Source organism: Chiloscyllium plagiosum, unplaced genomic scaffold (assembly GCF_037043375.1).
Source record: "Chiloscyllium plagiosum isolate Xiang-an unplaced genomic scaffold, Cpla_swu_hap1 HiC_scaffold_34, whole genome shotgun sequence".
Classification (NCBI taxonomy): Eukaryota; Metazoa; Chordata; class Chondrichthyes; order Orectolobiformes; family Hemiscylliidae; genus Chiloscyllium; species Chiloscyllium plagiosum.
The window spans coordinates 48732230-48876408 of NW_028270172.1; the positions used below are offsets into that span (position 1 = coordinate 48732230).

The following is a 144179-nucleotide window of genomic DNA, read 5'->3' on the forward strand; positions in this document are numbered from 1 at the left end:
ATGAGTCACATGATCCATTCTAAAGAATGAGTTTTTGATCACAAACAAGAATGAACATTTGATTGAGAATGCCAACAGTGTATGAAAAGAAATGAGAGCAATTATTCACCAGGTTCCAGTTTTGTTATTGGAAACAAATCCTTGCTGTCACACTGGTTAGGTAAAATCAATCTATCCAATAAAGTCATATAGTTGAAGAAGGGAAAAAATAGATTCACATTTGTCTGTATTAAGGAAGCCAAGGGTGAAGAGCTGGCAATTCCTTTCATAAATAAATTAAACCAAGTTTGATGCCTTACATTGCCTCAGTTAACCCTCTAATATGCCCTGTAATCACATGCATTAAAAACTAACCTCCTCCATGCAATCTGAAAAAAAAATCATAAGAAAGTTTAAAACAAATTGTGTTTTGGCATTCTCTTTGATCATAAGTATTATTAATTGTGAATGCTTTTCAAGATTATTAAACAGGTTGCTTTAAGTTCAGAGCAGGAATCCATCGAACCAGAGTTGACCATTCTTGTTTCAGATGATGCAGTCTCATGGCCCAGCACATCCTCCACTCAGATATTACCATCAAGGCAGAGGATCAACCCTGGTTCACTGGAAAGTGCAGGAAGCATACCAGGTGCCAGGTACCTAAAAATGAGGTGTCAACTTAGTAAAACTACCAAACTGGACTACTTGAATGTCAAACAGCATAAGCAGCATGTGATAGACATAAGCAATCTCACAATCAACAGATCAGAACTAAGCACTGAGTCTTGCCACATCCAATTATGAATGATGATGGACAATTAAACACCCCTACTGAAGGGAAAGTTCCACAAATGCCCCCATCCCCAATGATGGAAGAGACTGACACATCAGTGCAAAAAGACAAGGCTGAAGCATTTGCAGCAATCTTCAGCCAGAAGTGCCAAGTGGACGATCCATCTCATGGACAGAAGAGCTGAATTCCAGAGGTGAGATGAGAGTGACAGCCCGAGACATCAAGGCTGCATTCGACCAAGTATGGCATCAAGGAGCCTTGGCAAAACTGGAATCAATGGGAATCGGGGGCATGCTCTCCGCTGGTTGGGACATACCTTGCACATAGGAAGATGGCTGCAATTGGTTGATGACAGTCGTGGCAACTTCAGAGTATCTGTACAGGAGTTACTCAGGGTAGTATCCAAGGCCCAACCATCTTCAATGACCTTCCCCCAGTCATAAGGTCAGAGGTGGGGCTGTTTACCAATGATTGCGCAATGTTCTGCATCATTTGCAACTCCTCAGATACTGAAGCAATCCATGTTCTAGTCCGACAGGATCTGGACTATTGTCTGGAACAGGGTGTCTCTAAGACCCTGCAGACTCCTCAACCAAGGTACACAATGTTAACTTACCCAGGCACGTTAGCATGTATCAAGAAAGAACTACACAGCACATGTCTGCAGTTAGTGAACATTTATTTGAAGACAACAAAAGCCAAGAGTTAAATTTTACACTTTTAAGAACTCTATTACTAACTAGCTGAATCTTTAGACAGTGTAAATATTTCCCAGACACTTGTAACTTGGCTGGTCTGCCGAATTAGGCGAAAGTGAGATCACAGTCAAGATTAGAGTGGGTCCTGGGCCTCCTCCACCACGACTCCCTCACTGCCTGACGCCTGGAAGAAGAACGCCTCATCTTCCACCTCAGAACACTTCAATCCCAGGGCATCAATGTGGATTTCACCAGTTTCCTCATTTCCCCTCCCTCCACCTTACCCCAGTTCCAACCTGCCAGCTCAGCACCATCCTCATGACCTCTCCTACCTGCCAATCCTCCTTCCCAACAAAATGGGGCAAGGAAAATTATAATGCGATTAGGCAAGAATTAGGATGCATGGAATGGGGTAGCAAAATGCAGGGGATGCAGACAATGGAAATGTGGAGCTGGTTTAAGGAACAGATATTGCTTAACCTTGATAGGTATGTCCCTGTCAGGCAGGGAGGAAGTGATAAGGTAAGGGAACCGTGGTTTACCACAGAAATTGCATTTCTTGTTAAGCAGAAGAAGGAGGCTTATGTGTTGATGAGGCAAGATGGTTCAGATGAGGCAATGGAGAGTTACAGATCAGCTAGGAAGGATTTAAAGAGAGAGTTAAGAAGAGCAAAGAGAGGACACGAGCAGTCTTTAGCAAATAGAATAAAGGAGAACCCTAAAGCTTTCTATAGGTATGTGAGGAATAAAAGGGTTAGGTAGGAATAGGTCCAGTCAAAGACAGTCAAAGAAGTTGAGTGTGGATACTGTGGAGATCAGAGAGTTGCTAAACGAACATTTCTCATCGGTTTTCACTTAGGAAAAGGAGACTATTGTAGAGGAGAAGAATGAGGTACGAGATATTAGACTAGAAAGGATAGAGGTTAGTTACGAACAGGTGTTATCAATTCTAGAAGGAGTGAAAGTAGATAAGCCACATTAGGGAGATTTAAACAATACTTGGACAAGCACATGGATAATGGGACAGTTTAGGAGGATGAGCTGAGAATAGTTCACAGGTCGGCGCAACATCGAGGGCTGAAGGGCCTGTTCTGCACTGTATTGTTCTATGTTCTATGTCCTCCTTTGTTTAGTGGATGAGTTGTTGGGGGGTATCTGTCCAGAATAACTGTTATCTTTTACATTAACATAATGTCATTAGCACCTGACTCTGTGTGGGTTTTTGTGATTCCAGAGCTTCACTTGGCCAATGTAGCCAGCATCCCTTGCTGTTTGGCCACATTAGCAATTTGTGTTTTAGCATCCAGGAGGCTGCTACAGGACAATATCCAGACTTGGGCTGACATGTGCCAAGTGGCACTCACACCAACAAATCTCCAATAACAGGCAATCTAACCAATGCCCATTGACACTCAATAGTGTTACCATCACTGAATCCCCCGCTATCAACATTCTGTGGGTTACCATTAACCAAAAACTCAACTTGACATCATAAAAATACAATGGCTAAAAGAGCAAGTCAGAAGCTAGGATTTCTGCAGTGAGTAACTCACCTCCATATTCCTCAAAGCCTGTCCACCACAAGGCACAAGTCATATGTGATGGAATTTTCTACTCCCCACTTGGCTGGATAGATATAGCTGCAACAACATGCAAGAGGCTTGATTCCATCCAGGAAAACGCGGCCTGCTTCATTGGCACCCCATCTTCTGCTCAGTAGTTGCAGTGTGTACTGTCTACAAGATGCACTGCTGAAATTCACCAAAGATCCTTAGGTAGCACTTTCTGATTTCCATCTCTGATTCAAACTGTCCTCCTTATATCAAAGCTGACCAAGCCTTTGCTCTATGCCTGAAATTATACCAATACATTCTTTTCTTCTTGTTATCTATTCTTAATTTATCTCACTCTGTTGTGTTGTTACCCTCATTTGATTTGAGGTTTTGCAGTAGTAATAGAATTTTGGCTTTCAAGCTTCCGTTCCTTCATAACTCTGCCTGTTAATATTCTGATCTGTTTGATCTGTTTGATCTGTGAAGGAGAAAGTGAGGACTGCAGATGCCGGAAATCAGAGTCAAGGAAAAGCACAGCAGGTCAGGCAGCAACCCAGGAGCAGGAGAATCAACGTTTCAGGCATAGGCCCTTCATCAGGAATGAGGCTTGTGGGCCAAGGGATCTGAGAGATAAATGGGAGTGGCAGTAAGGCAGCTGAGAATGCGATAGGTAGATGGAGGTGGGGGTCGGAGGTCGGAAAGAAACGTGGAGGGGATAGGTGGGAAGGAAAATGGACAGTATGGACAGGTCAAGAGGGCGGTGCCGAGTCGGGAGGTTGGATCTGGGATAAGGTAGGGGGAGGGGAAATGAGGAAACTGGTGAAATCCACATTGATCCCATGTGGTTGGAGGGTTCCAAGGCGGAAGATGAGGCATTCTTCCTCCAGGCGTAGGGTGGTAAGGGTTTGGCAATGGAGGAGGCCAGGACTTGCATGTCCATCGTGGAGTGGGAATGGGAGTTAAAATGTTCGGTCACGGGGCAGTGGGTTTGCTTCGTGCATGTGTCCTGGAGATGGTCTCTGAAGCGTTCCGCAAGTAGACATCCTGTCTCCCCAATGTAGAGGAGACCGCATCAGGAGCAATTGGCACCCAACAGGCCCCAGCTTTGTCTGTATCTTCGTTGGGTGTGTGGAACAGTCCATCTTCTTCAGCTACATCACACCATTTCCCACCTTTTCCTCCGCAACATTGATGACTGCTCCCACAAGGAGGTTGAACAGTTCATCAACTTCACTAACACGTTCCACCCTGACCTCAAGTTCACTTGGACTATCTTGGACACCTCCCTCCCCTTCCTGGACCTCTCCAGCTTCATCAACAGTGACCAACTCAACACAGACATCTTCTACAAACCCACTGACTCCCACAGCTACCTGGACCTCACCTCCTCCCACCCTGCCTCCTGTAAAAATGCTATCTCTTATTCCCAATTCCTCTGCCTCCGCTGCATCTGCTCCCAGGAGGACCAGTTCCACCACAGAACACAGCAGAAGGCCTCCTTCTTTAAAGAGTGCAATTTCCCCTCCCACATGGTTGATGATGCTCTCCAGAGCATCTCATCCAATTCCCACCCCTCCACCCTCGAACTCGGCTGTTCCAACTGCAACAAGGACAGAACCTCCTGGTCCTCACCTTCCACCCCATCAATCTCTGGATACAACGCAATATCCTCCTCCATTTCTGCTACCTACAAACGGAACCCACCACCCGGGATATATTTGCCCTCCCCACCCTTACCTGCATTCTGTAAAGACCATTCCCTCCGTGACTCTCTTGTCAGGTCCACACAACCCCCCCATTCCATTTACCTCTCAGCCCCCTTGGCCCACAAGCCTTATTCCTGATGAAGGGCTTATGCCTGAAATGTTGATTCTCCTGCTCCTCGGATGCTGCCTGACCGGCTGTGCTTTTCTAGCACCACAATCTCAACTCTGTATTTTAAAAAAGCTAAATTCCAATCAGTGTTTTTGATTATTATGAAATTCATGGTTTTGTAAGTCTTGTAACTTCTATCCATGTGGATAGTCACCTATTATTAACAAGAATGCATCCTCATAGAGGTTGAATAAGTCTGGTCCCAAACTTTGCCAAGGCTGTGTGGATGATGAAATCATTGGTGTTTGAGTATTGATTGCGTATGTATGGCAGGATGAAATGAAGCTCGTTGTTTCTTACAAAATGCCTGGCGAATGGACAGAATGCTCTGCACAAGCCCAAAACTTAGTATTCTAAAATGCCCTCGGTGAATTCCATTTTGAATTTCTTCCCTTGGGGGTTTTGTTGTTACCAGCTTGTGATTGATAACTAGAGATCGTCTACTATAGTCAAGTACTTCTCTTGTTCATGATACTTGCCCCTACTGTTGATCTGTTCGACTTAGCTTTCACTAATCATCTAGACAGAACTTCTTGTTTGAGGGTTTTCTATATCTGCCTCCTGAGTTTCGAGAATTTCCTGTAATTTCTTCTCTGAAACTGGTGAAGAACTGATGATTGCTGTTAAAAATGTATCTACCTCTCCAATATTGACTAAATAGTTTGTTTCGGCTTGATCCATTATACTCCTGGAGAGTAAGTCAGCTGTAATCTGCATCTACCCAGGACATAGGCACTGTATTCTTGATGTATTAACCTGAGGACCCTTCATGGTATTTCGACCATCTCCGTTGAATCTAATAAAATAACAAATGATTTGTAGTCCTTTTCATTCTGAAACTTCAAAACCATCAGGTAGGTAGTCTGAGAAATGTTTGCAGCTCCATGTTATTGCTAAAGCCTCTTTCTCGATAACTGTAGTATTGTCCTGTTTAAGATAGTAGATAGATTGACTTTTTGCCATAAGATTTTTTTAAAGGTTTATGTGATTATAGCCTAGCTTGGAATCACCATTTGTAGAAATGCTGCACATCCCTGACAGTCTTTGACTGCTTATTGCCTTTGTCCTGTTTGGATCTGCCATGATTCCTCTTTCAAATTATATGGCCCAGGAACGTAATTCCTGACTTTGCAATTGATGCTTCTCATTCAGCATGATGCCTGCATTTTGTAATGCTCTCAGAACCTCAGGATATCTTGTAAGCATGATTCAGTTTTATAGGTCATCTACAAGCATGTCATCTAAATGATAAATTATGCTTTTTAACCCCTCTTGAAAATTAGATATTCATGTTCAGATATTTCTGGAAATGATAATATTGTAAAGGATTGGCGATTAAAGCAAAACTGCCTGAATAACATTATAGAAGTGACTCATAACCGAAGTTTTTGAAACATGGCAAAGAACCAACCTGGGACTGGAGGAGCAATTGGGAAAGTAAGTGGTTACAGTGAGTAAGCTGCTGTGGTTCCGGTCAGTGGAGTCCCAGCCCTCCAGTATTGCAGCCAAGTGCTGGACCTGTGCCTTGTGAATTGCTACTGGGAACCAAGCCCAGGCCTCAGGGACTGCTGCCAGCTGTTAGGCTCAGGCCTGATTGGATTACTGCCAAGGGCTGGGTTCAGGCCTTGGGATTTCTGCCTGGAGTCAGGCCCAGACCTTGTCGATTGCCATCAAGAACCAGACGGTGCTGGCCAAAGAGGACAGCTAAGTCAACAGGAGACCAGCTCCTATTTGAATAAAGCCATTGGATCTATTGTGTGCACTTGAGAAGATAGATGGAATCTTAATTTACCATCTCATCTGGGAGATTGAAACACCTTTGGGAAGATTGCATGCTCTTGTCTTGGAGTATGGCTTGAACTCACACTGTCTGATACAAAAATGAGGGTGTTACCACTGACCCAGAGGGGCTGCTCAGAGGGCTACAATCCGTGCACTTTTGAAAAGCTAGAGGCGTTTCATACTCAGCCATATAAAACCAAAAAGCAACAGAAATGGTGCAAGATAGCTTCACTTCTACATTATTAAACAGATGAGCAATCTTCTCAATTGATTCCTGGTAAGAACCTATGCAAAATAGAAGATCGTAATAGAGCTAAATACCAAATATCCTATGGCACTCAAACACAGAGCAACATATGACCAGCTAACAAAGAAGGGAAATATCAGATAACAGTGTGCAGTATGTGACAGGTTGATCAGAATATAGATGGATTCAGGTATCTGGATTATCACCACTACCCACTCATGAATTGACCTCAAACTATTCCCATTCCTAAGAGAGATAAATACCCTGCTCCAGCAGGGTGGCCTCTCAGCTATGGCTGTTGTTTAAAAAAAAACCCACAAAGAACTACAGATGCTGGAAATCTGAAATAAAAACAGAAATTGCTGGAGAAACTCAGCAGGTCTGGCAGCATCTGTGGGGAGAAAGCAGAGTTAATGTTTTGAATCTGATAATTCTTCATTAGAACCCACCTCCGAACATGACAGTGCCTACCTCTGCCAGTGTTGCTGCCATCCTTCCGTGTGATCCAGCTCCAGTCTTGGTGACCTGCAAGTAATCCTTAATTAAAAGGTGGACCTGGGGATGTCCTCTTCCCTGACCCTGACTGGGAAGATTCCAGGTTTGGGACCCAAAAATGATCCTGATTCAGGCTTGTGATTCTCAGAGCAGAACTGGGATCTATAACAGAGCGAAACCATTTGGATGTATCCCACATCTTGTTTCACATTTAGGAAAGCTGGCATTTTTATACATCATTGAAGGCTGCGAAAACCAATTGCTGGTGTCAATGGGGGTCTGTCTCTTGAATTTGGCAACCAAGTGTGGGCACAGTGTGAGTGATCTGAGCATCTGAAGGTTGCATAAGAACAGATACACATTGGTTTGCTCTTTTACAAGAATAGTCTCCATACCAGCTGCTCTATTGTTGCGATTCTTTAATATTTAACTGGACTTTGAACTTTAAAGCATTAATCAGTTGGGGTTGCACAAACTCCAGATTTGGGTGTGACATTGTGAGATCAATTGCTGAATTCATGTGGGGCCATTCATTAAGGCTGGGTAGATAATGGGCTAGATTTAATGCAGTATGGGGTGGGGGAGGTGGATGGGTTTGTGAGTGTGTGGGGTTGGACCCTTGTTATCAGGCTCTCATCTCCACCCCTTGATCCCCATCCTCAAATATCTCACTCTGCTTTGGGATGAGGTTCCACTGCAGTTCCTGGGCCTCCAGCAAGTGTGTTGCCAGCAACTGCCATCATTCACGGTTCCATTGATGAACATGGGGGGAGCTTCTGGCCTCTGGCACCTCTGCTGATATCATTCTGAATCCCAGGGAGGGTCTCGCGGTGGCCACTTTATGCCTCTGTCAGGCTCTTAATACTGTCATGGCTTTCCTCATGGAACTGCTGGGGTTTCTGTGTCAGATCTCCAACAGTGCACATGACCCGCATCAGGCTTACTAATCCCTGCCAAACGTGTCTGCTCCCCAAATCACTAACACCTTTGCATCAGAAAGGAAGGGGGATAACTGACTGTGAGTGTGACATTGTAATCTCAAAATATTGAGAAAATGTAGAGCCTTTTTAATAAATGTTTACAGTAATTAGGCCATTGGTTAAACATTGGCATTACTCCCAGTGTCATAATATATAAACTGAACTGATTAGTTTGCGAGAATTTGATGACTTGTCTCATTTGATTTTTTTTTCTTTCTATTTTTGTCTTTCTGATTAATTTTTTCTTTATTTCAAGGTTTTGATTTCCCTCCCCCAGTAAAGAATCTAGGACGACTTGAATAATGAAACAGAACTGTGCTACAGTCTTGCTAAACGTTAGAGAGAGAGAGAGAGAGAGAGAGAGAGAGACAGCTAGTGGTGGTTCAACCTGAAGGTCACCACAGTGCAGGTGAGGAAAGAGGTTGACAAGGAGAATCCTTCACAGTAACATCAGCCAGTGTGGGTATTGAAGCCATGCTGTAAGGATGATGCCAGGGTTGGAGGATTTGAGCTATAGGGAGAGGCTGAACAGGCTGGGGCTGCTTTCCCTGGAGCTTCGGAGGCTGAGGGGTGACCTTATAGAGGTTTACAAAATTATGAGTGGCATGGATATGGTAAATAGGCAAAATCTTTTCCCTGGGGTAGGGGAGTCCAGAACTAGAGGGCATTGGTTTAGGGTGAGAGGGGAAAGATATAAAAGAGAACTATGGGGCAACCTTTTTACACAGAGGGTGGTATACGTATGGAATGAGCTGCCAGAGGAAGTGGTGGAGGCTGGTACAATTGCAACAAGAAGCATTTGGATGGGTATATGAATAGGAAGAGTTTGGAGGGATATGGGCCGGGTGCTGGCAAGTTGGACTAGATTGGGTTGGGATATCTGGTCGGCATGGACGGGTTGGACCGAAGGGTCTGTTTCCATGTTGTACATCTCTATGACTATGACTCTATGTTGGTATCACTCACCAGCCAACTGACCTCCAGACTAAATATGGGAAACACTCATCAATGAGTGTTGCACATACAGAAGATGCAGGGTAATTTTCAGATGAAAGAAAATGAGAGTGTTGGGGGATAATTCCAACAGGACCTACAGGCCAATATAATTTAACCCCTATTTTAAAATTGTCAATCCTGTCCTTATTTTTACATGATCTTCGAAAAAAATGTTTGGCAATTTGAAAGCAGAGAGTTGGTTGCTGCATTGGAATTTCTCTGCGACACAGCCTGAGGAACTGAGATAAAAATTTGAGGTGTTATGGCACCAGTACTAGTGGCTTAATTCCAGTTTATGATGATTAAATAGATAGTTTCCATTATACTGTGGATTTAGGGAATTATAATGGGAAATGTCAACACCATCATTGCACCAGATATGAGATTGTGAATACAATATAGATCATTCAGCAAGAAATATTAGGCATTCATGATCAACAAAACTCTTGTATGCACATGCCACTAAGCCTCTGTTCCTTCAATATGACAGGAAGGGAGAACATGAAGATGCGTTTATTGAGCCTGAGTGATAGCAGTAGCTCTGGAGGCATTGTGAGTAATTTATCATGAGACGATAGAGATGGAAATGAGTTTGTCCCAGGGGCCATTTTGAATTGCCAGCTCCTGGCTTTCCTCAAAAGCTATCTCCCTCAGGTGCTCAGGTGTGGACAGGGGAATTGGGTGGATGGGAACATGCCAAACTCATAGTAAACTTCTGAAAACATAACCACCCGTACACAAATATAAAATGAAAGGAAACACTGTAAATAGATATATTCTGTTCCTGTAAATTAAATAAATACATTCCACAAACCAACTGAAGATCTTTTTCAGCAAAGATCATCCTGTTTCCATCAAAAACATTTATTGTATTAGATCAGATTGCCTACAGTGTGGAAACAGGCCCTTCAACCCAACCAGTCCACACCGACCCTCCGAACAGTAACCCACCCAGACCCATTTCCCTCTGCCTAATGCACCTAAAACTATGGGCAATTTAGCATGGCCAATTCACCTGACCTGCACATCTTTGGACTGTGGGAGGAAACCAGAGCACCTTGAGGAAACCCACGCAGGCAATCGAACCTGGGATCCTAGTGCTGTGAGGCTGCGGTGCTAACTGCTGAGCCACCATGCTGCCAGGGTATTCACTCAGTAGAAATAGCACATTTACATTTGAGTTGCCTGCTGGTTATGGTGACTGAATGCTGACTGAAGTGTACAGCCCACATGCTGTCTGATCTGTTTATATGTATTGGAAATTTTTTATCTGATTAGTGAGCTGCCAGGACATTTAGTCAGAAGCTATATGTCAGGGTATTTTTGTCTAATCTGATAAGTTGATTATATCATATTTGATGTTTGCAGTCACAGGAATTCAGTGCCAACCTACATGGTAACTTTGATTTTTAAAGAATAACATGACAGAAGCTTATTTCTGATTGTTGCTGCTTTCCAGAGATGTTCTTATACTTGTGGATCCACATTTTAAGTGTGGATGACATCGTGAATTGTGTATGAGGCTATGTCTTAACCTTTTTCACCTCCAGCAGGATGTGGAGGGCACCCTGTCAGCCTGTCTAAGGTTATAACCTGGGTCAGCTTAGTCTCAACCATCTGGAGGGATGTGCAGCCCTGAACGACGAAGGTCAATGACTATCTCAGCTCCACAATAAACCATGTTCTATTCTGCATTGCGCATGTCAGTTTAATTAGGAGACCTTACCAAAAACTCTCAGGTTAGTGTGCCTCCTATTTGCTTCTTATACTAACCATTTGAAAGAATGTCTGTAGTTGACATGGTTTCTTCATTTTTAAAAAAGCTGGGATTTAAATCACTTCATATTATGACTCTTAAACAGACCTTATTAACCGTTGAAGTATATTTAAACCTCCTCCATAAATTCCAAACAGAGGTAAGGTAGATTGAACAGTGAAAATAAGGTTTATTTGAGCTTGGCACTCATTTCAAATGGGGTCCTGCACTCCTACCCCGCAATGTCGGATGCTTTTCAAAGACCAGGTGTTGAATATTCCCTTCCAAGCTGCTTGTGGATTGCCAAGGGTACCTCCTTACCAAGTGCCCAGTGCCCTTTTGACCTGCAGAGAGAACCAGAATGATGCCCTGGAACAGCCATGATTGACTTCCACTTCTCACCACCTGTCTCCAGCTGGCCAGTTTTCAGAAGGTATGGGTAACACGTGTGTACCATTAAAAATCTAAAGGTCACTTCTGACATGGAGTTGACAGGTTTGATTGTCTTCATTTAGAAGAAGAGACCCTCTTCCCCTGCCTCACCCCTGCCACACCAAAACCAGTGATTATTGCCGGAACTCATCCCACCCCCAAGCCCCCAATCCAGGAGTGTTGCCAAACAAAGGGACCTTGCGGTGCCGATTCATAGTTCCTCGAACGTGGAGTCGCAGGTGAACGGAGTAGTGAGGATATCGTTTGCTACACATGCTTTTGTTGGTCAGTGCATCAGGTATAGGGGTTGGGACGTCATGTTGCAGCTGTAAATCCGACCCATCCCCCAACTAGAAATCTCCACACTTCCTGTCTCCCCCACTCCCACCTCCACACTCACCATCTGCACCTTTGAAAATTCAGCCCTAAGTCACATCTCACGGAAGCAGCCCAGCAGGCAGCATCTCGTTGCCAATCTCAGTGGAAGAGAGAGACATAGTAGTTCCCATTCGTTGACCTTGCTTTGTTCAACTTGTGTGCTGTTGTAACCTGTATGCCTCACTCTGTCTACATGATCTGCATACCTTTGTTTGCTATAATCAGCCTGTACTGCTTGCAAACAAAGCTTTTTACTGTACTTCAGTACATGTGACTACAATAAATAAAATCAATCACACGACAGATGTATCAGTATCATTCTAGTTCATGCAGCGTCAACAGGGGAGACAATTTTGTCTATCAAACCTCAGGCATAAGGTTCCACTTATCCCATCAGTTGGGAATCTAAAAGCAGTGGCTTTTGTAAATGGAAAACACTATTACTGCTCCTTTGCCATTCAAGTTAATATGAATTTCTGAGGAATTCTTGCAATGAGGGTTTCAGAAGTCATGACGAAGACAATTTAAAACTGGCTCTTGGGAGAAGTGGGTTACCCACTCTAAAGTGTGAAAAATAACTCTGCAGATTCCCCAGATCCTATCTGGTAAGAGCACACTATTAACTTTTTCAAGAAGTTATTTAGTAGACCCCCAAATCTTTTAAAATAGGCTGTATTTGCTGACACCAAGAAGCATGTGCAGTACACTCTAGAGAGACGTTTGCGCGTGCACCAGTGACTGAGATTTATTTTCAAGTGTCCACATGTGTGTCTTTGTCACTAGGCTGACTGCCAAAATGAAACAGGCCGAGAAAACAGATTGGGGGAGAGGTCAAAGAGTCTTGGAGTTGTACAGTATGGAAACAGACCCTTCGGAGCCTGCCAATCAGATATTCCTAAATTAATCTAGTCCCGTTTGCCAGAATCCAACGTAGACAAGCAGGAGGTTGGAGCAACGCGGAAAGCCAGACAGCATCAGGAGGTGGAGTAGTCATTGTTTCAGGTATAACCCTTCTTCAGAAATGGAGGTGGGCATAAGGGGTGCTGCAGATTAAGGTTGGGGGTGGGGGGATGGGGATTGGTGGGAGTGCGGTTTATAGGTGGGGAGAGGGTCGGAATAGTGAGGTACTGATAGGTGAATACAGGTGGCGGTTACGACCTGGTTGGTTGGTGGTAGGAATGAATCCAATTGGTAGCTGGAAGGAAGGGTCGGTAGGTGGAATTGAAGGGAAGAGTGGGGCTGGAGAGGGAGTTGGGGGATGGTTGGGAAGGGAATTTGAAATTTACGATTTACAGCCGCAACATGACATCCCAATTCCTATACCCTATGCACTGACGAACAAAAGCAAGTGTACCAACGATATCCTCACTACTCTGTCCACCTGAGACTCCACTTTCAAGGAACTATGAACCTGTACCCCAAGCTCCCTTTGCTTGGCAACACTCCTGGAATGAAAAATGTGTTGCTGGAAAAGCGCAACAGGTCAGGCAGCGTCCAAGGAGCAGGAGAATCGACGTTTCGGGTATAAGCCCTTCTTCAGGAATGAGGAGGGTGTGCCAAGCAGGCTAAGATAAAAGGTAGGGATGAGGGACTTGGGGGAGGGGTGTAGGGAATGCGATAGGTGGAAGGACGTTAAGGTGAGGGTGATAGGCTGGAGAGGGGGTGGGGGCGGAGAGGTCAGGAAGAAGATTGCAGGTCCCTCGTCAGGTCCACATCCCCCACCAACCCAACCTCCACTCCCGGCACCTTCCCCTGCAACTGCAAGAAATGCAAAACTTGCGCCCCACACCTCCCCCCTCACTTCCCTCCAAGACCCCAAGGGATCCTTCCATATCCATCACAAATTCACCTGCACCTCCACACACATTATTTACTGCATCCGCTGCACCCGATGTGGCCTCCTCTACACTGGGGAACAAATGTGCAGTCTGTTTGTGGCGCAGGCAGCTGGCACTTTCTGGGGGTGTTAGGATGATGTCCTAGTGCACCTTTCACCAAGATATTCCCCCACCCAAGAACCTTTCAATACTGACCAGGATGACAAGCAGCATCTGTGCTAAACAGCCTTTTAAAATAGCAGCACTGAAGGCCTTTAGCTGTTGCATAAGGATCAACACACTAACAGGCACAGGTTGGAAAACAAGGCTTGGCATGGATGGTGTGAGCATGCTGGTATGCACAAAATGAGCAAGCACTGAGAGAGCATGTGACCATCCCTGAGAAGCAGCCTGTTCCAATCCATGAGCTGGGTGCCTGCCCATGTTCACAGTGTCTCCTTGCCCTGGCTTTCTGAATTCTAGTTGCACCCTACAATGCAAGTCTGTGCCTCATGACTGGCCTGCCAGTGTTTTGGACAGATGTCACGATGGTCATGATGAGTTGGCAGATGCCAGGTGCCAATATCTGTAGACTAAGGATACATGCAGTAAGCACCTGTAATTATACACTGAGTTGTTGTTGTTTTGGTCGCTCTGAGCAAACAGCGAGCTAAATCCATCAGGTCCACATTCTCCTTTACTTGTCAAGTTTTCCTGATGTTTAGTGAGTTTGGTAAGATGGGAGTCTGAATAATAATGAGGTGAGTTGACCCCAAGAAATTGGAGCGAGGGGAGGCTGTTCAGCCCCTTAGCCTGCGATGCTGTTGTAGTGATAACAAGGCGAGTGATGACAAGTGATGAAACCTGTCAGTCGGCTTTGTGCTGCCGAGTGGGAATCTCATCACACTGCTTGTAAAACACAAAAGATGGAGCAAAATGATCTCAATATTGAGATTGGCCCTGCTGCATCTATTGTTTGATTGCGACACAACTCTCCCCTTGATGCCTTTAATATCTAAAATATAGATTTATCTTTTTCTTGAATACATTCAATGGCCCAACTTCCACAATCTTCTGGGGTAGAGAATATCACAAGTCAACCACCCATTTCATTCTCAGTGCTAAATAATCTACTCTATGCTCTGAGACTGTGACTCTGGATTCAAGACTGCCAACCATGGGAAACATTGCCCCTGCATCTAGACTGTCCAGCCATGTTAGAATTTTATATGTTTCAATCAGATCCCCTCCCCATTTTTTCATAAACTCTGTTGAACACAGATCCAGTCAAACCAATGTCTCCCCGTATGACAATCCTGTCACTCCCCAGCCTAGTGAACCTCCGCTGTCCCCTATCTGTGGCAAGTATATACTTGCTTAGCAGGGTAGGGAGATCAAAGCTCCACAAAACTCCAGTTGTAGTCTCACCAAGACTTTGTATACCTGCAGTAAGACATCCCTGCTTCTGAACTCAAATCGTCTTAAAAGGGCAGTACACCATTTACCTTCCTAATTGCTTGCTGCAGCTGCTGGTCTACTTTAATTGACTGCTATACAAAGGCACCCAGATCCCTTTGTACATCCACTTTTCCCAATATAACACTACTTAAATATTACTTGCCTTTATGTTTTCATGCCGAAGTGTCTAACTTCCCATTTAGCCATATTATACTGTATTTGCCATGTGCTTGTCCACACACACACACACACACACACACACAGCGTGATTTTTGCCTTCCCCTCACTGGGGAAGATTGTTTTTCCCCATCTTCATGAGAGTCACATCATCTAACCATTCCATTATTCTCAGCCTGGCGACAGAGGAGTGCTCAGGACCCTACAGCTTCCAATGTCTACTACAAGATCTGTCCAAGGACCATCTGATACTGCCACTGGGAAAGGGCATCCTGTTGTTCTCAGGGAAACCCTGGAGAAAAACTTGCAGGGGAGATAGGGAGCACGTACCGGTTGAACACTTCCATGTTTTTGCTGATCTAGATCAGGATGCAGTGACAAGGCTGCAAATCTAGGTGATGGGATAGCGACCAAAGAGGAGATAGGTTCTGCTACATTGTTTCAGCTTGTTTGTAGTCACTGTAAGTAGGTTCAGGTGTTACTTAAATGTGGCAGCCAGACCTCTGACCTCAACAGCTGATCACAGACACAAAGACTCCTTTGCTTCCCCTGCTTCTAGGTTCCTATCCTTTATTGCATTTTTTTGGCAAGCTGCACTAATTGGCCAGCCATTAATGAAAATGCTGCATTGTCTGCCATCACTCTGACACCATTGTGTCTGAGAGCCCCTGTGACTGAAGTTGGGTATTTATGACCTTGGCGGATAGCCCACTTGTTTCTACAAATATTTTTTTGAAGGCCAAGAAAACATCCAGGAAATTGAGACCAAATAGCAATAGTTTAGATGCTTTATTTTAAAGCTCGTGAAAATGGAAAACACCAGTTATGACCAGACTCATTTCATCAGTACACGTTGTCCATGTAGTAACACAAAATAATGAAAACACTACACTTACCCACATCAGTGAACTCCCACCTCTTGCTTAAGTTCAGACAAAATAACTGAATCATTCTGGTCTTTTCCTTGAGTGGTATTCAAACCTGTCTTAGACTTTGTGTTTATCTTTTTCTCTTCTTAGATTATGAATAATACAGATAATATGTCATAAACAGTGTAGATTATTGTACAAACTGTGGTACGGAGAATTAATTGTTAGATTGTGGATCATGGTACAAATATTTAGTTTAAATGCTTCTAGAGTCATTGGGTTATGAAGCAGTATGATTGTGGCACAGTGTGGATTTTGGTAGAGATTATATTCAAAGAATTGGTATGGCTAATCAGCAGCTGCACAATTCCCAAAATCTAAACTATAATTCATGATTCATATTATGCTATAATCAATGTTTTATTATGGCCAGCATCAGAGACTTTGGTACAACCTATTGAATAGTATGCATCATTATATATTAATATGCACAAAACCATGTGCTACAGTCAGTATGAATTACAGTATAGACCAATATAAATTGAACTATAGTATGGATTAAAGGACATATTGTGATAAATGTATATCATGGTGATTATGGAAAAATAGAGATTATAGAATAGACTAAATTATTTTGGTGTTCCACAAGATTATTTTACATTTGGATTAATCAATATGGTTACTATTACAATGGTTGCATTGTGATATTTATGTCTTGGAAAGGTGCAAATTATAACAGCATGGATTTAGGCTATGAGAGATCTTAATATATTTACTGAGTATGGGATAAATGCAAAACTTAATGAAAGCTAATGAGCTAACTTAAACATTAATGGTATGTGTTACAGCATAGTGCAGGTTATGATTTAACAATACAAGTCACAGTACAGTCTGATTATGGATCAGTATAGGTTATGGTGTTACAATACCACAAATTAACAATGAATAAGCCTTATAGATAGATTCGTGTTCATGTGTTTACATCACTTCTTTTGTGACTCATGTTTGGACTGCACCCCAGCACCTCCCCAAGCCACTGTATCAGCAGTACGTGTGTGGTTTTATTTTTCAAATGGTTTTCCTAAAGTGAGGCACCTCATTAGAAGTAGCCTTGTACTCATTCACTATATAGGCACATTTTGAATGAAATAAACATATCCCTTTAGAACATAGAACTTTTTTTATTGGGTTAAGGGAGAGATTTGTTGTTTGAGATGACTCTTTCAAGTCACTAGAAGTACAAACAGAACTGTTAACCATATTTTCATGCTTATGTCACTGCTCTCAGCTTCAATTTTAGAAGTAAAACTGAATTATTGCTTATTTTCCCCATACTTACTCATGTATAGGAAGCAACAATGTTTACACATACATAAGCACGAGGCCATTGCAGGGATGAGGTGAAGGGGATGGAGGATAGTTTTTTTTTAAGTACATCCTAGCAATGAACAGCCTTACCACTGGCAGGTATCACTGGGTAAGGATCAACATGCTGCTGTACTTTCGTGCACATGTTAGGAGTAGGAAGGGCTCTGCAATGCAATAGAAATGGTTCTCAAGTGGATACTTGAAGTTGCAAAGCCTATTCAAATTTAATAAAAGAAGTTGAAATTTAATTATTCCAATTTATTTTTAAACAAATTGAATGGCTTTGGTAGATAAGAGCAGCTTTTTATTTGTAATTTCTACCATATACAACAGGTACAGTAAAAACGAGACAGCGTTCCTCCAGCACCAAGGTATTACCTCCCATTTTAATGGATGATTAAAGTATGAAAAATAAAACAATATTCCATTTTCTAAATCCATATCAAAACCATTTAATTTTTTCAGTAGAGATATATTTATATTTTTTAACAGAATAATAAGAAAATGTTGTATATGATATTCAGAAGGGTTTAAAAGTAAATTTCCAGTTCTGGCAATGTCAGGGAATGAACAGAGTCTCAGTGTTAATTTCTTCTGCACATTTGCTTTAAGGATTTCAGTTCAGTTCATGAAACCATATTTTTATTCATAAAGCAATGTAATCTGCTGTGAATAAATCATAAATCTGCAAACTTAATGACAGTGATAAAGAGCACAACATAGATTCTGACCTTTTTTTCCTCTACCTGTAAACAAGTTACACACATATTTCCTGCATTGTGGATTCTAATTTAACATGACTCAATTAGGAAAAATAGATTATATCTGCAATCACACGTAACACTGTCCAAACTCCAATCCCAAGAATGCTCTGGAGAAACCACATAGGCTGTAGTGAAGGAGGAAGCTTATGTATCACCTTTTCAACAGGAGCTAGAGATGAACTAAAAATGAGAATCTACATTGAGAGAATTAGTAACAAATGAAAGAAGGCATGAGATCAACTGAAATGAGTTGGCTGAAAGAACATTTATAATCAAATTAGTAATGTAGAACTAGCTGCTGGAATAAACTATGATTCCATCAAGGAAATCTATTCTCAGTGTATGAAAGTAAGGGGTTTCAATCTTTATCCTTGAAAGTCATATAGACGTCAATCAGTATATTTCATATTCCCCCAAATTTGCAAGCACCAAAAAGTTGCTGATCCTAAAAAATCTCTATGTTTTGATTTAAGATTTAATAATCAAAAAGGTAAAAACATAGCGGCACTATTGGCTACAAAATTCAAACAGGGCAAAACAACAAATAAAAAACTAAGCATAATTTAAAAGTGAGTTACCCAGACTTCAAAGGTGCAAGGGTAGCATTTATGGACATTTCTGTATAAAATTGTACTCAGTGATTCTTGTTCAATATCCTTGAACTGTCACTGACTTGGCAATCAGCGTGGATATTTACAGTAAATATTAAGTACTGAATACAGTTTCATTTGACAATGTTAGGATAAAATAAATAATGGAGTAAGGCAATGATGATTAAAACAGAAAAACAGTACAATAAATGTACAAGCTAGATTTTTTTAAAAAGTAGCAAGCGACTTTTGCGCTTCATAATCTTAAGGAGGATGATTGGGATGTGGAATCGATATGAAGTTCTCCAGTTTGTATTTTTGCAAACTCAGTGATGGGAAAAAACCTGGAGAATACCTAAATTTTCAGTATATCCCACTGGTAATAGCATGAATGTATAAATTAGAAAACTACTTAATTATTGTGGTCATGTTACAGACACCTGCAGGGAGCCGGTCACTGATATCCAGCCATGATTTTTTTCCCAACCAATTTTCACCATCAAGAAATCATTACTGTGCATCTTCAATGCGTTCTCTTGTGAATTTAGCTTCCTTTTGGAACAGAAGATTATGGAGTCAATCCTGTACCTTGACCAACATCACCATTTCTGAAATACAAATGAATCAAAACTTCCTTGATATTAACTAACTCCATTAAAAATCGCTGCCTCTCTTCTCTGATACAAGAGAAAATCTCTTTTAGTGATGATTTATTCTCTCCATTCATCCATTTCAATGGTCAAATAAATATGTACAGTTATAAACAAAGCTATAACTGGTTTGATTGCTGCTGAAATGCAAAGTTGCTACAATATATGATACTAAAAGATATTCCAAAGTGCAGTGTTAAATGTAAAGTAGTAAACTATATGACTTAATGTGTGATTATACTAGGTACACAGCATGATTCTGAGCAATATAGGCCACATAAAAATTTATGGTCAAATATCATATGCCTCTGAAGAATGAAAACATGATGAGAAATATAGCAAAAATACATAGTGATATAAAAAAATTCCACATGAACACAGAACACTCAATGAGTGTGTCATTTTAATACAATATCGATTCTTTAAAGAACAGCTTTTTGTTATTCAGAATTTAATTATAATGTCTTTTCATAAAGATGCCAAGTGCAGCAGCAGGACTTTAAATTGGTGAGAGTGATACGATAGTTCTGTGACCTTGTCCACCATCTCCTGAACCGCTGCTATGCTGGGATATTGTAAGGCAGCTGTCTTTGTTGCCATGACAATGCTTTTAAGAAGTTCACAAAGTAGATTACTATAGTTTAATACTTTATTCCGAACATCTTGAGCCATAGCTTGTCTTGATAACGTGTCCCCTATAAATACAAGTTTATGAGCACTGAGGATAATGAATTTGCTATGAGCCACGAAGATTCTGGGTGGCTGCCCACCACTGATTGAGCTGAAGAAGGCATCAATGGCATTCAGCAGTGTTACAAAATGAGTCTCACACTGTTCAGAGTAGAAGAAGAGAAGTTGCTTATCTTGAGAGCTGAGACTGCTGCTCTTCTGAGGAATGTGCTGTGGTGCTTTCCAGTTTGAAAGATCATTTTCCACTGGTTTTGTGATTTCTTTTTCCAGTTCCTGAAATTGATTTAGCTGAAACAGACAGTTAGTTAAATTAAAAAATAATAAAAATACAATTCAAAACAATGTGAACGCTACACTTTGTCCTATTCCCAAAGTTTGTCATTTTCAAATTTAATAACTGAAAAATCTTCTTACAAAACCAACTTTCCAAAAATGAAATTTGTTCTGAACCATAAACTGGGATTCACCTACTGATATGCTCTCACATCAAAACCCCAGCATCCCTTACACTGAAGGCCCAGTGACCACAATTATTTAAAATCATTTTGAACAAATCAATGCTTTTAATGTACAAACAAAAATGAGGATGAGAGAAAAATACATTAAAATAGAATATTTTCCATTCTGTTAAAATTATTATTGTACATAGCCCTGTGATTGTAAAACTTCATTACAGCTAGGCAACCCAAGCCTGAATCACTTTTGCACCTCACTTCTTATTGGAGGTAGGAAATGAATGGTGAGGATAGGAAGTCAAATTTCATCTGAGGAAGGGAATCTCTTTCAAAATGGCTTACATGTCTCATTTGATGTGTTAATAGAAAATAAAGTTTACACTTTTTGATGTCTTAACATGACCACACCAACATTTTATGTATTCATGCCAGTATTTTATCAAAATCAACAGTCTTTTAAAATAATGCTGATTCAATTGCAGAATCATTGCTAATCACTATGATTCAGCCTTTGGAGAGTGTTGGAAGGACGTTAAAAAAACATTTTGACCTAACAAAGTCTTTCAGGTTCTTGGCTGAGGAAAACATGTCCACACAACAAAACATACCTGATGTTGCTCCAGTTGCATCTTGTTCTGTTTGACAATATTTTCTTTTTCCAGAAGTTCTCTTTGTTGTCTCTCAAATTCATCTTTCCCCTTTAATGTTTAAAAACAAAAAAAATCTCCATTGTTTCATGTCTTTGTTATAAGATGATGACCAGAACCACACACAGTATTCTACATGGGTTGAATACACTTCCATCATAACCTCATTTATTTTTAGTTCTGTCATTCTAGAAATAAAATCTAGTGCTTGGTTTGCTTTTGTTTAAAAAAGGCCCTGCCAACAATATTTTATTGACACCTTTCTTTACTTATATCATCTAGACTTGCCCATTAATAAGTCACCTCCCTATTCTTCCTATCAAAATATACTGCCTCACATTGTGTTGGACTTCATTTGCTATTTTCCCATTCTGTACTTTTATTAATAGCCACCTGTAATTTGTTTCAGTTCTACTCAGTGTCATTATCAACATAGATTTCCCCAATATGATGAAGGAGCAGCGGTCCGAAAGCTAGTGCTTCCAAATAAACCTGCTGGACTATAACCTGGTGTTGTGTGATTTTTAACTTTGTACACCCCAGTCCAATACCGGCACCTCCACATCATGACCTTATTTCCATTCTGTTTTCTATACTGAAGCCATCTAGCAATCCATTCTACCACCACAGACCCTACATACCTTGACCATATTCATCAGTCTATCATTGGGCACCTTTTTGAGGGCCCTGTGGAAAATTCAGATAAACCATATTTACTGCATTATCATTGTCTACTCTATTACATATTTACTGCATTATCATTGTCTACTCTATTACATTCTATTACCGCATTATCATTGTCTACTCTATTACATTCTCAAAAAAATGCAATAAGATTGGTCAAGCAAGTATTTCCCTTTTGAAATCCATGTTGACTATTCCTTAGTACATCTTTATTTTCTAAACATTCCCCAATGTTCTCCTCTAGTAGGGATTTAATTATATATTCTGCACCTCCGCCCCACCCCATGTTAAACTGACTGGCCTACAATTCTTTGGGCACATTCTGTCCCTTCCGTAAATATAGGAATTATGTTAACTATCCACCAGTTCTCTGACACTACACCCTCTTTTAATAAATCATTAAATATATGCCATAATATCTCCGCATCTCTTCAACAGATTCTCTTAAACTGTAAGAACATAATCCATCCAGATCTGGAGCTCAGTTAAATTTTCAAGGTCACAACTTCTACAAACCTGCAAATGGACATAATCGTAGTCTTCCATCCAACTTTTATCTATGATTTCTGTGCTTTTAATGTGATCCTCACGGTCCAATTGTGGTGGACTATGCAAAGGCCTAATCTGAATCATTGTCTTATCTCCTTGTGAATGGGGCTGATTAAAGCTTGTAGTACTCTTGTCACCAACGGTCAATTGGTTTATTTCATGGACCGTCTCTAGGTTTGTAATTCCAACACCTTGTTTGAATAAGAGTTCTGCATTTGTGCTCATAGAAGATGCTAACTGCTTAATGTCATCTGGTATAGTCTTTGTCACCATAACAAAACGGTCTAAATTATCACATTTATTATGGGACCGGTTTACCACCAAGATGTTCAAGGACCAGTTGTTGTTATCCAGTGCCTGGCTGGTCTGGACTAAAATCTGGTAGGAGTCATCCAATCGCTGCATTTGCTTTTTTAGCTTGTTGTGAAGACTGATATCTGATAAACGTGATGCATTCACTAAGGCTCCCTGGGCAAACCCAAGGAATCCCAGCAATGAATGCTTTACCTTGTCAACGCAAGCATGTATTTCATTAAGGTTTTTTTCCATTATTTCATAAGATCGCCAGTTAGGATTGACAAAAGCCATGAGTCCCTTTACTGAGGTATCCACATTCTGCTGCAGTTGAGTCAGTCTCTCAAAGGCAGAATCTAAGTCTAGCAGTAACTTCTTCTCTGGCAGTGGTGAGGCTGAAACAGAAGATTCCTTTGATGTCGTTGAAGATGTAGACATATTACTTCGTGTACTACCTGTGCTAGAAAATGACAAACGGTTCATTCCATCAGTCACATCTTGTACCGCCCTAACATCTTGCGAAACCTGTGGCGGAACGTCATATACAGTATTTTCTACTCCTGATGCAGATTGTTCAAAGTCTTGCAAACCTCGTGGAATATCATAGATGTCTTTCTGTGGAGATTGTTGGTGGGTTGGTGGAATATCATAAACACATTGCTTTTTTGAAACCAACTCCGAATTGACCACTGTTGGTGGGACATCATAAATGGACTGTTTCAGGGAACTGATCCCACCTCCTGAATGGATTGAGTTCAGCTTTAAAGATGGCTTTACAGTAGTTGGTGGGATGTCATATAACCCCTCAGATTTATGGCTTATAAGGGGATCGGTGAAGTGTCTCATTGGGGGTGGAAAGTCATATGTAGCTTCTCTGTCATGATTGCCAAGTGCCTCTTTGCAAGAAATGGGTGGAATATCGTACACCTATAAATACATTGTCAAAACAAAACACATTTTTAATAGAGCTTTATAATACTGATCTCCTTTCCTTTCTATTTACTATGTTATTAATGAAATTAATTATTTAACAGAATTGAGAAACCAATTCTTGCTGAATAGCTATATGCAAACTACCAAGCTTTCTTCTAAATTTCAAACAGACTTCAATTCACTGATCAGAGAATGAGTAAAAGGATAAAATGTGACTACTTATGATCAGCAGATCAGTGTCTAAAAAATTATAAACATTACTATTTTTTCCACAATTGGAGATCTTCTCATTTATTAGTCATTGGAGTCTGGCAATCAACTTATTTTAAACCACTGATTTAAATAAAGAGTGTTCAAAATAAATTTCAATGTATTATACATGTGAACATACAGCAAATACTTACACTCTGCTTCTCCTTTCCCAAACAAGATGGTATATCATACAGTCCTTTGGCTTTAAATTCTTCCAGTTGTGTTTGATGCATGGCTCCCTTTAGCATTGCAGCAGGAATGTCGTAGAGCTGGTAATGGTAAAGGAGGCTTGGTCAAAACTTAAGCCAACAGTATTGAAATTTCATTGACAGGCTTGAAGTGGCTGCAAATTTTAAAACTCATTTTCTCAGATTTTAGCTTGGTTTAGCTTTCTGCCACCTGGACTGCTCTCTTTTGCATACTCCTCCTTCAGGTGTAGAGAGGGTGAGCTGGAAATCTCCATAGTAAATGCAAGTTCTTGGATCAAATGCATTTCAAGGATAGATAGGAATACTCAGAAACATGATGCATTGTGATAGAATAATAAAAAAGTACGATAGACAGTTTGCCACAATAATTCTGCTTATAATAATTACACAATCCAAGAGTGCAGGACGTTATTTAACCCACCATAAAAATGCTTGAATCTATCATTAAGGAAGAAGTAGCAAGACAGCTAGATAGAAATTGTTCCATTGGGCAGATGCAGCATATGTTCATGTAAAGCAGGCCATTAACTAATTTACTTGAGTTTCTGAAGCCATTACAAGTGCGGTGGACAATGGGAACCCAGTAGACATGGTATATCGAGATTTACAAAAGGCATTCGACAAGATGCTGCACAAAACGCTGTTGCTCAAAGTAAAGGAGCTTGGCATTATGAGGAACATATTAGCATGAATAGAGAATTGGTTAACTAATAGGAAGCAAAGAGTGGGGATAAAAGAGTCTTTGCTGATTGGTGTTTGGACCATAATTGTTTACAATTTACATAGATGATTTGGAGTTGGGGGTATCATGTGCATTGTATCAAAGTTTTAGATGACAGTAAGATTAATGGTAGAGCAAAGTGTGCAGAGGACTGTGAAACTTTACATAGGGACATAGATAGTTTCAGTGAGTGCGCAAAGGTCTGGCAGATGGAGTACAATGTTGATAAATGTGAAGTCATCCATTTTGTAGGAATAACAGTAAAAATGACTATTACTACGTGAATGGTAAAAAAACTGCAGCACGCTGCTGTACAGAGGGACCTGGGTGTCCTTGTGCATGCATCACAGAGGGTTGGTTTACAAGTGCAACAGGTAAGTAAGGTGGCAAATGGAATTTAGTCCTTCATTGCTAAAGGGATTGAGTTTAAAAACAGGGAGGTTATGCTGCAGCTGTATAGGGTGCTGGTGAGGCCACACCTGGAATACGGTGTGCAGTTTTGATTTCTTTACTTGCAAAAGGATGTACTGGCACTGGAGGGGTTGCAGAGGAGGTTCACTGGGTTGATTCGGAGTTGAGAGGGTTGGTTTATGAAGACAGACTGAGTAGAGTGGGAGCAGATTTAGGACTGAATTGAGGAGGAACTTCTTCACCCAAAAGTGGAATTCCCTGCCCAGTGAAGTAGTTGAGGCTTCCTCATTGGATGTTTTCAAAGCCAAGACAGATAATGTTTTGGACAGTAAAGGAATTAAGGGTTATGGTGAGAGGGTGGATGAGTGGAGCTGAGGCCACGAAGGGATCAGCCATGATCTTATTGAATGGCAGAGTGGGGTCAAAGGACCAGATGGCCTTCTCCTGCTCCTGCTCCTGACGTTGGCTCTTTGAAAGAGCTATCCAGTTACTCTTGTTCTCCTACTCTTTTCTCATTATTTCAAATGTTTCATCCCAAATATTTGTGCAATTTCTTTTTAAAAGTTGAATCTGTTTCTATCCCTATCAGTCACTGCATCTTAGAACATGATAATTAATGTGTCAATAAATGGCTCCTCATCTCTCCTCTCGCCCTTTCGCCAATTATCGTAAATCTTAAAGTGCCCAAAATGATAATTCTGTTTCTCTCTCCATATTTGCTGCTGTCATTTCCAGCATTTTCTGTTTTTACTTCATATTTCTAGCATCCACAGTAATTTACTTTTGCATCTTTAATCTGAGTTCTCTCCTTAAAATTCTATGCTTTGGAAGCAATCTCTCCCGATCTGTTTCATGTAATTAAAATGAATCATTACTAATGTTACTTGCAAAAAATAATTGATCCCTAACTATACTGCACGTATGGAGACATCCCAATTTCTTTGAAATATACTTCATTTCTTTTCTCCCCTCAATTAGCCTCCCCTGCCATTTGTATGATCATGATCTGATTATGGAATTCTACTTTCCTGCCAGTCACACAAGCCCATAATGCTTTTTCTATCAAAAATCTGAATGGTTTCAAAGTTGAATTAAGCAAAGATACAGCCTCAATTAAGTGTATGTTATTGGTATGTAGCAAAGCATTTTGATGTGAAAGTAGTCCGCGAATTACAGAGGGTCATTGAACTTTGGAATTCTGCCTATGTTTAATTGACGTGTCCTTGGAGCAGAATCATTCATGGTGTGAACTGAATAGAAAGAAATTGTCCCCGAAATATCTGTCACCAGATTAAAATGACATTGACAAAATAGTGCAACTTTTTATCAATCACTGGACTCGCAAGGTATTGTCAAGCTCATAATAATTATGGTGTGAGATGTACAATGCTTGCTCAATGTTACACAATGGAGTTACTGGCAACCAAGTGAAGGAAAGTTATAATTTTAATTGAGAAGACATAATGCAATTAGTGTATTTTCAAAGTGTCTTTCATTAGGTATGAAATAATAAACTTATGGCAAGGAAGAGAGCATTTGGAATTAGGGAACAAATAGCTGGATGGATAAAAACGAGAAAGCAATCAGTGGTGATAAAGAACAATCAATCATTCAGATTGAAAGCTGTGTTCCACAAGTTCAGCGCAGGGTCTGCTTTTGGACATAAATTCTATTAATTACTTCGGCTTTGGAACAAGTAACTCAGTGTTGAGCTTTGCAGATTATTCCAAACTGCGGAATAGAACAAACACTGGCAAAGCACGTAATTAATACAAAGTAGACATTAGAAGATTTGCAGACTCTAATACTTCAGCAGGAGAAACAAATATCATCTCCCCTCTAACAAATAGGAAACTGAATGAAGTAGAAGGACAAAATGTCAGATGGAAAATGTACAGTAAAAATGGCAACACAGGTTAGGACAGCATTTAAAAATACTAACATTTGGATTTATTTCTAGAAAAGTGGGATGTAAAAGTAGTGAAGTTATGTTACACTTGTATAGGATGCTGTCAGGCATAATTGTGTACACAGTGCACATACTGGCCTGCAGTCTAAATAAACAAATTTGCAAGGATGGTACCAGAACAGAGAGATTACAAGTGGGAAAGGTGGAGACATCAGTCAGTAGAAGAGAGAATTAAAAGTAGATTCAACCAAGATCTTTGGAAAGAATGCTTTACATGTAGGGGAGGGCCCTGAAAACTGACAGCCATAAAGTCAGCATGATTACTATAAAATCTAAAAGGAAAGCAAGGAGAATTTTCTTTGATTTCAGAGTGGTTAGAATGTGAAATTCACTACCATGGGAAGGTAGATGCTTTCAAAGTAAAAACAGATATGAGGTGAAAAGAAAATGGTAAGATATACTGAAAGGCTGAGAGAAGGTAAATGTAAATGGAGGATCTGAAGTGGAATATAAACACTGCTTATAGAATAGGTCCATTTCTCTGCTTTATGTTCTTTGTGACATTACATACCCCCTGCTGACGAACTGGTGGGATATCATAAACTCTTTGCTGCTGTCTTGCTGGAGAGTAGCCCTGTCCACATCTGACCTGCAGAAAAAAAACCAAAAGTTTACAAATCAATTTTCAAGCATTTTATTCTACAAGTATTTACACACAGCATGTGAAAAATGTAATCTCCATTAAAACCGCCTATAATCTGGGCTGATGCAGTATTTAAATCTGCAAGTGATACATCTTCAAAACAGTTCACCAAAGATTATCTCCATTAAATTTAGGTCACCTCACATTTTGGATGAACTAAACTCAAATTTCAGTCAAAATTAGAATTTGAACTTCAGGCCCAACAATGAAATTGAGCCCTCAACTGTCCAGCTGCTTCCAACCTTGGACACCTATCACAGGTGGTTAGGTCACAGATTCAGAGTTCAATTAAAAATGTTTACCACTAATTCTTCTGTTGCTAAATGTTTCCACCTGGAATTTCAATGGATGACAATGAAAGATGTTGCAAATGAAAGATGCAATTTCTACTAAATAAAGGGTACAGTTTGATTTGACATGAGATGATTTGACCTTTATGAAAAGGCTGGAAAATAATACAGGAAATGAAAATACAACTGACTTTTATCAATTAGAATACACAGCATCCTGACAGTCAGGAGCAGAGATACCACATCTTCAAAGCAAAGACAAGCTGCAACAAAAGTTGTAAATGGCCCTGGAGGGTATACTGATGCTAATCTGAAAAAGTTTACTATAATAGATGAGTGTTTTTGAGACAGTTATTATAAACAAAAAGATAGCTCCCAGGCAGATGATTATCCTCTCATTCATCTTTAAATTGTAGCACTGCCTTGAGAAGTTAGTTACAGAAAGGACACTGCAGAGGGAGCAGAAATGTTGTGCAGCTCACTGAACAGCTTTGATGATCATAAATAATATGTGCTTCCCTTTAAACAGTGAACAAACAAAATAGTTGTGCACATTTGCCATCATAGTGATCATTGTACATTGGATACAAAGGATTATGCTCTCCAAAAGCAGCTTGGCTAATTTTACATTTAGTTTCTTTGAATTGGCTCAATTTACTCCAACTCCAATAAGAGAGTAGCAATTATAAAGCAAATACTGAGGAGTTTGGGTGGTACAGTGGATTAGCACACCACCCTGTGAATCCAATCCAACATGATGAAACAACTTATTTTCTGTCATTGTCTGGGTTTAAGTAACTAATGCATAATAACCATTGCAGACACAACCTAGTTTCTGGCTGATGTGGTCATAGAAGACAGTACCACTAAATTGCTAAACATCCAAACAATTGAAATTTCTAACGAAGAGTCATCTAGACTTGAAACATTAGCTTGTTCTCTCTCCACGGATGCTGTCTGACCCAGCATTTGTTGTTTTCAAATGAAATCGCAATATCTTAGTCTGTGCCACATCACCCAGTGCCCTGCCACCCAGTCTATCATTGGGTTTGTACTCAGTCTCCCAGGCCACTACTCCAGTGCTAGGTCTGTCCCCAATACAACAGTATAGTAATTCCGTTGACCATATTGCTTTCAGCAGGCAAGACACACTTTTCTTTGACATTATGTGGTTGCGGTGGCATTCAGATTCCAGGCAAATAATGGAAGTTTTGCTGACCCAAACTAGTGATGACACAGTCTGAGCCATCTGGCTGGGGGAAACTTTTCACCCCACAGTAAATTGTTTTCTTATTCATTGGTGCCATCTGCATGAAACAGATGGGGGAGCCAGCCTGCTCAGAACAGCATACCCTCAGCTATTCCCACCCCAAAGCGGATGGAAAAAAATAGAAAGGATATATGAAATTAAATACAAAACATCTCCCTCATATATTGACTGGAAAATCATATTGTGCTTACAAAGCACAATATTTACATTGATGCATTTCAAAAAAGTAAAGCCTTTTCAAATTCCACAGCACAGGGCCAATAGAGTCAAGACATAAATAAACTATGAAAAAAAAGAGTCCTGACAGATCAATGAGAACAGTGAAGCATAGACAGAATGTGAAGCTGAGACCTATAAAAAGAGATTCAGCTAAAGCTACCAATCTACATGTAAAAACTGACATGATGGGGTGGAATTGCCAGTAGCCAACTCCTTCCCAGGAAAGTCAATATTGATTTAGCAGATGGGGCAGTTTCCTTTTAAGGTGGTGCCCTGATGGTTTCACATTGCTTTGCTTTGGCTAAATTTCTGTTATTTTTCACTTAAAACCAAGTGAAGGGATTATGGCCAGCTCATAGACAAGTCACATGCAAGAAAGCAAACTTCAAAGAGAAATGATTTGAAGACCATTATAATTAATCTGAACTGAATTAATGTTTTTAAATAACAGTACTTTTTTATATCAATCAACTGAATAAATATTTAGACAAACTTCTATCCTGTGTTTAGACAGCATTTTTGGTTCAGCAAATACTACAACAACAGTCAGAAGGTTAGAAGTGTCAGAATGCTGACTGTGGTCTTTACTTTAATTCACTTGTGACATATAATTAAGAAAGAATAATAAGCAGTGCTCATTAGACAAAAAAAAACAGGTGATGGTCAAGAAAACAACAAATACACAAACAGAAACTATTCTCACTGCATGGGAAGTGCTTTAACAACCTGGAATCTGTAAGCCCTATCACCAAATGTGGGAAAGAGAAAGAAAATATGAGAACAGAAGCAAGATGTATTGTCGAGACAAATCAGTTTACTCTGCTCTTCGATTCTCTGTGCACTTCTAAAGAACGTGGGGCAACGGCCATAAACAGGAGTCAGATATCCACAGATCTGTTGACCTTTCACCCCAGCTTCTTGTTACACCAATTACAGACAGAAGCAGGTGCTTCTCCAAGGAAAAAAGCTAAAACAGGATTCCCAGACCCTACTCCCAAACTGAAGTCCAGCGGCTCGTCAAACATTTGGCTATTGCAGTACCAGATTTACTTCAGACCAACTATTTCCTTAGCCAATCTTGTGGTTTTCAACAACTCAATTCTTGTCAAATGAAAGCTCAAACACTTCATTCATATCCATCCTATTCTGAGCTAAGTTAAAAATCACACAATCCCAGGTTAGAGTCCAACAGGTTTATTTGGAAGCACAACATGGTGTTGTGAGATTTTTAACTTTGCCCACCCCAGTCCAACACTGGCACCTCCAAATCATGACTATTCTGAGCTAATCCTACAGCTATTTACACACTATGCCTCCTTCCAGTCATCGATTGCCAACTTGATGATTAATTAAAAAGTCACTTGAAATATATGACATATAACCTGCATTTCTGATAAGGAAGTTTGACATGGTTAATAATGATCTCGCCTGAGTCAGAAGGTTGCAGGTGAAATAATTCCACACCGGCTGGTATCCCATCACCCTTTATTTACATGTGCATAGTTCTTGACAGTGGTTCGGTCTCCTCAGAGCCAGCTCTCAAAGTGAACAGAACATTTGACACTCCTGTTTAAATCTGTCAGCCAGGACTGATAGAATCTGGTTAATCTGGTCCAATGAGCTCTATGTGGTTGACGTTATTGGTTGCAGATTTGAGCTCCACACTCAGTGGGCAGCAATTTGTTGGATCATTAGGGTCTTGTCAGCCAGCTGGAGTGCTGTATATTTGTGTAAAAATGGTGGACTGTCACTTTAAGAGTCTGACTATATGCCATAATAAAAGCGGCATTGGCTGCTTTGGGTGGACAAACAGCTCTCTCTCTAATCTTGCTGCCTATAGAGCAAACCCCTCCATAATATAGCTCCTCCTGTTTAACGTTTTGGCCTCCTGATCCATCTTGGAACTTAACATGGAGAGCCACCAAGAAACCCACACTGTCTTTTCCAGGTAAGGCCTACTGAATTGAATGCCAATCAGGCACTGGTGATGCCAGAATCATGGCCAGGCTGCAGATATCCCACCCAAAGACAGCCACTAGCCAATTAGAAGCCAGCAGCTCTTGCAGTCAGCAGTGTCACAGAGCAGGCTGTAGCTTCTGCCTGAAGGACACCACAATGTAAGAAAGATCAAGATGGAAAGCAAGTGATTTCGAGGGAGGGGGGTTTCTGGGGCTGAGGGTCACAGGAAAGGTGGATCGGGGGTGTCAGGAAAAAGCATATGGAGTGGCCCTAGTAGATATCCCCTGCTTGATGTCCAGTTCCGTAAATCAGGTACTGATTTCCTTTGATTACATGGCCTTCCCACCTCCAACATCATCATCTGTGGCAGCAAAGAACTCCATGGTAGGAATTGAGATGTCAAAATTTAACAATATTGTGACCACCTTTAGGGTCTAAAACAGGGAGGACAATAACTAATTAGATTAGATTACATTACAGTGTGGAAACAGGCCCTTCGGCCCAACAAGTCCACACCGACCTGCTGAAGCGCAACCCACCCATACCCCTACATTTACCCCTTACCTAACACTACGAGCAATTTAGTATGGCCAATTCACCTGACCTGCACATCTTTGGACTGTGGGAGGAAACCGGAGCACCCGGAGGAAACCCACGCAGACACAGGGAGAACATGCAAACTCCACACAGTCAGTCGCCTGAGGCGGGAATTGAACCCGGGTCTCTGGCGCTGTGAGGCAGCAGTGCTAACCACTGTGCCACCGTGCCACCAATAGAATAATCTAATAGAACAGATGGATAAGTATTTTGGACACAGGTAAATTACTTAGACTCTTTGAAAAAGTTAATCCTGGTGAGCAGCTTGTGTTCTAATGATTTTAATCAGCCTATTCAGAATGTTAGGACACTCACTGGAGCAGGTGGGACTTAATTCCAGGCCTCCCGGCTCAGAGGTCGGCACACTACCCGCGTGCCACAAGATGGTCCTTATTTATAAACTTTTTTTAAAAAGTTAGCTGACACAGAACTCTGACCATGACACTTACATAGCATAATGGAACAGTAACAGACTATTTAACTGAATTGATCTATGTCAGTATTTACGCTCACTGAAACCTGCTCCCACCTTTTCTCATCCAAATCCATCACTGTAATCACCTATTCCTGTCTACCTCATCTGTTTATGGTTTGCCATAATACTTGGAAAAAGTTGGAAAGCTTTAAGCAGCAACTGAGAGGCTGATGTAATTACCACCTATGTAGATCAGCCTGAGCTCATCTATTTAGTCACCTGGCAGGAGAGTGTTGAAAGCCAGAGCGGATTTAATCTACCCACACTCAGCCACGCCAGAGGTGAGGTTTAAACAGCATCATCTACAGATGACGTGCACGGATTTTAAAAACAGAAACTTGTTGTGACATGGCTGCTAGGGACAGATTCTGCTGAAGCTCATGCCAGAAGTGTGGCTGTGGTGAAACAGGAATATCAATGTGTCGCCTACAGCAAATGAGCCACAAGACTCTGCTTGTTCATTAAAATTAACCAGGGGCAGTGCATTCCCAAGAAAGCTGACAAAGGATAGTAAATTAATTTTTACTGATGTATATTTGGTTACAGATTTTTTGAAAACTAGTTTTATTTCCTTTTAAAACAAATGCTAAAATAGAGAAGTGTACATTATCAACTTTTTTTTATAGAATCCCTAGTTTGCATGTTCTCCCCACATCTGTGTGGGTTTCCTCTGGATGCTCTAGTTTCCTCCCATAGTCCAAAGATGTGCGGGTTAGGTGGACTGACCATTTTAAATTGCCCATAATGTCCAGGGATGTGCAGGCTATGCGCATTAGCCGTGGGGAAATGCAGGGCTACAGGGTAGAATGGGATCCTCTTTGGAGAGTCAGTGCAGATGTGATGGGCTGAATGGCCTACTTCCACACTGTGGGGATTCGATGATTCTATAACAAGTATCCATTGCATCAAAGGATCCCCCAACTGTTTTGAGGACACACTGAATTTTTTGAAATGTGGCTCTTTATTAAGATATTGAAGTCTCAGTTTTCTGAAACCAAAAAAGTAAATGGTGAAAATACTCAATGCTGCAGTTGGCATGTGTGTAGAGAACAGATTAGAGCATGTTTCAGATGTGCTGACTGCATCAGAGTTTCTGGTTTTATTCTTGATTTTGAACATCCACAGTTTCATGCCCCTTTTGTCAATCAGTTCAGGTGAACCTAAATGGTGCCTTACAAAGAAGAAGAACATATAGACACACTGAAACAATGCTTTACATGGAAGCTACCAGAACTGAGAGGGTATAGCTAACAAGGAGAAGGCCAATCAGGGTTAGGTGAGATTGAGGAATTTGGAACCCAAACAGTAGAACCATGATTTGATTGAATGGTGAAGCAGGCTGTGGGTTCGTGCTCAAATAATGACCAAAATCGGTGAGTGGCAAAAATAGGCTCTTGTATTCAGCAACCGCAAGTAGCACAAGTTCAAGCCGGCAATAGAATCCCGAAATACAGATCTTACACTAGCCTCATTACGCACTGTTCTTACATACATTAAAATGCCATTATTATGGTGTTAATTGTTTTATCTATAACATACAAAGGTTTGAGGGGCTTCTGTTCTGGAAGACAGGAGATGGGTTAAAACACGTTCTACATGCTGGCTGCTACTCCTGATAGGATTAAGAGTGTCTATCCGGTGTGTTTTTGTCTTTTAAGTTGATAAATGTTAGTAAAATTAATAGGCCTATATGCGCTAAGTAAGTTAGAAATTCTACCTGTATTTAATAAAAAAAAGGATATTAAACTGATTACCGCAGCTGATTTGTGAGATTTGTTTACTATTTGCCAGTGTGAGTTTCATTTATTCACACAATTTCACATAAATGTTGTTTTGACATTAGTTTCTTAACAGCAACATGGTATGGATTTGTTCATTGTGCTCTCTCTCTCTACGACAAACACCTGCCTGCCACTGTGTTCATGTCAGAGACGATGAGGCATCAAGTGGACCCTCCCCCTAGGGACTTAATTGGCCTGGAGCTGGGGGGTGACAGGGAGGGCACAATCATTCTCCCACAGTTTTTTGTTAATCGCAACATTTTGTTGTTAGTAGTTTTTATTTTGTGCATTTTGTTCTCTGGCTGTGCCTCTCTCGTCTGAATGAAAGGACATATAAAGAAGATCTCAAGTGAGAGATACTAAGCAATTTAAAGGCTTTGAAGTAACAACAGAATAAATGAGGGGATTTGCTAATTCAACCATGTCTGGTAAACAATACATTTCTAACATCTTGGATCACGGTGTATATTTGACAGAATGATTTCTTAAACTTTGCGAACTTCAGTTGTGTTGTGCGGAAATGCAGCAAACTCTCATTTTTAAAGATTAACGTTTTATTTCTGTAATTCTTTTACTCAGGCACCACCCTTGACATCTGGCAACTCGGTATAAACAGGAAGTCAAAACCAAAGTCATACCACAGATGTTCCGGCATTTTGAGAAGTCTGTGATGGGAAACTTTTTAAAATTTTTGTACATTTCTCCCCAATATTTAACGATAAGACTGAATTATCTCAATTTTCATTGAAACTCATCCCAGGTAACAATTTATAAGTAATAAATAACAATTTATGCTGCCCCCTATCACATTAGTATATCACAGACTTCTTGATGAGATTAATTTATAATTGCTTTCAGAATGCAGTGACTATTAATATATGTTGGTTTACCGCTATTTAACCACATTTTTATTGCATTCCACTAAAAATCATCTTCTAACAATGTGTTAACAGTAATGTTCAGTTTAGGATTGGATTAGTGTACAATGCAACAGACCACAGCATTCACTTTTCCTGGAATGTCCCAACTTGTTGAGCAGCACATAGTTTAGCAACAACCCTTCAATTAATGACTGGGATAATTATACACCCTCTGTATTTTTTTCCCCAGAAGTTTGGCCATTCTTTGTAACTGCCAGACATTGAGAGAGTTTTAAGCCTTGTGATCACGAAGGCTGTAGTCATTAATTTGTCACGGTAAATGCACAGTTTGAAATCCTTCATATACATTTTAAATCTCCCATCAGTTTTTATTTGGAGGCTGATCTATTAGCTACTTGTAAATCAATGAAGTGGTTAGGAACCAAACATGAATATGGCTGGGCAGCAGTTTGTTTGAAACTGTACTTGTTTACTGATATAGATTCTGGCTATGTGCAATTTCCAGCTCATGTCTTTCTCAGATGAAACTTTAGTTACAATGTAAACTTCAAATTGGTATTATGAAGCTTTTCTTTGATAAAGGAGGTCTAGTTTTGTGAAGAAAGACAATACCAAAATACAGAGTACAGATGTCTGCTTTTTTATAGGAAGCGATCTCCACCAACTCTACCATTACTATCCACAACTCGAGGCTATGACATGCAAGTAAGAATGAATGTTGCCACAGCTCCTCGGAGGAGCTGGTTAGCTGAGTGGTCTGGATGGTTAGTGTGGATCAGATCGGGTGCCAACTGTATGGAGTCCAATTCCCATTCAGGATGGGATGGACTTAGGATGGATTTCTTGTCATACTTTTGGAAGTTGTGATGCTGTGGGTCAGACTTACCTTCAAGCAGAGAACTGAAGAGGGCGGCACGGTGGCACAGTGGTTAGCACTGCTGCCTCACAGCGCCAGAGACCCGGGTTCAATTCCCGCCTCAGGCGACGGACTGTGTGGAGTTTGCACGTTCTCCCCGTGTCTGCGTGGGTTTCCTCCGGGTGCTCCAGTTTCCTCCCACAGCCCAAAGATGTGCAGGTCAGGTGAATTGGCCATGCTAAATTGCCCGTAGTGTTAGGTTAGGGGTATGGGTGGGTTACGCTTCGGCGGGTCGGTGTGGACTTGTTGGGCCGAAGGGACTGTTTCCACACTGTAAAGTAATCTAAAGTAATCTAATCTAATCTGGGTCAACTGCTTTCCTGCAGGAGAATAATTATGGGTACAGCTCCCAGTAAGTTAGGCAGCTGCGTAACAACCTGGAAGTACACGTTCTGCACATAAATTGGCCCTTTTAAGTCAGTGTGCATATATGGATGCATAATCATTTTTTAAAGGGGCCATGCACTTAAATAAATTACCTGCCTAACCTCTAATTTGTTAGAAATGTTGATTACAGTTAACTTAAATATCATTGCGCTGCAGAGTATTGGTCAGGTAATTAGTACTGACACGCATGTTTCCTGTCATGATCAGAAGCACTGAATTTACTTTCACATTACTAATAAGTTAAAAGTACCATACATTCATCACATCTTTGAAATATCAGACATTTGTAAAACATGTAGATACCTATATGTAATGATTGTTGTCATGTAGTTGGGCTTTGACTAGTTGTTACTACTCTACCTAAGTTCTAATACATGATTGCTAATTTACTCAGAATGGGCTTGTTTGACCAAGATTAAATTGATACAGGCGGTAATAATTCCATGTACACTTCCAAATTTCCACACTGGAGGAACAATTCCCAGAAGCTAATGTTACTCCTGCTCAGTTCATTCAAATCTTTATTCAAAGATTCTGAAAAGTTCACGGAGAATTTTTAATTTTTTAAAATGCTTTAAAGTATGACATAAACCAAGTAGGTTCATAGCTCCTTGAAAAAGTGGAGTCGCAGGTAGATATGATAGTGAAGAAGGCGTTTGGTATGCTTTCCTTTTAATTGTCAGAGTATTGAGTACAGGAGTTGGGAGGTCATGTTGCGTTGCACAGGACATTGGTTAGACCACTGTTGGAATATTGCATGCAATTCTGGTCTCCTTCCTATCGGAAAGATGTTGTGAAACTTGAAAGGATTCAGAAAAGATTTACAAGGATGTTGCCAGGGTTGGAGGATTTGACCTATAGAGAGAGGCTGAAAAGGCTGGGGCTGTTTTCCCTGGAGCGTCGGAGGCTGAGGGGTGACCTTTATAGAGGTTTACAAAATTATGAGGGGCATGGATAGGGTAAATAGACAAAGACTTTTGCTAGCAATGATTTTCTAACATTGCAATTCCCACTCCATACCCCTTCTCCTGGTTCCCACACCTTGCCCTCACAACCCACCCCAAAACCCTTCACACAGGGATGTCTCAATATTTACCAAATCCAGCTTTGATTGTGAAGTGAGCAGCAAGAAGAAATTTGACTGCAGCAATCACATACATTTGCAAAGCACCCATTACACCTCCTTTCAAAAACTCTTGTTCTGATTCTACACAAAATGAGGGATACTTTTTAATGGAGGGTCTGAGGGTTTTACCTCCTGGTTGCAAGTCACATAGAGACCTACACTGCCTGCTCTGGGAAGGCCTGCCAGTATGATGCAGCTCTCGGGCACTTGTGGCCATGGTTGGCCTTCCTTGGGATCAAGGATGGAAATGTAAGTGCAGGATGAAAAGGGAGTTCTATCTTTGCAGAGAGCTCTGTGCATACTAAGGGAAAACCATCGAAGATAATATCCTCTTTTTCTTCTCCAAGCATGGAATGTTAAAACCCAGCCTTCCTATGGGGGACAATTCCTCCTGGTCAAAGCTCCATATTTGCAGGAGTTCCTGGACTGCGATCCATTGGAACCTTTCCATGGGCCTGTCTGCAATCCTGGCAATGTCCAGTACTGAGCTCTGGTTTTCTGGAGCTGCTGGCTCATCTGATCCAGGAGGTTGGAACATTTCCCACTTAGGGGTGGAAGTCACACTCTGCTAATTAAGCCCATCTACAACACATTATCGCTTTGGGACAGGCACGTCATGGGCTCATCATGGACTCTCCTTCCGAAGAGTGGGGCAGTTATCCACCACCCCTATCTCTGTTAAATTCTGCCCAACTTTTCAAACGTTCCTTAATAACAGCTAATAAAGGAAAGAAAAATTGTACTTGTATATTACCTTTCACAACCTCAGTATTTCAAGCACTCTATACTTTTAGGGTTTTCAAGCTTATTTCATGGGCTATCTCCAAATCTAAATTCACTGCTGGGGGAATCCGGGATTGTTGCATATAACTAAGAATCAAGGAAACAATCAGAAGATCTCCTTTCAGGATTTTGCATCTCTTGCCAGAAAAGATTGAATTTTATTTCCTTTCATCTGTGACTTTGGGTCAGTGAGGATGTGTGAATCTTTGACTCTTCCCATAGCTGGGGTTAGCTCACTACTGTCTATTTACAATGTAGCAACACATCAGCCAATTTGCACACCGTCATGATTCCACCAACAGTAATTCTGTTAAAAGATCAACCTGCACATTTTTCGATATTATTTGAGGAATAATTGTTGGCCAAGACACTGGATCTTTGTCAAAATATAGCCATGGAGTCTTCAAAGACCTGAGAGGACACGTGACATCTTGGTTTAGCATCTCAGCTGAAAGACAGACCTTATTTTCTTGCAGTATGACACCAGCGTATCAGTTTAATTTTGGGTTAAAGTTCTAGAACTTGAAAGACAAGAGTGGTTGTGATCAAGTCACAGCTGACACTGCTTTAGCAACTTTATATTTTTCTTAGACCTTTCTCTCACCAACTTATTACTGCGAGATTGAATATTTTCTGATTATATAAAACTTTATCCATTGGGAGAGCACAGCAAACTACACGTAGCCACAATGTCCCATCATGTGGCCCCAGTAGATGAGGCTAATATCAGGATGGTGTTTACAATGTATCAGAAGCTTTCTTTGGGAAAAAATTTTTCAATTTCAGGTAGTTTTTCTTCAAAAACAGAGAGAGATTGTGGGGTGAGGGGGTTTTATGGAACAAAAGCAATACATGATAGAATTTATGGCAATTAAAAATTACGACAGTCTCAAACTGAAAGCAAGCACTGAAGTCTGCCTGGATATGAGGTTCAGCCTTCTATACCTGCTTACTAACTGGAAGGTGTTGGACCCTCCAGCTCAGCTTTAGTAGGTGTTTATACTAGTTATCAACAAGGGGCTCTCGGGGATAAATTGAAAAGTAGAGGTGGGCCCTGAAAGGGAAATGTCTGACCTTTCTGCCAATATAAACTGTAATGAAAATGGAAACTGCTGCTTTCCAGCCAAGCATTTCCTGATCAGTCTTTTTGCTGTCTGCTGAGCTTCAATACAAAATCATGCCATGACTTTAATAGGCAGTTAAAATTATTTTTCTCTTCTGTACAGCAAATTGGTCAAATTTCTTTTGCCCAATGTAACTCAAAACATACATGCTATGGCATGATGTTTGTGTTGTCAGTCTCTATCCTCCACACCCAAACTCTGCTGCTTTTCGTTATAGAACATCCCAGCGTTTGCCTATAGCGAGCCAGACAAATAACAGCTGTGAAGCCATTTACAGTTCTGCACTCTAAATGCCAGAAGCATTTCACTGTAAATAAAGATTTGAATACGATTCAGCAGCACTACTGTAAAATGCTAAAAACAGAAAATTTACAGTAAATAGAATTACTAAATGTAAAACAGACTGGGTGGTCCAATTTACATATTGTTTGTTCACTGAATCTTGGCTTTGAAATAAATCCGATTTATATCTATCCTAAGTGTTAGTTTGGCTCAGTGATAGCACTATTGCATCTGAAGACTGTATCTTCAAACTTTCAGAATATAAGAGTGTTTAATTACGACTGCTATTTCAGTATATCACTGAGAATGGCTGAGACTGTCAGAGGTGATATTTTCCAGAAGTAATGTAAAATTATAAACTCTATTCCGATACATACCATAAAATACCATCACACAACTCAAAGTTCTCCTGATGTCTACCTCTATCTCTCTTCTGAGGTTAAGGCTGAGATTGGTTTGCATGCAGGTAGCTCAACAATGTACCAGAGCTGACTGTACAGTTTACTGCTAATGGGGGTTTGTACCAAACTACTTCCTTTGGAGATTTTGTTGCATTATATTCCAAGTTCAATACACAAAATTCATCGTAAACATCAGTACATGGGAGACTGGTTAGCAAGGTTAGATCACTCAGGATACAGGGAGAACTAGCCATTTGGATACAGAACTGACTCAAAGGCAGAACACAGAGGGTGGTGGTGGAGGATCACATTTATGACTGGAGGCCTGTGACCAGTGGTGTGCCACTAGGATTGGTTGTGGGTCCACAGCTTTTCATCATTTATATAAATGATTTGGATGTGAACATAGGAGGTATAGTTAGTAAGTTTGCAGATGATACCCAAATAGGAGGTGTAATGGATAGTGAAGAAAGTTACCCTCGGAATCCAACAGGATGTTGATCAGATGGGCCAATGGGCTGAGGAGTGGGAGATGGAGTTTAATTAAGATAAATGCGAGGTGCTGCATTCTGAAAAAGGCAAATCAGAGCAGGACATATACACTTAATGGTAAGGTCCTGGGGAGTGTTGCTGAACAAAGAGACCTTGGAGTGTCGGTTCATAGCTTCTTGAAACTGGAGTCACAGGTAGATAGGATAGTGAAGGCAGTGTTTGGTATGCTTGCCTTTAATTGATGTGGAGATGTCAGTATTGGACTGGGGCGGACAAAGTTAAAAATCACACAACACCAGGTTATAGTCCAGTAGGTTTATTTGGAAGTAAAAGCTTTTGGTGCACTGCACCTATGTTGCCTTTATTGGTCAGTGCATTGAGTATAGGAGTTGGGAGCTGAAAATGTGTTGCTGGAAAAGTGCAGCAGGTCAGGCAGCATCCAAGGAGCAGTAGAATCGACATTTCAGGCATGAGCCCTTCTTCAGGAATCCTGAAGAAGGGCTCATGCCCGAAACGTCGATTCTCCTGCTCCTTGGATGCTGCCTGACCTGCTGCGCTTTTCCAGCAACACATTTTCAGCTCTGATCTCCAGCATCTGCAGTCCTCACTTTCTCTCATAGGAGTTGGGAGGTCATGTTGCAGCTGTACAGGACATTGGTTAGGCCACTTATGGAAGACAGCGTTCAATTCTGATCTCCCTGCTATAAGAAAGATGTTGTTAAACTTGAAAGGGTTCAGAAGACATTTACAAGGATGTTGCCATGGTTTGAGGGAGATTCATAGAGAGATGCTGAACAGGCTGGGGCTATTTTCCCTGGAGCAGAGGCTGAGGGGTGACTTTAGAGGTTTATAAAATCATGAGGGGCATGGATAGGATAAATTGAGAAGGTCCTTTCCTCAGGGTGGGGAGTCCAAAGCAAGAGGGCATAGGTTTAAGCTGAGAGCTGAAAGAGACCTAAGGGGCAACTTTTTCATGCAGAGGGTGGTGCATACATCATGTGTGGAATGAGCTGCCAGAGGAAGTGGTGGAGACTGATACAATTACAACATTTAAAAGACACTTGGATGGGTATATGAATAGGAAGGCTTTAGAGGGATATAGGCCAAATGCTGGCAAATGGGACTAGATTAATTTCTGATATCTGGTTGGCATGGACGTACTGGACTGAAGGGTCTATTTCTGTGCTGTACTGGTCTATGACTCTGAATGTCTCCTTCTAGTAGTACTCTTCTAGAAGGTTATAACTAATAGGATTCCTCTTCAATGCAAGGCTATCTCACCTTTCATAGAATGTTCATCCATAATAGCAAGTTTGTTGTGGTTATTTCCAAACAATGTGCAGTTTTTAAAGGCAGATAAGAGCACCACTAAACAGCTTTAGAATCAGTAAAGGAACAGTAACAGTATAGAGACACACTAATCTCTTTTTTGATTTACTGTGATGTTATTTACAGTTATTGTTATAATAATGAGGTTTTAGGTCATGTTCACAAAGCAATATTAAGACCATTGATTTATCTAATTTCCTTCATCAATTGTGATTTACACATTCAGTACTAATGTGCTCTTTTTGAATAATTAAGGGCGATGGTTGAAATGTGGCACTTGAACTGTAGCAGGAAGGAACTAAGATGCTTACAGGAAGCTTGTTCTGCAGTTACAATCTTTTAAGTACATCAGAGATGTATCATAAACTTTGCTTCTGATCTAGTAAGTACTTAAATATAAAAGAAAAACAAATTCAGGTTTCCAACATCTGCAATATTTTGCTATTAATAATAAAATGTTTACAATATTCAGACATTTAAGATATTTTCAAATGAACATAAGAGTAGAATATTACAGCACAGAAACAAGCCAGTCAGCCATCCATCTAAACTGTGCTGATTAGCCTCCTTCCATATAAGATGCTGTAATTCCTCTATTGTCTTTGATACTGTATCCATCATTATCTGGGTCATAAGTAAACAAAGCCCCAAAACGTTGCGTGTTACTTGTACATTAACCTGGGTTGTACTGCTCTACACTGGGAAATTTGTAGCCTCTGCAGATGTAGGCAAGGAGCTGATCATCCAAATTTTATTTTAAGACCACGGTGTGCACTGCCTTTTAATAAAATCTCTGGTTTATCATTAATACAAATCACAAAATCACTGATCGTTAGCCCAGTAAACTGCTTTCTTGTTCATTACCTGTGGGTTTGTGTGTCATAAAGATGTACAGCACAGAAACAGATCCTTTGGTTCAGCTTGTCCATGCCGACCAGATATCCCAACCCAATACAGTTCTACCAGCCAGCACCCAGCCCATATCCCTCCAAACTCTTCCTATTCATATACCCATCCAGGTGCCTTTTAAATATTGCAATTGTACCAGCCTCCACCACTTCCTCTGGCAGCTCATTCCACAAACGCACCACCCTCGGTGTGAAAAAGTTGCCCCTTCGGTCTCTTTTATATCTTTCCCCTCTCACCCTAAACCTATGCCCTCTAGTTCTGGACTCCCCCACCCCAGGGAAAAGACTTTGTTTGTTTATCCTATCCATGCCCCTCATAATTTTTGTAAACCTATATAAGGTCACCCCTCAGCCTCCTGATGCTCCAGGGAAAACGGTCCCAGCCTGTTCAGCCTTTCCCTGTAGCTCAAATCCTCCAAGGAGAAAGTGAGGTCTGCAGATGCTGGAGATCAAAGTTGAAACTTTATTGCTGGAACAGCACAGCAGGTCAGGCAGCATCCAGGGAACAGGAGATTCGAAGAAGGGCCTGTGCCCGAAACGTCGAATCTCCTGTTCCCTGGATGCTGCCTGACCTGCTGTGCTGTTCCAGCAATAAAGTTTCAACTCAAATCCTCTAACCCTGGCAACATCCTTGTAAATTTTTTCTGAACCCTTTCAAGTTTCACAACATCCTTTCGATAGGAAGGAGACCAGAAATGCATGCAATATTCCAACAGTGGTCTAACCAATGTCCTGTACAGCCACAGCATGATCTGCGGAGTGACTTTCAGCATTCACCAACTAGAGATTATACCCTGCTGGTTCAGGAAGCTGCTCAGGGACCCCTTCCAAAACTTAAGTTTAATACTGTCAATGGACAAGGACAGGATTAACTTTAACTGTATAATTCTCTGCACTTCAATGGTTTTCTGACACCGATGCTGGTGCACTCTGGTAGTGATCCTATTGTCCAATGGGGTGGATTTTCAGCTTGAAATGGAAATGAAAATATGGCAGTTTTTGTAAAGAAAAGACAAATAATACTGCTCATTTTGCACCTGGTTGGCAAGATGAAAAATGTATCAATGTCTCCTGCAGAGAGGCAGGAAAAATCTGGTCCAAAATGACAATGAAGCCAACAATACAATGTGACATACTTGGCAGTGTTTGTCGGTGTAGAAACCAGAAATAAAATTTCATGTTTCCCTGAGCTTGCACAGAAATAGACAAAGCTGGGAATCTGATACATTAAAATAATACACAAAATGAATAGGAGAAACCTACCTTGCTTGTAGGAGGGGCACTGTCAGCCCCCCAAGGACTCCTGTGTACAGACGGTGGAACCTGATAGATCTCATGGCCTTGTGCACCTTGGCCTGATGCACTGGGAGGCACCTGATATACGTTCTGACTCAGTTGTGAAGGGGGTACTTGGTAGATAGGATCTCGAAAAGAACTTCCGCAGCTGGGATGGCCATGCAGGCTTGGCGGGACTTGATAGATGCCCTGCTGCAGTGACTGCTGTGTTGCTACAGAGGAAGATGGCTCACTTGTGGAGCTATCATAGATAGGCCCCACAAGAAGTTTGAGACGGTTGCCAGGGGCAATGCCTTGTCGTCCATGCAGTGAACAAAGCCACCATCCTTCTAACCCACCAGTGTTCTGTTCAATCACCATCAGGATATCTCCTTTACGAAAAGATAGCTCCTCTGGAGATTCTGGTGCGTTGTCATATAAAGCTTTGGCCATAAGATTCTAGAAAGAAAAAGGGAGAAATTAATTAGAGACAGAGTCAAGGAAAACATGAAAAATTGCCATATGTATAAAAGTCTGAGATGTGTGTATCCAAACAATGAGTCACATAATGCTTCCAGATCCTTAACACTCAGCTGGCTCACAGGGACACTATTTTTCCCCATTTGTCTATGATGTTGTTACATGTCAAAACCTTGTTGCTTTTCAGGTGCAGCCTCTTGCTGGACCCACTGAAATTGGAAGTGGGAATAATATTTTCAAAATTAACAAGACTTTTGATAGAGAATGTAGATACAGCAGGCAGATAGAGCAAGTACTTCCATTAAAGGGCCAGTCATAGGGTACAGATTTACTATGATTAAAAGAAACAGTGTAGGGTGGGTAGAAACAGGAAATGACTATTATACAGCAATTTGTTATGGCCTGAAACAGCAGTAAAGTAAGCAAACTCACCATAGTCCTGCTCTCTCCTTAGAGACAGGGGAGAGGTCGAGAAGGAAAATCCTTTGTTTAACAGCTGGTGCGCCAATTATACCCACGCAGTTGACATCACTCTGCATTACAAACCAGCTATTGAGCCAACTGAGCAAAATGTGGCCAATAGATCTGCAGATGAAGTTCGATTCCATACTCTTAGTTTCTTTTTACATTACATTACAGTGTAATGTAATGTAATGTAAAAAGTCCAACAAGTCCACACCGACCCGCCAAAGCGCAACCCACCCACACCCCTACATTTACCCATTACCTAACACGACGGGCAATTTAGCATGGCCAATTCACCTGACCTGCACATCTTTGGACTGTGGGAGGAAACCGGAGCACCCGGAGGAAATCCACGCAGACACGGGGAGAATGTGCAAACTCCACACAGTCAGTCGCCTGAGGCGGGAATTGAACCCGGGTCTCAGGCGCTGTGAGGCAGCAGTGCTAACCACTGTGCCACCGTGCCGCCCACAAAATTTCTACAAATGTAATGTTTAAGTAAATATGATTCGACCTTGTAATCCTTCAGAAGGTTTAACAAGTCCAAACAAACTGAAGGGGGCATTTATACAGCAAACACATCTTCAGCATGAAACGGTTTCACTGTAGTTATAGTGTAAATGCAGCCTAAAATTTGGAATTGGGGAGTGACCCAACAATATAATGGCATAGAGTTAGCATGCCAACAAGAGGAAGATTCATTATTCATCAGCTCAGATGTGTTGAATCCAACTCTGCACTTGTACTTCATAAGTTTAGTAGAGAACACTTGCAGTGTGAATATCTCAAATTTCTTTCCTAAATGAAATTATTTAAAATATATACAAAATGCCATTAGGCTGCTCAAAGTATTAAGCTGCCACTTCTCACGAGTTGATTCTTGCTTAAGAAAGCTTACCCAGCAACTGAAGCAAAATGGAATTAATGAGGAATATTTGGTCCGATTTTGGTTCAAATTAAACTGTGAATAAAGAGGCATTGATTGTATTACTGATGATAGTAGGCACTTGTCAGCAAATCAAGAACCAACAGAGAATACTGCTTCTTTTTAGAAGATTGTTCTATTACAAGGATTTACAGATCTAACAGATCCCTCTTCACTTCCCTTTCACGAAGACTTGCCTTTTATCACTTAAATTCTACAACTCAATTACATTGATAGTTGGAAAGCTGAAAACATTGTCATTATCCAGTGTGAAATGCGTACAAGTCACCAAATGCTCTGACAACTTGCTGCACTGCCTTTCTTCTCATTACATTCTGCTTTGGCATTTCACAGAGGGCTCACCACAAACAAATAAACCATAGGGTCTAAATAGAGAAACTGCCATCTCAAGGTGTACAAGGGACAACTGCTGACTTCACTGGACAGGATGCTCAATCACCAAATCCTTCTCACTGTTATGCAATTAACTCATCGTGTATCTATTAAACACTTTGGAGGGCTCTTTTGGTGCAATGGTATTACCCCTACCCCCAAACCAGAATACCTGAGTCTCAGGTCCTACATACTCCAGAGGTGTACCATTACATCTCTGAACTGATAGATTAAAAATACCTTCATTAAACATTTTTTTCAAAGAGAAGTGGAGTGCTCAGTGTGTTTCATGATCAATGCCAATCAACATTATTAAAACAGATTACATTGTCATTACTAGGGCTCTTGTGAACTTGTGCACTGGTTGATTGCTGCATTACAACAATGACTACACTTCTTGTTCCACCCTTGCTACATGTATAAATAATTGAGTCCAAGGCGGGAAGTTGGAATGAGGTCAGTGTATTTCAACCCTCCTTCAGCGAGAGTGTGAAATCCAAGCCCCTGTGTTTTGATCAGGTAACAGGGGGACAAGACACCTTTTTGATGAAACTGGAGCTGCTGTTACAAGGGTATACACAGGCACTATAAACCATCAGAATGTGCTGTGTGAAGCTTTAAGTGGAATAACTTAAAACCGACTTAACCAGAGAGCAGAGCAGATAAAAAATACGGCTGTTCTGCCTTTCAGAGTTTCCCTGGAATAACTATTGCAGGGTGTATCTGAAATGTTGGGACCCAAAGCTCTCACCTAAACATGTTCTCTGTCCTAATTATTGTTAAAAAGGTGCCATATAGACACACAGATGGGGACTGACCATCACAGTGAAGATAGAAAACAGTAGACACTACAGAGGCATTTTTTCAGATGTACTATTTCTGAGGTGGAAGAATCCATGAACTCAATCTATAGATACTTGGCAGGGGATAAGGAGTGGGTGGAAGAACAGGGAAAACAATGTGGTATGAAGAATGATGAGACGGCAATAGTCATGAGGGAAAATGCCTACTCTATGGTCAGGAAACAATCGTCAATGGCTCAGGGAAGGACAACATGAATAACCACATCATTTAGTTGTTTGCTCTTGTCTGGTTCCAAATGAGACATATTGCACAAGTGAAGGAGTGCCACAGCACTACACAACGCCTCCATAACCAAGTGCAAAGTACAAACCCAATTCTATGCAAGTGCTGGCAACAAAACAGCCTACATTCCAAGAGCCAATAGTATCTTGACAATACTATCCAGTCCCTTTACAACAGATAGGGCAGCACAAGAAAATTCCTATTTACTGCTGAACCACACCCAGTGCAATGTAAGAAAATCTGAATTGAAGAGGTTTACTGGTTGCACCCACTTCTGTTGTAGTCAGGACCAGAAACGAGTAGTTTGACAGATGTGTTACCAAGGAGTAAAGGATCAACATTACCTTTTCCTCTCCACTTGTCTGACCTCTTAGATGCCATCCAGGACCAGGCCAGGAAAATTAACCTTAATATTTTTCAGATTATGGGATATTATTTTTAAAATGCTTGCATATTAAATACACATTTTATTCAATTACACTGCTGAATGAGGCAACCTTGGGTTTGCCTGTGGTAAGTTTCTTCAGTTATGTGCAAACCGTGAGTTCAACATGTGAAGTAAAATTAATTCCCAGGAAAATTCGCAAGGGAATCTGACCACCGTGTCACCAGTAAGACAGAGCAGCTCTTGCATCCATGTGCAAAAGTGGAATGTAATTTGATAACATTTTGAGTTACATATATCTGTGAAGGACAACTACTGTATTAACATTCCATGCTTGACTATGAATTTGCTAGCCTCAAGTATTACAGCTGCGGGCAAAGAACAGACAGTACAAAATATTATTTTAAATCCAAACTTTTCACAATGATATGACAATTTCTGTCACAATAGAGCCAAATGTTATGACTGTGCATTACTGGACGTGTGTCACCATGGTAACATGCAGTTTTAAATTTAACCCCTAATACTTAAATCTACATCAAGGCCTTCATTTCAAAGGGAATGGCGTATGAAAATAGGAAGTTTTGTGTCCCTTATTAAGCAAAGATATACAGTACTGACAACAGAGACAGTCCACAGAAGGTGTACTAGGCTGGCATGAGTGTGGCCAGACTGTATTATGAGGTAAGTTGAGTAGGTTGGGCCTGTCTTCATTAGAATTTAGAAGAATGCAAAGAGACCTTGATTCTAAGGAGGCCTCAGAGGGTAGGTGTAGATAAATTGTTTCTTCTTATTGAAGAGTCTAGGACGAGACAGCAAAAATCTCAGAATAAGGAGGAGATGAGGAGAATTTTTTTTCTCTCAGAGGGTGGTGAATCTTTACCACATAGGGCTGACAAGGCTAGGTCATTGAGTATAATCAAAGCTGAGATCTGATTTTTTTCAGGTCAGTAAGACAGTCAAACTTTATGGAAAAGGGAGGAAAGTGGATTTGAGAATTATCAGACCAGCCATGATCTAATTCAATGACAATAGATTTAATGGGCTGAATGGCCTATTTCTGTTCTTGTATCTTATGGTCTCAAGTTACAAAGGTTGTGATGTGATTGGAACATAATGTGGCTATGGAAGAATTTCTGCAAAAAGAAAATATAGAATCAATGAGGAACTTTAATATAACTTTAACAAGCACAGGCACGTGCAATGCGTACTGTTTGCTCCTTGTCGTTGGCTGATCTGGTCCGATGTGTTCAATTTTTTTGACTAAGTCACAATTCATTTAAAAACGGGCCTACAAGTCAATGGTAAATGTGTTTAATGGCACCGCTAGCTTCTGACAAACCAAACTGAATGCGCACACATAATAAATAGCATTAATAAAAACTGTAATTATGGCTCTCCAATAATATGGACATTTTGGATCGACTCTGTCTGCAGTAGGACCGTACTGTTCATACAAATATTGGTAGAAATAATGTCATGGAAAATGTTTTCATTGTTGTTGATTAAAGAAGCTTGCAGTGCAGAACAGACTAATCAGATATTACTGTGAGAAATTAATTCAAAACACTCCCATCATTAAAATAGGGATTAACATCGAAAGATATTGGATGACAGTTCTGTCACTGGTGAATTATGCTACTGTTGGCATCCTGTCATGCACAAGTGCATTTTGGCTTAGAAAGGAACTAGAGATTCGCAGGTAAATATTATTTGAAATTCTTTGCCTAGATTGATTGGTGGGACAGATTATGCTTATGGCTATAGCCAAAGATTCTACACAGTGCTGTCAGTTGACTAAGATGTCATCCAGATTTTTCAAAGGCTTAGAAAAATTAATCTAATCCCTGAATTCTACAGGATATATTTACCAAATGTTACACTGGGAACTGTAATCTTAATGATTGGAGAAGGATGTTTGCAGTTGGCATTGGGTCAATGTAGCCCTTTGGAGGATAACCTGTGAGGTTTTATTATGCCTGTGGGGAGATTCTTCTACAGGAAGAAAATGGGGGTATCAAAAATGGGGGTATCATACAGTCACTGACAATATTGTCAGCTGGGGTTCAAGCTGAAGTTTACTTAAACTCTACTAGACTTACAAAGTCTCAACAAAATCATTTCAGTGAAGTTTAAAATTGTCTGGGCAGGATTTTACCATTTGTGTGGAAGTTCTGATGTTAGGAAAAATGAGAGTCGTCAGTATATATGGGCAGGGGGAGTTCTATGAATTTTACAGGCAAGTGGAATACATTTTCATGCAGTGAGCAGTGAGGATCTAGAATGTGTAGAAGAGAACAAATTCAACCAAGGTTTTCAAAAGGGAATTGGAAGACAAAAATATTTGCAGAGGAAAAGAAGGTCAATGGGACTCTGCTGCCAGGGAAGGTGGCAGGAGCAGAGGTGATAGCAATGTTTAATAGGCATTGAGATTGACACTTCAACAGGTAAGGATAAGAGAGATATGGACCTTTATGCAGGCAGATAGGATAAATTTAGAATGGTACCATGGTCAGCACAGATATGGTGTGCCAAAGCATCTGCTCCTGTGCTATACTGTTGGATGTTTGATGCTCTTCAAAGAGCTGGCATGGCCTGCAAATCAGATGGTGTGGGATGCAGTAAATTTGAACGTGATCCCCGTAGGATGGGGATGGATACTGTTTCAGTTGGCAATCTTGGTGATGGACTGGGTCACAGATCACAGCCAGCCATCAGATTGCAGCTTGAGCAGAGGAGTTGGAATTTGAATGTCAAGTTTCTGCTGAACTACAATATGTTCTGACACATTGATGGCCTGCCTTTGGATGGCTTAGTCTGCAGTGCGACAATCCCTCAGGAGTGTCAGCTTTCATTTTCATGCCTAATCCTGGAGTTGGTTTTAAACTGGGACGAAATGATTCAAAGGCAACACAGCTACCATCTGAGCTATCTAAACGTGACATATACAGGATTGCATTCAGTGTGGGCAAGACCATCAAACTACATGGCTGTTAAAATAGATGTTAAAATATTATGTGAAATGGTGGTTTCCTTTCCCATTTGGTTTTAGGCTGCAGACCTCTGATAAACTGCGGTGGTGTAGCATCTACAAACATTCAATTCTTTCAACCACACGTGCAATGTATGAGAGATCACTGACAGGTGCACTGAAATAGTCAGATAAGGGCAATGTCAATTATTGAGTATGGTGGTTGTTTTAGAATAATTAAGCTGGTAAGAAGGTTTTTTTTAACTGAAAAAGGTAAGAATCCAATAATAAGCTAATTCCAACAGAGTACTTTTTGAAAGATTTGCATTTACAATTTTTGAGACAAGCAAAATAGTCAGAGGAGGGTCAAAGCAAAAAGACTGGCTCATGTATGTCCTACATTTTGGGATACCATATGTAGAAAACTCACAATTAAGCAGGTCCTTTTGGCTATTTATAGTTTGATGGACTTGCCCACACTGAAAGCAATCCCATATATGTCACTTTTAGATAGCTCAGGTGGGAGCTCTGTCGCTTTTGAAGTCCCAGTTTAAGTCCCACTCCAGGATGAAGCATGAAAATCAAAGCTGACACTCCGGAGGGATCAGATGAAAGTGAGGACTGCAGATGCTGGGAGATTAGAGTTAAGATTAGAGTGGTGCTGGAAACACACAGTAGGTCAGGCAGCATCCAAGGAGCAGGAAAATCGACGTTTTGGGCAAAAGCCCTTCATCAGGAATGATGCTGGGAGCCTCGGGGGTGGAGAGATAAATGGGAGGGGGGTGGGGCTGGGGAGAAGGTACTTGAGAGTGCAACAGGTGGATGGAGGAAGGGGTAAAGGTGATAGGTCGGAGGAGAGGGTGGAGCGGATAGGTAGGAAGGAAGATGGATAAATGGGATGGGTCATGGGGACAGGGCTGAGCTGGAAGGTTGGAGCTGGAGTGAGGTGGGGGAGGTGAAATGAGGAAACAGGTGAAGTCCACATTGATGCCATGGGGTTGAAGGGTTCCGAGGCGGAAGTTAAGGTGCTCTTCCTCCCGGTGTCGGGTTGAGGGAGTGGCGGTGGAGGCGGCCCAGGACCTGCATGTCCTTGGCAGAGTGGGAGGGGGAGTTGAAATGTTCGGCCACAGGGCGGTGGGGTCGATTGGTGCGGGTGTCCCGGAGGTATTCCCTGAAGCACTCTCTGAGAAGGTGTCCAGTCTCCCCAGTGTAAGAGAGACCTCATCAGGAGCAATGGATGCAATAAATGACTTTTGTGGAAGTGCAAGTGAAACTTTGATGGATGTGGACGGTTCCTTTGGGTCTTGGATGGAGGTGAGGAGGGAGGTGTGGGCGCAGGTTTTGTAATTCCTGCGGTAGCGGGGGAAGATGCCAGGAGGGGAGGGTTTCCTGATGAAGGGCTTCTGCCTGAAATGCCAATTTTCCTGCTCCTCGGATGCTGCCTGGCCTGCTTTTCCAGCACCACTCTAATCTTGGCTCCTGAAGGATTGTTGGCCTGCCAGAGGTACCATTGCTGAGAGGAGAAACTTGAAGATGCTGTAGTCCGACAGGAACATAGCACTGCTCTCTTATGAGAGAAGAATAATTGGTGGCAGTTTAACCTGAAGGCCACCAAGCCTCAGGTGTGGGGGGAGGTCAAGGAAATGAGACTTTCATGGTGACCTTAGCCTGTACAGGAAATTGAGCCTGTGCTGTTGGCATCATACTGTATTACAAACCAGCTTCCAGCTAACTGAGCTAACTGACAACCAACATCCTAGCTGACCTTTCAAGTGGTACATAAAGTATTATTTCAATGATGAGGAGAGATACCCAACGTATCTGACTGTTGTTATTTATCCCTCAAATCAACATTTTTTTAAAAAAACTGTATTTGGCCGTTATTTACACTTTACAGTAGCTGCACTTCAGAAGTGCTTGATTGTCACTGGCACCTCAATGTGCTTTACAGCCAATGAAAGGCACTATAAAAATGCAAGTCTTTTTCTTTCATGATGATACAGAAAATATTAGTCGTTGAGATGCTGATATCATTTTCTAGAACAAGGGAGGGGAAGGGGTAAACTCCTGTTTTGTCTAAATTGTTCCTTGAATACCTGATGGAAGCTCAGGCTGCTTTCATGTTACTTAAGTATTTTCTTCCTAGCCTGGCAATGCATGAATAAACGTTCTCCTCATGAACTGCATGACGTATAATTGTTGTGCGCTTCCCTCACAGGGTGGAGGAGGAATTTCCTGTGGGTTTTTCCCAATTCAAAACTGTAAACTCAGTAGAAACTCTCTCTCTCTCTCTCTCTGTTTTATATATGTATACACACACACACATACACAAACATGGTATCTGTAGTTATGAAGCCAGTCGGAAGTAGTCATGGAAATAGTTATTGACCTTTGTGGAATTAACGAACCCATCCACTTTAAAAGGAGGGCCAATGGCTGATGTATAGCTCATTTCCTGGAGCAAAGTTGAGATAGCGGCTATGCGCTGCAGCTGAGATAAGACTGCAACATAATGTCCTGACCAATGTTTCTCACTAGAAGGGTTCGACATCTTGCATGTTTACCCCTTGAAGATGTTGCATCCCAATGCTTTCAATCTGTTTTTCTTGCCCTCCCTTCAGGTACTGAATAAACTTGCCCTCTTTTCAACCTTCCAGTCTTTTGTTGCTTCTTTCTCCCAGCATTGCTCATACTCTTCACCCTGCCTTGCTCTACTCACTGGAATGGAGCAGCCAGTTATCACAATTGCTGCAAATTTCAGAAAAGAAATAAAACTAAACTGATCACCTGACATAGACCCAGGCACCAGAAACAGCACAACACAGCAACACACATAAAAGTTCTCCTTACTAACATCTGAGGGCGAGTGCCAAAATTGGGAGAGCTGTCTCACAAACTAATCAAGCAATGACCCAACACAGTCACACTCTCAGAATCATTCCTGATGGACAAAGTCCCAGACACCACCATCACTATCCCTGGATATGTCCTGTCCCACTGGCAAGACAAGCCTCACAGATGTGGTGGCAAAGTCAGGAAGGAGTTGCCAAGGGAACCCTAAACATAGTCTCCGGACACCATGAAAATTCATTGCAACAGGTCAAACATGGGGAAGGAAACCACCTGCTGATTATTATGCACTACATCCCCTCCTTGGCAAGTGAACGAACAATCACAGCCTTCTGAGGTCCCCAGCATTACAGATGTTAGTCTTCAGCTCACCTGATTCACTCCATATGACATCAAGAATTAGCTGAAGGCACTGGATACTGGAAAGCTGTGTCCTAATATTCCACCAATAATACTGAAGACGTGTGCTTCAGAACTTGCTGCACTCCAGAGTAGCTGCTCCAATACAGCTACCACACTGACATTTAACTTACAATGTGGAAAATCGTTCAAGTCTCCTGTCCTCAAAAAGCAAGCCAAATCTAACCCAGCCAATTACTGTCCCATCAGTCTACTTTTGATCATCAGTAAAATGATGGAAGGCGTCATTAACCATGCTATCCAGCAGCACCCAGTTTGGCACGGAGGTGTCCTAGCAAAATTGAAGTCAATGGAGATCAGGGGAAATCACTCTATTGGTTGGAGTCCTACCTGGCACAAAGGAAGATTGTAATTATGGGAGGTCAGTCATCTCAGCTCCAGGATACCATGCAGGAATTCCTCAGGGTAGTTCTTTAGATCCAACTATCCTCAGCTGCTTCGTCAATCACCTTCACTCCATTTTAAGGTCAGAAGTGGGGATGTTTGCTGATGATTGCACAATGTTCAGACCCATTCACCACTCATCAGATACTGAAGCAGTCCAAATAAAAAAAGGTAGACCTGGACAATATACAAGGCTTGAGCTGAAAAATGGTAACTAGTATTCTTGTCACACAAGTACCACACAATAACAATCTCCAATGACGCAGAAACTAACCATCATCCCTTGACATTCAGTGGCCTTACTATCACTGAATTCCCAACTATGAACATGTTGGAGGTTACCATTGAGCAGACACTTAAGTGGACTAACCCCAGAAATAGTGACCATAAGAGCAGGTCCAAGGCTAGGAGGAACCTCCTGCCTCCCCAAAGCCTATCCATCATCTATAAAGGTACAAGTCAGGAATTTGATGCCGTACTCCAAACTAGCTTAAAAGGAATATCCACATTCTCCACATGTGCATGGGTTTTCTCCAGTTGTTCCAGTTTCCTCCAACATCTAAAGACGTGCAGGGTAGGTGGATTAGCCTTAGGAAATGCAGGCTTACAGAGACAGGGTAGAGGTTTGGTTCTAGGTGGGATGCTCCTCAGAGGGTCAGTGTGGATTTGATGGGCTGAATGGCCTATTGCCCCACAGTAGGGATTCTATGATTTTATGAGAGTTGCTCTACAAATATTGAAGAAGTTGGACAAATCAGACTGCTTGTGTGGCACCAATATCCACAAACATCCACTCCCTCCATCAATGTACAGTTGCAGCAGCCTGTACCATCTATAAGGTGCACTGCAGAAATTTGCCAAGGCTCCTCAGACAGCATGTTCCAAACCTACCACCACTTCCATTTAGAAGGTCAATAGCAGTAGACACATGGAAGCACCCTCATTGCAAGTATCCTCCAACCCACTTAAACATCCAGACTCATCACCTTTCTTTTAGTGTTGCTGGATCAAAATGCTGGAATTCTCTCCTGAACAGTATTATGGGTCTACTTACAGCACATGGATTTCAGCATTTTAATAAGGTACACCTCAAGTGCATCAATGCAAGAAAATTAAAGAAATTATCTTCTCCTCGCTTTCATAAGTATCATATCCTAACTAGCACCCTTGCTGAGATCCTCTGACTCAGCACTGACTGCACCTCGCTGTGGGGTATATTTTCACAACGCACTTACCACTTAATTATGCCTTCTCAGCAGATATTTTACAGTCTTCTCAACTACAAGAACAAATTACCACTTCAAATTCACATCATTTTGGATTTTTCCCTACAATTTTTTATAAAATTTATTTTACTCTTTTATACGGTTTGAGCTGTTTTCTTACAAATCATTGACAATTTCATCACTTATTCAACAGAAAAAAAGCTATAACCAGCATGTATTTTCTCGAAGAAAGTTGATTAACAGCACTGAAGTTTGCATGTATAACAATTCTTTCAGTTGTGGTCACACGTTGCAAAAGTGGTGCACAACTAGTTTCCAAATTCTTCTGCAACCCACCATTGAGACTGCACAGGAAGCTTTTAAACCAGTTTAAAACAAAACATTGTTCATTTGATTTGCTGTGTAGCTTCAAGTTCTTGATTGCAAGAATTTCCATGTTGGAATATTTAGATCTCCCAGTGAGATCCTGTCACAGGACATTTCTTACATTGGTATTATGTATATTCTAGCTGTATCTTAATTTAATACAAAGGTGGTACCATGTACATAAACTAGAACACTTGTTGACAATTTTTTAACTAATAAAAAGAATGTCAAAGAATTTTTAACTGGGAACTAGAAATTGTAAAGTATAAGTTTATGGATCAAATGCTGGCAAATGGGACTAGATTAATTTAGGATGTCAGGTTGGCATGGATCAGTTGGACCAAAGGGTCTCTTTCCATGCTGCACATCTTTCGGACTCTATTATAAAGTAAAATTCATGTAGAAAAGACCTTTCTCAACTGTTTAAGTTCATGAAATTAGCCAACCACATAATCAAGATAATTTTCATCTGATGAAAACTCCTGGTTGCTCCATACTTTGGGTGACCTAACTGAGAGAAGAAGGATGTTGCAATGTATTGAACTGGAGGCTGTGAGAATGAAGTAAGTCTTGTAGTGTGCTTGAAAGAAATTCACTGAGTTAATTCTACACAGCATGAGTTTTAAAAATAACATGCATTCTCTTTTGTTGGTAGCCATGTTTAACTCTTTTTATACCGGGCCCTTTAAGTTTTATTCTGAGCGTCCTCCATTGCTTATTGTCTTCTAGCCTTGATGCTGTTAAATCCAGAACTTTTACTTGGCCAAAAATGCTGGGTTTCAAACTACGTTTACACAAACCAAATGTAGAACTACTGAGACTCTAAGACTGGATGCTGGCCAGACCCTTGATAAATAGTTCTCTTAAACCACCCATGTCATCAGGTCCCAGCTTGTGCAAAACCTACTCCTTGGTAAGCTGGTGGCAGTAGTACTATTTAAATTTTCTGTAGTAAGTGATTTAGCAGCATGAAAACTAGGTCCTGGCCTATAAACGTTTGGCAACCTTAACAACTTAATACAATGTGTAAGATATGCTGGATGGAGCAGGTGCAGTGATTATAGATATCACATACAATGACGTCATAAAATTCCTGTGACCGACACGTACACAATGTTTACAACAGTATGATTTGCAGGCTAATTAAACTATATGTTTTATCAATTAGTTTTCACAGTGGGAGCTCCTCTGGCAAATACAAGCACAGAAATGACACCTCCATTGATACTTGCACTTTTCATCTGACACATATTATCCAATTGTCCCGTGTCAAGCGCCTGTGGGGATGCCCGCACAAAGTAAGACAGTTCAGGCAGTGTTTCACAAAACACATCTATGAAAGTTGCATTAAAAAAATTCCATATCTTAGTTCATTTCCAAAATTGCTCAAAATCACACATGTTTGGAGCCGGAGGACGTGGGTAGGGTTCTAAATTAATGCTTTGGGTCCCTGTTCACTATTGAGAGGGATACTGTGTGTGTATAACAAAAATCAGGGAGAAAAATCTGTGAATACAATTTAAGAAATTAGCATAGACAAAGAGGAGGTTCTAACTGGTCTGGCAAGTTTAAAAGTAGACAAATCTCTTGTGTTGGATGAAATGTATCACTCCTTGCTGTTGAGTGAGGCAAGGAAGGACATAGAACAGGGATGCTTAGAAAAATGTAATTCCTCCCTGGCCACAGGAGAGGAGCTGGAGGACTGGGGGACAGCCAATGTGGTACTACTAATCCAGAAGGTAGCAAGAGCCAAACCAGGAAACAACAGACCAGTCTGTAAGAAATTATGAGGGGTTGAATTAATCTGCACTCGTAGAGGCAGGATTAATTAAGGACAGTCAGCATAGTTTTGTTAAGGGGAGGTTATGTCTGACCAACTTGATTGAATTTTCAAAGAGGTGACCAGGTGTGCAGATGAGGCAACGCTTTTGACATAGTCTACTTGGACTTCTGCAAGGTTTTGATAAGGTGCTGAATGGGAGACTGACAGCAAAGGGATCCAAGGAAGTCTGGCAAATAGAATCCACAATTTGTTAAGTGGTAGGAAGCAGAGGGCCATTGTTGAGAGATATGTTTCCAATTGGAAGTCTGTGTCAAGTGAGGTCCCATTAGGTCAGTGTAAGGGGCTCTTGCTGTTTATGGCTTGTATAAATGATTTAGACTTGAATGTAGGAGGGTCGGTCAGTAAGTTTTCAGATGATACAAAAATTGGTGAGGACGATAGCTTAAAACCAACGGAGGATACATACAGACTGGTCAGATGGGCTGACCAGTGACAAATGGAATTCAGTTGGGTAAATGAGATAGTACAATTCGACAGGACAAACAAGGCAAGGGAATACACCAACAGTAGGACCCTGGGAACACCAAGGATCAGAGGGATCATGTTGTACATAGAACTGGTCCCTTGCAGTACCAGGAGATAATGAGGACTGCAGATGCTGGAGAGTCAGAGTAGATGCAGTGTGGCACAGTGTGGTGCTGGAAAAAGTACAGCAGGTCAGACAAGGTTTGAGAGAAGATTTGTAGCTCGGGTGCTCGTTGCTGTGGTTCTGTTCACTGAGCTGGACGTTTTTGTTGCAAACGTTTCGTCCCCTGTCTAGGTGACATCCTCAGTGCTTGGGAGCCTCCTGTGAAGCGCTTCTGTGGTGTTTCCTCCGGCATTTATAGTGGCCTGTCCCTGCCGCTTCCGGTTGTCAGTTTCAGCTGTCCGCTGTAGTGGCCGGTATATTGGGTCCAGGTCGATGTGTTTGTTGATGGAGTTTGTGGATGAGTGCCATGCTTCTAGGAATTCCCTGGCTGTTCTTTGTTTGGCTTGCCCTATAATGGTAGTGTTGGCCCAGTCAAATTCATGTTGCTTGTCGTCTGCGTGTGTGGCTACTAGGGATAGCTGGTCATGTCGTTTCGTGGCTAGTTGGTGTTCATGGATGCGGATCATTAGCTGTCTTCCTGTTTGTCCTATATAGTGTTTTGTGCAGTCCTTGCATGGGATTTGAGGAGCAGGAAAGTCGATGCTTTGGGATTAAGGATCCTGCCTGAAACGTCGACTCTTCTGCTCCTCAGATGCTGCCTGACCTGCTGTGCTTTGTCCAGCACCATACTCTATCAACCCTTGAGGCACCAGGTCAACTCATAGAATCCCTACTGCGCAGAAGCAGGTCATTTAGCCCATCAAGTAGACAATGACCTTCTGAACAGCATGCTGCCCAGACCCACGCTCCTACCCTATTCCTGTACTTCCTAGGCTAACCCACCTAGCTTGCTCATCCCTGGACGTGATTCCATCCTCAGGAGGCTGTCTGTTTGGAGTTTGCGTGTTCTCTCCATGTCCGTGTGGGTTTGCTCTGGCTGCTCTGGATTCTTCCCACAGCCCAAAGATGTGCAGGTTAGGTAGAGTGGCCATGCTAAGTTGCCCAGAGTGTCCAGGCATACGTAGGTTAGGTGGACTAGCCATGGGAAATGCAGGATTACAGGGATAGGGCAGGGGGTGGGTCAGGATGGGATTCTCTTCGGAGGGACAGTGTGGACTCAAAAGGCCAAATGGCCTGCTTCCACACTGTAGGGATTCTATGATTCTGTAACGAACACCAAAACACCAGTCATAGCAAGGGCTGAGGGAGTCACCTGAAAAGACCAAGGTTAATTGGAAAAAAAACCTATTTGCAAGTGCATTTCTTGTTCGACGACAAAGAGCGCTTCTTGTTCGATAATTTGGATTTGCCTTGCTCTGGACTTTCCTATTCATACTCATTTGTGATCTCTTCCCTACTATCACGGTTTATTTTTCTTCGTACTGATTCTGTCTGAACATTGTGATTTTCCATGTCATTCACATAGGCTTTGGAAAGAAAGCCCACAGTGTGAAACGCGAGTGTTAAAATGTCCCAGGCCTTTGACCCATTTTGGCCTTGCACATTCGATGCCAGCCAAAACAATAGACAATTAAATCAAAGAAAGACACAGGTAAAGAGATAAAAAGCACAATATTATTCCTACTTTTCCCCCAGAACCCAGATTATCTCCTTCAGTTTAACAAAGATTTACTTTAACATATCAATTTTTACTTTTACTTTGGAGAAATAAATGAGGAATCTTTGAAAAGTAGCTAACATCTGGTGACATATAACTATTTTTCCACTGATTCTACCAACACACTTTTCCAGGAATAACCCCGCCGTTGATCCAGGAATACCTCATTATCTATGACTATACTTTTCCAGGGAATTGAAGTTCATCCTTGCATTTTGAGCACCTTTACTGCTCACAGATTTATCAGTGTGGGCTGGTTGAAAAATTATCTATTTAAAAACCCTAAGCTGTAGGTTGTTTTCATCCTTACCTAGTAATTAAATTCAGACAAACTACTTTCCGTAAGAGTATAGCGAGAGTCCTGCACAGCAAGTAGAAATGATTTTGATGGCTTTAAACAGATACTTTTAAACTCTCTCACTTTTTCTGCATTGGGGTACTTGACAATTAAAATTCAAAATCCATTTATCTTTTCAAAGTCAAAAATCAAAACAGAGGGATACATTTTTGTTAATGCATGGCTGCACGTGGGTGACTTTATGATCCTGCTCTAGGTAAAAACAAGGACTGCAGATGCTGGAAAAGCACAGTAGGTCAGGCAGTATCCAAGGAACAGGAAAATCAACATTTCGGGCAAAAGCCCTTCACCAGGAAAGGGCTTTTGCCTGAAACGTCAATTTTCCTGCTCCTTGGATGCTGCCTGGCCTACTGTGCTTTTCCAGCACCACTCTAATCCAGACTCTAAGATGGTGAGGGTCTGTCATGGGACACTTAATTCTACCCCATAATTTATGAGGTACATTTTTCAGATTTGAATCTAGGTAGAGATTGGCAATCCATTCAAACATGAAAGCAATACAACCAAACAAGATTTTGTATTTCAACAACAAAACAACAACAAAATAAATACTATGGTTGCTGGCAATAAAAAAAAGCTTTTTCCCCGGGAAAAGTTAGAAATGTACAGATAATCGTTTTGGAGCAAGTGAAGTATTGGGGGAAGGATGTGTGGAAGGTTGGGACAGAGGTAAAATGGGGAGGGGGGGGGTCAGGGAAGAAAAGATCAAAGAACAAAAGATCTACAATAGAGTGGACAGCAGGAGAATATAAGTGACAAAATGTTTGTTCATGGTATAAGATCAAAGGGAGTAGTAATGGGTCAATTAAACAAACAAATAGATTATCTAGAGAGACGTTAGTGGGATGATATTGGATGGTGCCAACTGAAACAGCGATAGGAAAACCCTGAAGAAAGAATGTAATAACAAAATGGGGCAAAGATTAGATTCAAAAATTGTTGAACTCAATGTTCAATCTGGAACATATGAAGTGTCCAGCCAAAAGAGGAGGGTCAGATCCTCAAGCTTGCAGTAAGCTTCACTGGACCATTGTATTATGTCGCGGATATAAAGATCAGACTGGGAATGAGGTAGAGAATTAAAATGATAGATTACCCACTTATTAACCTTTTATTTTCAGACAAGAGGAAAATCATTACAGATCACTGTAAAAACCCTATAATACTAAACACAATTAAGGCTTGGAAGATAATGCGGCAAAATGAGGGAAACTCACATAAAACATCCCCCTATGCACCGATAGTGGGAGCACGGGGATTCCAACCGGGGTTTACAGATGCCACTTTTAAACTCTGGAGATCCAGGGGTATCTCATGTTTAGGGGATCTATTTAAGGATGGGGTCCTGATGTCTTTTGAACAGCTGCGTCAGAAATTCGGATTACCTAATGGAGACCTCTTTCGATACTTCCAAATTCGAGATTATATACAGAAGAAGACTACGTTATTAGATAGTCTTTATAAATCAGATAGAGAATGTAATGTCCTACGACCAGTGGGGGTATCTTCCGTCAGTACTATTTATCATTTACTACATGATGAAGTATTGGGAGATATGGATAATCTGCTTAAAACATGGGATCAGGATTTGGGACTAGAAATCTCTATAGAAACGTGGAATGATATTTGGGAAAACGCTAGAAGAATTACTATCTGTAACAGAACCCAGGCTATCTAGCTGAAGATACTTCATAGGGCCCATATAGCACCGGTTCGACTAGCAAATTTAAGGCAGGAGCATCTCCAATGTGTCCCAAATGTAAAATAGAGGTGGGCACTCTTGCACATTGCCTATGGACCTGTCATAAGATCCGTAGATACTGGACTGAAGTAGCAAGTACCCTGACAGAAATTTTAGGAACGGAAATTAAAGTGGACCCTGTATCTCTCCTTTTGGGCTTTTCGAACTTTCCCTCCCTGGACATGTACGGGAAGAGACTATTTTCTATTCTTTCTTTCTGTGCAAGGAAAAATATTTTGGTGAACTGGGTGGCTGAGGGCCCCCCTGGACTTTCAAATTGGCACAGATTAATTATGGAATGTATTCCCCTTGACTTCCTTACAAATATGGTGCACCGAAAGACCGAATTATTTTATAAAATATGGCAGCCCTTCTTGAATTACATAAATACAGATATTTCGGCTATCCTAACAAGGGCTTTTATTTAATTGAGATTACAAACCTGGCTGGTCCGGGGCCCCTTAGGAGAGGAATCCCGCACAAATACGGGTTTTATTACATCTGATGTTAACACATTCCGAGCATGTAAGAGACTTAAATATACACTCTGGTTAGTTGTAGGTTAGATTAGTAGATAGTTGAGTTTTGTTTTCTTTTCTTTTTCGTTTTGTTTTCTTTTGTTAAATTTTGGTTATTGTATATTTGATTTAATTGTACATCAATGTTTATATTTGAGAGTTTTGTTTATTTTTGTAAACTTGTAAAAATGTTAAATTTCTAATAAAATTATCTATATAAAAAAAAGATAGATGACTGGAAACTCAGGTTATGTTTGTGGATGGAACAGACTTGCTTTGCAAAGGTGTCATCCATTCTGCATTTGGCCTTCCCATTATAGCAAGAATCACATTGTTATAATCACTGATCACAAACTAAATTGGAAGAACAACAAGTTAATCACCGTTTCATTTGAAATAAGTATTTGGGGCCTTCTTGGACAAGAAGAAAGGAATAAAATTGCAGTGTTACATCTCCTGCAGAAAAAGAATGGGATTCTCCAAGTGACTGATGAGTGGACCAGGATATCGTGGAGTAATTGGTCCCTTCAAAATATTGTATGGGAAGGGGAGGAGAAGAAGAAGATGAAGTTCTGAAGAAGGGTCACTGGACCTCTCCACAATTGCTGCTAGATCTGCTTAATTTTTCCAGTTATTTCTGTTTTTGTTTGAGGAGATGTGTTTGATTTTGAAACCTCTCCTGCTCGGACATTCACACACATAGATCACTGATCTTTACAGAACAATTTATGGAGTGCTGAGTATGATACAGGTGCAATTGATCATTATGTGGAAACAGTTTAGGTGAAAATTAAGATAGAGAGGTCATAGGTGGAAGTCATGCATTGGCCCCCAGAGTTGTCTTACTGTAGAACAAAATATAAATCAGGAAATAATGGATGCATGTAAGGGAGAGTTTAATCTGTGGACAAATCAGACTGGCAAGGGTAACATGGAAAAGGTATGGGTTGAGTGCAAGGGATACGCAGATAAATTGATTGAATGGGCAAAAATTCGGCAGATAGAGTTTAAGGTAGGAAAATGTGAGGTCATGCACATTGGTAGGAAGAAGCAAAGGGCAGATAAGTATTTAAATGGAGAGATACAAAAAAAATGCAGTGCAGAGAGATCTGATGTTCTTGTGCATGAAACAGTAAAGGATAGCATGTAGATGAAGTAATTAGTTACGTTAAATTGAAATCTAGACTTTATTGGTAGGGATTTGGAAGTTAAAAATAGGGAAGTCTTCTTACAACTGTACAGAATGCAAGTGAGGCTACAGGAGTATTGTGTCCAGTTTTGGTCCCCTATTTAAGGAAAGATATTCTAGCAGTGGAGGCAGTTCAAAAGTGATTCACTGGATGATTCCTGGGATAATAGATTAACTTATCAAAAATGGCTAAACATCTTTAGAGTTCATAAGAATGAGGGGTGATCTTATTGAAACATATAAGATTCTGAGGGAGCTTGATAGAGTAGATGTTGAGAAGGAGTTTCCATTACTGGCGGTTCTCAGACTAGGAGATAATGTTAAACGTGGGACCGCTTTCGTGATTCTGAGGTGCAAAATAATTTCCTCTCCCAGAGAGCAGTAAATGACTGGAATTCTTTATCGCAGAGACTTATGGAGGCGAGATCACTGAAAGTATTTAAAGATTTTTCAAAGATGAGTTGAGGGCTATAAGGAGCTGACACAAAAGAGGAACGGAGGCCAGAGACAGATCAGCTACGATCCATGGAATGGTGGGGCAAGCTTGAAGGGCTGAATAGCAACCTGAGGAGTTTTCTTCTCACTGTCAAACACAGACACAGGGGTCAAAATATACTGACTCCTCACTCCAACCAAGGATTCCTCGAGTCTTCTCAATGACCACTCTTTGAAGTTTTTTTCATTCTCATTCATTTATTAGGCAATGCAGTCACATAGTAACAATAGCTTTTGTATTTGTGCTGACTTTTAGGCTTTTTTGACTGCGACAAAAGCAAAATTAGAAGAATTTATCAATGTAATCAATAACTGTCACTCTTCATTAAACTTAAAGCCACAGAACACAAGGAAAGCATTAAATTCCAAAATATTACAATGCTCAACCTAAAAGAAGACAACAGACACGAGTTATCAAAAGGTTAACAACAAGTTTTGTTTTTCAAAATAACTGGCGTACACTTCTATCTATCACTCCGAATACACCTTCCACTGACTAGTGAGGTCACAGCTGCTATGTTTCCATTGCATATGTTTAAAGCTGAAACATTTTGACCAGACAGTTACTATCATTTTGACTGTATCTCAGATCTCAATCAAAAGTTTAATTTTAACAACTCACATATGTTTATTACAATTTCACTCACTACATGTTTGCTGTTTAGTAGCTCTTGAACCGATACAGCTTTAAGCTCGCGGTTCTACATTAATTTGCAAGGAATTTATTCCTCAGTGATCTCAAGATTTCCCAGTTTCTAATTAGTTGAGTTTTCTTTTCTTGACAGTTTTCAAACTGCTTGTTTTATTTTGTAACTTCTCTTCACTTTGCAGTCTCTTTCTGAATCACCTAGTAGTCTCCCTCTCCCCATCCCCCAACAGTCTCCTTCTGGCCCCATTTTCCTTACAGCCTCCCTTTCCCTGAAGTGAGGAGGATATTTTCCTCAGAGAATGGTGAATCTGTAGAATTCTTTACCATTGAAGGCTATTAAAGTTGAGAGATTAAGGATCTTCAAGAGTGAGGCAGTCAGATTTTTAATTGGCAAAGAAGTCATAGTTATGGGGCAAAAGCAGGAATTGAGGATTATTACATCAGGTAAGATCTCGCAGTCTGCTCCACCATTCAATGGTCTGAATAGATATTTCTGCTTCTACATCTTATAGCCACCCTCTTATAGCCTCTTTTTCCACCCACCCTTGCAGCTTCATTTCCTGCACTGTCCCAATCCCTTTAAAGCTTCCTCTTTTCCCTCTGCTTATCATGGAGTCTCCATCTTCCCACACCCAACTTCAGATCTCATTCTTCACTCACATCCTTCATTGGATGGTGACCACACTGCTTCAATTGTTAGGAGTCCCCTCAAAGCTCCTCCAACACAAGATTATGTAACTCCATATAACTGAAGTTTCGTTGTCCAGTAACATTTTCACACAGGATTCTCTCCTCATTGAGCACAGAGAATTGGCATCAAACTAACCTGGGACCCATAGAACAATGCGACAGCAGAGAACCTTATCCCCCTCTTTGAGGTCTGTATATGACTGACATTCATCAGAATGATGTAAACCATAACTGTTAGAAATTGTTGCAACCTCCAGATGGAATTTCAGACTCCAAATTGAAAAATCTGCCCTCTAGGCCAATATATATGCACCCTTAGTTTGCAAAGCAAACTGTCCTAACTTTACACATCTCTTGAATCATAAAACCAAATGAAAATATTTTAAAGTAGCTTTTAGGGACCTGAAACATCTTCAGGAATATCGAAGGGAGGATCGGTAATTACTCAATGTAAAGACAGTCAATTAAATTGTGGCTCTAAAGCTCAGTATTTCTTAAGTGGAACCTTGTCACAATGTGAGTACTTTGCTGGCACCAGTTTCCAAAGATTAGATTGCTCTGACATTAGACAGCCACAAGCCTAGTCAGGATGATGCTCAACACTTGGATTGATTACTTTTACGTGGTTACAGAATGTCACCATTTACATTACTTATATTTTAATGTCAGGACAAATGGACATTCACTGAAGCATTCTGTTTGTTGGCATTTATTTCCATTGTTATAAGGGTAGGACTTATGATTTCAGAGCACAATTGACAGTGGAAGTTTGCTTCTGAAATTTTCAATAAGGGATTGTTTCTCCGTGAAAGGTAGCAATCATACTCAAATTTATAGCTACCTTAAAAGAAATCCATATTAAGGAGACATTGCAGATGTGATCCTCAAGGCAAATATTTGGTTCAGACAACAATATCTTGTCCAACTTATATCAGTCCCTCGACAGCTCTGACAAGGCGCAACTCCCAGTAGACCCAGAGCAGGGACTCCCAGCATTGAGGGACTCCAGGTTGCAGGGCGAGTGTGGGTTTACCACGAAACCCAGCATCAGCATTGTTGGTCGCATCAGCAAAGTGGCTCACTGGCAAAGAGATAGTACCTCCTACATTAGTGGGTGCAGCGCAGGCTGCGGTGAGGCAGTGGAGGAGGGATGGTGATGGTGTCATTGGTGAGCTGGCTCAGGACTCTCTTTCAGTTATAGCTTTTATCCTTTTTATTCTTAAACTATTCAAAATGGCATCGGATTATGGTGACCTTTGAAGTATTTAGCTGGTAATTACTGTATTATTCACTGTAAAATTCAAGTGAAAATAAATCATTCATTTGTTTAATGTTGAGGAGTTTATGAAACAACCGGTGAATCTATAAAGGCTTTTCAATTGATTAATTCTCAATCTTTTCCTGTAATAGACTTTCAAATAAAACACATAACTATACCTAAAACAGTACTAATATAAATATGAAGCCCGTAAGTGGTAAGGCTAGTAGTTCTACATGAAGAACTATGTAAAAGGCTATGTGGAGAATGTGGCTGTGGTGCATTCCTTCTGTTAACTGTTTAACAGGAAAGTTGCAAACAACCTCAAAATGGCAAATTTTTCATCAATACAAATTATGAAAGCAAATATAATTAGGTGGCTGATCCATTTCACATTTCCTTCTTGGCAAAATAATACATATAGTTATTAGGAACTTAGAAAAGTTTAGAGAGTCAGACACTCTACAGTTCACTTGACAGGTCTCAAATACTAAACAGGAAGAAGGGCTTATGCCCGAAACGTCGATTCTCCTGTTCCCTGGATGCTGCCTGACCTGCTGCGCTTTTCCAGCAACACATTTCCAGCTCAAATACTAAACACCTAACTTAAATCCCTTATCTCATTCAAATGCAGAGAACTGAAGAAAACAGAGTGTATCTGCAAGTTAAAATAGAGACAACTTTTATGGTGGCTGCCATTTTAAATCGTAAGTTTCAAGGCTGAGGAATTGCAATGAGGGGTGCAGGGTAGCTAAAAGTCAAAAAAACTATAAAAAGTCTATTGATGTAATTCAGACTCCAATAAACATTTTAATGAATAATTTTATCGGATACAAGCTTCACTAGGAACAATGGGCATCACTGAGTGGAAGGCCCAGTAGGGAGTTGAGAAGCCTAATGGTTTAATTTTATAAAGGTTTTCTTGGGGACCACAAGAAGCAGATGTTTCACTCACAAGCAGGAGTTAAAAAGGCTCTGGCTCCAAAATCACACTGCTGTTCCCCAACATTGACCTTTTGGAGCTGGTTCCAGTTAGGGCTTAAATCACCACTCAGTTTCAAACAGCATGAAAACAGACCCTTTGGTCCACCAGTCCATGCTGACCATATTACCAAACTAAACTAATCCCACCTGCTTGTGCTTGGCCCATATTCCTGCAAACATTTCTTGTTCATGTATTTATCTAAACGTCTTTTAAATGTTGATAACTGTACTTGCATCCATCAATTCCTCTGGACATTCATTCCAAAACACAAGCCACTCTGTAAAACAAATTGTCCTTTAGGTCATTTTTAAATCTTCTTCCTCTCACCTTGAAAATATTTCCCCAATCTTTAAATTCCCCACCATAGGGAGAAGACACCTGCTATGCACCCTCATGATTTTATGAACTTCTGTAAGGCTACCCTTCAACCTCCAATGCTCCAGTGAATGAAATCCCAGATTACCTTGCCTGTCCTTACAACTCAAACTCTCCATTCCTGGCAACATTCTGCTAAATCTCTTCTGAATCCTCTCCAGCTTAATAATGCCCTTCCAACAATAGAGCAACCAGAACTAGACTCATATACACACACACGCACACACACATCACACAATCTGCAGGATCTGGTGGGACTTTAACCCAGCCCTCCGTGCTTAAAAGGTATGGATACTGCACCGCATTTTAACATTTACCCCCACTGTTTACTAAGAACAACTGATGGGTATGGGTACTTGCAGGTTATTAACTGAGCACTAGATGGCTACCTTAAGGGAGTAAATGTATTGCAAAAACTATATTCCTCAGTTTCTGAAACTGCTTTTGTTATTAATTTGGCTGAATACTCCAAGGACCTTGGCAATAAAAATAGTTAGTCATAAGCACAGTAATCGGAGTATTTACTTGGACGTAACAATGACTACATGTATGCTGAAACACCTGTTAGTGCAGTCAAATATTACAACAGTCCTCCCGACTGAAAGCTTCCTTCAGCCAACAAGCTGTTTGAAACAACTGAAGTGCACAGTTGAATGTTACAATTTGTTAGAGTGCCAACACATTGTGCCACTGAGGAGAGTAACATGTGAACCTTCTGAATTCCCCACAACAGGAGGCCCTAATTTTAGTGGAGAAAGCTTGAAATGGAGGCAGATGTTTCCTCAAAGGGCTAACTAGATTTATTCATCACCATTTCCACCGGCGCATCACTGCTGTCCTCCACCTCACCTCTGCAGCAATTCCTTATAGCAGCGGTGTCTAATAATTTGTTTTCTTGGACCACAGATAATAAAGCAGAGCCTCGGTGGAGTAGGAGATCAGCAATTTAGAGTTTATATCTCTGTCCTCATTAATCCTGTAGTTAACCCAAGTTGCTGATTCTATCAGATCTTGGTGTTCTGACTTAGAATTATCAACCAACATGACAAGTGCACCATAAAAATAAAACTCAAGTAGAATTGAGTTAAAAGGCAGAATTTCAGGGATCAAGCGCACTCATTTATTACAGATGGACTAATGGTCGAGGGAGCTGACCTCTCACCAACTTGTAAATGTTATTTTTAAAATCAACCTCTGGGCAATTTATGACCCACTTCTGGACCAAGTGGGAACTGAATCTGGCCCAGAGATGGGGACCAAAATGAAGCGAAAAATCTGTACCTGAAAACGTATCATTAATGCTGTGGTGGTTGTGCAAACTTTATCGATCAAAGACTATACTACAGAAACATCTTCAGTAACTCAGTATTACTGATGGGTGATCTACAGTCCATGGAAATGAACAGTTTACAACCACAACAACCTTTGTGTCATTGCACAAGTAACACCTTGCCCTACAGGCTGAGGTTTTGTATAACCCAAAAAAATGAAAACCTTCACTTCTAGCCTTCGTGGATGGATTCACCTAATCTGGAGATGGCTAGACTAATTCATGAACGTTACACTGCTACTATGGAGGGGAAAATACATGACAGCAATGTTGATGCATTGTGGTAGATGACAGGAAGCAGGATCTGGTTCTGCTGGACCTCCATCCATTTAAATCGTCTTTCCCGATGGTACTGACAGAGGAGAAGCTGAAACTGGTGGGATGTCATCAGCCTCTAGAATCCCACCAGTTCCAAACACTGAACAGACTAATCAATTGAAAAGAAAAAACATGTACTCATAGAACATCTTTCATAATCTCAGTACATTCCAAACACTACATACCAACAAGTACATTCTGTAGTGAGGTCACTGCTGTCATCTAGGAAATCTGGTCAAAAGCCAGATGGTCCGAAACCAATGCCATAATTTTAAACTGTTTAACAGATCTTCAGCCAGACTAATAGAATTCCATAAGGGGCTGCTCCAAACATCTTGCTGATGTCAAGACAACGTCATAAATGGCATTGGGGCCTACCCTATTCATGTAAATGGCATTGGGGCCTACCCCATTCATGGAAATGACTCCACCTTGAGAGCTCAGAATGTCAGGCAGAGTTGGTGACTGGAAGTCTGACCTTTCTAGAAAAGGATTTCAGATCCTACCTCTTTTTATTTGGATCCAAGAAAACTTCATCGACTACATTGTAACCTTTCCACTAATTTTGATCAAGTTACCTTTGGTTTTAACTAAGCATTTATAAAGCCATTAATATTGTAATTTGAGAAATTCAACAATAGTTTGGCAAACACAGCCCATATAACTTTGTGGTCATGTGACTGGTGCTTTTCTTTTCAGCTCAAACGACTGAAAGAAGGGCTGTTTATCCATCTGTCAATCTATAATAAATGTAAAATAAAAACAAATTGTATGTCATGCACAACTGGCCAGGATCCAAGCAAAGAGTTAAATTTGTGTTATGTGGGCAGTATGTCCTAATGCAACATACACACGCACACATAAAGTATTTTTAGGGCATGCCGTTTCTGTGGTTTCAGGCTGATCTGAAGATGAGTGGGATAAAATGCTGAATTCACAAGATTTTTGAAAGATAACACAAATCCACCAGTATGGACTGAGCTCATCTGATTTATCCAGCTCTTTGACACCGGTCAACAATTCTATATCTCCATCTCCTGCTGCGTATAACCATGGTAAATATTTCATAGGGTTTCACCAAATTCAAGCCCTTCTTTCCATACCACACACATTTTTACAGATGACAACAACACTTAATACATCACTTAATGACTTCTGGGTATTTGTTCCTGGATGTTATTTTCCCTAGACAGCTCAATCACTCTGACCAATGTAAGAATGCTGAGATAGATCATAATGTCCTCAGCGTGGAACATGGTGCATGGAGAAAAGTTTATTTCTATTGCACTTTCTGCAAATTTCAATGTTTTATTCTCAGACTGTATGCCAGACATGGAATATTGTACATATTGTTCAGCATTAAGACTATTATAAATATATTAAGATCTAGACACCTGAACTTAGGAAGGATGTTTTGGCCTGGAAGGAGTTCACTGTAGGTTTACAAGGATGATACCTAGATTTTGAGGCATTATGACAGATTAGACAAATTAGGCCTTTATTCTCTAGAATTTGGAGGTTAAGGGATGACGGGGAGGTAAAGATAAAGAGGCAGGTTGGCGCAACATCGAGGGCCGAAGGGCCTGTACCGCGCTGTAATGTTCTATATTCCCACTGGTTGATTATTCTCGAACCAAGGGGCACAGTCTTAAGAATTAGGGCCAGGCCTTTCAGATAAGCACTTCCCCATGCAAAGAAATGTTGAGGTTGGAAACTCTCTTCCTCAAACAGTGGTCAACGTTCACTCATTTTTAAATTTACATTGGAGTTAGGCATTTTATTCTTAAGCAAAAGTGTCAAGAGAATATGGTCAAGATTAGAGTGGTGCTGGAAAAGCCTGAAATGTCGATTTTCCTGCTCCTCAGATGCTGCCTGACCTGCTGTACTTTTCCAGCACCACTCTAATCTCCAGCATTTGCAGTACCCACTTCCACCTCAAGAGAATATGGGCCCAGGACTGGTATATGGAGGTAGGCAACAGATCAGCCATGATCTTATTGCATAGCAGAGCAGGCTGGAGGGGCTGAATGGCCTACTCCTGTTCCTCATGTTCCTATGTTGAGGGACATAAAAGTGGAACATGGAGAAATTTTATTGTACTCTATTTTTTGAAATGTAATACAGATTTAACAAATTATATAAATAAAGTATTGGGGCTAAAAGAGATAATCTAGCTCAGGAAAGATAGGGAATGAACTTGACAGTGTCTGGGCCTTGTGGATGACCAGAGAGCTGTCTAATCCCCAAGGACCAGAATTAGCCCCGCCTAAATAGGGATTCAACAGATGGTGACAACAGTGAAACGCGACCAGCTCTTCAATCTCATTCCTCAACACCACACCACAGACCAACCCTATAGTTTTGTCTATTAAATTGATTTGTTCCATGACTCTGTTGTGCAGTGTATCGTTGTGCAGTCTCTCCTGGCCGATAGAATTCGCATCCTTTTTTCCCTTTACGCTGAATTAATTCTTTAAAATTATGTATATTTTATATATATTATATACATAAAGACACATCAGTCCTAACTCTTTAGTCCATCAGTTGAAAGAATGCAGTTCTAAGATAATGTTTGGCGTTACAGGAGATCAAATATAGGAAACTGGGAGATTTCCTTTCAGAGGATTATAATTGTGGCGAGATTGATTCTGCACTGAGGGGGTAGAGCTCTTCAGGAGTGATTGGCTACTAAGGACTTTCTCCTCTGGATAACAGGTTACAGCCGATCGGATCGAAGCGCTGAGGTTGTGGCCTGGGTTTCAGCATGTGGGTTTTGTCTACTAAGGCTGAAAATCAAACACACAAGGCATTACAGAGTGGAACAGATTGCCGCAAAAAAAAAAGCGATGGAAATAATCCAAACAGAATGTTAAGAGGGTGACAAAACAGAAATAATGGACCATTGGTGAGGGTACTGTGCTGGGGTTCAGGAAAGGCCAGCAGACAGGTCACAGTTGTCGAAGTGTAAAAGAGAAAGCTTTCAGGTCGCTGGATGGACTGCTCGCTGGGTCGATCAATTTTGTCCGAAATTTACATTCCGCCATCAAGTGGTGTCAGAAGGTACCACAAATCTGCCTTCTCTAGCTCCCTTTGCTTGTCTTCTTAAGCTAAGTTGATCTCGAATATCTTTAATGTCCGCTCAGAGAGGTGTTACGGGGCAGAACATGGGGGCATGTAGGCACCTATTTACCCAACCAGCCCGGACAGAATGTCACATCAGCCGGAATGCTTGTGAAAAATCCGTATACTGGAACTCCAGCGCAGATGGCTTTCCAGTCCCACTCACTACCACATACGTAGATTTTTTTTAACACAAGTTTTCTACGAACAGGCTTGCCTTTAGTAAGGATTACAGAGCTGCATGTGAAGTTACACACCAGTGTTTTCAGACTGAAATAAACACACTGTAGACGACAACATACGAGCCCCACCTCCATATCGTCTTCCTACAACCAAGCAATGGCAATGTGAACAGCTCAAGTGTACTAAGTGCACATTGAGCAGTTAAACCAGAAGCCGCTGGAATACTGTGAGTTGTAACTTTCAATCAACCACCGCTTCTAGTTTTCCGCACACGCCCGCAACCCACACCAGCAACTCCGCAAAAGAAAACAAATGAATCCTGTTTTACCTTGTGTTTCATTTTGACGATCCTCCCAAGTGTCAGACCAACCCTCGGTCTGAAGGGTGCACTTGTGTTATGAAACGTATCACAAACGAGTCATTGCGAAAACGGAGAATGAGATTGTGGAAGAGTGGCCGGCTTGCATCGCACACTGGGTTGTCTGCCCGCCTCCTTCCCTCGCTGTCTCAGCTCCAGTTTACCAGGCACGCCCCCCCACCCCCAAACCCTGCATATCTGCATGATTTGTACAGCTCGACTTCCTATTTGCTCAGGGTAAACTATACAGTTACATCGGCAAAAAGGTAATTCTTCAAAGTGACCAGCAAAGAGAGATTGAACAAGAAGATCATGAGCCTGTTGGAGGCTCCGAAGAGAAGGAGCTCTTTGTCAGATTAGTCAGGCTTTAGTGATAATATTTTTAAAAAAAAATAAGCTCGCAGAGCGAGTTCTGAAAATCCAATTGTTGTGAACTAGCAACCATCAAATCGGCCTCCGAAAATGGATTAATTTCAAAGCCTCGTGTACACGACATGAAATTTCTCAAAAAATAAACGTTTTCTGAATATAATCCCTCCTATTGACCTTCCCACTTTTAGTTTCAGTTCCGTTTCAGTATGGATTTCAAAGAAATATGACAGTGAGATTCCAAGGCGCTGAAGTTGCAAGAGACACTAAATGAATATTTCAAGTCAGATTTAGCTGCGGAGAAAGAAGTGGAGTCTAGAGGATGCAGAGAAATAAACTTTGGTGCTTTAAAAACAGAAGAGGAAATTCGTGAAGTCTTAGAGACTATAAAGGTGGATATATCTCCCTAACCTGACCTAATCCCAGAACGTTGTAGGAAGTATGTGAGGAAATTACTAGACCCCTTGCAGAAATATTTGCATCATCTATAACTATGGTTGAAGTGTCTGATGACTGGAGGATCAAAAACTGATGCTGGAAGCCGAAGTAGACAAACAGGGGGGCTGGCAGAACGCAGCAAGCCAGGCAGCATCAGGAGGTGGAGAAAGTGGACACTGCAAATGCTGGAGATCAGAGTCGAGAGTGTGGTGCTGGAAAAGCACAGCGGGTCAGGCAGGCAGCATCCGAGGAGCCGGGAAGTTGACTTTTCGGGCATAAGCCCTTCATCAGGAATATGTGTGTGTGGGGGGAGGGAGAGGGAAGAGGGCTGATGAATAGGGGGGATCTCCTCCATCCACCCTATTCATCAGCCCTCTTCTCCCCCCACATTCCTGATGAAGGGCTTATGCCTGAAACGTCAACTCTCCTGCTCCTCGGATACTGCCTGAGAAGGTAGCTAGGAAGGTGATAAATGGATGAGGGTTGGAGGGTAGTGGTGATAGGTCAGTGGGGAGGGTGGAGCAGATAGGTGGGAAGTTAGATGGACAGGTAGGTAAGGTCAAGAAGACAGTGCTGAGTTGGAGGGTTGGATCTGGGATGAGGTGGGGGTGGGGGGTACATTTAGAAACTAGTGAAGTCAATGTTGATGCCAAGTAGTTGAAGGGTCTGAAGGTGGAAGATGTTGTGTTCGTTCTCCAGTTGGTAGATGGCTTTGGTATGGCAGTGGAGAAGACCCAGGACTTGCATGTCCTTGGGGAAGTGGGAGGGGGAGTTGAAGCAGTTGGACACAGGGATTGTTTGGTGCATGTGTCTCAGGGATGTTCCCTGCAATGCTCTACGAGTTGGTGTCCTATTTCCCTGATGTACAGGAGACCACATCAAGAGCAACTGACACAGTAGATGAGGTGGGTCGATGCGCAGGAAATGCTCTGGCAGATGTGAAAAGATCTTTTGGGGTCTTGGACAAAGATGAGAGGGGAGGTGTGGGTGCAGGTTTTATACCTTGTGTGGCAGGAAGGTAAGACGCTGGATTTGGAGAGTGGTTGTTGGGAGGGGTGTGTGTAGTGTGCAGACCTAATGAGTGAGTCATGGAGGGAATAGTCTCTGCAGAATGCACATAGGGTGGGGAGGGAAATATATCTTTGGTGGTGGGGTCTGATCGTAGGTAGTGGAAATGGTGGAGAGGATAATGCGCTGTATCCAGTGTTTAGTGGGGTGGAAGGTGAGGACCAGGGGGTTCTTTCCTTGTTATGTTTGGAAGGGTGGGGTTCAAGGGTGGAGGTGCGGGAAGTAGAGGAAATGTGCAGGAGGGCATTATTGATCATGTGGGACAGGAAATTATGGTGCTAGAAATAGGAGGCCATCGAGGATGTTCTGGAGTAGAAGTACTCCTTTTGGGAGCAGATACGGTGGAGGTTGAGGAATTGTGAATAAGAGATCACATTTTGATGGTGGGGCGACATTGGGAGGAGGTGTAGTTAAGATAGAAGTGGGAGTCGGTGGGTTTGAAATATATGTCCCTGTTGAGTCGGAAACAGAGATAGAGAGGTCCAGGAAGAGCAGGAATGTGTCAAAAATGGTCCATGTCAACTTTAGGTCAGAGTGGAAGATATTAGTGAAGTTGGTGAACTGTTGAATCTCTTTGTGGGAACCTGAGGTGGCGCAAATACAGTCATCAAAGTAGTGGAAAAGGTGGTGGATGGTGCCAGTGTAACTGTGGAAGATGGAGAAGTTCACCTCCTGATGCTTCCTGGCTTGCGGTGTTCTTCCAGCCCCCTGCTTGTCTACTGATCTCTGGAGAGTGATTAATGTTGTACTTTTATTTAAGAAAGGTTGCGAGGAGAATCCGGGAAACCATAACAACCATGAGTCTGACTTTGGTTGTGGGTAATTGTTGGAGGTAATAATGAAAGATAGGATTTATGGACATTTAGAGAGATACAAATTAATTAAGGATAGTCAGCGTGGTTTTGTGGGAGGAAAATCGTGTCTCACAAACTTGATTGAGTTTTTTGAGGAAGTTACCAAAAAGGTTGATGATGACAGAGCAGTAGATGTTGTTTATTTGGATTTGAGTAAAGCCTTTGACAAGGTTCCTCATGGTAGATTAGTAAAGTGAGGTCACATGGGATTCAGGGTGACCTTGCCAATTGGATACGTAATTGGCTTAACAGCGGGAGACAGAAAGTAATAGTGGAGGGTTGCTTTACGGACTGGAGGCCTGTGACCAGCCATGTTTCACAAGGATCAGTTCTGGGTATTCTTTTGCTTGTCATTTATAGAAATAATTTGGATGAGAAGATAGAAAGCATGGTTAGTAAGTTTGTAAATGACACCAAAGTGGATGGTATAATAGACAGTGAAGAAGAAGGTTATTTAAGATTACAAAGGGATCATGATCAAATGGGTCAATGGGCTGAAAAATGGCAGATGGAGCACAACGTGGATAAATGCAAGATATTGTGTTTTGGTACAACAAACAAGAATAGGGCTTATGCAATTAATGGTAGGGCCTTGGGTAGTTTTGTGGAACAGAGGAACCTAAGGGTGCAGGTACATAATTCTTTGAAGTTTGCATCACATATAGACAGGCTGATTTAAAAGGCTTTTGGTATGCTTGCCTTCATTGCTCAGTCCTGTGAATATAGAAGTTGGGACATTATGTTGAGGTAGTACAGGACTTTGGTGAGGCCTCTTCTGGAATACTGTATCTAGTTCTGGTCACCCAGTTATAGAAAGGATATTATCAAGATGGAGAGGGTTCAGAAGAGATTTCCCAGCGTGCTGCTGGGTGTGGAAGGCTTGGGTTATAAAGAAAGACTGGATAGGCTGCAACTTTTTTCACTGGAGTGTAGGAAGTTGAGAGGCGACCTGATATAACTTTATAAAATAATGAGAGGTATAGAAAGAGTTAATGGTAGTTGCTTTTTTTCTCCAAGGTGGGGAATTTCAAGACTAGGGGGCACATGTTTAAGGTGAGAGGAGAGAAATTTTAAAAAGACATAAGCGGCACATTTTTTAATTAGAGGGTGGTTTGATTGTAGAATGAACTTCCTGAGGAAGTGGTGGATGTGGTGCAATTACAATGTTTAAAAGACATTTGGATAGATCCATGAATAGGAAAGGTTTGGATGCTTATGGGCAAGGAGTAGGTAGATGGGACTAGTATAGTTTGGGATAATGTTCGTCATGAACTGGTTGGACCGAAGGGTCTGTTTCCGCAGTGTATGACTCTATCCATAGCTCACTGACAACAACAAGCCCTGGGAAGAAACTCATCACATATTAATATCCCTGCACATACAGCTGGTCCACGAATTCCATAGAATCAACATTAGAATTACTCACATCAAGTTTGCTATCCAATATTCTGATACATATGCAACTCTAAAGGGAGTATAAGCGCAGAGGGATCTGTGTGGATAATTATTAAATGTTGCTGCAAAGATTGACAGAACAGTTAAAAAGTGTTCAGTATCTTATGCCTTAGAGTACAAGAGCAAGGAGGTCATATTGAATTTTAATAGCATAGTGCCTGGTTATATGTTCTGCACTTTAAGATGGATCTGAAGATATTGAGGAGAATACAGAGGAAACAAAATGCTGTATGTAAGATGGGTTGGACCAATATGTGCTTTTTCCTTTTAGGAAAGCTTCACGAGAATGGTTCCTCAGATGAGGAACTTCAGTAAAGAAGATAGATTGTAGACATTATGACTGTTTCCCTTAAAAGCACGAAAGGAGATCTGTTGGCTGTACTTAAAAATCATGAGATATCTGTTAAAAATCACACAACACTAGGTTACAGTTTAACAGGTTTATTTGGAAGCACTAGCTTGCGGAGTGCTGCTCCTTTGTCAGGTGGTTTTGGAGTATATTCCACAGCCACCTGATGAAGGAGCAGTGCTCTGAAAGCTAGTGCTTCCAAATAAACACGTTGGACTATAACCTGGTGTTGTGTGATTTTTAACTTTGTACACCCCAGTCCAACACCGGCACCTCCAAATCATGAGATACCTGTACACTATAGGTAGGGAAAAACTGTTTCTCTTCATGAAACAATCCCAAATGAGAGGGGAAAAATTGAAAGTAATTGGCAAAAGACACAAAAATTATTTGAGAAAAAGCATTTTTCACATGAAGAATGGTTCAAGTCTGGAATGCACTGCCTGATATTATGTGGAGGCAGGGAATTAAATTGTTATTTGAAAAAGGAACAATATGTAGGTTTAAGGAGAAAGGGCGTGAGAATTACACAGAATGAAGTGCTCATTTGGAGAATCAGTCCAAACATAACAGGTCAATTGGCCTGCTTTTGCACTTTTGAACATTTGATTGAACATGTTGAGAATGTAACAAGGGAGGTCAATGTGAGTAGCACTTTTGATATAGTCTGTATGGGTTTTAGCAATTCTCACAAGGTAGACGGATTAGAAAATGAAATGTAGTCCAAGAGAAGATTACAAGATGTATCCAAAATTTATCCAGTGGATGGAGTGAATTGTTATGATTGCTGGTGGTTTTGGGATTACAGAACTGCTCCATGTGGGGTTTCAGAGAGGTTGTTTTGGATTCCTTACTGTTCATGATATATATCAGCGATTTAAACATAAATGTGTATAAATAAGAAGTTTGCAGATGAAATGAAAATTCACCACGTGAGGAAAAAAAGCTGGAGACATATAGGAAAATATAAATGGACTTGTCAGGTGGGTAAAATAGTGGTGATTTGGAATTCAGTCTGGCTGAGTGTGAACAAACACATTACAAGAAATCAAACCAAGGAGTTTAAAAGAACAGACAAACATTGAAATGTATGCATACAGATCCCTGAAGGTAGATAAGGTAGTTAAGAAAGCTTACAGACTATTTTTCTTTATTCACCGAGGGCTGGAGTATAAGAGATGGAGATTATACTAGAACTATACAAAACAATAGTTAGACTTAAATCGTACACATAGTGACGGTCATCACATTGCAGGAAGGATGTGATCATGTTAGAGACAATATAGAAGAGATTTCTAAGGATCTTTCAAGAAATGAGAATTTTAGCTATTATGAAAGATTAGATAGATTTGGTTTGCTCCTTTAGTACAGTAAATGAGGAGTATAAAATTATGAGGAGACGTGACAGAATGAAGAGAAAGGACATATTTCCCATAGCAGACAGCTCAATAACCGTGGGACCAGATTTAAAGAATTTGGTAGAAGGATTAGAGGGAAGTTCTTTTTGTTTAGAGGGTACGAAGGATCTGAAATCCACTGCCTAAAAAGATCATAGTGAAATTTTGATCACTTTAAAAAGACATCTGGGCATTCACTGAGGTGCTGTAATCTATAAGCAAGAGCTGCAACTGGGCTTAGACTGGATAGTTGCTTTTTGGCAACATGGTGGGTTGAATGGCCTCCTCTGTGCCCTTAACTTTCTGTGTTTCTATGTAAAAAAAAACACTCCGCCTTTTCTTTGAGGTTTGGAAGAGTTCTTTGATTGGGTAGTTGAAGAATACCTCAACAGCTTTAGAAGCTCATCTGCTACGAATGAGACCAATCAGTCCATTTATTTTGTCTGTGCTTTATAATTAACACAGCAAACTACAAAAAACAATTCAACAAAAATATCAAGTTCACATTCTGAATACTGAACAATGAAGTTGTGAGAAGGTCAAAAGGCACAAGTCAGAGTCACGCAAGTTGCAGTAAATTCCCATTGGACTAAAATTATCTGAATGTGCTGTCCTCTAAAAAAAGATGTTGGGGAATCCCATAGTGAGGAACAGCATCACCCTCTGGAAAAGTGGGTAGATAAGAGTGCCTAAGCATGAGCAATTCTTTCACTTATCACTGACTTCACATATTAGCATGTCTTTATATGCGATTTAGGTTGTTGAACAATTAACTGCAATGTCAATATTTGTAACATTTGGGCAAGACCCAATTTGAGACTCAAAACTTCCACCAATAAATTTCTGTCTATAATTAATGGTATAGGTATATGCAGTAGTTTGGATACATAGGAATAGGAGTCGCTTATTCAGTCCCTCCAATATTTTCTGCTATTCTTTTAGATTTTGTCTGATCTGCAAGTTGTGGGTGGCACGGTGGCATAGTGGTTAGCAGCGCCAGAGACCAGGGTTCAATTCCGCCTCAGGCGACTGACTGTGTGGAGTTTGCACGTTCTCCCCGTGTCTGCGTGGGTTTCCTCCGGGTGCTCCGGTTTCCTCCCACAGTCCAAAGATGTGCAGGTCAGGTGAATTGGCCATACTAAATTGCCCATAGTGTTAGGTGAAGGGGTATGAGTGGGTTGTGGGTCGGTGTGGACTTGTTGGGCCGAAGGGCCTGTTTCCACACTGTAAGTAATCTAATCTAAATCATCACTGCATTTACCTGCATATGTTCCATATTCCTTGATATGCTTTCCTAATAATCATCTATTAACCTCAGTATTGGTCATTTCAACTGACCGACTGTTCTGCTGACTTTGAAGCAAAGAGTTCTAGATTTGCACTAGCCTTTGTTTGCAGATTTCATTCCTAAATGAATTCATTTTAATCTTAAGGTGATGCACTTTTGTCCTGTATGTTAATACTGAAGGAAATCATTTCTCTGGGCTGAATTTTTCCAGAACTTAAACAATAATGAGTCAGTTGGGAAAATACACAAGGTTGGAAAAATTAGATTCTAGACATTGACAAAAACGTTTGATTGTTCAGCCAAGGTTTGAATGACAAATAAGAATCTCCTAGTGAGCATTGGAGACCTGTTTAGATACATTTATATCTGATTTGCATCTAATCACACCTTGTTTATATGCAACCTATTCTTCCATACACTGGATAGAAACTAGGTGGTGGCAAGCCCCGACATGAAAGTAAAAGCGGGTAACTAGAGGTTCCTTGCCCATCTTTGCACTTTGGAGCACACCGACACCTTAGATTCATAAAATCAATACAGTACAGAAGAGGCCCTTTGGCCCATCATGTCTATACCACCAAAATACACTACTATCTGCACTCGTCCCACTTTCCATATTAGGCCTGTAGACTTGTTATAATGTTATACTGTATTGTTACTGCCAGACCAATTTACATGGCATCCATCCCACAGATTGGATCAGGGTGTATCTCAGGGGTCTTCTCTCGCTCACATGCCCTTCACTCACTTTTTGTCTACTTGAATGCATCCGAGTTGTCTGGCTGTTTGCACTTTGCCACCTCAGGCTTGGACACAGTATGTCAGTCACTCAAGGCACCAGGGAAAGGGGGGGGGGGGGGCTTGCATCAATACAATCCAGAGAATGAGCCATGATCTTGAAAGTTCAGTTCAATCAGTCTTAGTCAGCTGTAGGTCAATCAGAGAGCTATGCAGAGATCAGTCAAGGGTGTGTAGATTCATTAGTTGGGGATACCTTTACAAGTTGATCAGCGGATGGCCAACAATCAGTCTAGAGGGTCTGCCCACTAAAATTCAAGGACAGTGATCAAGGACCACTATTGTAGTTGTATAGTAGGAAAATCAGTTGTGGTAACTGAAGGCGGCATACTGGGATGCAAAGGAGATGATAATTGTGAAGGGGAGCAACTCAACATAAATGTGGGAGATGATAGAGCATGAGAGGGAACAGGATGCTGCACAGCTGGTTGGGGAGTGCGGGAGATTATCGATAGTTACCAACACTCTGCCTTTGTCTAAGCAATGTTTGTCATGATTAAATTGTATCCCTGGGACATAAGGGGTAAAATGGGGAGATGAGCAGTTAAATAAATGGGTTGTGTTGGATTGTGGGAAAGATCAAGGCCAGTGGGGTTGACAGGCTGGGCAAGGCAGCAAAAAACTTGACCCGTTGTGGGATGAGAGGGTCACCTAAGCTGAGCATGTGACTCACGCTGTGAAGGCCTGCCTGAGTTTCCTTCCAGTCTCACCCAAATTGTGATTGTGTAATTGAAATGGAAAATGGCTGCCATTGCACCTGGAGTGGCATTAAACAGACATCCACTCAGAGCATGTGAAAGAAACCTGTTATCACAAAATGCTGTACATGGACCTCATGCCTTGATCCGCTGTATTGATTAAAAAAACCTGGCACCAAATCATTCAACATTACAAATAAAATCCAATTAATGGCTGTGAGGCGCAAGTAATATCCTGTGGGCTATCACCTTCCAAAGTAGCAATCACTTTCCAAGGTTCCATAGCCTGCACTGAGTGCAGGGGTTGCTCAAGTCACATCTTGGAATGTGGAATGTCACCATCAACATTCCCTGTTATTTTTCTTGCTGCTGGGGAGCACTCTATGGTCCATGTGTGGCAGCAGTTTCTGGAAGCATAAGCAATGTGTCAACAGTCCAATGAATATACTGAGCCCCCCAGTGAATGTGTGGCCATGCAGTTAGTGGAAATGTTGATCTACACCATATTCAATTCTTGGTTACTGTTGGTTAGGGAGTGTGGAAAGAGGTCTTTATCATTGTTGCAACTAGTATAATTTCCTACCATGTGTACATCAAAAGGTTTGGATATCTGAATTAGGGCAACAATGTGCAAGGTTCATGCAGGCCTCCTTGCTGGGTCCCCCATGTTCCATTGCGGTCACTGCACTAAAGGCTGCAACACCAAAAGATAAGAAACACGTGTGCACAAGCTCAAGAGCAGCATCAACCACCGCCTTCTTAGCAGAGCTTCCAGCAATAGGTGACCTCATGATGCAGCAAAGATGCAGGCAAGCCACAGTTGAATGTTGTGCAGATGTCATGGAGGCTGTGGCTTTGATCAGAGTTGGAGGTCATTTGGTGCTGAGAATCGACAATGACATACTGTCTTCAGCTGGATTAACGAGAGCCACAAGATGTCTTCTCATCTTCAGCAGGTCATGTCTGGAGCTTTGTATCACTTCCATCTACACAGAAGATACTGCTTCATCCTCCAAATCTCTGCTTTGGCCAACTGGGATGCATGGTGGGGATCTGTGATAGATTCAGCATTGTAATGAGTAAATCATGAACATGTTCAGATGAACAGCATCTTCAGTATCTTATAGCAATATTGGGCAAAACATCACAGCCAGAACTTCACGAATCTTGTTCAATTGTATTGAGTTAGTCATTTTTCACCGACTCTAAATGTTTGATGCTCCTGAAGGGAGCATTACCTGTATGATCCCAACTGTAAGTGCAGCTTAATAGTTTGATCTTCCAATGTGCTGAAGCCCTCAACACATCCAATACTGCCTCATTCAATCATGACAGTGTTTTATACTGGTATGGGTGCTAGGAAAGGATGACAAGCAGGAGTCTGGAAGAACATAGCAAGCCAGGCAGCATCAGGAGGTGGAGAAATCAATGTTTCATGTCTAACCTTTCTTCAGGACTGGATGTGGCTATGGGGAGAGCTGCAGATAAAGGGGGTGGCGGGGGCAGGGTAGTGAAGTGGGGACAGGTGAAGGCAGGTAGAGGGTACGACCTGATTGATCAATGGGGAGAGTGGAAGGGAGGGGGAGGGGCTGGGATGGGAGTCGGGGGATGGGAAAGGAGGTTACTTGATTTTGGAGAACTCAATATCGAGTCCTCCGGGTGATTGGCTTCCCAGGCAGAAGGTGAGGTGTTGTTCCTCCAATTTGCGGTTTTGTTCATTGTGGCAGTGGAGCAGGCGAAGGATGGTCAGGTTGGAAAGGGAGTGGGAAGGGAGAATTGAAATGGACGGTGACTGGGAGGTCAGGTTGGCCCCTGTGGGCCCAGCTGAGATGCTCGGCAAACCATTCCCTAATTTATCGTTCGGCCTCCCCAATGTAGAGAAGATCACATCTGGAGCACCTGATGCAGAAAAATAGGTTGAAAGAGAGGCAGGTGAACCTCTGTCTCACATGGAAGGACTGTTTGAGGCCCTGGATGGAGGTGAGGGGTTTGGTGTACCAGCAGGTTTTGCATCTTCTCCAGTTGCAGGGGAAGGTACCTGGCGTCAGGGTGGTTGGTCGGGGGGGGAGTGGTGCAAACCAAGGACTGGCAAAGGGAATGGTTCTTGTGGAAGGGCAAGATGTTCTTGGTGTTGGGGTCTAGGAAAGGATAGCTATTGTGCAACAGAGTTAGAAAAGCATGTGATGCTAAGAATAGCTAGCCTCTCTATTTTATTCTTATAGTTATAGCTGAAATGATATCCCTTCACATAACTGATGATGAAAAGTGAATTTACAAATAAAATAATGCATTTACAATGGAGTGCCACCTGTGCCAAGTGTGTGCCCCTCATGAGATCTTCTTCTTCCTTTTCCTCCACCATGTGGTGGCACGATGGCTCAGTGGTTAGCACTGCTGTCTCATAGTGCCAGGGACCCGGGTTTGATTCCAGCCTTGGGCGACTGACTGTTTGGAGTTTGCACGTTCTCCCCATATCTGTGTGGGTTTCCTCTGGATGCTCTGGTTTCCTCCTACAGTCCAGGTTAGGTGAATTGGCCATGCTGAACCATGATCGCTCCTGCAGGAACGCAGAAACATTCATGTCTCGCCGACTGAAAAAGTACCACTCTTCATTTCTCTGCAACTGTCAAGTTAAGCCCGCTGTCACTCTCGGTCGTTACAGACCACTCCTCCAGAACTGAAGGCATGGCGCTAGGGGATGCCAGGAGTCTTGACCCTAATCCAGGAGCCCTCTCCTTGCAAAGAGACAGAGCAGTGCCCAGGTGGCGCCCTCTGGAGGACGGAGAAGACCACACACAGACTACTCTGCACTTTCCATTCAGGACACTGCTGCTCTTCGGATGCTGCCTAACCTGCTGTGCTTTTCAAGTGTCACACTTTTGATTCTGAGTCTCTTATCCACCCACTCCGAGTGTGGTCACAGCCATTTCTTTCCTGATTGTGCATTTTCAATTTCCATGACATGGACATGATGACAGTGACTGCTCTCCTGTGCATGGCTTCCATTTTTACCCTGAATGTGACAGTGTGTCCCAGTACATCCACACCCTCTCCCTCGTAGGCCATCCTGTTAACCAGACAAGCCTCCCACATACCCAAGTCTCCATCCAACCTATCTGCAGGTAAATATATCTACTCACCTTTCCCAACCAGCTCCTGCTGTACAAGACGAACATGCCTAGAGTGGTTATTCATCGGTCCCTTCCTTTAAGTCAGGGTGCTCTGACTGTGGGTGACCATCCCCTTATATTACACACTTCCCAGCAATGCCTTACAGTATCCCCCATGCAAATCCTGCTGCTGCCTTCACAATCCCTCCGTTGGCCAGAGCCTGCAATTCTGAGTCCCAGCTACTAACCCGTCAGGGCTCAGTGCCACAGCAATATCTGATCTCACTTCCACTCCCACCATAACCCTCTTAGTTTCTGAGAATGGACCCCTGATAGACTAACCTTGGCCCAGTCATGACCAGATAACCTCACACAAGAAAGGCTCATACCCCTGATAGATATATATGCATCTTCCTGACTTTATTAGCCCTCGACTTGCCATTATGGATGGACCTTGACCCACTGTCTGGACTCCAGATGCGTGGACCCCCTGATTGAGAACATACCAACTGGATATCTGATTGTGGCCCATTTTATGAATTAGAATAGGAATTTTCCCTTAACTTATTGTGCAGGGACCCCTTCATTGACAAGAGCCTTCATAGACTTCATTGAGTACTGCTCCACCTAGAGTTGAACACATGGCTGCCGACTTGCTGCACATACGGTGTATTTTTGTGTGAGCTGCTGGCACATGGTGCAAGTGGGAGATTGATGTAGCATGCTGCTGTACAGCAAGATATGTGCTGTTTTGACTGAGGGCTACTGAACGGAAAGGAAAGCTGCCTGTTTTTGTGACTGTGTAATTGACACAGCAAGGCCATATAGGGCAGCGAGGTTGTGAGCATGCAGGTTGGAGTTAAGTGAGTGAGTGCTCAGAAAGCATCAAGTAAGCATCCGTTCGATACAGCCCAGTCCAAGTCTGTGAGCTGAGTGTCCCTTTCAATGCAAGTAGCTAGTGTAGCCCGCAAGGAAAGTTCCAGACCACATTGCTTGTGAATAGTAGAAGTGCACTGATGGCCATGATGGGTTGGCAGGTGCCAGATGCCAATGTCTGTGGAGGAGGGGGTGAGTGCACCTGGTGCATATTGGTCATGCTCTAAGCTGCAGCTTAGTCGTAGATAATATTGAGGTCATTTCGAGCATGCAGTGAATCAAATGCACCAGGCGCTCACTCTAATTTCCTTGCTGGGAAGCTGGATGTTAATGGACTGAATTGTGGCATTTACAGGGCATTTAATCCCCATCTCTTGGCATCTTGTATTGCCTGGAGACAATCTCACATACCACTTGTGAAATGAATAAAAGATTGAGGTAGAATGATCTCGCCAACAAGATTGGCCTTACTGACCTTCTTGTCTGACTCTGACACACATTGAGCCATAGAGTTATAGAGCTATACAGCATGAAAACAGACCCTTCGGTCCAATCGTCCATGCTAACCAGATATCCTAATTTAATCTAATCCCATTTGCAAGCATTTGGCCCAAATCCCACTAAACCCTTCCTATTCATATACCCATCCAGATGCCTTTCAAATATTGTAATTTACCAGCTTCCACCACTTCCTCTAGCGGCTTATTCTATACATGCAACAGTCTGTATGAAAAAATTGCCTCTTAGGTCCTTAAATCTTTCTCCTCTTACTGTGGGAGGAAACTGGAACATACCTGTACAAAGATGGGGAGAATGCACACACTCCACACAGACAGTTGCCTGAGGCAGGAATTGAATCCAGGTCTCTGGTGCTGTAAGGCAGCAGTGCTAACCACTGTGCCACAATGACTATTACAATCATGATTCGGAGATGCCGGTGTTGGTCTGGGGTGTACAAAGTTAAAAATCACACAACACCAGGTTATAGTCCAACAGGTTTAATTGGAAGCACACTAGCTTTCGGAGCGACGCTCCTTCATCAGGTGATTGTGATGAAGGAGAGTCGCTCCGAAATCACCTGATGAAGGAGTGTCGCTCCGAAAGCTAATGTGCTTCCAATTAAACCTGTTGGACTATTACAATCAGTGGGTGTCAATATTTAGAGATTAAGTCTTCTACTATTACACAATGAATGTTCTTAATCTTATTAACTGGCTTCACGTAATGGATATTAACTTACCTTACATACTGAATGCTTCCAATGTTGTTAAATGGCTCTACATAATGACTGCTTTTCCACCTTGTTAATCCATTACTCTTGCCTCCAGCACCCCATTGTTAACTGCAATTTCTTATTTGATCTCAGCTCAAAACTCAAAACTTAACTCTTTCTCTACCTGCTCATACCTTTTACACATTCTCACTTCTAAGAGGTTACCCCTGAGCCTCCAACGCTCCCAGGAAAATATCCCCAGCCTATTCAATGTTTCCCTGTAGCTCAAACCCTCTAACCATGACAACATATTGTAAATCTTTTCTGAACCCTTTCAAGTTTCACATCTTTCCTATAGCAGGGAGATCAGAATTGAACACAGTATTCCAAAAGTGGCCTAACCAATGTCCTGTATAGCTACAACATGACCTCCCAACTCGTATACTCAATGGTCTGACCAGTAAAGGAGAGCATACCAAACATCTTCTTCACTATCCTGTCTACCTGCAACTCCACTTTCAAGGAAATATGAACCTGTACTCCAAGGTTTCTTTGTTCAGCAAAACTCCCTGGGACATTACCATTAAGTGTATAAGTCCTGCACTGATTTGCTTTTCCAAAATTGTACCTCATATTTATCTAAATTAAACTCCATCTGCAACTCCTTGGCTGATCGTCCCGTTGTACTCTGAGGTAATCTTTTTCATTGTCCACTACAGCAACAATTTTGATGTCATCTGCAAACTTACTAACTATACCTCCTATGCTCACATCCAAACCATTTATATATATGACAAAAAGCAGTGGACCAAGCGTTGTTCCTTGCCAGATGCTGCTCATCATAGGCCTCCAGTCTGAAATGTAACCCTCCATCATCACCCTCTGTCTTCTACCTTCGAGCTAGTTCTGTATCCAAATGGCTAGTTCTCTCAGTATTACATGTGATCTAACCTGGTTAACCAGTCCATCATGTAAAATCTTATCAAATGCCTTACTGAAGTCCATATAGATCATGTCCACCTCTCTGCCTTCATCAATCGTCTTCACTCCTTCTTCAAAATATTCAATCAAGTTAGTGAGACACAACTTCCCACGCATAAGCCATGTTTACTGTCCTAAATCAGTCTTTGCCTTTCCAAATATATGTAAATTCTGTCCCTCAGGATTCTCTCCAACAACTTGTCCACCACGAATGTTAGGCTCACCAATCTATAGTTCCCTGGCTTTTCCTTCTCACCTTTCTTAAATAGTGGTACCACATTAGTTAACCTCCAGCCTTCCAGCACCTCACCTGTGGCTATTGATGATATAACATTCTATTACTCTTATTATATCCCACATTGCTCAGATCCCTATAAAATTCCATCTCAGGATTCTTGATGTTCACAAGTCCCTCTTTATGCATAAGGTTTCAGAGGACAAATAAGAATTTCACTAGTGAGCAACGAGAAGCCTATTTGCATGTATTAACATGTCAGTATTCACTAACCTTGCCTCATTTGCTTGCTGGATATTATATCAAGCCTTGTTACTATTGTTACTGTCTTGTTACAATTCAAATGTGGATGATCAGATTGGGCACCTGGCTGCTGCAACACATTGGCATCTTCCTTGGCATCTATCTTGGCCACCATTTCCCAACAGTCAGGGCAGCACAATGGCTCAGTGGTTAGCTCTGCTGCCTCCCCCTACAGTGGGAAATTGCTTTAAACCATTACTTAGGATTTTATCAAGGCACTTAGACAACAGTGGGAGAATCAAAATCAGTCAGCGTGGATTTACAAAAGGAAAATCATGCTTGACAAATCTACTGGAATTAGAACATAGAACCTAGAACTGTACAGCATAGGGACAGGCTCTTTGGCCCATGATGTTGTGCCGAACATGATACCAAATTAAACTAATCCCTTCTTTCTGCCCTTGGTCCATATCTTTCCAATCCTTGCATATTAATGTGCTTATTATGTACTCCACAATCATCCGATGAAAGAGCTAGTGCTTCCAATTAAACCTGTTGGACTATAACCTGGTGTGGTGTAATTTTTAACTTTGTACACCCCAGTCCAACAACGGCATCTCCATTTATAACATTCTAACAGGACTTAAACAGGTTAGTTGTACAATGGATGTTCCCAATGTTAACAGTATCAAGAACCAGGGGTCACAGTTTAAGAATAAAGGGTAAACGTTTTAGGGCTGAGACAAGGAGATATTTCTTCACCCAGAGACTGATAAGCCTGTGGACTTTTCAGCCACAGAAAGTGGTTAAAGCCTAAACTTTATGTGCGTTTAAGAAGGCGGTGGATATTGTTCTTAGGGCGAAAGGGTTCAAGTGATCCAGCTGGAATGTGGGATTAAGCTATTGAGCGGGATGATCTACCATGATTGTAGTGAATGGTGGAATAGGCTTGAGGAGTTCAATGGCCTATTTCTGCTTCTATCTTCTATATTTTCTATGTTTCTGTCTTTCCTTGTCTTTAAGCCTGGTAGCTTATCATGGTTGATCAGTTAAGAGGGTGGACATGTTGCTGCACAACATTGAATTACATCAATGCCACACAGCTTATGTGGCACTTGACAATGAGCCTTACTTGGTTTCTGGGACATGGAATTCTCAGAACACATCATGAGTGATCACAATCTTCTCTTGCTAGGACAAGGACTCTCTCCTCTCTAGGATGACCAGATTAATATTAGGTACTCCATCTCCCATCTTGCCCTCTCTGCCTAATTGAGGTTCATTTTATCCTACAATGAGAGAAGGGCAGTAATGAGTGAGATGAAAGCTGCTAATGTCGATGCAAGTTTGGAAAGACGATGAGATGACCCGAGTGAGTGAGTAAGAAGCGCAACTGACTTGTAATCTGGGCAAATGTGCTGCATGAAAATCATTGAGAGAGGATGCTTTATGCAACAATGCGAGCTGTTGTGGTTCTGTTCGCCGAACTGGAAGTTTTTGTTGCAAACGTTTCGTCCCCTGGCTAGGCGACATCATCAGTGCTTGGGAGCCTCCTGCGAAGCACTTCTTTGATGTTTCCTCCGGTGTTTATAGTGGTCTGTCCCTGCTGCTTCCGGTTGTCAGTTTCAGCTGTCCGCTGTAGTGGTTGGTATATTGGGTTCAGGTCGATGTGTTTGTTGATGGAGTTTGTGGATGAATGCCATGCCTCTAGGAATTCCCTGGCTGTTCTCTGTCTGTCTTGCCCTATGATAGTAGTGTTGTCCCAGTCGAATTCATGTTGCTTGTCGTCTGCGTGTGTGGCTACTAAGGATAGCTGGTCGTGTCGTTTCATGGCTAGTTGATGTTCATGTATGCGGACTGTTAGCTGTCTTCCTGTTTGTCCTATATAGTGTTTTGTGCAGTCCTTGCATGGTATTTTGTACACTACATTAGTTTTGCTCATGTTGGGTATCGGGTCCTTCGTTCTGGTGAGTTGTTGTCTGAGCGTGGCTGTTGGTTTGTGTGCCGTTATGAGTCCTAGGGGTCGCAGTAGTCTGGCTGTCAGTTCTGAGATGCTCCTGATGTATGGTAGTGTGGCTAGTCCTTTTGGTTGTGGTATGTCCTCGTTCCGTGGTCTTTCTCTTAGGCATCTGTTGATGAAGTTGCGCGGGTATCCGTTTTTGGCGAATACCTTGTACAGGTGTTCCTCTTCTTCTTTTTGCAGTTCTGGTGTACTGCAGTGTGTTGTGGCCCTTTTGAATAGTGTCCTGATGCAGCTTCGTTTGTGTGTGTTGGGGTGGTTACTTTCATAGTTTAGGACATGCTAGCCTTAATGGGAGGTGGGTGTAGTCATGGAATTAGAGTGAATGAAAGAAAATAGCAACACTTACCCTTGCAGAGTGCAGAAGTCATTAACCTTTTTCCCTGCATTGCCTTGTGTTCCTTTGGTCCATAGACCCTGTACTAAATGGAATGGCAAATTTAGAGTCTAGATTAGAGTGGTGCTGGAAAAGCACAGCAGGTCAGGCAGCATCCGAGGAGCAGGAAAAACGGCGTTTCCTGCACCTCCAGACTGATGAAGGGCTTTTGCCCGAAATGTCGATTTTCCTGCTCCTCGGATGCTGCCTGACCTGCTGTGCTTTTCCAGCACCACTCTAATCTAGACTCTGATTTCCACCATCTGCAGTCCTCACTTTTGCCTGGAATGGCAAATTCAGACCAGGATGACTGGGCTTGCTGCTACAATCTCGTCTGCCACATGTGAGCAAAGAGAGTAGCTCTCCTCTCCACCAGAACCTCTCGGTCCTGTCAGCAAAATAGGGTGTTAATTATCCCCTATCAGCATCTCCTTGTAATTCTTTCCACACTAACACTGAGAGGCAATTCCTGCCTTACAGCATTTGACCTGAGGGTGCATGGCTGGAATTTAAATCAGGTGCCAGCACTAGGAAGCAGTGAACACTTCCACTGGTGAGTGCAAGGTAGCCTGAGACGTGGTGCATATGTTGTGAAAGTAGTAACATAACATTGTGCAAGAAAAGTTACTAGAGGCCCTGGCAAGAAACTCTCCAAAAAATTCCTTGACATCGACACTTAGCCAAATTTTGGGAAAATTCTGCCCCTGTTTTCTTTCATTTATTTTATAAATTTAACAGTTGAAGAGCAGCCCCTGAGTATGAATCTTTAATTTAATGCACATTATTGCACTTTAGTACTGAAGGTTCAAGATACCCATCAGGGACCAAGAGTTCAAAGTAAATTCAATGACCCCGAATTCTATAGGCTGCATTTGTATTGAGTTATGGGCTGTCAGTTTCTAAGAAACAAATGAATGGCAATCTAACATAAGAAAAAACAAACTCTGGAAGCTAAAGGGAAATTAGATGGGGCCACTGATTTATTGGTTAATCTCAGTTCTTCTACATTCCCAATTTTGAGTCATGCTTGAAGAGTGCAAAGAACTTCATCCTGTGGTGTCATGCATTATCTGAGCAAATGAACTGCAAGCGTGACTGACAGGAGCACAAATGTACAGAACGTCTCTTTTCTATTAATGAGGCACTTATTAACATGATATAACAGGAACAAGAAAGCATCAGTCAGCCATTTGTGTACAATTTGATTTTAGCGACAGTAACACTAATGCCTCTGGTATGTTGAAATTAATGGATTATGCTGTAACTGTAATGGTACTAACGATGCCTGCTTTTCTTAGTTTCTCTCCCCTATGTTGCTATTATCTCTAAATACCAATAAGAAGATACAATTTTCATTTACAGAGTGTCTTCCATAAATACAAATAATTTTTTCTATTATTATTACACATTATTTTTCTATTGGGATTCTTCTCTTGATGGCAGAGCTTGTCCCTCAGAAACCATCTCTATCTTGACTAACTTTCTAATTTCAGCTTCATCCTATGTGCAGTCCAGAGTCCTGACATATTTCATATTTGTTAGGGGGAGAATTCCAATAGTGTTGCTCTGGGAATAGAGCTATGCTCCCCTGCAACAGATTAGGGAGGTGCAGCACCTTCAAATGCCAGACACACACATACACACACACACACACGCAGGCACGTACTCACGCACACGCGTGCACACACACACACACATGCAGGCACGTACACATGCACATACACACACACACAGGCACATATAAACACACACAGGCACATACTCATGCACACGCGTGCACACACACACACATGCAGGCACGTACACATGCACACACATGTATATATACACACACACAGACAGGCACGTACACACACACACACACATGTATATATATACACACACACAGGCACATACTCACGCACACATACACATAGGCACATCATATACATACACACACACAGACAGGCAGGTACACACACATGTATTTCTACACACATACACACACATGCACACACACAGGCTTGTACTCACGCACACAGACACACAGAGACACACATGAACACAGGCACATATGCACACGCGCACGCACGCACGTACACACACATAATGTTTGCTCCACTATCTCACCAAAGACCTCACCCAAGACCAATATCTTCAGTAATTAAGTGTATAGGACCAACCATTAAATTGCTGGCTCCAATGCCCATTCCACCTAGGAGCAATATGTTATGCCAATTTCTTGTTCCAACTGCCATTTCTATTGGTGTGAACTGAGGAAAAATCTTCTGGGGACCTGGGCCTCATTTTTGATTTATGAGAAGGAGACCAAGGGAACTCATTGTCAGCACAGACTAATGATGTATTCATGTCCTGAATATTTCTTTGCTGCAATCCTGCACCTCATCATTTTTTCTAATAATGAGTTTCACTTCAAGTATCTGCATCTGTTTATTTCTCTTCATCTGGCTGTCCCTACCACTCCATAGATACTTTGTTATATGAATTCAAGCTCTCACACCTCTAGCCTGTGAAATTTACTTAGGCCTATAGGATTTCAGTGATCACAGGTTTTTCATTGAGATTTGTTCTGCCTGTAAGGAGTCTAAGAGAGAAACAGAGGAAATGAGGCTGTTGTGCTGCAAAAATGATGAAAACAACTTGAGGACACTGGTAATAATCATCTCTCAGAGTCTGAAGAAAAGCAAATCATGGCAGGCAGAAGGGATTAGGTTAATATGGCATCATGTTTGGTACAGCATTCTGGGCTGAAGGGCCCATTCCTGTGCCGTATAGTTCTATGTTCTATGTTGTATGTACATGAAAGTGATGATGCTGAATGCATGTATGACAGTATGAAGATAAAGAAAAATATAACTTTATTTTGTGGTATCTTTACAGGCATTATGGCTGACGACTGTTCACAGAATGAAGACTACTTAAGTCTGAAGCACTTGTCTGCCAAGATAAGACTTGGCTAAGTAGTAGTCTGGCCCATTGCAGATGGCAGCAGGAATCTGTGGCATGCTTAAGCAACAGCATAGGAATGTGCACAAGAGCCTGATGGCTGACAGCTTTTCATCCACAGAGTAACTCTTCAATGTTGATACATTTACTGTTTTGATTCTTTATATATTATCCACATGATTATTTCAGAGTTATTATTTTCATAAGTTTGAACTCATCCCTGGGAGAACATTGTGACGTGGTCAAAGGATTTGCAGATTGATTAACAGTGTGACATATCTGAATGCTCCTTTCAAGATTATAATTGTCTTACACCATGTAATTGTTAGTTCAATACGTAGAAATGTTCTATGGTCTCCCACAACTTACATTGTGAAGGGGTGGTGTGGAAGGGAAGAGTTATGGGTGTGGTCAACTAGACCCACCAGATGTGAGTATCTGAACAGATGTTGATGCAGAATTCAGACTGGGATTGGTATGAGGCAAGATTCAAGCCTTCTATCTTTTGACTTAGATGTGGGAATGCTATCCCTAAGCCAAAGTCTGGTTCCAGTAACAAAATGAAGTCCTGAGACAAGAAGACGTCTTTTCAGACACTCACTCATCCAATAATTATAATGGATAATCACCTTGTTATCATGGAGTAGTGATGTTGATACAGATTCAAATAGCCACCATTCATTTTCTTTTTTGATGTAAAAGTAAATGGAGAAAAGGATGTTCTAATCGCAGGGCTGATTGACATTCTCCTTACGAGAAGAGGTCAAGCAATACAAGGAAAGAAATTGAATAGGCAGATAAGCAATTTCAGATCAATAGATTTCTCCATGGAAAATAAAAATGTTCTGATATTAAATGTTCTGAAGCAAATTATCAATTGTTGTTCTTGGAAAATCAGCTCAGATCTCATAAATACTGATCTAGATATACCCTTCATACATACTGTAACTAACATTCAGACCACTCCATACTGTTAACTAACATACAGACTCCTCCATAATTTCTGTAACTGATATATAACCCCTTCCATATATCCTTTAACTGGTACACAGCCTCCTCCAAATATACTGTAATGGATATACTATCCCCTTCATATATATTGTAACATGTACAGCCTCATCCATATATACTGTAACTAATGTGCAGCAATCTCTGCATATTCTATAACTGAAAAACAGTCCCCTGTATGAAGGGGTCTGTAGTTACGTTGCAGAATGTTTTGAGGGGTTTGTACATTTGATTTTAATGCATATGAGGTAAAGTTGCCATAGTCCCAGAGAATCATATGGTTGTTAACCTCATCAGCCATCTCCAATCATTCTGCAACAGATCTACAGGCCCCTTCATACGTATGTGCCCCATATACAGCCAGTGCTGTATTACCATGATCCATATGTGACCTCTTCAATACACATTAACCCACATAAGGGTGGTATGGTGGCTCAGTGGTTAGCACTGTTACCTCACAGAGCCAGGAACCCGGGTTCAATTCCCACCTCGGACAGACTGTCTATGCGAGTTTGGCCATTCTCCTCACATGGATTTCCTCCGGGAGCTCTGGTTTCCTCCCACAATTCAAAGATATGCAGGTTAGGTGAATTGGCCATGCTAAATTGCCCGTAGTGTTAGGTACATTAGTCAGGGGTAAATGTAGGGGAATACGTCTGGGTGGGTTGCTCTTTGGAGGGTCAGTGTGGACTTGTTGGGCTGAAGGGCCTGTTTCCATACTATAGGAAATCTAATCTAATCATACAGCTGTATAAATTATACAATATATATATAAACTACAATATAGTTTCAGGAACGGTTTCATCAGATTTGAAAATAGTGAATGTGACCCCATTAAGAAGGGATGGAGACAGAAAGCAGGAAACTATAGGCCAGTTAGCTTAACATCTGTAATAGGACAAGTGTTGGAATATATACTTAAGCAAGTTACAGTGGGGCAATTGGAAAATTGCATTTAATCAGTCAGAGCTACATGATTTTGTGAATGGTCTGTATTCAATAGCTGGTAAATAAACCATTCACAAATATATTGCAACTCATACTTAATCACCTATATACACATTGTAACCCATATACAGTTAGTTATGTATATACAGTAATCTATGTACACTCATTTCTCTATATACTGGGTGCTACATATACCCTTTTTCATGGATATCATGACTCATACAGAGTCTTTACATTCTGTGTATTATATATAGGTATCTCTGTACATTCTGAGCTTGGTTTTAATTCTGTATAAGTGGTTTTGAATGGGTTAACTGTGTCCTACATACAACCACCCCTGTGCATACTGTATCCCATGCATGGTCACCTCTATACACCATGTAACCTATATGCAGCCACCTTAGTAATTTACAGTCCATACAATTCATACAAAATGTAATATGTCCTTGAGTTGATAAAAGAAAGAGCATTGTAAAACTCCTATTTCAGGAAGTGATGCCCCTTTTAAAGCAGATTCACCACCTAATCACAGAAACAGTGTTCCTGATTGGCATCTCCTGACTGTGTCTGCTCTATTACCGTTATTTTCCAGTATAAAAGTTAGCTTTTTGATCTTTTTGTCGCTATTCTATAGTACCTCTTCCTGTTTCTAATGAATGGCATTTCCTTGTCTAGTGTCATACATTTACGTGGAGCACTTAAACTACAGCTCACTTTCACTCATGCCTATTTTAATTATACTGCTCCTTTCAGACTCCTCTGAGAGTTGTCTCTTCATTGACCTCAGCCCTGATCTTTGACAATTGCAACCATATTTCAAGAAGGGAAAACAGAGCATTCCATTGATTCCATGAAGGGTGAGCCAGATTGCTGTGGTCAACATTTGCAAACTCTGTAAAGGATTCCAGAGCTGTCAGTTCAGTAAAGATGCACCAGGAAAATTTGCAAAGTAATAAAGGATCGCTGCACCTCTGGGAAAATCCTCTTGGGTTTATGTCTGGGTGCATTGTTTTGCTGGGAGAGAAAAGGAGGAATTGAAAATAATAACAAGGGGAAGGATACGGAGAAAATTATTAGAGCTAAAAGTTGCCAAGTCCCCTGGTCTTGATGAACTTCATGCTAAGGTCTTGAAACAGTGGCTGCTATAGGAGTAGAGGCTCTAGTTTTAATTCAGGAAATAATGAGTTTTGAGAAGATTTGTAGCTCAGGTTGAGGTACTGGATGTAGGTTTGCTAGCTGAGCTTGGAGGTTCATTTCCAGATGTTTCATCACCATTCTAGGTAACACTTTCAATGGGCCTCCGGGTGAAGCTTACATTCATACAAAATGTAATATGTCCTTGAGTTGATAAAAGAAAGAGCATTGTAAAACTCCTATTTCAGGAAGTGATGCCCCTTTTAAAGCAGATTCACCACCTAATCACAGAAACAGTGTTCCTGTTTGGCATCTCCTGACTGTGTCTGCTCTATTACCGTTATTTTCCAGTATAAAAGTTAGCTTTTTGATCTTTTTGTCGCTGTTCTATAGTACCTCTTCCTGTTTCTAATGAATGGCATTTCATGGGTGACGAAACGTCTGCAAATGAACCTTCCAGCTCAGTGAGCAAACCTACATTCAGAATTCAGGAAATGTCTCATCAGATTGGAAAATCGTAAGTGTGACTTCTTTAAGAAGGGATGGAGACAGAAAGCAGGAAACTATAGCCCAGTTAGCTTAACATCTGTCAGAGGGAAAGTGCTGGAATACATACTTAACAAAGTTACAGTGAGGCACTTGGAAAATAGTATCTATTCAGGCAAAGTCGTAATGATTTTGAGATAGGGAAATCATATTTGACTAATTTAGTAGAGTTCTTTGAGGAAATAACAAACAACATGGTTAAAGGCAAACCTGTGAATATGCTGTACTTAGATTTCCAGAAGGCAATTGACAATGTACCACATTAAAGATTACTCCACAAAATAAAGTTGCAGATATTGGGGTTACCTTTTAGCATGGATAGAGGATTGATTGGTTGACAAGAAACACAGAGTAGACAGAACTGGATCATTTTGTGTTTGGAACCATGTGACGAGTGGAATGTCCCAGGTATCAGTGCTAAGGTCTCAACTATTTAAAATTTAGGAAAAAGTGAGGACTGCAGATAGAGTCATAGAGCCATAGAGATGTACAGCATGGAAACAGACTCTTCGGTCCAACCTGTCCATGCCGACCAGATATCCCAACCCAATCCAGTCCCACCTGCCAGCACTCGGCCCATATCCCTCCAAACCCTTCCTATTCATATACCCATCCAAATGCCTCTTAAATGTTGCAATTGTACCAGCCTCCACCACATCCTCTGGCAGCTCATTCCATACACATACCCCCCTCTGCGTGAAAATGTTGCCCCTTAGGTCTCTTTTATATCTTAGCCCTCTCACCCTAAACCTATGCCCTCTAGTTCTGGACTCCCTGACCCCAGGGAAAAGACTTTGTCAACTTATCCTATCCATGCCCCTCATAATTTTCTATACCTCTATAAGATCACCCCTCAGCCTTCGACGCTCCAGGGAAAACAGACCCAGCCTGTTCAGCCTCTCCCTATAGCTCAAATCCTCCAACCCTGGCAACATCCTTGTAAATCTTTTCTGAACCCTTTCAAATTTCACAACATCTTTCCGATAGGAAGGAGACCAGAATTGCACGCAATATTCCAACAGTGGCCTAACCAATATCCTGTACAGCCACAACATGACCTCCCAACTCCTGTACTCAATACTCTGACCAATAAAGGAAAGCATACCAAATGCTGCCTTCACTATCCTATCTACCTGCGACTCCACTTTCAAGGAGCTATGAAACTGCACTCCAAGGTCTCTTTGTTCAGCAACACTCCCTAGGACCTTACCATTAAGTGCATAAATCCTGCTAAGATTTGCTTTCCCAAAATGCAGCACCTCACATTTATCTGAATTAAACTCCATCTGCCACTTCTCAGTCCATTGGTCCATCTGGTCCAGATCCTGTTGTAATCTGAGGTAACCCTCTTTGCTGTCCACTACACCTCCAATTTTGGTGTCATCTGCAAACTTACTAACTATACCTCTTATGCTCACATCCAAATTATTTATGTAAATGACAAAAAGTAGAGGACCCAGCACAGATCCTTGTGGCACTCCACTGGTCACAGAAGTGAATCCTTCTCCCATACACCTGCTCCTCAGCCATGCATTCATCTGCTCTATCCTCCTGTTCCTACCCTCACTAGCTCGTAGCACTGGGAGTAATCCAGATATTACTACCCTTGAGGACCTCCTTTTTAAATTCCTGCCTAACTCTCTGTAATCTCCCTTCACAATCTCAACCTTTTCCCTTCCTATGTCGTTGGTTCCAATGTGGACAGTGACCTCTTGCTGGCCCCTCTCCCCCATGAGAACATTCTGCACCCTCTCTGAGACATCCCTAAACCTGGCACCAGGGAAACAACACACCATTCTGCTTTTTCTCTGCTGGCCACAGAAACGTTTGACTGTACCTCAGACTACAGAATCCCTAACACAATTGATCTCTTGGAAGCCGACGTACCCCTCGTTGCATTTGAGCCAGTCTCAATACCAGAAACTTGGCTGTTCGTGCTATGTTCCCTTGAGAATCCATCACCCCCTACATTTTCCAAAACAGCATACCTGTTTGAAATGGGTAAATCCACAAAAGACTTCTGCCCTAGCTGCCTACCTCTCTTACCCTTCCTGGAGTCATCTATGTGACTGTATCTGAGACTTTCCCCCCTTCCTATAACTGCCATCCATCACATACTGTTGCTGTTGCAAATTCCTCATCGTTTCTATTTGTCTTTCCAACCGATCCACTCAATCTGATAAGATTCGCATCCAACAGCATTTAAGGCAGATATAATCCGCTGTAACCCTTAACCTCTCTTTAAACTTCCACATCTGACAAGAAGTACATCTCACTGCAAAGGCCATTTTTGCTCCTTCACAATCTTCAGACTGAGAAAAATAACACCGTCTTATTCCTCTACAAACACTGCACCAGATTAAATTAATAGTTATGGCTTATATTTTAAGTTTAATCAAGAGACTTATCTCCAAAAACATATAATCAAGAATGAACCCATACAACCTTTCTCTTGGACGGACTTAAAACAACAATTAATGCTGAAGATCAGAGTTGAAGAGTGTGGTGTTGGAAAAGCACAACTAGTCAGGTAGCATCTGAGGAGCAGGAGAATCGATGTTTCGAGCATAATCTCTTCATCATAAATTTATCCCAATTACTTGGATGAAGGAAATATAAATATGATAGCTAAATTCATGTATTAGGTAGGCAGGTAACATGAAGTCAAACTGTGGCAGGAGGGAGTGATGCAGTGGTAGTGTTACTAAACTGATAATCCATATCGCCAGGCTAATGTTGTAGGGCCATGAGTTCAAAATCTAGCAGGCAGATGGTAAAATTTGAATTCAATTAAATCATAGCACACATCAGACTTTGTCATCACATGGGCTGCTACCACCAAACCCAGTGCCAGCTCGCTGCTGAGGTTTTCCAACCATTTCTGTTTTTGTCAGCTGCTAATGTTTCCCATTAGCAACAGTTGATTCCCCCAGGTTGAGCTTTGTCTGCACAACTGCTGTTCTCTGTCTCTAGGCTCCATCTCCACCTGTTGTTTCCTCCTCACCCATGCCTATTTTCCCCACTCCATCTTCAAACTATATGCCCACCATTTCCAAACTAAAATTAGTTCTGAAGCAAGGTCACTGGACCTGAAATGTTAACTCTGCTTTGTCTTCACAGATGCTGCCAGACCTGCTGAGGTTTTGCAGCGATTTCGGTTTTTGTTTCTGATTTCCAGTACCCACAGTTCTTTGTTTTTTTTAAATGCTGGAACACCGACTGTTCCACCCCCACCACCACAGCAAAATCTGGGCCAGTCTTCCAGTTGAGCCTGATTTATAAAGCTTTAGCATAGCCACGTTGCTTTCAAACTCTCTGCCTTTATATTTATAGAACTTATGATCTTCCTTATACTTTTATAACAGCCAGATCAAGTTTCTCTGTGGCATTCATATATTTTTGTGTGGAGATCCCCATGTCCATCTATTCTTGCAATTGCTTTAGAATTGTTCCAATTTATTTATGTTGCTTTAAATTATTCTTTCTTCTAAAGGCCTCATTTCACACTTCTCTGGGTTAAACTTCATCTGGCAGGGGTCTGCCATTTTGCCAATCTGCCTTATGATTGTGACATAAACCATTGTCATGTATATGCATATAGAAAGGCAATAATAAAGTGATTAGCTGAATGATAGAGACCCAGAAAGAACATGTATTTTTAAAACCCACATTTAATTATAAGCCATACCAATTTGTTTTCATTATTTGTGGCAAGATGAAAGCAAACATACTCTGTGTCCTACATAAATGGATCGGAATTTAAGGATGTGGAATTCCACTGACATAGGAAGTGGCCCTACAAAAAGTGGATTCATTGGTGGTCATCTTCCAAGATTCTTTAGATTCTAGATCATTTCCTACAGATTGGATAGTAGCTGATGTAACCCCAATATATAAAAAGGGAAGTAGAAAGAAAACAGGAAACTTTGGACCAGTGAGTTTGACATCAGTAGAAGAAAGTAGTGGGAAGAGGCTTGAGTCAATTATCAAGGATTGTATAGCAGAGCACTTATACAATATGCATGGATCTTCAAAATGTGAATCATGTTTATAAATGTACTGGAATTCTTCAAGGATGTGATTAGTGGGTTTGATCAGGGGAGCCAGTGGATTTTGTTTATTTGAACATTCAGAAGGCTTTTGACAAAGTCCTACCTAAGAGAATAATGTGTTAAATCAAAGTATACAACGTAGTGGGTTGAGATGATAGCAAGTTAATTAGCTGACACTAATCAAAGAGTAGGAGTAGATCAGCTTTTTTATGAACTGCAAGTAGTGACTAGTGCAGTACTGCAGGGATCACTACTAGGACCCCAGCTATTCACAAAGTATACTCATGATTTAGGTGAGGAAACTCAATGTAATATCTCCAAATTTACAGATAATACAAAGCTGAGTGGAAGAGTGAGCTACAATGAGCATCCAGGAATTGTGAAGTATGATTTGGACAGACTGTGTGAGTGTGAAAATGCATAAAAGATGTAGTATAATAGAGATCAAGGTGAGGTTATCCACTTTAGTAGCTAAAAATAGGATGGCAGATTATTGTTTGAATGGCTGTAAATTGAGACAGGTAATAGAGTCATAGAGTCATACAGCATGGAAACAGACCCTTTGGTCCAAACTGTCCATACTGAACATAATCCCAAACTAACCTAGTCCCACATGCCTGCCCCTGGCCCATATCCCTCCAAACCTTTCCTATTCATGAATTTATCCAAATGTCTTTTAAACATGGGAACCTAGACTGTAGCTTTAGGGTGCAGGACCTGGAGTGTAGGGAGGTTAGGAACATGGCATCAATCTCAAAGGAGGGTGCCTGTAAACAGGAAAGTGTCTTGAAGTATGTATACTTCAATGCAAGAAGTATACGAAATAAGGTAGGTGAACTTGCAGCGTGGGTTGGTACCTGGGATTTCGATGTTGTGGCTATTACGGAGACATGGGTAGAACAGGGATGGATTGGCTGTTGCAGGTTCCAGGATTTAAATGTTTTAGTAGGGTCAGCGGTGGGGGTAAAAGAGGGGGAGGTGTGGCATTGCTTGTCAAAGATAGTATTGCAGCGGTGGAAAGGACGATGGATGAAGACTCGCCATCTGAGGTAGTTTGGGCTGAGGTTAGGAATAGGAAAGGTGAGGTCACCCTGTTAGGAGTTTTCTACAGGCCTCCTAATAGTCCTAGAGATGTAGAAGAAAGGATTGCGAGGATGATTCAGGAGAAGAGTGAAAGTAATAGAGTGGTTGTTATGGGGAACTTTAACTTTCCAGATATTGACTGGGAAAGCTATAGCTCGAGTTCGTTAGATGGGTCGGTGTTTGTCCAATGTATGCAGGAGGGTTTCCTGACACAATATGTAGACAGGCCAACAAGAGGTGAGGCCATACTGGATTTGGTTCTGGGTAACGAACCAGGCCAGGTGTTAGAATTGGAGGTAGGTGAGCACTTTGGGGACAGTGACCACAATTCGGTGACTTTTACTCTAGTGATGGAGAGGGATAAGTGTGCACTGCAGGGCAAGAGTTATAGCTGGGGGCAGGGAAATTATGATGCGGTGAGGCACGACTTAGGATGCGTGGCTTGGAAAAGTAGGCTTTAAGGCATGGGCACAATTGATATGTGGAGCTTATTCAAGGAGCAACTATTGAGTGTCCTTGATAAGTATGTACCTGTCAGGCAGGGAGGAAAGGGTCGTGTGAGGGAGCCGTGGTTTAATAAGGAATTGGAATCCCTTGTTAAATGGAAGAGGGTGGCCTATGTAAAGATGAGGCGTGAAGGTTCAATTGGGGCGATTGAGAGTTATAAAGTAGCCAGGAAGGATCTGAAGAGAGAACTTAGAGCAGCAAGGAGGGGACATGAAAAGCCCTTAGTTGGTAGGATTAGGGAAAACCCTAAGGCTTTCTATAGGTATGTCAGGAATAAAAGAATGACTAGGGTAGGAATAGGTCCAGTCAAGGATAGTAGTGGGAAGTTGCGTGTGGAGGCTGAAGAGATTGGGGAGACACTGAATGAATACTTTTCGTCAGTATTCACTCAGGAACAGGACATTGTTGCCGATGTGAATATTGAGTCACAATTAATTAGAATGGACGTCTTTGAGGTATGTAGGGAAGAGGTGTTGGAAATTCTGAAAAGGGTGAAAATAGATAAGTCCCCTGGGCCTGATGGCATTTATCCTAGGATTTTCTGGGAAGCAAGGGAGGAGATTGGAGAGCCATTGACCTTGATTTTTATGTCCTCGTTGTCTACAGGAATAGTGCCAGAAGACTGGAGGATAGAAAATGTGGTTCCCTTGTTCAAGAAGGGGAGTAGGGATAACCCTAGTAACTATAGGCCAGTGAGTCTCACTTCTGTTGTGGGCAAAGTCTTAGAGAGAATTGTAAGGGATAGGATTTATGAACATCTGGATAGGAATAATGTGATCAAGGATAGTCAGCATAGTTTTGTGAAGGGCAGGTCGTGCCTCACAAACCTTATTGAAATCTTTGAGAAGGTGACTAAGGAGGTGGACGAGGGGAAAGCGGTAGATGTGGTGTATATGGATTTTAGATAAGGTTCCCCATGGTAGGCTACTGCAGAAAATATGGAGGTATGGCATTGAGGGTGAGTTGGAGGTTTGGAATAGGAATTGGCTGGCTGGAAGAAGACAGAGGGTAGTAGTTGATGGTAAAGGTTCATCTTGGAGTTCAGTTACTAGCGGTGTTCTGCAAGGATCTGTTTTGGGACCATTGCTGTTTGTCATTTTTATAAATGACCTGGAGGAGGGGCTAGAAGGTTGGGTGAGCAAGTTTGTGGATGATACAAAAGTCGGTGGAGTTGTTGACAGTGAGGAAGGATGTGTCAGGTTACAGCGGGATATAGATAAGTTGCAGAGCTGGGCAGAAAGGTGGCAAATGGAGTTCAATGTAGGTAAGTGTGAGGTGATTCACTTTGGTAAGAGTAACAAAAAGATGGGGTACTGGGCTAATGGTCGGATACTTGGTAGTGTGGATGAGCAGAGGGATCTTGGTGTCCATGTACACAGATCTCTGAAAGTTGCCACCCAGGTAAATAGTGCGGTGAAGAAGGCATATGGCATATTGGCTTTTATTGGTAGAGGAATTGAGTTCCGGAGCCCCAAGGTCATGTTGCAGTTGTATAAGACTCTGGTGCGGCCGCATCTGGAGTATTGTGTGCAGTTTTGGTCGCCATATTATAGGAAGGATGTGGAGGCACTGGAACGGGTTTAGCTAGGGTTGACCCTGAGAACCTTTTTCCACGTATGGAGTCAGCTATTACGAGGGGGCATAGCTTTAAATTAAGGGGTGGTAGGTATAGGAGAGATGTTAGGGGTAGATTCTTTACTCAGTGAGTCGTGCGTTCATGGAATGCCCTGCCAGTAGCGGTGGTGGACTCTCCCTCTTTATGGGCATTTAAACGGGCATTGGATAGGCATATGGAGGATAGTGGGCTAGTGTAGGTTAGGTGGGCTTGGATCGGCGCAACATCGAGGGCCAAAGGGCTGTATTTTTCTATGTTCTATGTTCTAAACGTTGTAATTGTACACCTGGCTGTCCTCATTCATTAGTCTCTGAAAGTAAGCACTCAGGTGCAGCAGGCAATAAAGGAGGCAAACTGTACACTGGACTTCATAGTGAGAGGATTCAAGTAAAGGAACAAGGATGTCTTGCTACAATTATACAGGGAATTGGTAAAGCCAGACCTGCAATTTTGTGTGTAGTTTTGGTCTTGTTATTGGAGGAAGAATGTGTTTGCTCGAGAGGGAATGCCGCGAAAGTTTACCAAATTAATTCCTGGAATGGCAGTACAGTATGAGGAGAGATTGAGTTGGTTAGAATTTTATTCATTGGAGTTTCGAAGAATAAGGGGGAATCTCATAGAAACCAATAATATGCTAACAGAACGAGATGGGTTAGATCTAGGAATGATGTTCAAATGGTGGGTGAGTCCACAACCAGTGGCCATAGTTTATCGATAAGGAGTAATCATTTCAGGACTGAGATAAGGAGAAATTTCTTTACACAGAATTCTCAACCACAACCTCTCTTGGTTGAGGCCAAGACATTCAGTGCTTTCAAACAGGAGTTAAATATTGCCCTTGAGGGTAAAGGGGTTAAGCGATATGGGCACAAGGGTTGGATGAGGTATTGAGCTCAATGATTTGCTATGATCATATTGAACGGTAGAGTAGGCTTGAGGGTTCAAATGGCCTACTCCTACTTCCATGTTCTATGCTTTGATCCCTGCTACATGGGGACATGGATGGCTTCTTCAAAACTGCTTATAAAAGTCTCCCCTAGGTGTTCCCTATATATGCACTGTTCTTAAATATACAAAATCAATGAGTAGTTATAGCACCGAAAGTGGCTACAAATCGTTCTGCTATAATGTGCATTTCATCAACGCAGATTGTCTATAATGTGATTGACAAATAGTGGATGTTGTTTCTAAAACACAAATTTTTGAAATGTGTGTTGGCTATAACGCAATTGCTTCGCCAACACTTTAAGTGCTATTTTATTGCACGATTTTTATACAGTGCAGGGTCACACTGGACACAACCATTACACTTTGGAAGAACTACCTATATTCAGTCTTTTGTGTCTGCATTGGCCTTTAGAAAAAGCAATGCACTTCGTGTCCCTGCCTTTTTCCTAAAGGCCTGCAATATGTTTCCTTTCAGGAGCAACGTTCCAAGCCCCTCTTGACTACTAGGATTGAACTGCACAATTTTCTCAAATGGTTCATAATTGGTAAAGTGTGTCGCTGGAAAAGGCACGGCCAGTCAGGCAGCATTTGAGAAGTATGAAAGTCAATGTTTTGGGCAGGACCTTTCTCTTGCTCCTTGGATGTTGCCTGAGCTGATGTGTCTTTTCCAGCGGCACACTTTACCAACTCTGACTCTTCAGCATCTGCAGTCCTCATTTCTCCTCAAGCAGTTTGTCCTTGATCCTAATCATTCTTTGCAATGGCATCATTTTTACTTGTATTTCTTTTATTTTTTTTCCCCCAATCACTTCAAACTGCAGTCCTCAGCTTGTCCACCATTCCATGAATAGGATCCCTTTCTTCCTGTCCACTCTGGCTTCATGATTTTGAGTACCTTTAACAAACCTTATGGAATCATAGAATTTTACACTACAGAAAGAGGCGATTCAATCCGTTGTGTGTGTACTTGCTCCTGAAACAGCTATCCAGTTAGTCCTATTCTCCAGCTCCATCTCCATAGCCCTCTAACTTCATCACTTCCAAATATATATCCAGCTCTCTTTCGAAACCTCCTTTGGAATCCACCTCCACTATTTTCCCAGGCAGTGCATTCCAAATCCTAACAACTCTGAGTAAAGCATTCCCAGCTCTTTTGCTTGACAATCTTGAAATTGTGACCCTACTTATTGACATACCAGCTAGTGGAAATAGAATAGCCTTCTTCACCCTGTCAAAATTCTGAACACCTCAATGAGGTCGCTTGTGGAGCCGCAGGAGATGGGGGAGAGAGTAAATGAGTATTTTGAATCAGTATTTATGGTGAAAAAGGACATAGAAACAGATGGTGACATCTTGAAAAATGTCCCTATTACAGAGGAGGAAGTGTTGGATGTCTTGAAACACGTAAAAATGGATGAATCCCCAGGACCTGATCAGATGTACCCTAGAACTCTGTGGGAAGCTAGGGAACTGATTGCTGGGCCTCTTGCTGAGATATTCATATCATCGATAGTCACAGGTGAGGTGCTGGAAAACTGGAGGTTGGCAAACGTAGTGCCACTATTTAAGAAGGGTGGTAAGGACAAGCCAAGGAATTATAGACTGGTGAGCCTGACATCGGTGGTGGGCAATTTGTTGGAGGGAATCCTGAGGGACAGGATGTACATGTATTGGAAACACAAGGAAAATCATGTCTCACAAACTTGATTGAGTTTCTTGAAGAAGTAACAAAGAGGATTGATGAGGGCAGAGCGGTGAACGTGATCTGTATGGACTTCAGTAATAGGTTGCCACATGGGAGACTGGCTAGCATGGACAGATCTCATGGAATACAAGAAGAACTAGCCATTTGGATACAGAACTGGCTCAAAGGTAGAAGACAGAGGGTAGTGGTGAAGGGTTGTTTTTCAGACTGGAGGCCTGTGACCAGTGGAGTGCCACGAGGAACGGTGCTGAGTCCACTACTTTTCATCATTTATATAAATGATTTGGATGCGAGCATAAGAGGTATAGTTAGTAAGTTTTCAGATGACACCAAAATTGGAGGTGTAGTGGACAGCGAAGAAGGTTACCTCAGATTACAACAGGATTTGGACCAGATGGGCCAATGGGCTGAGATGTGGCAGATGGAGTTTAAATTAGATAAATGCGAGGTGCTGCATTTTGGGAAAGCAAATCTTAGCAGAACATCTACACTTAATGGTAAGGTCCTAGGGAGTGTTGCTGAACAAAGAGACCTTGGAGTGCAGGTTCATAGCTCCTTGAAAGTGGAATCGCAGGTAGATAGGATAGTGAAGAAGGCGTTTGGTATGCTTTCCTTTATTGGTCAGGGTATTGAGTACAGGAGTTGGGTGGTCATGTTGCGGCTGTACAGGATATTGGTTAGGCCACTTTTGGAATATTGCATGCAATTCTGGTTTCCTTCCTATCGGAAAGATGTTGTGAAATTTGAAAGGGTTCAGAAAAGATTTACAAGGATGTTGCCTGAGTTCGAGGATTTGAACTATAGGGAGAGATTGAATAGGCTGGGGCTGTTTTCCCTGGAGCATTGGAGGCTGAGGGGTAATCTAATAGAGATTTATAAAATCATGAGGAGCATGGATAGGATAAACAGACAAAGTCTTTTCCCTGTAGCGGGGGAGTCCAGAACTAGAGGGCATAGGTTTAGGGTGAGAGGGGAAAGATATAAAAGAAACCTAAGGGGCAACTTTTTCCACACAGAGAGTGGTCATATAAGGAATAAGCTGCCAGAGGAAGTGGTGGAGGTTAGTACTACTGCAACATTTAAGAGGCATTTGGATGGGTATATGAATAGGAAGGGTTTGGAGGGATATGAGCCAAGTGCTGGCAGGTGGGACTAGATTGGGTTGGTATATCTGGTCGGCATGGATGGGTTGGACTGAAGGCTCTGTTTCCGTGCTGTACATCTCTATGACTCTTTGACTCTAAGGTCACTTCTAAATCTTCTCTTCTCCGAGGAGAAAAAGCCCAGTTTCTCTAATCTTCTCTTATATCTAAAATCCTTCCTTCCTGGTCTCATTCTAGTAAATCACCTTTGCAGTCTCTCCAGGGCGTTAACATCCTTCCTTAAATAAAGTGCCCAAATGTGAATTTAATATTCTAAATGTGGTCTGACCAATGATTTTTAGAAATAGGACATCACTTTCTTGCTTTTATATCCTGTACCTCTATTTAGAAACCCAAAGAGCCTTCTTAAAAACTGGCTTAACTTGCCAGGCCACATTCAGAGAATTGTGCACTTAAACCCTGAGGTCCCTCTGCTCCTGTACTCCCCTCACAGTTGTAGCATTGAACCTGCATTGTCTCTCCATGTTTTTTGTATCAAAATGCATCACCTCACATTTCTCTGCATTGAAATTCATCTGTCAGGTGTGTGCCCATTTGACCAACTTATTACCGTCCCTCTGAAATCACTCAGCTTCAGCCTCACAATTCACTATCCTCCCTAGCTTGCTATCATCTGCTTAGAGCTTTTGCATTCAACTCTTCGAAAAGGTTCCAACACTTGCCGAACACCACTTTCAACTTATCTCGAGTCTGAGAAATGCACGTCCAAACCATTCTCTTTCTCAAACCTTTCTTTTCCAAGGAGAACAGCTCCAGCTTTGCCAATCCAGTCACATAACTGAAGTTCTCCAGTCTGGAAACATTCTTCAGAATCTTTTCTACAACCTCTCTAATACCTTCACATCCTTCCTGAGGCATGTTACTCAGAACTGGACCTAATACTCCAGTTGAGACCAAACCAGTGTTTTATTTGAGCTTGTGATGATTTCTTGCTTTTGTCCTCTATGGCCCTATTTGTGAGGCCCAGGGTAGTGTTTGCTCCATGAACTACTCTCTCAACTTGGCCTGCCACCTTCAATGATTTATACACAGATACTGCAAGTTCCTTTTGCTCTTGTATCTACTTTAGAGTTGCGTCTTTTATGCGTTATTGTTTCTGTGTTGTTCCTAACGAAACAAACCACTTCCCACTTCTCTGCATTAAATTTCACCTGCCACCAATTTACCCATGTCGTTTTGGAGTTTAATACTATTCTTTTCACAGTTCACAACACTTCCAAGATTTGTGCCAATGCGAAGTTTAAAAATGTGCCCTCCACGCCAAGGTTTATGTTATTAATATGTATCAGCATGAGCAAAAACCCTAATGCTGACCCTGGGGACCCCACATTAATTTTCCTCTTATCTGAAATATATCTGTTCACCAATACTGCACTTCCTGTCACTTAGCCAAATTCAAATCTATGTTATTACTGTCTTTTTGTAAAATTCCATGAGCTCTAACTTCACCCACAATCTACAGCACAGCATTTTATCTTTCATAAAAAGTATATTTTTTTAAATACTCAAATGTTCACAAGTATAAATCTACCAGAAATGTGATTTCATCTTGCTTTCATTCATCCACAGCTCTCCTCCCACCATGCCTCATACACTCCTGCCAAGGAGACAGGTGTTTTATTCAGTTAAGACTTGATGGGCCCAACCCAGAGAAATGGCCTGGCATGTCACTGCTTTTCCTTGCTCATGAACCCACTACTAGTGGGAAGAATGCCTCATACCCATTGGAAGCTCTCCTCTCTCTGATGACCATCTGATACTGTCAAACATTAATGCTAATGGCAACAAAGATTGAAGTTGTGTTTATTTTGGCATTAGAAAGGTTTGTGCTGCTGGTTCGCATTTTTTGATTTTTGTGTAGCTGCAGCAATTCAAGTACAAAATGTGATTCACTAAAGTTAGCTGCCAAACAATAAAGCATGTTGGATGGGGTGGGGGGGGGGGGTTGGGGGTGAGGGGGCCTCAATGGCTGCTAACCTTGGGATTGCAGCAGGATCTACAAGCTTAACAGCTTAATGCAGCTATCTTACTGACACTTAATTAAGGTTAAGTAATCTACGCACCATTTTCACAGGAATTTGTTAAAATCATTTGTAAGGCAGTTGCAATATCAGGCGGAGAAAATATACACATTCAGAAAAGTCAGCTGATGAGACTGAATGTCAACATTAGCATACATTCCTTGCATTACAATGGTTAGGAAAATAAATTAGAAAATAAGTGCATACAAATGTGCAATGTTTCCTTTAACTAATAGCTGATAACAGGAAATTATTTTATTTCCGGCCACTTTATAATTTAGATTATAGCCCTCAGTGTTTTACTTACTTTATCATCTTTATCTCCTACCAATCTAGAAAACTGGTAACTTTAATGTAGCCAATCACGGGTGACCTTTTACATTTGTGCTTTCGCGGTGAATTAGTAAACCCTGGATTTTGTAACTGCAATTATAGTTTTGCTTAGAGGTACTGTATTGGAAAATTTCCAATATTGCACAACACAATAGTTTAGCAACATGTAGAGACTAAGAATGTAGCATTGAGATTGAAATGGGTGAAGCTTATGAAGCGAGTGTGCATCTGCAGCTATGAATTAGATTCTTCCCATAGTACAAGGTTAGCTACATTTAGCCAGTGGAGGCCATGTGCCAGATTAGTAGGTATGAGCTGCTGTAAAAAGACTGACTGCCTTAAGATGCACCTTCAGAAAATTGTCCAACAGTAAAAGAATCAACACACAGTTCAGCGGTTGGAGTCTAACCTTCATGAAGTCCAGCAAAAACTGGTTTAGTGTTGATAAAAAGAACATCTACTAAAGCACATCTTTTTAGCAAGCTTCCCTGAAGCACACATTATAAACCAGCACTGAACATTGTGAGCAATGCAGAGACACTCCAGGTGCAAAATATGCACTGTTTGGGTTATGCAGGCCTGCTGAAAAGCATCCATGACACATGGCATCAAATGTACACTGGGTGCTAGTGACCACACGATTATGTCTGTAATGGACAGAGTATTGAGTCCATTCTGGTGATCTGGTGATCAATTTTGAATAACAGTTATAGAGTTATAGAGTAATACAACATGGAAACAGGCCCTTCAGCCCAAACTGATCCATGCTGACCATGGTGCCCACTCAGCTTGTTCCAATTGCCCGCATTTGATCCATATCTGTCTAAACCCTTCCCATCTTTGTACTTATCCAAATGATTTTTACTGTACACAATACTCCAAGTGCGACCTCACCAATGACTTATACAACTATAACATAATGTCCCAACTCCTATATTCAATGCCTTGACTGATGAAGGCCAGCATGCTAAATGCCTTCTTCACCCCCCTGTCTACCAATGATGGTACTTTCAATGAACTATGTACTTATTCTCCTAAGTTCCTCTGTTCCACAACACTCCTCGGGACCTTACCATTTACTCTATAAGTCCTACCTTGCTTTGACTTTCCAAAGTGGCTGATGAGGGAAATTGAGGCTCTGGTCAGGAAAAATAGGAAGACATACATCGGGTTTAAGCTATTGGGCTCAAGTGAATCCCTACATGACTGTGAAAACTATAGGAGCACACTTAAGGAGGAAATCAGACAAGCAAAAAAGGGATCTGGCAGATAAGGTTAAAGATAACCCCCAATAGGTTCTATAGTTATATTAAGAGAGAAAGGGAGAGAATAGGTCCCCTTAATGATCAGCACGGCTGTCTACCCGTGGAACCACTAGCAAATCTCCATGAATAGAACTTGGCACAAGCATAGAGGTCTTGATTATAACTTTAATAGACAAGACAGGGTTGGGAATGTCATTAAAATGTTGAGGCCAGGTAACTTGACCTCAACCAGACTCCATTTTCACGATAAATTTTAAAGTGCACAATTCAGAATATGAATGATCTAAGAACAAAAGACAAGGAGCCGATTAAATGTAGCCTAAATAATTGTATGTGCCAAGTGAGAGTGTCTAGCATCCTAAGCCTCTAAAGGAAGCCTTTAGCTTTCTTGAACAGTCCTTTGTAGCCTCCCTCCCCCTTGATCCAGTCTTTCCCATTGGTGGGCTTTCCCATCCTCCCAACTGCTGACCAGTGCTTCCTCTACTAATCCACCCAATACTTAATGCCAACTAAAGATTCCTTTCATGTGCTAAGTGGTTGTTAGTGAGGGTCCACAGCTATGGCCCCCCGGCACTGGTTGTTGTCGTGCCTACTGGACAGAGGTTCCATTTGGTTAGCTTCTGGACAGGAGGAGCTGAGGGGCTAACATATCCATGCACAGTTGTAAGTGGGGACTTCTAGGATGTCTCACAATAACTTCTATTTATGGAGAGTCATTAATGCTGAAATCAGTCTGAAAGCATCTTACATAGGATGGACATGGTGAGACACTTAAGAAGGTGATCTGAAGTAGTTTATTAAAGTGCAGAGAGAAAGTAAAGGATTTTGAAAAAATTAAGAGTAAAGAAGAGAGGTGCACAAAAAGGCCAGACTCAGAGGCACCAAACTATATAAGAGGGAACATAAGATGGGAGGACGTTCCAGGCAGTAAAGCGTTGGAAGGAGTGCAGGTATAGATAAGAATCTTAGACAAGAGACAAGAAATATAAAAAGCTTTAATGCAATACATTAAGATACAGGGCAACAATGTAGTTTCAGGAGGACAGGTTTATAATTCTGAAGATTCTGAAGGGGTTTAGTTGTGTAGACACTGAGAGGTTGTTTCCTATTGGCTGGGGTATTTAGAACAGAAATGCCATCTTAGAATAATGGAATAATCATATAGGACTGAGTGGAGGAAAAATTGCTTCACTTAAACGTTTTTAAACCTTTTGAACTTTGTATTGAAATTGTACTAAAATTTTGTAGCTGTACCATTGTGGATACATATTTAAGGTTGATGTAGACAGATGTTTTTTTTTATCTGAGGGAATCAAGGGACAAGGAGAGAGGATGGACAAGTTGGGTTGAAGCCAAACATCAGCCATGATTGTACAGAATGTCAGAGCAGGCGCGATAGGTTGTATGGGTCTACTCCTGCCCCTATATCTTGTGTTTCTATTTAATGTGATGGAGGATGAAACACATCAGAACAAGTTTCAGCATTTTGCAGAATAGTTGGGCTAGCTGGTTGAGGCTGTAACAGTTACAAAAAGAACATGTATCATGGAATTATTCACATAAAGTTTATCCTGTTCTATCCTCTATCATCTACCTGTAGCCTGTAAACTGACCTAAATTCAAATCTGTGGTTCAGAGATGGGACAAACTACTATTTCCTGCAGAAATGTGAATGTACTCAATATACTTTAAACCCTTTTGAAAAAGCCAGCACATATCTAATAACCATTTTCAAAAACTCTGAAAATTGTAATGACATGCAAGAGGTCATTAATGAGAAAAGGACATTTTGTTTGGCTATGTTCCTGTCTTGAAGCAATTTATGTGTGTTGGAAAATTTGAGCTATGTGTAAAGTTATACAAAAGTTACAGACAGAACAGACCATTCGCCAAAATGATCTATGCCAGTGTTTAGAATGCACATGAATTTCCTTCAAACCTACTTCATCTCACCATATCAGCACAACCTTCTATTCATAGAAAAACATAGTACAGCACAGGACTCTGGCTCACTGTGTCCACACTGACCATTATGCTATTCTAAACTAACCTCTTTTGCCTGCACATGGTTCATATCCCTCAATTCCATGCCTCTCCATATGTCTGTCTAAATGCCTCTTAAATGCTATCATATCTGCTTCTATCATCTCCCCTGGCACCGAATCCCAGGCACCTACTACTCACTGTGTAAAAAACTTGTCTTGTACATCTGCTTTAAATATTCCCTCTCTCACCTTAAAACCTATACCCTCTAGTATTTGACATTTCAACCCTGGGAAAAAGATTCCAACTATCGACCCGATCCATACCTCTCATCATTTAAAACACTTCTATCAGGTTGCCACAAAGCCTCTATGCTCTCTCAAAAAAATCTAAGTTTGACAAACTTTCCTAATAACTCATACAGTCTAATCCAGGCAGCAACCAGTAATCCTCTTTTTCAACCTTTCCAAACCTCCTTCCTCTCAAGTGACAGCTAGAATTGCACACAATATTCCAAATGTGGCCTAACTAAACTTTTCTACAGCTGCAACACGACATGCCAACATTTATACCCAATGCCCCAAACGATGAAGGCAAGCATGCCATGCACCTACCTTATCACCTCATCCACTTCTGTTGCCAATTGCAGGGAGCTGTGGACTTGGACTCCAAGATCCCTCTGTATATCAATGCTCCTAAGGGTTCTGCCCTTTTCTGTATACTTTCCACTTCCATTTGATGTCCCAGAATGCATCACCTCACACTTGTCTGGATTGGAATGAGTACTGAGTAAAAGGACAGACAAGTTATGCTGCAGTTTTATAGAACTTTAGTTAGGCCACACCTGGAATATTGCAGACAGTTCTGGTCACCATACTACCAGAAGGATGTGGATGCTTTGGAGAAGGTACAGAAAAGGTTTACCGGGATGTTGCCTGGTCTGGGAAATTTTAGCTATGAAGGTAGGTTGAATAGACTGGGTTTGTTTTCACTGGAATACAGGAGGTTGAGGGGCAACCTAATAGAGGTTTATAAGATTGTGAATGGCATGAATAGAGTAGAAAATATGTAGCTTTTTCCCAGGGTGGAGGGGTCAATTCAAGGGGACAGGTTTAAAAGAGATGTAGGCAAAAGTGAGGACTGCAAATGCTGGAGATCAGAGTCCAGATTAGAGTGGTGCTGGAAAAGCACAGCAAGTCAGGCAGCATCCGAGGAGCAGGGAAATTGACATTTCAGGCAAAAGCCCTTCATCAGGAATGAGGTGTGCAAGGCAGGTTTTTCTCACAAAGAGTAGTGAGTGCTTGGAATGTATTGACAGTGGAGCTGGGGGGAGCAAACACAATAGCAGCATTCATGGATACATGAATAGGAAGGGAAGAGAGGGATATGGATCCTGTAAGTGAAAACAGTTTTAGTGTGGAAGGGCAGAATGGAGGGCCGAGGGGCCTGTTTCTCTGCTGTATTGTTCTTTGTTCTTTGTTAGGCTCCAACTGCCATTTCTCTGACCAACGTTCCAACTGATCTGTGTCCTGCTGCATCCTTTGACAACCTTCCTCACTACCTACAACTCCACCAAATTTTGTGACATCTGCAAATTTACTAATCAGACCACTGATGTTTTATTCAAATCACTTATACATATTACAAACAACAGAGGTCCCAGCAATGATCCTTTTGGAATGCTTACTGGTCACAGTAGCCTGGTCACTGGTCATAAAAACACCTCTCCGCAACTACCCTGTCTTTAATGACCAAGCCAATACTGTATCCAACTGACCAACTCACTGTGGATCCCAGGTGACTGAATTTTCTGGCCCAGCCAACCATGAGGCACATTGTTAGTGCTTTAATAAATTAAATGTAGACAACTCCACCCCTTGCCCTCATCAACCATCTTCAACAATTTCTCAAAAAACTCAGTCAAATTTGTGAGACAAGACATCCCCCATACAAAACTATGCTGTTCATCCATGATAAATCCATTCTTTTCCAAATGTGAGGAAATACTGTCCCTGAGAAATGTCTCTAATAATTTCCCTACCACTGATGTAAAGCTGACCAGCCTATAATTTCCTGGATTATCCTTGTTGCTTTTCTTGAACAAAGGAACAACAATGACTATTCTGTAATCTTCTGGATAAAGACGATACATAAAACCCCCTCTACTGGGGGTTCCAGTACTGGGGCTTTACTGGAAGCCCCAGTAAACACCTCCCTGGCTTCCCTTGGTACCCTGGGTACATCCCATTAGCCCTGGGGACTTACATACCTTACTTACTCTTGATGCTTTTCAAGACACCCAACACCTCCTCTTTCTCAATATCGGTATGCTGCAGAATATCAACATACAGGTTGTTCTGCTATAATGCACGTTTTGTTAAAGTGTATTCATTGAAATGAGATTGACAAATTGGGGACACTATTACTAAAGCACAAACTTTTAAAACATTTTGGCTGTAACATGATTATATCACCAACAGTTTAAGCACTATTTCTGAAGTGCAATTTTTCTACAACATGGGGGTTGCAGAAGAACACAACTAGTGCATAACAGAAGAGCTCCCTGTACGCCTCTCGAAACTTGCCATCATCTATGTCATCTCCTTGGTGAATATCATTGCAAAATACACATTAAGGATCTTACCTGCAACTTCTGGCTCCAAGCATAAGTTCTCTCCTTTGTTCTTAAGTGGAGCTACTCTTTCTTTAGTTACTCTCTTGCTTCTAATATATGCATAAAATACCTAGGGATTCTCTTTAATCCTTTCTACTTTATATACATCTAGCGTTCTCCGAAATACACCCATGTAAAGCTGACCAGCCTATAATTTCCTGGATTATCCTTGTTGCTTTTCTTGAACAAAGGAACAACAATGACTATTCTGTAATCTTCTGGATAAAGACGATACATAAAACCCCCTCTACTGGGGGTTCCAGTACTGGATTACGACATGCTGTAGCAAGTTCTGCATTCTAGCCACTCTTTGATTATGAATTTTTTTTTAACTATCCATTCATGGAATATGAGCATCACTGCCAAGGTTATTATTCCTAGCTGCATTGAAGAAAGTGGTGGTGAGTTGCCTTCATAAATATCTGCAGTCTATGTGGAATGGGTACACGGTGAAGGAATGACGATATAGTTACAGTGTGGTGTGTGGCTTGGAGGGGAACTTGCAGGTGGTGGTGGTGTTCTTGTGTATGTACTGCTTTTGTCCTTCTACATGGTAGTGGTCATAAGGTTAGAAGATGTGGAAAGAGCTTTGGTGAATTGTTCTTCAGAACTGTTCAGCTCTGAATACTGGTCACTGGACATTAACTCTGCTTTCTCTACAGATGTTGCTAAACCTCCTGAATTTTTCCAGCAATTTCTGTGTTTTTTCTGATTTAGTGTCATAGACTCATAGAGATGTACAGCATGGAAACAGACCCTTCGGTCCAACCGGTCCATGCCAACCAGATATCCCAACCCAATCTAGTCCCACCTGCCAGCACCCAGCCCATATCCCTCCAAACCCTTCCTATTCATATACCCATCCAAATGTCTCTTAACTGTTGCAGTTGTACCAGCCTCCACCACATCCTCTGGCAGCTCATTCCATACACGTACCACCCTCTGCCTGAAAACGTTGCTCCTTAGGTCTCTTTTATATCTTTCCCCTCTCACCCTAAACCTATGCCCTCTTGTTCTGGACTCCCCGACCCCAGGGAAAAGACTTTGTTTATTTATCCTATCCATGACCCTCATAATGTTGTAAACCTCTATAAGGTCACCCCTCAGCCTCCGAGGCTCCAGGGAAAACAGCCCCATCCTGTTCAGCCTCTCCCTGTAGCACAGATCCTCTAACCCTGGCAACATCCTTTGTAAAACTTTTCTGAACCCTTTCAAGTTTCACAACATCTTTCTGATAGGAAGGAGACCAGAATTGCACGCAATATTCCAACAGTGGCCTAACCAATGCCCTGTACAGCTGCAGCATGACCTCGCAACTCTGACCAATAAAGAAAAGCATACCAAACACCTTCTTCACTATCCTATCTACCTGCGACTCCACTTTCAAGGAGCTAAGAATCTGCACTCCAAGGTCTCTTTGTTCAGCAACACTTAAGAAATTCCTCTCCATCTAAACCTTTAACACTATGGCAGTCCCAGTCGATGTTTGGAAAGTTAAAATCCCCTACCATAACTACCCTATTATTCTTACAGATAGCTGAGATTTCCTTACAAGTTTATTTCTCAATTTCCCTCTGACTATTGGGGGGTCTATAATACAATCCCAATAAGGTGATCATCCCTTTCTTATTTCTCAGTTCCACCCAAATAACATCCCTGGATGTATTTCCAGGAATATCCTCCCTTAGCACAGCTGTAATGCTATCCCTTATCAAAAATGCCACTCCCCCTCCTCTCTTGCCTCCCTTTCTATCCTTCCTGTAGCATTTGTAACCTGAAACATTCAGCTGCCAGTCCTGCCCTTCCCTGAGCCATGTTTCCGTAATTGCTATGATATCCCAGTCCCATGATCCTAACCATGCCCTGAGTTCATCTGCCTTCCCTGTTAGGCCCCTTACATTGAAATAATGCAGTTTAATTTATTAGTCCTACCTTGTCCCTGCCCCCCCTGACTGTTTGACTCACTTCTGTTCTCAGCTGTACTTGTCTCAGATTGATCTCTTTCCTCACTATCTCCCTGGGTCCCACCCCCCACCTTACTAGTTTAAATCCTTCCAAGCAGTTCTAGCAAATTTCCCTGCCAGTATATTAGTCCCCTTCCAATTTAGGTGCAAACCATCCTTCTTGTACAGGTCACTTCTACCCCAAAAGAGATTCCAATGATCCAAAAATGTGAATCCTTCTCCCAGCTCCTCAGCCATGCATTCATCTGCTCTATCCTCCTATTCCTGCCCTCACTAGCTTGTAGCACTGGGAGTAATCCAGATATTACTACCCTTGAGGACCTCCTTTTAAAATTTCTGTCTAACTCTCTGTAATCTCCTTTTGGAGTCTCAACCTTTTCCCTTCCAATGTCATTGGTTCCAATGTGGACAGTGACCTCTTGCTGGCCCCTCTCCCCCGTGAGAACATTCTGCATCCTGTCTGAGACATCCTTGATCCTGGCACCATTCTGCTTTTTCTCTGCTGGCCACAGACACATCTGTCTGTACCTCGGACTACAGAATCCCCTAACACAATTGATCTCTTGGAAGCTGACGTACCCCTCGTTGCATTAGAGCCAGTCTCAATGCCAGAAACTTGGCTGTTCGTGCTACGTTCCCCTGAGAATTCATCACCCCCTACATTTTCCAAAACAGCATACCTGTTTGAAATGGGTATATCCACAAAAGGCTCCTGCTCTAACTGCCTACCTCTCTTACCCTTCCTGGGGTTAACCCATCTATGTGACTGTATCTGAGACTTTCCCCCATTCCTATAACTGCCATCCATTACATACTGTTGCTGTTGCAAATTCCTCATCGCTTCTATCTGTCTCTCCAACCGACCCACTCGATCTGATAGGATTCGCATCCAACAGCATTTATGGCAGATATAATCCGCAGTAAATCTTAAACTCTCTTTAAACTCCCACATCTGACAAGAAGTACATATCACTGCAAAGGCCATTTTTGCTCCTTCACAATCTACAGACCCAGAAAATAACACTGTCTTATTCCTCTACAAACCCTGCACCAGGTTACATTAATAGCTAAGTTTAATCAAGAGACTTATCTCCAAAAACATATAATCAAGAAAGAATCCACTATAATCACTACTGCAGCCTTTCTCTTGGACAGACTTAAAACAACAATTAACTTATCTGATTCTGTGCTGTGAACTTCACCCAACAGTTCCTCCAAGATTAGTTGTGAATTTCACTGTTTGTTAATTTTCCCAGATGCACTCCGATGTCCAGCGATACACGAATTCAAACAGCAAAGGCGGTAACTGTGCAGATTCTCTCTCTTTCTCTCTCCTGCACTATCCTCACCATGTGCTTCCTTTGTCAGCTCTCCTCCCTTTTAAACTGCTGTTGTTTTGACTTTTTTTTCCCAAAGTTCCAAAACAATACAACAGCATATAAAACAGGAATTGCTGCTCCTGGAATTCGAGGAAATCACCCCCAACACCTAAAATACCTCAAAAAAAAGAGCAGCCCTTACAGCCAGAAATTATTCCCATTCTCCATCTTGGATTACCTAGAATCTTCTGCAGTGCTTTTAGGATTTTGCCAATCAAGTGGGTTCCTTTTGACCTGAATAATGTTGAACTTCTTGGGTGCTTTGGGACTGTACTCACCTAATTATATAGAAAGAATTGCATCACATTTCTGATATGTTTTATGATGGTGGATAGATTTTGACGAGTTAGGTGGGGTGTATTACTTACCACAGAATTTCCCACCTTCTGACCTGCTCTTGTATTCATTGTTTTTATAACGCTGGTGCAGTTCAGTCTTGGGTCACTGGTCATTCCAAAATGTTGATAGCAAAAGATTCAGCCAGGATAATATCATTGAATGTCAAAGGGTGTAGGTTTGATGATTACACTATGGGCATTACTTTGATGGAAAGTACTAAATAATTACTGTGCCAATGAGACATGCTTCTTTGGAGCCTTATTTTATCCCATAATTTTGTCATTAGTTGACCACTATCATGATTTTAAATGTGCCTACATGAATTGAGATGGGTACCTTTAAGTTTAGCAATCAATTTCTGTTTGGAAGCATTTTATTTATTTACTCATGGGACCTTTTTTATTGTTTGCTGGGCCTGCATTTACTGCCAATCCGAGATGACCTTCAGAAGATGGTGGTGAGCTGCCTTTTTGAACCATTGCAGTCTGTTTACTGTAAGTAGACTCACAATGCCATTGTGGAGTGGTTTGATGAATTTTGTTCAATGACACTGATGGGACAGCAATATATTTCTAATACAGAATAGTGTGTGTGTTGACGGGGAACCTGCAAGTGATAGTGTTTCTGTATATCCGGTGGTATTTCCTTCTACATGGAAGTGATTTTGGGTTTGTAAGGCACTGGTTGAGCAGCTTTGGAGAATGTGTGTAGTGTGTCTTGTACACACTAATCCGATTGAGCGTCCTTCCTGGAAGGAATGGATATTTGCGAATGTGATGCCAATCAAGCAGGCTGCCTGGATGATATTAAACTTCCCAGTGTTATTGGACATGCACTCATTCAGACAGCGGGAGAGTAATCCATCGCACTCCTGATTTGTGCTTTGTAGTTAATGTACAGGTTTGAAGTCAGCCTCTGGCCTGCAGTTCTGGCCACAGGATAAAAATATATCGGGTCCAATTCAGTTCTTTGTAAATGATAATCTCCAAGATGTTGAAGAGGGAGATTTAGTGATGGCAATGCCATTGAACATCAAGGGGCTACAATTGGTTTCTTGCTTGTTGGAGATGGTCATTGCCCTATCATTTTATGTGGCACGCATGTTACTTTCCATTTGTCAGCCCAAACCTGGATATTTTCAAGTCTTGCTGTGTTTAAAAATGGACTGCTTCAGTATCTGAGGAGTCATGAATGGTGCTGAACTTGTGCAGTCATCAGAGAACAAGCCCTCTTCTGATCTCATTATGGAGGGAAAGTCATTGATGAAGCAATTGAAGATGGTTGGGCCTAGGATACTACGCTGAGGAACTCCTGCAAAGATGTTCTGGAGCTGAGATGAGTGACCTCCAATAACCACACCATCTTCTATGTGCTATGTGGCAAAAGATTGCTTTGGCATTATCATTTGCTGAGTACCTTCATTATTGAGATGATTTGGAGATGCCGGTGTTGGACTGGGGTGTACAAAGTTAAAAATCACACAACACCAGTTTATAGTCCAACAGGTTTAATTGGAAGCACACTAGCTTTCGGAGCAACGCTCCTTTATCAGGTGATCACCTGATGAAGGAGCGTCGCTCTGAAAGCTAGTGTGCTTCCAATTAAACCTGTTGGGCTATAACCTGGTGTTGTGTGATTTTTAACTTCATTATTGAGGATGGGGATGTTTGTTTTGCCTCCTCTTCCCATAAGTTGGTTAATTGTCCACCACATTTCACAATTTACTCTGATCCATTGGTTGTGGAATCACTTGGGTCTGCCTGTCACTTGCTGCTTACGCTGTTCGATCTGCATGTAGTACTGTTTAGGAGCTTCATTAGTTTGACTTCTCATTTTTAGGTCTGCCTGGTCCTGCTTTGCGCAAGCCCTTCCGAATTCTTCATTGAACCATGGTTGATTCCCTGGATTAATGGTAATTGTTTGAGTATTCTATTTAATTCCCATGCATCCACTATTATTGTTTCAGAATGGCTCTGGGATCAACAACAATGGTATCAAACCATATATACAGATCCCAATAGCTCTAAATGCTCTTAGAAGGAACAGCTTTTACATAATATATACTTTTTCTCAGGTTTTATTTTAAACTGTATAGGAAGTCCTATTGGAGGATATCCAGAGGAGGAGACCAAGGCATTATAAACTATCAGAGTAGAAGAAGGCCATGAAATCCACTGAGTCTGCTGTGCCATTCAGTCAGATTACGGTTGGTCTAATGATGGGCTGAAAGCCATTTTCTTGCCTATCCCTCAAAATCTTTAACTCCCTTGCTGATCACATATTGGCCTAACTCAGCACTGAATACATTCAATAATGTAGTCTCCACTGCTTTCTGAGGAAGAGAATTCCTGAGATAACATCCTAGAGATGTCACATTTATGACCGTCTCTCCTGCAGCTGATGGTCCTGCTCTGCATGGCCTTATGTCCTTCACCCTTTCCTCCTCCAGCCCAAGGGAGACCTGCAGCTAGATGCTGATATTTAAGTATTCCTTTTCTCCTAGTGACTCCTATAAGAACATAGCACTGGCACTTTTTTTGGTGAAATCCTCAGAGGGTTTCCATAATAAATGCTGATAAGGTGTTGCTAAAATCTTTGGTGTTCCAAAAATCCTCAAAAACATGTTTCTAAATTCCTTTTTGAACTTTCAGCACAACTGAATAGTGAAAGCTGAGCATGCATGTTCCTCAGGATTAACTGGTTTACGGCTATTGAGATGTTAGGAGAAGTTATTATTTGAAGCATTCTTCACAAAATTCTTTAATGAGTGCTAACACACGACACTTCCTTTTCCAAAATGATGTCTTGTGCTTAATGCAGGTTGAAATGGAATTGCAGTTGAGTACTCTAACTTCCATCTCAAAGACATTTTAGCACATAAAGTAAAAGAGAAATTCTCCCTAAAAGGTTTTATATATGTTTTACAATTTTTACATTTGATGCTTTTTCTTTTCATTTTATGTCATCTGTCTTTAGTTGCCAACTGCCTTTTTAAATAGTTCAAACTATTAAAAATAAACTGATGTTGTATTACGTGAAATACTGTTTGAATGCATCCCATTGATCTTCTGTTGTTTCACTCATAAATTCACATCCTTGGTTTTCTGTGGACTGTCTCTATTGCATTGCATTGAAGTTAACCTTAAACAAATCTCGCAGCTTAGCAGCTGTATTGTGTTTCTCCCTTTTAAATGTTTTGTTGAACTCGATCATAATATGTTCGTTGCTAGACAAATATACCATTGAGCTGATAATGAAATCTGACTCAGTCTTCATTACGAAGTCAAATAGGGCAAGCCCCAGTAGGTTCTGGGGCACATTGAAGAAAACTATCTTGAACTCACTCATGAAATTCATTACCTTTTTGACATGTGTCAGTCTTTGCTTATCTCAATCTGTGTCAAAGTAAAGCCCACATTAAAACAGTGCTATCTTTGCTGCATGATCTCTATGTTTAGGAGATCTACCACTTTACAATTCCTTTGAGAGGGCTTGAACATAACTCCTATCATGATCTTAAATCCTTTACTGTTACTCAATTCTACTTAAAAAGTCATCTTCCATTCCTGCCTCCCTTCTGTTATTTGTCTCTTAACATTGAAGTGATTTTATACTTAATTATTAACATTACTTCACTCCCATCTGCCATTTTCTCTACCTTTCCTGCAGATTTTATAATCTAGTATATTTAGTTCCCAGTCCTGACTGTCTTTTAATGGATATCATAATGCAATTCACTCATTTTTTTCCCTTATAATTGGCTCAGGCTTGGAGGGCCAAAAGGCCTGTTCCTAGGCTGTACATTTTCTTTGTTCCTAGTTCTAAAAATGTAAACTACTTATTCAGGTCACATACCCTACTCTTCCTTCAGCTGTAAAGTTTTACTTAAATATTTATTTCTCTCTTATGGTTTAATCACTTTATACATTTGATTTTATTATTACCTGCATCATGTAATGCACAGAAATTGGGTATTACTGTGCTCTCTTCAAAAGTCAAAAGGTTGTGTAATCAGGTCCAACTCCAGAGATTTGTACAAAAAAAAACCCTTCGGCAGTACTGTGCATGCTTGTTTGAGAGGCCAGACACACATAATAGGCTTAACTTCATTAATACAGCTGGGAGAAGGGAAACTTTGCCTGATTGATGGCTTTGTTATGTTATAGTATGTTTTATTTTCCATAACCTGTTTTTTTAATGGGTCAATGTATATTTGCCTAGATAAAGAAAGGTATCATGTGCCTATCGCTTCTGTCATTGATATTAGAAAGGTCTGGACAATTGACACATTTACAAGGATGTAGCAACAGCATTTTTTTTAAAAAGACAATCATGAATGGATTATTTCTCAACACTTCCCTGCATGCTAAGTTTTTACCATAGAGTTCATTTGTTCTGTACATAGTGTATGCTGGGTGAGTACGTAGGGATGAAAGTTCCATGAAATGGCATGAAGGATGCAAGGGTGAATTAGGAGTGGGTGGGGAGAATGAGATCGCGTGAAGAATATCAGAGACAATCAGGATAGTGGAACATGGGTTGGCAAGAAGGATATGAGGAATCATTGAAGGTGGGTGGGGAACACAGGGGAAGCATGGAGCCATGGGTTAGGCCTTTTGATTTTACATTTCAAAAGGACCTTGAATTTAGACCAATGTTCATTACTCCTTTGAGAAGCCATGAATCATATATCATGGAGAAGATAGCTCAACCGTTTAAAATTGCAGTGGGTTAGAAGATATCTATTCCTGTGGGCCACATTGGGCGTGCAATCTTTAACTTCTCTATCAAAAATTGGGTATGCCAGGAATGTGGAAGAGAATCCTGGAATTAGGACCCATTTTGCATTTTTAATTGCCCTAACCTTCATTCTGACACTGTCAGATGCATGAAAATCCAGGTCTAAGGATATTTTGGGTCGAATATTGGAGACCAATGAGAAGTATTTTGGAAAAGTTATCTAGAAGTAACAAAGACAAGTTTGAGGGTTGCATCGGCAGATGAACTGAGATAGGGATGAGGGTGGAGCAGTTTTATAGAGGTAGGAAATGCCAGTCTTAGACACGACATGGTTATGAGGTCTGATGTTTATCAGGATCAAATGTGACAGCAATGTTGTTAGTAGGGAGAGCAATGCAATGTTAAGCTACATTACAACCTTGACCTTCCCCTCCAAGTTACATACCATCTTAATTTGGATATTTATCAGCATTCCTTTTCTGATGCTGGAGCAAAACTCTCTGAACTCATTCTCTATCACTGGGAGTAACTTCACCACACTGACTGCCAGCAGTCTTTCAAGATTTTATTGTTTTTATTTACTCATGGGATGTAGGCATCACCGGGCTGGGCCAGTCTTTAATGTCCATCCATCAGTAGGTGGTGATTAACTACCTTCTTGAACTGTTGCAGCCCATGTGGCATAGGTTGATCCACAATGCTGTCAGGGAGGGAATATGACCCAACAACAATGAGAAGGAACAGTCAGATATTTCTAAGTCAGGATGGTGAGTGGCTTGGAGGGGAACTTGCAGTCGGCGATATTACCATGCATCTGCTGTAAATGTTTTTCTAGATGGTAGTCATATTTTGGAGGTGTGGGTGTGGTGCTGGGATGGACAAAGTCAGAAATCGCATGACACCAGGTTATAGTCCAACAGGTTTATTTGAAATCACAAGCTTTCAGAGTGCTAAATAGAAGTGGTCATGCATTTGAAAGGTTGGATTAGATTCCCTACAGTGTGGAAACAGTGGCCCTTCAACCCAACAAGTCCACACCGATCCTCCGAAGAGTAACCCACCCAGACCCATTTCCTTCTGGCGAATGCACCTAACACTACGGGCAATTTAGCATGGTCAATTCACCTGACCTGCACATCTTTGGACTGTGGGAGGGAACCAGAGCACCCGGAGGAAACCCGCACAGACACTGAGAGAACATGCAAACTCCACACAGACAGTCGCCTGAGGCTGGAATTGAGCCTGGGTCCCTGGTGCTGTAAGACAGCAGTGCTAACCACAGAGCCACCCCAAATTCAGCTTTGGTGAATTTCTGCATTTTGTAGATGGCATTTACTGCTACTGCTGAGTGTTGATGTTAAAAGGAATGGATGTTTATAGATGTTGTGCCAATTGAAGCAGGCTGCTTTGTCCTGGGTTCTCAACCTTATTGTGTGTTGTTGGAGTTGCCCTCACCCAGGGCAATCACACTCCTGATTTGTGCCTTGTATGGACAGGCTTTGGGGAGTCAGGAGAGGGGTTATGCACGACAAGATTCCTAGGCCTTGACCTATTCTTGTAGCCACTGTATTTATGTGGTTACTTGAGTTCAGTTTTTGCCTGTATGTGTCTATGAGAGGGTGCGTGTGTGGCTGCGAGTGCAGGGGTGTGTGTGCATATGAGAGAGCGCTTGTATATGAGAGAGGGTGCCCTTCATTGTCCAATATGTCCTGGGAGCTGAATGTCTATGCCATGTTGTCACAGCCTTCAGCACATTATCGATGAGGACGAGCACCTCAACGAGACCTTCCCTACGCCTCCACTTCTCGCCTTTAAACAACCACCAAACCTCAAACAGATCATTGTTCACAGCAAACTGCCTGGCTTTCAGGACAACGGCATACAACCCTGTCACAGCAGTCACTGCATGACATGTTAGGGTGTCAACATGGATGCCACCATTACATGTGGTGACACCACCCACCATGTACACGGTGAGCACTCAGGTGACTCCACCAGCGTGGTCTATATCATACGCTGCAGGCAAGGATGCCCTGAGGCACAGTACATTGGTGAGACCGAGCAGAGGCTACGACAACGGGTGAATGGACACCGCACAACAATCACCAGGCAGGGATGTTCCCTCCCAGTCGGGGAACACTTCAGCGGTCAGGGACATTTGACCTCGGACCTTCGGATGACCATCCTCCAAGGTGGACTTCGGAACAGGCAACGGCACAAAGTGGCCGAGCAGAGGCTGATAGCAAAGTTCAGTACCCATGGGGATGGCCTCAACCAGGACCTTGGGTTCATATCACACTACAGGTGGCCCCACTGCGCGATACACACACACTCTGTCGCTCCTACACATGCACACATATAAGTTTATGGGGTGAATTTGTTTTTGCAGGATTACATTTTAGTTTGATCAAAAACTGCATGAATCCATGTGAAACTCTGTAAAATTATGCAGAAGGCTTGTCAGTCTGACATGGCATTGGGTCACAGACAGACTGATCTATCTTGAGAATGCAATCTAAAATAAGCTCTGGGAGTTACATATCAAAGAACAGAAACCAGCATATCCCATTCTAAAAGATTTAATCTAAAATTGTTTAATGTATCACATCTCCATGACGCTGGACTCCTTTGGCTATAAATTCTGTGATCATGATCTTATTCTCCACAACCATCTGATGAAGGAGTAGTGCTCTGAAAGCTTCCAAATAAACTTGTTGGACTATAACCTGATGTTGCGTGATTTTTAACTTTGTCCACCCCAGTCCAATACCACTCCCACTACCTCAACACTATCTATCCTTCCTATCTTTTTGTCACCTGCAAACTTGGCAATAAAGCCCTCAGTTCTTTTGTCCAGACGTTAATGTATAACATGAATAGTTGTGGACCCATCACAGACCCTTGCTGAACCCCACTAATCACCAGCTGGGAAGCTGAAAAAGACTTTTTTATCCTGAGTGTCTGCCTTCTGCCAGTCAGCCAATCCTCTATCCTTGCCAGTATCTTACCCAAACACCATGGGCTCTTATTTCGCAGCCTCCTGCATTGAACTTGTTGAAGGCCTTCTAGAAATCCAAGTAGATCATGTCTACTGGTTCTTCTTTGTTTGAATTATGTGTTACTTCTTCAAAAGTTTCTATCAGATTTATCAGGCATGACTTCCAGTTGACAAACCTGTACTGACCCAGCTCTGCTTTACCACAAACTTCCAAGTGCTCCACAATCCCATCCTTAATGACAGATATCAAAATCTTACTAATGACTGTGCTCAGGCTAATTGGCCTAATGCTCTTACCATCTTCCTTCTTAAACAGTGATATTACATTGGCCATTTTCCAGTCCTCTGGGATCCTCCCAGACTACAGTGATGCTTGAAAGATCATTACCAATGCCTCCACAATCTCCTCAGCTATCTTCTTCAAAACTCTGGGGTGTAGTCCATCTAGTCCAGATAATTTATCCCACATTCAGACTTTTCAGCTTCCCCAGAACCCATCCTTACTGATGGCCACTACACTCACATGTGTTCCTTGACTCTCTTGAAGCTGTGGTATGCCTCTAGTGTATTCCACCATGAAGGCTAACAAAAGGTATGTAGTCAGTTCCTTTGCCATTTTTTAGTTCCCCATTGCTACTTCTCCAGCCTTACTTTCTGTGATCTAATGTCCACTCTTGCCTCTCTCTTACCTTTTATATATCTAAAATAACTCTTGCGATCTTCTTTTATATTACTAGCTGGCTTATGTTCATATTTTATCTTCCTCCCCCAATTGCTTTTTTAGTTTTCCTCTGCTGGTTTTTAATCCTCTGGATTCCCACTAACCTTCACCACATTGCATGCTTGTATGTGGTCCCTGACTTCCCTTGTCAGCCACAGATGCTTCGTTCCCCACTTTTCCCTCACCTCACCATCACATTCAATCAGAAGTGGTGAATCAATGCCTCCCTTGCAGACACCAAGATTATTAGTATAATTTTTATTAAAATGGTTGGGATGTTGTGAGGATGTGAAAAGCTCAACATAAAAGCCCTCCTTTCTTTTGTTCGGAAGTGTATAATTGAAAAACTGAAGTAAAATTGTGTTTAACTTGTAAATAGTGACTTGCTATATGTGGGCTCAATCAAAATTATATTTGTTTTTGTAAATCTAGTTCATATGTTTTCCTGTAATTGTAATCTAACAATAATGACCACAAAGATGTTTATGCCTATTGCTCTATTTGAGAACCTGAAAGACTTGGTACAATAGTTATGTTGCAATATTTGTACATCACACTTGGCTTTTTATTTTTAAATGAAAACAGAAAACATTTAAATGAATATAATGGCATGTTTATAAGATGTATATGCCCCTTAGCTCCTCCACAATCATGTATTTTCTGTGTCATTATGGGATATTGAAAAGAAATTCTAATTGCTGTTAAACTGCCTAACACTGCAATACTGCAGTGAAATTTGATGGAAACACAAAACAGGCATAATTGTACTTTCCTTTATCTCACCACTAGCCTGTTATTCATTTTCATTGAAGTCAGTTGCATACACAGCAGATGGAACATAAAACAGATACTATGTGACCAGTTTTCCAGCCTCAGCCATGTCCAATTTTACCCTCAATAATAAAGTTTGCTTCTAGCAGGTCACTGGATTCGGAAAACGTTGCCATCATAGTAAGTGATTTGTCCATTTGCATTCACCCAGTGATATAGCCAGATCCTGTTTAAAATGCAACATTTCCGAACTGTACAAAGTTAAAAATCACACAACACCAGGTTATAGTCCAACAGGTTTATTTGGAAGCATTAGCTTTCTGAGTGCTGCTCCTTCATCAGGTGATTGTGGCATCTTCAAATCATTTCCAAACTGTATGCATTAAATTGTGAAGGAAGTTGTGTTGACTGTACACGTTTCATTTTGTCTCACTTTGTATTTGCTCTTGAGAGTTTAGCTCAGCCATTCCAAATGAGCATGAATTACTTTGCATCTGATCAACTCCATATGTTTTGTCTGATATCTGATAACATCAGATGAAATCATTCCTGTCTACATTCTCTTTGCTTTTCTTAGAAGTGAACAAGGAACTTATAATATTATCAAAAGGCTCAGGTGACAATATAAAATATGTACCTTAAACTGGAATTTAGTAAATGTCACAACCCAGAGATCAGATTACAAACCAGAATCAGATAGATATCAGTAGTTTTGAGCAGATTGGTTGGTATGAGTGTGAAATGATATCGTGTACAGTTTCCTGCTGTAGAGTGTGCTTGAGTCATGATGCACAAGGGAATTTTGATGCATTGTGACATCATTCTTGCAGGTTCACTTGAAATTAATTTCCAAATTGTTGATTTCGTCTCTTGGACAAACAGGGTCAACAGCAGCATGTGGAACAGGTGAACCAGGGGCATATGGCAGATGAGTGCAAGGTGTTTAATCAAATACATTTGTACACCCTACACAATGATTTGCCACAGCAACAAACGTAGTTGATTTCTATCAGGAGGCAGAAGCTATTAAAGCCCAAATGTGGAACAGGGTGTTACAAGTCGGCAGCTGAAATTGTGTGGATCTTGAGAGCTGTAAGCAAGACAGGTACTGTAAGTGATACCAGAGAATAAAGGTCAGTGTACAGCTTTGTGCTGCTAAGGTGTCAGTTTGGCTGTACATTTTCCAGGAGAAAGTGAGGTCTGCAGATGCTGGAGATCAAAGTTGAAACTTTATTGCTGGAACAGCACAGCAGGTCAGGCAGCATCCAGGGAACAGGAGATTCGACGTTTCGGGCACAGGCCCTTCTTCAGGAATGAGCAGAGAGTGTTCAGCAGGAGAAGATAAAAGGTAGGGAGGAGGGACTTGGAGGAGGGGCGTTGGAAATGTGATAGGTGGAAAGAGGTCAAGGTGAGGGTGATAGGTCGGAGTAGGATGGAGGCGGAGAGGTCAAGAAGAAGACTGCAGGTCAGGAAGGCGGTGCCGGGCTGGAGGGATCCGGCTGAGACAAGGTGGGGGGAGGGGGGGATGAAGAAACTGGTGAAGTCCAAGTTCATCCCCTGCGGTTGGAGGGTTCCCAGTCGGAAGATAAGACGCTCCTCCTCCGACCGTCGGGTTGTTGTGGTTTGGCGGTGGATGAGTCCAATGACCTGCATATCCTCGGTGGAGTGGGAGGGGGAGTTGAAATGCTGTGCTACAGGTTGGTTGGGTTGGTTCGTCCGGGTGGCCCAGAGGTGCTCTCTGAATCGCTCCGCAAGTAGGCGGCCTGTCTCCCCAATATAGAGGAGGCCACACCGGCTGCAGCGGATGCAGTAGATGATGTGGGTGGAGGTGCAGGTGAATCTGCAGCTTTCCGTAGAGACCACTCCCTCCGCGACTCCCTTGTCAGATCCACATCCCCCACCGACCCAACCTCCACTCCCGGCACCTTCCCTTGCAACCGCAGGAAGTGCAACACTTGCGCCCACACCTCCCCCCTCACTTCTCTACAAGGCCCCAAAAGAAACTTCCATATCCGCCACAGATTCACCTGCACCTCCACCCACATCATCTACTGCATCCGCTGCAGCCGGTGTGGCCTCCTCTATATTGGGGAGACAGGCCGCCTACTTGCGGAGCGATTCAGAGAGCACCTCTGGGCCACCCGGACGAACCAACCCAACCAACCTGTAGCACAGCATTTCAACTCCCCCTCCCACTCCACCGAGGATATGCAGGTCATTGGACTCATCCACCGCCAAACCACAACAACCCGACGGTCGGAGGAGGAGCGTCTTATCTTCCGACTGGGAACCCTCCAACCGCAGGGGATGAACTTGGACTTCACCAGTTTCTTCATCCCCCCTCCCCCCACCTTGTCTCAGCCGGATCCCTCCAGCCCGGCACCGCCTTCCTGACCTGCAGTCTTCTTCTTGACCTCTCCGCCTCCATCCTACTCCGACCTATCACCCTCACCTTGACCTCTTTCCACCTATCACATTTCCAACGCCCCTCCTCCAAGTCCCTCCTCCCTACCTTTTATCTTCTCCTGCTGAACACTCTCTGCTCATTCCTGAAGAAGGGCCTGTGCCCGAAACGTCGAATCTCCTGTTCCCTGGATGCTGCCTGACCTGCTGTGCTGTTCCAGCAATAAAGTTTCAACTGTACATTTTCCAGTCCTTATTCCAGTGGAGATGAAAGGCAATTTGAGAAAGAGTTGGAGATTCTTTCAGCCTCAATGGCAAAATTTTGAGAAAACCTCAGCATTAAACATAAACTTGAACAAAGCTGAGTGGCAGCTTTGTTAATAGCACTAGTGAAAGACTGCTACAGACTGCATTGCACCCGAGACTTCATTGAGGAGCAGAAAATACAGAAAGATTAGAAGACGATGAACCCTGAACCCTGCGCCAATGTTTTTATGAATAATATATACTTAACATGGGTGGCATGGTGGCTCAGTGATTAGCACTGCTGCCTAACAGTGCCAGGGACCCAGGTTCATATACCTACCTCAGGTGACTGTCTGTGTGGAGTTTGCACATTCTCCCAGTATCTGCATGGGTTTTCTCCCACAGTCCAAAGATGTGCAAGTCAGGTGAATTGGCCACGCTAAGTTGCCCGTAGTGTTAAGTGCATTATTTGGGGTAAATACAGAGGAACCTTGTTTATCCGAATGAGATGGGCGGGCACTATTTTGTTCGGTTAATTGATTTCTGGCAAGTCTGCTCCCCGTTCAGGAGGCGAGGCAGTAGCACATTGCATGCGAGCCTCTGCCCCAACTCCCCCCCCCAACCCCGCCCACTGTTCAACTCCTGTACACTCCCTCTGTTCCCCCTCCCCGGGGCAGCTGGACTGTCCACCAACAGTAAGACAGTGCTACTGTCTATGTGGGGTAAGTCTCCAAACAGACACACACGCAACGTTTTACTGTGACATTTTGACAGGTTTCACCTTTGCTCTGCATGGGACAATGTTGGGGAGGTTTTTCGGGAGGGGGGGGTTCAGGCTACACCTCTGTGTAGAATTCCAGGGAAAGTGCGGGGGGAGAGAGAGAGTGCGGGAGGTCAGTTCATTCAGGACTATTCTCGGCAGCATTTCAGTGAGCCGAGTTCATTTTTTATCATTGTCCCTGTCAACAAAAGCCGCGTTCAGGGTTGAAACAGCTCTTTGATGTAAAGCTTCTATCAGGACCTTGAGATAATTCGAAATAATTGATATTCGGACAATTGAGGTTTCTCAGTATAGGGTAGGGGTGGATTACTCTTCAGAGGGTCAGTGTGGACTTGTGAGGCTGAAGAGCCTGTTTCCATACTGTAGGGAATCTAATCTAAAAACATCAGAGTCAGGCAGAGTTGTCAGAATTTGGAATGCTCTGCCTGATAATGTGGTGAAATCTGACTCTACAAATAATCTTGAAAGGGAGTCAGAAATGAGTTGATTTGATTTATTTATTGTCACAGTATTTTGTTGCAAAATACAGTGCAAAGTATTGTATAGTCTCCAGCGCCATCTTAAAACATAGAAAACTAAAGCAAAACATAGAATATAAAGGCAGAAAAATAAAGAAATAAAGGAAAACCGTTCAATTGCACAGTCCTTCTTGTTAATAGGATGCATAGGATAGGGAAGGAAACTGCAGGGGATGGGCACAATTGAAATGTGGACTTGCTCAAGGAACAGCTACTGTGTCTCCTTGATAAGTATGTATCTGTCAGGCAGGGAGGAAGTGGTCGAGCGAGACAGCCATGGTTTACTAAAGAAAATGAATCTCTTGTCAAAAGGAAGAAGAAGGCTTATTAGGATGAGACATGAAGACTCAATTAGGGTGCTTCACAGTTATAATTTATCCAGGAAAGACCAAAAGAGAGAGTTAAGAAGAGCCAGGAGAGGACATGAGAAGTCATTGGCAGATAGGATCAAGGAAAACCCTAAAGCTTTCTATAGGTATATCAGGAATAAAAGAATGGCAAGAGTAAGATCAGGGCCAATCAGGGATAGTAGTGGGAAGTTGTGCGTGGAGTCCGAGGAGATAGGGGAAATGCTAAATTAATATTTTTTATCAGTATTCACACAGGTAAAAAGACAATGTTGTCGAGGAGAATATTGAGATACAGGCTATTGGACTAGATGGGATTGAGGTTCATAAGGAGGAGGTGTTAGTAATTCTGGAAAGTGTGAAAACAGTTAAGCCCCCTGGGCTGGATGGGATTTATCCTAGAATTCTCTGGGAAACCAGAGAGGAGATTGCTGAGCTTTTGGCTTTGATCTTTATGTCATCATTGTCTGCAGGAATAGTGCCAGAAGACTGAAGGATAGCAAACATTGTCCCCTTGTTCAAGAAGGGGAGTAGAGACAACCCTGGTAATTATAGACCAGTAAGCTTTACTTCGTTTGTGGGTGAAGTAATGGAAAAGTTTATAAGGGGTAGGATTTATAATCATCTAGAAAGGAAATGGAAAAGGGCAAATGGAGCTCAATGCAGATAAACGTGAGGTGATTCACTTTGGGAAGAATAATAGGAGGGCAGAATACTGGGTCAATGGAAAGACATTTGGTACTTGGATGTGCAGAGGGTTCTTGAAGTCCATGTACATAGATCCCTGAAAGTTACCACCCAGGTTGATAGTACTGTTAAGAAGGCATAAGGTGTGTTAGGTTTTATTGGTAGGGGGATTGAGTTCCAGATCCGTAATGTCATGCTGCAACTATACAAAATGCTAGTATGGCCACAGTTGGAATATTGTGTACAGTTCTGGTTGCTCCATTACAGGAAGGATGTGGAAGCATTGGAAAAGGTGCAGAGGAGATTTACCAGGATGTTGCCTGATCTGAGGGAAGGTCTTATGAGGAAAGGCTGAGAGACTTGGGTCTGTTTTCATTGGAAAAAAGAAGGCTAAGAGGGGATTTGATAGAGACATACAAGATGATCAGAGGATTAGATAGGGTAGACAGTGAAAGTCTTTTTCCTAGGAAGATGATGCCAGCTTGTACGAGGGGGCATAACTACAAATTGAGGGGTGATAGATTTAAGACAGATGTCAGAGGCAGGATCTTCACTCAGAGAGTGGTAAGGGAGTGGAATGCTCCACCTGCTAATGTAGTTAACTCAGCCACATTAGGGAGATTTAAACAGCCCTTGGATAAGCACATGGATGATGATGGCATTGTATAGGGGGATGGGCTTAGATTAGTTCACAGGTTAACGTAACATCAAGGGCCGAAGGGCCTGTTCTGCACTGTATTGTTCTATGCTCTATGTTCTATGTTCTATGTTCTATGAATAAGTTGATTAAGATAGTCAACGTGGTTTGTGAAAGGTACAAACAGGTGGATGAGGGTAAAGCAGTTGATGTGGTGTATATGGATTTTAGTAAGGTATTTGGTAAGCTTCCCCATAGTCGGCTATTGCACAAAATATGGAGGCATGGAATTGAGAGTAATTTAGCAGTTTGGATCAGAAATTGGCTAACTGAAAGAAGACAGAGGGTGGTGGTTGAAGGGAAATGTTCATCCTGGAGTTCAGTTACTACTGGTGTACTGCAAGGATCTGTTTGGGGCCATTGCTGTTTGTCATTTTTATAAGTGACCTGGATGAGGGAGTAGAAGGGTGGGTTAGTAAACTTGTGGATGACACTAAGGTCGTTGGAGTTGTGGATACCGAAGGATGTTTGAGGTTACAGAGGGACATAGATAAGCTGCAGAGCTGGGCTGAGAGGTAGCAAATAGAGTTTAATGCGGAAAAGTGTGAGGTGATTCACTTTGGAAGGAGCAACAGGAATGCAGAGTACTGGGCTAATGGTAAGATTCGTGGTAGTGTAGACGAGCAGAGAGATCTCAGTGTCCATGTACATAGATCCCTGAAAGTTGCCACCCAGGTTGATAGGGTTGTTAAGGTGTGTTAGCTTTTATTAGTAGAGGGATTGAGTTTTGGAACCATGAGATCATGCTGCAGCTGTACAAAACTCTGGTGCAGCCCCACTTGGAGTATTGCGTGCAGTTCTAGTCACCGCATAATAGGAAGGATGTGGAAGCTTTGGAAAGGGTTCAGAGGAGATTTACTAGGATGATGCGTGGTATGGAGGGAAGGTCTTATGAGGAAAGGCTGAGGAACTCGAGACTGTTTTCATTAGAGCGAAGAAGGTTGAGAGATGACTTAATTGAGGCATATAAGATAATCAGAGAGTTAGATAGGGTGGGCAGTGAGAGCCTTTTTCCTTGGATGGTTATGGCTGGCATGAGGGGACATAGCTTTAAATTGAGGGGTGATAGATATAGGACAGATGTCAGAGGTAGTTTCTTTACTCTGGGTATTAGGAGCATGGAATTCCCTGCCTGCAATAGTAGTAGACTCACTGACTTTAAGGGCATTTGAATGGTCATTGGATGGGCATATGGATGAAAATGGAATAGTGTAGAATAGATGGGCTTTGGATTGGTTTTACACGTCAGCGCAACATTGAGGGCCGAAGGGCCTGTACTGTGCTGTAATGTTCTATGTTCTATGTTAAGTGCTGTGCCATGGGCCATGGGCCATGAGGCCAGGTATGAGTCTCCCTTACCACACCACTGCTGCTGGAATGAAAATCACCACTCTTCAGTGCCATCTCAATGCTCTCGCCACTGTGAGTTCTCACTGGACCTAGCCAGTGCAGACACCACTGATGCCACTGGATACTACACTAGCGAAAACCTGACTCCACTGGCACCATGAGTCCACTTCAGGTCCCCCCTCATTTATGCAGCAATTGCTGATGCTGCCGAGACTCATACTGGGCCCAAACTCACCTCTGCTGTCAACTCCATGAATCAATGCTGGACGGAGACACTGCCATTGTCTTCAATGTATTTGAGGATGAGGACCTTACAGGGTTATGAATGTGCGATGGGTGTGACAGCCCTTTTGTTGAAGTAGTGCTGTACAATGGGCCAAATTGTATCCTTCTGTGCCAAAGTTTTCTCTGATTGTCAGTGGTGTTCTCTTTTAGATGATAAATAAAATTGAGAACCTGCCTATTAGCAAGGATGGAGATTAAATGTCTCATAGCACTAAATGGAAAAGAGCTGGTGCTTTTTTGTGACAATGCTTTTTTCACAATCATCACTCAAAGTTAAACAGATTATCTGTTGACTAAATAAAAATCACATTCTCCCCATGTTTGCATGGGTTTCCTCTGGGTGCTCCGGTTTCCTGAAACAATCCAAAGATGTGCAGGTTAGGTGAATGGGCCATGCTAAGTTGCCCACAGTATTCAGGGATATGTAGGTTAGGTGCATTAGTCAGGGGTAAATGTAGGCATAAACCCTTTTGCTAATTTCAACCAAACACACTGAAAAACTCACCATGCCTCATAATCTGTCAAAGGATGAGTGACAGAGAGCTACCCAAACTCCATTATTTAAAACAAATTAACAATTTTATTCTTCAACTCCAAAAGAGAACATTAAGCAACAACTGTATACACTGTAAGCCTCCTTTGTCTTAACTATTTATCTACCTCCCGCTCTATAAAATATACTGATCCGATAAAGTCTCTATTAAAATTTACAAAAAAATCAAGTTTCAAAACCACCCGGCTGTCGCTCCTCCTCTGTATTTTCCTGGGTCTTTTCTTTAGTTTTCTGCTACAGAAATCTTTCATATGAAAAAGTACATTTTAGACAGCGGGTCTGTGAGCAGTACGTGTTCTTGGTCTTTTGGGCTAACTGTTCAAAATGCCTGATTTTTATACCCCAAAACATCTGATCATCTCATTGGTTTGATGTTGTCAAACTAATAAAATCCAAATTTGATTGGGTTTTAGTATCTTGGGGCATAATAGAACATAGAACATAGAACATAGAACATAGAAGAATACAGCGCAGTACAGGCCCTTTGGCCCTCGATGTTGCGCCGATCCAAGCCCACCTAACCTATACTAACCCACTATCCTCCATATACCTATCCAATGCCCGCTTAAATGCCCATAAAGAGGGAGAGTCCACCACTGCTACTGGCAGGGCATTCCATGAACTTACGACTCGCTGAGTGAAGAACCTACCCCTAACTTCAGTCCTATATCTACCCCCCCCTTAATTTAAAGCTATGCCCCCTTGTAATACCCGACTCCATACGCGGGAAAAGGTTCACACTGTCAACCCTATCTAACCCCCTAATCATCTTGTACACCTCAATCAAGTCACCCCTAAACCTTCTTTTCTCTAATGAAAACAGCCCCAAGTGTCTCAGTCTTTCCTCATACGATCTTCCTTCCATACCAGGCAACAACCTGGTAAACCTCCTCTGCACCCATTCCAGTGCCTCCACATCCTTCCTATAGTATGGCGACCAAAACTGCACACAATATTCCAGATGCGGCCGCACCAGAGTCTTATACAACTGCATCATGACCTCAGGACTCCGGAACTCAATTCCTCTACCAATAAAAGCCAGTACGCCATATGCCTTCCTCACCGCACTATTTACCTGGGTGGCAACTTTCAGAGATCTGTGTACATGGACACCAAGATCCCTCTGCTCATCCACACTACCAAGTATCCGACCATTAGCCCAGTCCCCATCTTTTTGTTATTCTTCCCAAAGTGAATCACCTCACACTTAGCTACATTGAATTCCATTTGCCACCTTTCTGCCCAGCTCTGCAGCTTCTCTATATCCTGCTGTAACCTGCCACATCCTTCCTCACTGTCAACAACTCCTCCGACTTTCGTATCATCCGCAAACTTGCTCACCCAACCTTCTAACCCCTCTTCCAGGTCATTTATAAAAATGACAAACAGCAATGGTCCCAAAACAGATCCTTGCGGAACACCGCTAGTGACGGCACTCCATGAAGAAACTTTGCCATCAACTACTACCCTCTGTCTTCTTCCATCCAGCCAATTCCTAATCCAAACCTCCAACTCACCCTCAATGCCATTTGAACTGATTGGCTAAATTTGAATTGCTGTGGAAACATAGCAACATAGCTCAGTTATTTATTTCACAGCCAAATGTTACATTTTTAAATTTTCCAGCACACTCTGTGCCTTCTCGGTGCTTGCCAGCTTTTACTCTCTCTTAAAGATACAGTATACACCTACAGCTTCATGAAACGAGGAATGGGTTTGGGTGGGTTACTCTTCAGAGGGTCAATGTGGACTTGCTGGGCTGAAGGGCCTGTTTCCATACTGTAGGAATTCTATGAATGTAAATAAAAACATAAATTGCTGGAAAAGCTCAGTCAATCTGGCAGCATCTATGGAGAGAAATCAGAGTTAGCATTTTGGATCTGTTCTGTGGAAGTCACTGGACCTGAAAATGTGAACTCTTATTTCTCTTCACAGATGTTGCTAGACCTGCTGAGCTATACCAGCAATTTCTGTTTTGTTCACTTTATTTGTTTTATTTACTATTGGTGGGACCTTCCTAAGTGCAAAATGGCTGCTGTATTTAGCTCCATAGTAGTTATGACAATAACTCAGTGTATCTGCAATAGAGAGGAAGCTCGGTTTTCCAATGGACATGAGCAATTCCACGCTTGGTTAATCGAATTCCGGATAATGAAATGCTGGATAACATAGTTAGGCCAAGCATCGTGACCTTGCAATCTTGCCGAATAATTGAATGTTGGATAATCGAGGTTCCTCTGCAGTTGTGGTTCGGATGAATAAAATGGCCTCCTACTCTGCTGTAAATTAGTACATGTTGAAATGGTGAAAACACGTAAATTTTTCTTCTCATTCCAAATTGCCGTGTCATTACTCAGCTTCTAAACAACTTTATCTCTCCAACCTGGTTACTTCTCCAATCACTGTTTGTGTGTGCCTGCATATCTTACTGAACGGCACACAAATTCTCTTGTGGGGGTGTGGGGAATGGTGAGAGGAAGAAAATTTCAACTTCTTATCTAGTAGTTGCCCCTTACTCCCTACCCTCCACATAGCTTATGTGAAAATCTACTCTGTAATATTAACGGAGCCATTTCAAGAGAGTTGAAGCTGGACATCTGATCAGCAGGAGGCATTTGGTTGAAACTGTGTTGTGTTGCCAAGCAGATATCTTTTAATTTTAATGTTGTGACCTTTGTACTATGTACCAATTTCTAACCTCACCTTCTGCGTCATGTTACTTATCTTGACCTGTTTCAGACTTATTTGATTACGTGTATGTTTGTTTGTAAAGTGCTAGCGTCAAAATGAAGGGTGACCATTTAAATATTTCACGATAAAGAAAATACACATAAAGCATAAAACATCATGAAGCACAACTACGCACTATATTTAGCAATAAAATGCCAGTGGAATTTCACTGTTATGACATAAAATCGACACACCAGTAGAAAAACACAAAGTTAATAGCACAGTTACAGCTGTTCAGCCTCAACAAATTGTTTTATTGACTGCCATGCACATGCATCTTCATATAAGGCAGCCAGTCAGTCCTGGCCATTACCTGACACATTTATTTCCTTTCACCTTTTCCCCAAAATATATAACAACATTTCTTTGTATTAATTCTACATTATCATGTATCTGTTTAACCTGTCTGCATCTTTCTTTGTTCTGCTTATGATTTGTCATGTCCATTAATTAGTCTTCACTTTTGTACTTAAATCCACATTATTTGCAGAAGTGGAGACCAAAACAGGCCCCAACACAGGTCCCAGGGATCACTGCCACTCACATTTTTTGTACTGATCGTCTGAACTTTACCATTAAACAATAGCAATGATAAAATACTGCATTGATATAAAGTCTTAAAAATAGAGAACTATGCTGAAACATTTCACAGAGGCATGAGGAAAATGGACATTAAGCTAGTTAGAACACAAAGTGCCCTTTGAGGTGAGTCTTATAGAGAGATAAGGAGGTGAAGAGCTTTAGTAAGAAAGTAGCATTTATAGAATAGAATCCCTACAGTGTGGAAATAAGCCCTTCGGCCAAACAAGTCCACACTGACCCTCCAAAGAGTAACCCACCCAAACTCATTCCCTCACAACTCCACATTTACCCCAGACTAATGCACCTAACTACACATCCCTGAGCACAATGAGCAATTTAGCATCGCTGATCCACCCTAACCTGCATATCTTTGGATTGTGGGAGGAAGCTGGAGGCAATCCACACAGACACGGGGAGAATGTGCAAACTCCGCACAGACAGTCGCCCAAGGCGGGAATTGAACCCAGGTGCCTGGCGCTGTGAGGCAACAGTATGAGCCACTGAGCCCCCGTGCCTTCCAAATAATATATTGCGACTGAAGTAAAGACCTTTCTCCAGTTGCTTTAAATAACAGCAAGTTCCTCTCCAACCCAGAAGGTTCTTGGTCTGCATTTATCACATCAAACAATAATCTGGCTGAAATTCATGAGTCCACATGTTGCTTCAATGTGGAACTTGGTTTTTCAACCTGAAGTTTGACGTTGCAGTTGAGGATCCCATAACTCTGATCCAGAAATACTAGCAATACTTTGGACATAGTTTAATGAAAAGTTCAGAAATTAATGAATTGTTGTTTGCTCCAACTTTGCAGTACTTCTTGATTGGCTTTCTCCCTTCCCCACAATCTTTACACATGATATAATTTGTGAAGGAAGCAGCTGCTCCTGCAAACTCACTTCCTCCGAAAACATTCACAGTAAAATCTGCCAATCCATCTGGACTATTTTTACAGTGGGCTCAGAAATAGGCAGTTTCAACAAACACTTCCATTTTATAGCAGGCCAGTGTAGCTCAGTAGTATTTATTTTGCATAGAACATGACAAGATTTACCCACAGAAGCAGAACGTTTGGCTCAATGTGCTCATGTCAACTGAAAAAGAGCTATCTAGCCAAATCCCAGGATCCATCTTAAGTCTGAAGTCCTGTAGATTATGGTACTTCCAGTACAAAGCATTTTTTTTAACTCAATGAAGGCTTCAGCTTCCACCTTGCTGTTAGATTGTGAGTTCCACACTCTCACCATGCACTGGGTGAAAAAAACTTACTTCCCAACTCACATTAATCCTTCTGTGAATTCCTTTAAGTCTACACTCCCAGTTATTGATCTCTTTGCTAAAGAAATGGAGTATTCTAATCTGATCTATTTGGATCCCTCATAACTTTATGCATCTCAGTTAAAGTTCCTCTCAGCCTCACCTCATTTAATTAAGAACCCCAACCTATCCAATCTTTTCCCATTCTCTCTAGTCCTAGCAACATCTCTTAAATGTTCTCTGTATCCTCTTTCTCTAGTGCAATCCTACCTTTTCTAAAATATATTATCAAAATTATTCACAGTACTCTAGCTGTGGCCTTGCTAATGTTTTATAAAGTTCTAAAATAATCTCCATTCTTTAACTAACCTCGGCCCCCTAACTCTCTTGAAAATCTGACATGCTACTGATGACTTGCACTGTGAAAATTGATGTAAAGTACCTATTCAGTTCCTCTGTCATTTCTTTATTCCCCATTACTACCTCTCCAGCTTCAGTGTCCAGCAGTAAAATGTCCACTCTTACATCTCACTCACTTTTAAAATATCTAAAAATAAACACATGGTCTATTTTTGTGTCATCTGCAAATCTCTTAGTCATGTCACGTATACTTGCATCGAAGTCATCAATCTATTTTGCAAAAATCTAAAGGCCTGCAGAACTCCACTAGAGACAACCTTTCAATCACAAAAGCATTTGATGAATCAGAAGGGCGGCACGGTGGCACAGTGGTTAGCACTGCTGCCTCACAGCGCCAGAGACCTGGGTTCAATTCCTGCCTCAGGCTACTGACTGTGTGGAGTTTGCACGTTCTCCCCGTGTCTGCGTGGGTTTCCTCCGGGTGCTCCGGTTTCCTCCCACAGTCCAAAGATGTGCAGGTCAGGTGAATTGGCCATGCTAAATTTTCCGTAGTGTTAGGTAAGGGGTGAATGCAGGGGTATGGGTGGGTTGCGCTTCGGCGGGTCAGTGTAGACTTGTT

General features: G+C 41.7%; 1 protein-coding gene across 1 annotated transcript; it reads right to left on the reverse strand.

Annotated features, from left to right (window-relative positions):
• Nucleotides 1-17944: 17944 nt before the first annotated feature.
• On the reverse strand, nucleotides 17945-74288 carry nedd9 (neural precursor cell expressed, developmentally down-regulated 9). The gene is made up of 7 exons (XM_043719036.2): nucleotides 74127-74288; nucleotides 44598-45068; nucleotides 27983-28060; nucleotides 24314-24430; nucleotides 22650-23903; nucleotides 21411-21500; nucleotides 17945-20635 (listed from the first exon to the last, which is right to left on the reverse strand). Exons 1-7 carry the CDS (start codon nucleotides 74136-74138, stop codon nucleotides 20126-20128), a joined length of 2532 nt encoding a protein of 843 aa, XP_043574971.2. The 5' UTR covers nucleotides 74139-74288; the 3' UTR covers nucleotides 17945-20125.
• Nucleotides 74289-144179: the final 69891 nt, after the last annotated feature.

Bases quoted from the DNA above. Each gene is read 5' to 3' on its own strand.
- nedd9 (XM_043719036.2), bottom strand. The intron at 28,061-44,597 runs GTAGGTTTCTCC...TTTTTTCTGCAG, and splicing joins GTGCCCCTCCTACAAGCAAG to GTCAGATGTGGACAGGGCTA. The intron at 21,501-22,649 runs GTTTGTAGAAGT...TAAACATTAAAG, and splicing joins ACGATTATGTCCATTTGCAG to GGGAAAGATGAATTTGAGAG.